The following is a 144179-nucleotide window of genomic DNA, read 5'->3' on the forward strand; positions in this document are numbered from 1 at the left end:
CCCGGGTTCAAGTGATTCTCCTGCCTCAGCCTCCCGAGTAGCTGGGATTACAGGTGCGCGCCACCACGCCTGGCTAATTTTTGTATTTTTAGTAGAGACAGGGTTTCACCATGTTGGTCAGGCTGGTCTTGAACTCCTGACTTTGTGATCCACCTGCCTTTGCCTCCCAAAGTGCTGGGATTACAGGCGTGAGTCACTGCACCCAGCCTAGAGTAGTATTTTTACATTTTATGGCTGGCTTTGGGGAAAAGGGGTTCTCTCTATGACCCACCTTGAGGAAAAGGGATTGAAGGGCCAGAGACAGGAAGGCAGAAGGTCAGAGAAACTTTTGCTTCTGAGGCTGCTTCAGAGCCTTAACTTGGGGTATCATTTTCTGAGCCCCAACATGTTAAAGTCTCTGTCCATTAGTTCAAACATCTGGGTCATTTCCACATACAGTCCTATAGATTGCTTTGTGAGGAATGTGTTTATTTTTGCTTTTTTGTGTGTCTCGATTCTTTATTGAATGCCAGTCATTGCTTACATATTTTCTTTCTTTTTTTTTTTTTTGTTTTTGAGACAGGGTCTCACTCTCTCGCCCAGGCTGGAGTTAGTGGTGCAGTCTCAACTCACTGCAACCTCTGCCTCCTGGGTTCAAGCGATTCTCATGCTTCAGCCTCATGAGTAGCTGGGACTACAGGCCTGCACCACTACACCTGGCTAATTTTTGTACTTTTAGTAGAGATGGGGTTTCACCATGTCGGCCAGGCTGGTCTTGAACTCTTGGCCTCAAGTGATCTCCCTGCCTCAGCCTCCCAACATGCTGGGATTACAGGCGTGAGGCACCGTACCCGGCCGAGTCATTGCTTATATAACAGAAGAGAATGAGGTAAATCATATTAATGCTCGGTAATGGGCAAGTGTGTTGTTAGACCGTCTGCATGGGGTTTGGTCAATCTGGTCAGGAATCGAGCTGGGCTTGGGTTTTTTTGGTTTTTTTTGAGACGGAGTTTTGCTTTTGTTGCCCACACTGGAGTGCAATGGTGCGATCTTGGCTCACCGCAACCTCCACCTCCCGGGTTCAAGTGATTCTCCTGCCTCAGCCTTCTGAGTAGCTGGGATTACAGGCATGTGCCACCACACCCGACTAATTTTGTATTTTTAGTGGAGATGGGGTTTCTCCATGTTGGTCAGGCTGGTCTCAAACTCCTGGCCTCAGGTGATCCGCCTGCCTCAGCCTCCCAAAGTGTTGTGATTACAGGCATGAGCCACCGCACTTGGCCTGGGCTTGGGTTTTATTGCTATGGTTGCTTTCAGTGTACCACAGATTTCACCTACTCTAGCATTATTCTATATTGTAGGTTGGGGCTGAAGAACTCAAGTGTTCATGCTTCATCCTCAGCTTACAGCTGTCCTGCCTACCTGCACAGTGGTGGCTAACTTTCTAGGCCTTTGCCCATCCCCTAGAAATGGATGCTTGTTACTAGACACTTGGTAGGCTGGTAGTCGGGGAGAAGTAAAGGGATTCTCTGTTGCTCTAATTCAATTCAGCCTGTCTTCAGCAGGCCCTATGTGTTGGCCTTGGGAATACACCTTTTCTCAGCATTCTTGCCCCCCAAAACTGGGCAAGATCATTAAATGAGTGTAAAGAGGAAAGAAGTGTGAGAAATGAGATTTGGTATACTGCAAGGTTGGGAAGATGGGAAAGAACTAGCAAAGAATACGGAAGAAAACTTTCTAGCAGGGCAGACAGAAAACTGTTACTGAACGAAACTGGGGTCTGCTCACCCAGTGCCGCAAAGTCACTGACATCAGGCTAGTAGCAAGAGAAAAGTGAGGCATTTTATTGCAGGGCACCATGCAAGGAGAATTGCACAGACCATGCTTAAGACCCGAACTCTCAGATGGCTTAAAGGTATGGGCTTTTAAAGGCAGGGAAAGAGAGAGGTTACAGGCAAAGTCATAAATCAATACATAGAGACTATACATTGGTTTGATCTAAAACGGTGGGACATCTCAAAGCTGGGATGGGGGGTGGGCTCAAAGGTCTTAGGTGGATTCAAAGACTTTTTGATTTATGATTGGTTGAGGCAGTGAAGCTGTCTAAACTTGGGATCCACAGAAAATAATGTTAGCTCTGGCAGGTGGGCATGACTTCCTCCAGGCCCCTCAGGAAGCAACTCAGAACAATGAACAGTGGTTAGAGTTCAGTTCTGTTTCCCCTTATCTGAGGTTTAAATCTGTTTGGTGAGAGTGCAGGTTTCTGAAAAGTTGGGGACATATCTGATGTTACCCTTAGTTTCTATAGGGAACAAAACATCTCTGACTTCCTTGGCTATTGTTTTCAGCTACTATTACTTTCTTACTTATCAAGTTGCTCATTAACTTCTCTGGGCTAGCTAAGTGCCTAGAATCCCCTTGAAGGAACTCAAGATTTTCTTTTATTTCCATGCGTGGGGGGGCCCACAAGCCTCCTAAGAGGGGGTCTCTGCTCTGCCTTAAAACCAGGAGTGTTGTGTTCTGGAAACCAAGTAAAGCCTTTCAAGAAGGGAGAGAGAAACTGTCAGATCTACTGAAAAATTGCATAGTTAAGGACTGAGAACTGACCCCGTATTTAAGTGTGGCGATTGCTAGTGACCTTGACAAGAGCAGTTTTGACCAAGTGGTGGCGGTGACAGTCTAACTGGAATGGGTTCAGGTGAGAACGACAGAACTGGAAGGTCGAATTAGGGTGTTTTTGTTTTTTTTAAAAAAACTTTTACTTAAACAGAGACAAGGTCTCAATCTTGTCTCAAACTCCTGGCCTCAAATGATCCTCTCGCTTCGGCCTCCTAAAGCGCTGGGATTACAGGTGTGAGCAATCGTGCCCAGCCAGAGTTAGAGTTTTGCTGTAAAGGGAGTAGGGAAATGGAGTGGCAGCTGAAGAGGAGAGTGAGGCCAATTTCTTTTTCAAGATGAGAGAAATCACATGCTGATGGAAAAGGGAAGGGGAGAGCTGCCGATGCTGTCTGTGAATAGGTAAGAGGATGAGCTTGAGTGTTAAGAGGTGGGGCTGGGTTCAGACAGGAAGAATATGAATAACTCATCTAAGTAAGAGGAGGGAAGGAAGAGTTATGAAGGTACAGATGAAGGCGGATGAGTGGCCACTGGTGGAGGCAGACCACTGTGTATATTGCAAAGGATATCTTTAGAAGCAATGACCCAAGACTGGTAGAGGTCTAAGCACATTTATATAATGGTTCTGCGAATATGTATATAAGAAGCTCAAAGCAACATCTACTTATATATTATGGTGAACTAACCTGCTAAGAGACTTTAGATTACTTCATTTAAAGGAATGGAAGGAAACATGCCCCACCAACTCTCTTAGCCAACTCTCTTAACTCCACGCCTGTCTTTTGGTTCTGAGCCATGCTACATAGTATATACATGAGAGCAAACAAAAGACACGCTCAAGCTTTGTCTGCTTTATTTCACTACATTAAGTTAAGCAATAAGGCAAAACAGTAACCTGTCATTCATAAAGATCAAGGAGTACCTCTCTGTCCCAAAAGGGACCAAAAAGGATGTTTCTTCACAAATACGCACGACACCTAGCTCATTATGCTGATAAGCATTTCAAACAAAAGAAAAGGTCAGTAGGTGAATCAAATAACAAATCCAAATTAACTTAGCCTAAGTTTCCCAAAGTGTAGTTTCAAGTGCTAATGGGATCTAACTTTCCTGTGATGGTGCATACTGACTAGCATTAAAATGTTTGCACCTCATCTAATATAAAAAAGGCAACAAATACAATTCCTAATTCACCAGCTGCAGGTGTTGAACCATTTCTACGGACACACAGAATACTAGCTTGCACTAAAACCTATCTTGAGGAAACATTAAACCAGTGGCTGTACTATTCTGCAAATTAGTTTGGCTTCTGAAGAAACAAGTTTACGATCGAAGTGTTTTGTGTTTCTGTATATGGGAATGATGCCACCCATACTTCAACATTATTATTTTTGGGAACAAATGCCAGCTGCCTGCCATAAACGCATGATGTGTGTGTAGTCTATGCAAATGTGTAAACATACGAAGTATTCTTTACTCTGATGCCCATTTCCTCCACTGGCAAATATGGAGCAGTGATTTCACAGTAGTCTCTAGCAGGTAGTGAAGTAAAAATTTGAGACTCTGTGGGGTCACAAAAAAAATGAAACTCTTTCTATAGTTTGCAAATTTGTAATTACCCATCCCCCTGCCCCAACTCCTAAGAGGCTAAACATTATTATTACCATCATGTTAGAGATGAGTATTTTCTTTCTCACACTGCATCACATATATTATTACTCTGTGGGACTGTTTCATAAAATTGGCTTGATCTTTGTACAACTAGTACAATTTAGTGTCTTTTAGAGTACAATTTAGTGTCTTTTAAAAGCTTCCTAAATATTTAAAACATTTTCAAGGGAAGCTTACAAGGACTATGTCCCATCTGTATTCTACATTGTAATGTAACTTTAATTTTTTAAGACTTGAAACAAGACCAAGGTAAACAAAAAATCTGTATTTTCCTCAAGTCTCTTGGCCACTTACTAACAATACTTTTACAGAAAACACGGTGCAGCTGGTGGTCTACTTTGTCAAGTTTCATTTTAGAAAACATCATAGAAATTAGGGTTGGCAACCCAACTCCAGGATACCAAGTGAAAACAGCATGTCTGCTGTTAGGCCAGAATTGTGGGCTACTTGCTGAACTATTTTATGGTTTACAATCAAAATGGTCTTATTTGACTCACCATATGACAAAAGTCTTAAACTTAGTAAGGGGGAAAGTTCTTAATATCCAGTTTTGGATTCAAGAGATTATACTAGTTAATTTCCCCCTCAACTCACTGGAAAGAATGCTAGTTGAGAATATGCTAAAAATCTAACCTTTAAAATGTTTTCTGCATTCCAGAAATGAACCTGTCCACTCAGGTTTTCTTTGGGTTCTTTTCCAGGTCCCAAACAGAACAACTTAATTGAGTTACAGAGGCAGAACAGGGAAGGGGTGGGAAGTAAGACAAATAGAGATTGCCCCCCTGTGGCAGCATTAATCCCTGGGTATTGTGGCAATATTGAAAACGAATGGAATTTGCTACCCCCTTGACATGACATGTAATTGCTTGCTTCTCAAATTCTTCTTAACAGATCCATATTTTATTGGGAAAAAAAAATTAAGAACAACTAATAAGTGTCCCATATTCACTTAGAAAAAGGGGGCAAATGATAGTGGCTTAACAACTTCATAGGTTTTTCCAATCATCACAATACTAATGTGACAATTCAATTTTTTGGTTATATGGAAATCTATAGCAAAATGGCAGCCACTATGGCAAGTGAAGGGATATGTTTTAGACTGTTAGATGATATTTAATGGAATGCAGAAAGCAGTTGGTACACTGTGACCAATGCTGCATCATTAACAGCAGGTCCACCTTTGGGTTATTAAGTTTCATCTGTGACATTGTGATCCTTAGTGAGATCAGATCAAGAGACAGTACAGTCAGTTTCTCAGGTGGTAAATACAATGCCACTCCAAGGAACCCCCATCCCCTTTCCTAGATGGAATTATGCTGCTGTTACTCAATGTGCAGGGCTCAGTGAGGGAGACACAGACCTACTGGTGTCAACAGAGGTGAGAGCAAGAGCAATAGCAGCTACCCTGTGTTCCCAATGTCTTGCCTATGCTCCCACTTTCTTAGCAATAGAATTCCGTAGTGCATGGGTACATCGTTATAAACAAGGCCTAACGAAGCAGCAGCTTCCGCATTTTAACGCAGGTTTATGGTGATACTGTCCTTTGGGATCTGCCCTCCAATGGAACCTTTTAAGGAAGAAGCGGGCCCAAGCTAAGTTCCACATGCTGGGTGAGCCAGATGACTTCTGTTCCCTGGTCACTTTCTTCAATGGGGCGAATGGGGGCTGCCAGGTTTTTAAAATCGTGCTTCATCTTGAAGCATACGGTCACTTCACCCTCCTCACGCTGTGGTGTAACTTTGATGAAAATACCCACTTTGTTGGCCTTTCTGAAGGCTATAATGCTATGGAAAGAAAAAAAAGCAAGTATTAGGTAGATAAAAAATCAGCCAAACCACTAAGACTTACAGTAGAAGTCTTTCACCTTATTCTTTCCTTCAGCACACATAGAAGACCTATAAACACTTTGTTCTTAACCTACCAAGTTTTTTTTTTTTTTTTTTTTTTTTTGAGACACAGTCTCGCTCTGTCACCCAGGCTGGAGTGCAATGGCTCCATCTGGGGTCACTGCAACCTGTTTCACGGGCTCAAGTAATTCTCCCATCTCAGCCTCCCGAGTAGCTGGGACTACAGGCATGCACCACCACACCTGGCTAGCTTTATATATTAATATGTATTTTTGGTGGAGATGGGGTTTTGTCATGTTGCCCAGGCTGGTCTCGAACACCAGGGCTCAAGTGATCTGTTTGCCTTGGCTTCCCAAAGTGCTGGGATCACGGGCATGAGCCAACACGTCGGCCATATATTTTTCTATGAGCTTATACTTTTCTGCTTTTCTAACCAATGCAGATGGTACACACTATTCCATAACTGCTTGTTTTACTCTGTTTATCACAAACATCTTTTGATGCTGGTATATACAGATCGTCTACATTCTATGTAATGGTTGCATACTATTCAATTATGTTTTTATCCATAACTGGCACATACTGAGGTTGCTGCCAATTGTTCTCTATTATAAACAATGCAAACATCCCTTTACATTCACCTCTGTGCAAATGTGGTAATATTTCTAAAGAATATAGACTCATACCATGGAAAGTTATTTTTTTATTTTTTATTTTATATTTTATATTTTCAAGATGGAGTCTCGCTCTGTCAACCAGGCTGGAGTGCAGTGGTGTGATCTCAGCTCACCGCAACCTCCACCTCCTCGGTTCCAGCGATTCTCCTGCCTCAGCCTCCTGAGTAGCTGGGACCACAGGCGCACACCATCATGCCTGCCTAATTTTTGTAATTTCAGTACAGATGGGGTTTCACCATATTGGTCAGGCTGGTCTCAAACTCCTGACCTCAGGTGATCCACCCGCCTTGGCCTCCCAAAATGCTGCTTTATCACAGGCGTGAGCCACCCTGCCTGGCCTTATTTTTATATTTTAGAGACAAGGTTTTGTTCTGTCACCCAGGCTGGAGAGCAGTGGCACAATCATAGTTCATGGTAGCCTGGACCTCCTAAGCTCAAACGATCCTTCTGCCTCAGCCTCCCAAAGTGCTGTGATTATAGGCATGAGCCACCATGCCTGGCCATACTGTGGAAAGTTTTAGTAACTCAATGCTTTAAGGGAAATTTGGAACACCATAAATCAAGAGTGTTTTTGTAAATAACTTATGTAATTAGGAAATTTAGCATAAAAATGTCTCTTCATTGAGGTTTCCATTTCAATTTCCCCTCATTTGTGCATAAAGTTTGTGCTTTAATAACGTAGTTTCTGAAAGTAAAAGGGCAATGAAATAAACAGAATTTGTCTACTATCCAAATGATATTCAGTCACTCTAAGAAAGGTTACTGGGATTACATATTTATAAAATCTGAAAGTTCTATTAATTCTAATGTAAAATATAATTAATTCAGTTTTTAATTACTCTATCATGTAATCAGGCGAAAATCTGATATCTCAGACAATCATTCCAGAAATATATCTTGGCTTAACAAATTTCTGTACCTAATTAATTTAAGGACCCACATAAAGCAAGGATTTCAGAGAACACATTTTGTATTGTACAACTCAGTATATTTTGTATTATAGTAACTAACCAAACCTTTGATTTGTATGAGTCACATAAAAAAAAATTCAAACAGTTTAAAGTGGTAAAAAGGAAAACGTCAGTCTTTCTTTTTATCCTTAATTTCCCAGGCAACCACTGATACCTGGGAAGCTTTTCCAAAACAAATTTGGATTTCTGGTCTCTAGCTAGACCTGCTAAAAAAAATCCTCTGGGGTTGGGGTCTGGAATGCTATCGAACAGCAAAACAAAACAACACTTGACCTGGTGCTTTTTGGAGTTAACCCACGTTTGGTAATCACTAATCTCATCCTTGCCTTCACTTTCTTTTTCTTTTTCTTTTTTTTTTTTTTTTGAGATGGAGTCTGGCTCTGCTGTTCAGGCTGGAGTGCAGTGGTGCGATCTCAGCTCTCTGCAAGCCCCGCCTCCAGGGTTCAAGCAATTCTCCCATCTCAGCCTCCCGGGTAGCTGGAATTACAGGCGCGTGCCACCACACCTGGCTAATTTTCGTTATTTTCAGTAGAGACAGGATTTCGCCATGTTGGCCAGGCTGGTCTCGAACTCCTAACCTCAAGTGATCTGCCTGCCTCAGCCTCCCAAAGTGCTGGGATTACAGGCGTGAGACACAGCACTTGGCTTCACTTTATTTTTCTAACCCACCTTATGTTATCTCTTCTAATATCTTGTTGAGAAAGCTTTTGATCATTCAGTCAAAAAACCACAAATGGGCCAGGCATGTTGGCTCATGCCTGTAATCCTGGCATTTTGGGAGACCAAGGCGGGTGGATCACTTCAGGTCAGGAGATCGAGACCAGCCTGGGCAACATGGCAAAACTCCATCTCTACTAAAAATACAAAAATTGGCCAGGCATGGAGGCGCTCGCCTGTAATCCAAGCTCCTCAGTAGGCTGAGGCAGAAGAATTGCTTGAACTCGGGAGGTGGAGGTTGTAGTGAGCAGGAGATCACGTCATTGCATTTCAGCCTGGGGGACAGAGTGAGACTCCATCTCAAAAAACAAAACAAAGACCGTAAATGTTCCCTGTGCCAGTTTATTAAGCTATTGTTTTTCAGTTCCAATCGCAACTCTCTCTGTTTTGCTGTGTGACACAGGATTCTGCTCAGACCGTATCTGCTGGGTTGGCTGGCTCTTTGTCAGGTTCTGTCAGTAGCGGGCTCTAAAGGGAGACTAGAAGTCTAGAGGAGGAAGGGTCTTTCTTGCTCTTCCTTTAGAGATTCCTGTTTGCTTGTGGTCCCTGTTCCCTGTGGCCAACACTCCAAAAAGGCCTTTTTTTTTTTTTGAGACAGGGTATCACTCTGTTGCCCAGGCTGGAGTGCAGTGGCACAATCATGGCTCACTACAACCTCTGCCTCCCGGGCTCAGCTGATTCTCCCGCCCTGGTATCCTGAGTAGCTGGGACTACAAGCATGCGCTGCTACACCTGGCTATTTTAAAAATTTTTTTGTAGAGACGGGGTCTTACTATATTCCTAGGCTGGTTTCAAACTCCTGGGCTAAAGCAATCCTCTTGCCTCAGCCTCCCAAAGTGTTGAGATTATAGGGGTGAGCCACCATGCCCAGCCCAGCAATGCTTCTTTACCCAGGAGGAAGTGGCGGTAAGCAGCTGAAGTTTCCAGTTCTTGTATAATCACGCCACCCCTCCTTTGCCATCATGAGATGCCAGGACCAGGCAAGCAGTGTTCCCCTTCAGCTCACTGGAGGCCCGAGTTTCAGCTACTTGGAGCTCCTTCTTTAAGTTCTAAATTTTAATAATTCTAACTATTTCCCTTTGTTCTCTCCACCCGAGGGGTGGTAGCTGGCTCATAAAATAGCTATCTTTGAAATTTTATGCCCATGAAGTAGCATCAAATTGCTACTTTAGTGTTCTTTTCCACTTTTTATGTTACACAAGTGAATAATTCTTTATATTAAATTCTCTGTTCAAATCACTGAAATCAGTCAGTCTATAGACTGAATTCTCTGATGGTCACAGTTCCCAGTTAGTGGAAGGTTTGGTTCTTTTCAGTTATTAGGTATGAGAGAGTAAAATCTATTAATTACTCCAAGGGGGTGGGGGTGTGGAACAAACCCAATGATAAATCTATAGGGACAGAATATTGTATCCTGTCCACAACCATTAAAATCATATACTTAAATTTTTTTTTTAATTAACATGGGAAAATATATTCAAGTGAAAAAGGCTAAAAAACTGTATCTATAGAATGATCCCAATGAGGGGAGAAATATTTGGAAGGACAAATGCCAAAATGTTAATGCTGTTTATCTCTGGTGGTAGGATAATTTTATTTTCTTCTTCATGGTCTTATATATATTTCCCCAATTTTCTACAATAATTATTTTTAGAACAGGAAGAAAAAAGTAATTTAAAAACATCCAGACAAGAAAATCAGATATATAAGTGGGCATTCTGTATCAGCCAATTGTGGTATGGGGATCACAAAAAGATCACTCACTCGGGATCGTCCTGAAAGTCTTGAGGTTCTGCCAACTCGTCGTACTCTGCTGCTGCATCCTTGCCAGCTAAAATGAGCTCTTTGGGGGGCACCACCACCTGGAGAGCAACACAGAAAGGCCTGCCTGAGAAGGGACCAGTGTGACAGAATATAGCAAAGTATGACACTGATTTAGACAAATGGAAACATACAGCAAGTTTCAGGAAACATATAGACTACTTATATGGAGTTTATAAGAACAAAGGTTTTAAGAGAAAGTAAGTGCTTACTTCATGGGGTCTGCAAAGAGGAACTGGGGAGAACATGGGGGCTTCAATTGTGTCTTTAATGTTTTATTTAATTATTTTTTAGAGACAGAGTCTTGCACTGTCGCTCCAGCTAGAGTGCGATGGCGTAATCTCAGCTCACTGCAACCTCTGCCTCCTGGGTTCAAGCGATTCTCCTGCCTCAGCCTCCCAAGTAGCTGGGATTACAGGTGCCCATCACCACGCCTGGCTGATTTTTTGCATTCTTAGTAGAGATGGGGTTTCACCACATTGTCCAGGCTGGTTTTGAACTCCTGACCTCGTGATCCACCTGCCTTGGCCTCCCAAAGTGCTGGGATTACAGGCATGAGCCACTGCACCTGACCCTAATGTTTTATTTCTTAAGAGGATGGGGAGAAATGGGTATTTGCCATATTCTTTTTTTTTTTTTTTTTTTGATACATCTGAAACAGTCCATCATTAAGAACAACACAAAGGAGAAACACTGGCTCCAACACAATGTTTTTTGACATGGTGCCAGCTGATTCCTGGTACCTGATACATAAACTCACACGAGATACTGGGTGTTTATGGTCATGGAAAACAATTAGCATTCTTCAGACTTATGTTGTAATTAGGCCTCAACTTTGCTCTATCAGAGGTTAACAGTTAACAATGTCGATCAAATTTCTAATGATAGATACAAATGTGGGAAGGGAGGTATAAAGAGAGAGAAAGACAAGCTGTGCTTATGAATCAGGTACTTATTTCTGCCTCTGTCTTAACTGGAGCTGCTTATTAGTGTTAATTAAAAAAAAGCAGCAGCCAGGTGAGGTGGCTCAGGCCTGTAATTGCAGCACCTTTGGAGGCTAAGGAAGGTGGATCACCAGGTCAGGCGATTGAGACCATCCTGGCCAACATGGTGAAACCCTGTCTCTACTAAAATACAAAAAATCAGCCAGGCATGGTGGCAGGCACCTGTAATCCCAGTTACTTGGGAGGCTGAGGTAGGAGAATCGCTTGAACCTGGGAGGCGGAGATTGCAGTCAGCCGAGACCGCGCCACTGCACTCCAGCTTGGGCGACAGAGCAAGACTCCGTCTCAAAAAAAAAAAAAAAAAGTCTTTGGAGGTGATGCTTGTAAGTGAAATCATTAAAAAGCAGGAAAAAAAAAAAAAAAAGAAAAAGAGGACAGAAATTCTCTAATAATATTTGAATAACAACTAAAGATATAGGCATCCTTTTAAACCATTTTTATTATAAATATCAAGCTGAATTATGAATCAGTAATCGACGATTTAGAGAGAAAGGCTCTTGTTCTAAAATTTCAAGTACTAGAAGTAGCAAAATATAAAGAGGCCATATTACATCCATTCAACTCAGACTGAGAGTCAAAATCACCCACTTCAGTATTTAGTTAGTGTTTTTTTGTTGTTGTTGTTGTTGTTTTCTGAGATGGAGTCTCGCTCAGCTGCCCAGGCTGGAGTGGAGTGACATGATCTCGGCTCACTGCAACCACTGTCTCCTGGGTTCAAGCAATTCTCCCGTCTCAGCCTCCCCAGTAGCTGGGATTGCAGGCACCTGCCATCACGCCCAGCTAATTTTTGTATTTTAGTAGAGACAGGTTTCACCATGTTGGCCAGGCTGGTCTTGAACTCCTAACCTCAGGTGCTCCACTCACCTCGGCCTCCCAAAGTGCTAGGATTACAGGCGTGAGCCACCATGCCAAGCCTAGTTAGTGCTATGTTATGTATACTCTTTGTAAGGTAGAGGAATCTAGAGGAGGCATACCAGCTTCTAAATGATTTTAAACGTATCATTTCTAAAAGGAAATGATACTTCACAAGTGTGGAAGAATGAATGTATGAGACTGAGAGACTGAAGGCGCATGTATGTTAGAGGAGTCAGGATAGGAAGGAGGCATTCTAGGTAAAACGAAAAGCATACACAGTTCTCTAGCATCAAAGTTTATAACCCATTGCATCTGTCTGGATCACAACCACTAATATGTATGATTCAGGGAATGCCAAATTTGAGGATCTGAAGGAAGATCACACTGGATGAACAGAGAGAAGTAGTCATTAAGGAGCTCTTATGCTATGCCAAAAATCTGGACTTCATCTCAGTCAAGAGCAATGCTAAATGACCAGCATGCGAAGAGTTAGATTTTAGAAGTATCACCCTGGTGGCAATAGAGAAGAAATGGGTTGAAATGAAGGTGGTGGTATAAAAACAGCAAGGTCAGTTAGGAAGTTATTGTCACAGTCCAGGTAAGAAACGATGAGGCCTTCAAATAGGGCAGTGTATTTCAGGATAAAGTAAAAAAATTCAGGAGGTGGAATCAAAAGAACATGCTGACTAGATGTGGAAAGGAGAGAGTGTGGAGTCTTTTAAGCCAGGTCAAATGAGGACACTCCAGGGAAAGTGAGGGTCAGTCAGGCTGAGGCAAAATGCTCCTACCTTAGCAGTGCTGTTGATATCATCAGCGTCCCCCTCCTCACACTCCAACAGAGTCACATGGGTGAGGTTCTCAACTGGATTCGTAAGAGTCAGGAGGACCTGGCTCTCCTGGAGAATAGGAAACACACCTCTCAGACATTTACCACTTTCTTAGCTGCTATACCAAGTATTTCGCAAAATTACCATTCCCCCCCATTACTCCTGAGCAATGATGCCCACTTATACCTCTACATCACTGTATTCTCTACGTGCTTACTGATCCCTGTTCTATTATCTACGTTAGACCAAATACTCTCTGGAGTTGCTATTTCACTAAGGAAATGGGACAGATTCCACTGAAAGGGCCAGTTACTAGATCCAGAAATTCTGAGGAATGCTTATTATCTAAGTGATTGTTTAACTCTTGTCTCACTCAGGCTGCCATTTAAGGACTGAAAAGGAGGCCCTCATAAATAAAACATGGGAGTCACAGGCCAGTCAGATGCATTAACAGAGCAAAAATGGCACACCAAGACTACAAAAACTTTTTAAAATTTTTACTTATTTTTGAGACAAGGTCTCACTCTGTTGCCCAGGCTGGAGTGCAGTGGGTGATCATGGCTCACTGCAGCCTCGACCTCCTGGGCTCAGGTGATCCTTCCATCTCAGCCTCCTGAGTAGCTGGGACCACAGGTGTGTGCCACCACACCTGGCAAATTTTTTGTATTTTTTGCAGAGATGAGGTTTCCCCATGTTGACCAGGCTGGTCTTGACCTCCTGGGCCCAAGCAATCTACTTATCTTGGCCTCCCAAAGTGCTGGGATTACAGGTATAAGCCACCATGCCCAACCTTATAAAAACTTTTTAAGACTTCTTGAACTGTGATAATTTGTCCTTGCTTGGTACTCTCTCTAGATAAGCAAAACCAATCTTTCAAATGAAGGGCCATATGATAAACATTTGTGTTTTCACGAGCAGCGTGAAAGGAAAGAGTTAAAGAGGTTGCTGCAGAATATTCTACAATTCACTGGGCATGTGTCTGGAAAAGGGGAGTAGATGCGGACTCCAAGGAAGAGAAGGGCTGTGGTATGGAAATCTGGAAATCTAACTGATTCCTAGTACCCGAAACAACATACAGGAGATCGAGGAGAATCTCTAGGCTGGAGAAGAACAAAAGATGCCTGTGGGATCCATCATTCTCCCCACCCAGAATTTCACCTTGACATAATGTGCACTCTGCTCCTTCTCCCTACTTTTCATCAAAGATGTTGTTGTCAAGGATCTCAGTGTCAATAAATTTAAAGTCTTTATTATCCCAAACTGTCTTCTTTTCTATCCCTTGCTCTCTGGATCCTGTGCCAAATACGCACACAGCCACCCACATACACATACACACACAGCCACCCACATACACATACACACACATCATTGATCAATCCTTTTTCTTCCTGTTAATGAGCAAGGTACTAACCTTCATGTAGCGAAGGTTGGGAATTGACATGATTCTCACTTCTGGAATATAATTGCTATGCATAAATAAAAAAATGCATTAATGTTCACTGGAGTCTCTTAAAATTATTATTTTTTAAAGCTGTGCAGTACATAAAGGATTTCATGTTAATCAGAACATATCAGAGAAAAATAATTTTAATGAACCATATCATCACAGTAAGAACTTAAGAAAAGACATAAGACCAAACTGGTATGACTTCTTTCTGAAATCTTATGTATATTTCTATTTTAAACTGCCCAGGCCCCAGATTAGCATGTATATATCAAGATACTGCTTTGTAATGACTAAGACAAGATATTATCTCCTTGTGCCTTGGTTTTCCCAATTCTAAAATGAGGAAAATAATGGTATCTATCACTTGAGGTTATTGTGAAGAATACATGCAAAAATGCTTTGAAAAGTGCTAGGAACAAAGCTCACATAAATGTTAATTATTGTGCATACATTAACGTAATACAAAATCTATTGCAGAAACACTACAAGTGGGGGAAAAAGTACATCTTAGAATCAGATATTTAAACTTTAAACGAGCTATTTTTCATGGTGACCAGCAGGATTATCTGAGCAAATTAACAGGAATTTAAGAAACTTTTGTCTTCCTGAATCTCAAAAAAAAAAAACAAAAAACAAATACATACACACACAAAAGCAACAACAATAAAAAGAAATGTAAGGACCCCACTTCTAAGAATTTGAATTCAGTAGGTCTGAGGTTTGATACCAGAGCATCTGTGTGTGTGTGTGTGTGTGTGTGTATATATATATATATATATATTTTTTTTTTTTTTTTTTTTGAGACAGGGTCTTGCTGTCACCCAGGCGGGAGTGTAATGGCACAATCATGATTCACTATAGCCTCAACCTCCCAGGCTCAAGTGATAGTCCCACCTCAGCCTCCCAAGTAGCTGGGAGTACATGTGTGTGCCACCATGCTCAGCTAATTTTTGATTTTTTGTACAAATGAGGACTCACTACGTTGCCAGGCTGGGCTTGAACTCCTAAGACTCAAGCAATCCTCCTGCCTTGGCCTCCCCAAGTGTTGAGATTACAGGCATGAGGCAAACACCTGGCCTCAGAGAATGTGTAGTAAGAGAGCCAGGCAATTCTAAAATGATGTCAGAAAAAAACCACTTTTTCTCAAAGCAAGCTTAAGAAACTGATACTAAGCACAGGCTGCCATTCAGGGTTTCTGTAATGAGTATAATTCTTAAGTAAGAAAGCAGTTCATCCCAGACTTCACATGTGCCATTTCTGTAGGTTTCTCTATTCCTAACCAATCATGTATTAAATAAGAATAGTTAGGAAAGTGAACATGTTTTATGTTGAGTTACAAGGCATTTGCAAACATAATTACTTATTTGATTCTTTTTAAGAACCCCAAGAAGAAGGCATTATTCCTATTTCAGAGAGGAGGAAAAGAAGTTTAGACAAAAACAGTAAGTGACAGACCCTCCACCTGGCCCTCCTAGCTCCTCTTAACTCACCAGACATGCACTTCCCAACATTTTTGTTTCCTAATACTTATTTTTAATTGCTGCATAATATTCTACAGTACAAGTTATCTCAATTTAACCAACTATTTCCTTGTTAATGGTTAATCAGTTTGACACTGATTTAACTGTTGGTTAAACTGTTTGCAGTTTTTTGCCATTAAAATATTCTAATACTCATCTTTGGAAATGTATCTTTATATATTGGTGCTTTTGTTTCTACAGAATACATTCCTGAAATAGTACTGTTGGGTTAAAAGGTCTATGTAATTTGTTTTGGTATTTCCAGACCACTCTCCAAAAAGACTAGCAATTCAAGATTCTACCAACAATGTGTGCAAATATGTGTTTACCCACATTCTCATAAGTACTAGATGCTAATTACTTTTTAAAACTTTTCCTATTGAGTCTTGGTTTCTTTCCATATACAGTGTATCTTCTAGCCATTTGAAATTCCTCTTCCATAAGCTACCTGTCCAAATCCCTTGTTCCACATTCCTCTTTACTGCCTCCCTATTTTTATCTTTTCAATTTCTGGGAATTCTCTATGCCTGGGATATTAAACTTTAGTTTGTCACGACTGCCAAATATTCTTTCTTGCTTTACTATTTGTCTCAGGACTTTGTTGCTAATTTTGTCTTTTTAAAATTGTTTTCCTTAAGAGAGAGAGTCCTGCTCCATTGTCTAGGCTGCAGTGCTGTGGCACAATCATAGCTCACTGCAGCCTCGACTTCCTGGACTCAAGGGGTCCTCTCACCTCAGCCTCCCAAGTAGCTAGGACTACAGGTGCATGCCACTGCACCTGGCTCATTTTAAAATTTTTTGTAGAGATGAGGTCTTACTACGTTGTCCAGGCTGGTCTTCAACTCATGGGCTCAAGTGATCCTCCTGACAGGCTTCCAAAGTGCTGGGATCACAAGTGTGAGCCACTGCCCCTGGCTTTAATTTCATCTTTTATAACCACTATTTCTTTTTGCTAAGGTCAAAGGTGTTTCTTTCCTTTAATGGCTTCTGGGTTTCCTGTCTTGCTAAAGAAGCGCTGTCTTACTCCAAAGCTAGACAATACTTTCCTAATTTTTGAAAATATTTTTGTTTGCCACGTAATTTAAAAAATGTATGTATTAGAAAAGTATGATGAGATACGAAAAGTTTACATTTAATTAGATGAACACTGGGTAAGTTTTAAGTGGCAGTATTTGTCTCTAATTAGGACCATTCAGATAGCCTGATAGGTAGTTTTTATACACAAAATTCTCTCCTACTCACAAGTCCCAGAGAGTTAACACTAACTTAATCACTTTCACCCCAGCCAATGAAGTGTTATAACACAGGTAAGTAAAATGAACATTGTTACAGGGATACTCTTCAATCAGCTATACTTTATTATTTTTTAAGTTTTTGAAGGATTATTCCCAAACGCAGACACTTTGTAATTTGTAACGATGACTAGTAACTTTCCACCAAATAATTAACATACCTTGTTGCTCCAGATCATACTGGGCCACTGTGTCCCTGATCCCAATACCCCTGAATCTATTTATCTTAAACGTTTTTCGTGGCATGTAACTAAATTCAAAACCTAAACCGGAACAGAATGTCAAGATGATTTTGATGTAATTATTATTATTTTTTTGGAGGGCCAAGAATAAACACACTTCACACTGGGGAAGAAGAATAAACCAAAATAACTCAAAACAGTAACTGAAAACACCAATCCCAAAATACTCACACAGCAACCAGTTGGATTTTGAATTTGATTGATGTTGGGTTAAATTCTGGCTTGCTCAAATTATGTTCACATTTCTAAAAAGAAAACAAATACAGTATGTATCAGAAGACAACAACACACTTTGTTGATCCATAGAGCTGCTAAATTCAGAAGGATAGCATTTACGAGAATTTGGTTTTGTTTTATTCTGATATAAGACCATAAGTTTTTGAAATAGCGTATAGCAACCGAAGTTTATAAAAGATGTTTGCACTTCCTGATATGTGCAACCACACTATCCAATATTATTATACCTCTGTGGTACTTAAAAACTACTAAAATAACTAACACATACTGAGTACTTACTGTATGTGCAAAACAACGTGCTCACTGGTTTAACTGGATTTAAGTATCACATCAACTTTATGAGCTAGGTATAGGTATTATATTAAGGTTGCCATATTATAGATGATGAAAATGGTATACAGGAAGGGTAAGTAACCTGCGCAACTTCATAGAGCCAATAATAATGGACACTGTGATTTAAATCAAGGTAGTAAAATTCCAGATCCCATGCTTTAAAGTACAGTAACAATGATTATTTTTGAGATAGGGTATCACTCTGCCACCCAGGCTGGAGTGCAGTGGCACAATCAAAGCTCACAACAGCCTCCAACTCCTGGGCTCAAGTAATCTTCCTGCTTTGGCCTCCCAAAGTGCTGGGATTACAGGCATGAACCACTGTACTGGGACAGTAATAATTATTTACTACTTTCTTAAATACGTACTACATACATCTGGTTAAATTTTTTTTAGCAGTACAAAACAGGTGTCCAGTGTAAAGATTACCCATAATCTGTCTGTCCCCTTGTTCCTCTCCCCAGATAGCCTATGCACATAAAAGTACAAGCATACATCCTGTTGCTTTTTTCACAATAACACAAAAGGGAACATTTTATATTTATTCTCTTGCTTTTTTCATTTACTCTTATCTTGGAATTAATTCCATTTCAGTACATATAGAGGAGCCTCTGTGTCCCACTGTAACAATTTCTATAACTTACATAAGATAGAAAATGATGGACATTCAGGATGTTTCATTTTGCTACTGTAAGTAATGCAGCAATGAGTGTTCTAGTACATTAATCTATTTCCTAAGTGTCTAAGTATCTGTAAGACAGTTTCCTAAGAGCAGATCAAAGGGTGTATGCATTTGCTATTTTAAAGGATACTGCAATATAACTAATATGATTATGAAATGATATTCCATTGCAGTTATTTTAATTTTTCGTTTTCTCATTGCAGTCTTAACGTACATTTCCCTGATTAGTGTATAAATCTGAATATACTTCATATTTATTGGCTATTGGGATTTCCTCTGCCATAACTTGAATGTGAGGATCTGCTGGTTACTTTTATTTCCTTGCTGATTCGCTGAAGTTCTTCATATTCTAGATATTAATCTATTGTTAATAATATACCTTGCAAACTACTTTTCTCAGTCTGCAGCTTATCTTTTCATTTCTTTATGGGTTTTCTTTGGCATAAGGGTACAAGTTTTACTTTTAATGAAGTAAAATATATAACTTTACATTACAATTTGTGCTTTTCTGTCTTACTTATGAAACATTCCCCTACCCAGAAGTCATGAAGGTATTCTCCTGTATTTTCTTCTAGAAGTTTGGCTCTTCAAATTTCCATCATTCCTGAAATTAACTTTTGTGTAGGGTGAGGTAGCAACCCAATTTTATTTTCTTCCATATAATCACTTGACCTAGCAAAATGTAATAGCCTATTCCTTCCCCAGTGATCTACAATGCCATATTTAGCATATAACAAATTTTCTCACATGCATGGGTCTATGTCTGCATATATATAGACACACTTTTGTTTATACGTACGTTTGTACTTTCCCTCCTTTTTTATACAAAAGTTGCATACCTACCATGCACTTTGCTTTTTGCATTTAAAAATGTATCCCATATTAACGTATTCTTTTAAATAAATTTATAGTACTCATTGTGTGGATATACCATAATCTCTGCATATTTTGGTTTGTATTTGTGGAAGTGCAAGGTAGATTCCTAAAAGTGAAGTTGATGAGACAAAAGGTAACTTTACTTTTGGTAGATATTACTATATTAATGGTGCATTATATAACCATATTTATATAAATTTAATTTATATATAACTATTTCTATTACTAATCTTTTTAAAGAAATCAACTTCTGATTCTGTTGCTCTTTTGTATTTTACATTGTTTTTTTTTTTTTTTTTTTTTTTTGAGACGGAGTCTCGCTCTGTCACCCAGGCTGGAGTGCAGTGGCCGGATCTCAGCTCGCTGCAAGCTCCTCCTCTCGGGTTCACGCCATTCTCCTGCCTCAGCCTCCCGAGTAGCTGGGACTACAGGCACCTGCCACCACGCCCAGCTAGTTTTTTGTATTTTTTTTTAGTAGAGACGGGGTTTCACCGTGTTAGCCAGGATGGTCTCGATCTCCTGACCTTGTGATCCGCCCGTCTCGGCCTCCCAAAGTGCTGGGATTACAGGCGTGAGCCACCACGCCCGGCTACATTGGTTTCTTAATTTGTTGTATTTTATCTTAATTTATTGCGTTTTATGTTGGTTTCTTAATTTATTAACACCTGCTCTCTGGACTTCGCTGTTTTTTTTCCTAACTTCTTGAAATGGATTCTGACGTCACTAATCTTTTAATATTTCTTCTTTTCTAATATATACTGCATAGCTAAGCATGGCCTTAGTTGTATCCTGTAAGTTTTGCTATAAAGAAATTAGATGATTTCTAACTTAACTACATTGTGATCAAATAATATACTTTCATCATTTCATCTTCCAGCTGACAGCCTCAGCAAGAGAAAGCATAGGGACTCCAATGGCGGCAGCAGCATGTGCAAAGAAACTATCATGAAACTTGGCAGACAATACTGGGTGGGTGCCCCAGGTCTCTCCAAGCTGACTATATATTTTGTTATTTAAAACAAACCTATATTTATTTATTTTTTTTGACAAGTTTTGCTCTTGTTGCCCAGGCTGGAGTACAATGGCGTAATCTTGGCTCACTGCAACCTCCGCCTCCTGGGTTCAACCAATGCTCCTGTCTCAGTCTCCCGACAAATCTACATTTTAAGTAGAATTTTTTAAAAAATAAGCTGGTGTAAGGCTATATGACTTTTGATCAAAACAACAAGATGCAGGGCTTCTAAATATAAGGGATCATCTGAAATGAACGTTGTTTGAATATTCATTGTCTAATTTTGAGGGTTCCAGTATTTACGTGAAAATTTAACAATTTTTAAAGAAGTCCTTGGAAATTGGTACTGACAATGAATCTCCTTAAAATTGACTTTTAAAGCTTTTCAACACACTGGAACTCTCCCTGGCTTTGTACCAACCCCACAATTGAGCGAAGCCACCTCCTTGAGACATGCACTGCTCTGCAGCTGGATACTCTTAACAGCTTGCATAAGGGAGTTCACTTAAAAGGAGATATTGTGTAGTTTAAAATACATTAATTTGTATAAAATAACTTGCTCTGCTATTAAAAACCATTAAAAACCATTATAATGTTTTTAATAATATCAGCTGGCACTTAAATATTTTTGGAGTGAAAATGATCACTAAAGTTATATATGACTCCCATAAAAATATGGTTTTATCATATTAGAGAGACCTGTATTGATTTGCCAAAATCCTGCAACTTAGCAAAGGTATTACCTTCCTTGGATTTGTACTTTGTGATTTAGTATGCTGTACCATGGGCTGGTTATGCTAATTGAAAAAATAAAGTCATTACCCAAGTTTCACAGTACTCTAAGCGTAAGCAGAAGAACAGCTGTTCACATCTTTTAGCAGTGCACGTTTGTCTACCTTACAAATGCCATGTGTCCAAATCATGGTTTTGTAATTGCTAAGGTATGATACGTCAGGTTATTTGAAAACAATTACTTTTTGAAGTAACTGTGACCACAAAACATCATTTTTACATGAAAAGTTGTCTATCATTTGAAATTATGCAAATGATGTCTTGATCTAAAGCACAAACCCCAGGTACTTATGTTTTTAATAATATGGTGCCACTGCAGGGATTGGGGGTGGTGGGGAAGAACAAGGATAATGGTGGGGAGGATCGGCCTAACTAACCACTAAGTGAATTGTACTGCAGCTTTAATTTATGAGAAATCCTTATCTGGGATATTTGAGGGCAGCTGCAAACTGAAAACAATCCAGTAAATGTACCTTGTTTATATTTTATACAAGGCAATTATTAACTGCTAAATAATAGCTTTGATATTTGCAACTGTTGCATACAGAGTACTTTTGCTAAAAGTTAATTAGCTCTTGCTTTTAATTTTACAGTGTTTAATGTGATAAACTTCCAGTCATGTTTCCTATAAAAGAGATCATTTAATATATGTATATAAACCACAGTAATAGTATAACATACTATTTAAAAATTTTTTTTTCTACTTAAAATATTTAAGGCTTCTTAGGACATTTCTAAAGCAGATTAAATCCAATAAAGTTCCTGATTTTTTTTTTGTAACTGGAGATAGTTTTTTCAACTGAAATAACATTTCAGTTAAAGTATTGTTAAATATTGATATCTGATAAAAAATTGCCTTGTATAATTTCTGCAATTTATATTTGTTCCGAAAAAGGTATAATGCCCTAATGTTAAAAGATTTTAAATCCTTATCCTTTGATTTTTAAAACTCTGATCTAATGATAAAATTCTATAAATTTTCATTTTCCAGTGCAGTTAGGTAGCAAAATACCTGGTAATTCATAACTTTTACCTGTTAAAATATAAACACGCAACAAGCAAACATATTTAAGAGTACTAAATGGAAATAAAGTGTTCAAAAGAGAAACCCTGTGTTAGCGAGCATCTTAGTCTATGTATTATTATTAAAGTATAAATATGATTTAAAGAAATCTTTTCTTGTTAATAAAAACTTTCTTTTAACTGAAAAAAAAATTCATCTTCTGAAAAATGTTCATACTTACTTTCTAATAACCCAGTATATAGTCAACCTTTATAAGTGTTCTGTATGTACTTGGAAAGAGTGCAAATACTCTGCAGATATTGCATACAGGGGTCTATATATGCTCATTTGGTCAAGTTTGCTAGTTAAATTCTCCAAATGTTCTAGATTCTTATTGATTTTCATCTATTTGTTCTCCAGGTTACTGAGAGATGTCAAAATTTCCCAAAACGATTTGTCCATTTATGTAATTTTCTCAAATGTTGCTTTATATATTTTGAGTCTGTTTTTCGGTGCGTATGACTTTAGATGGTTATATCTTCTTTGTAAATTGAATCTTTTTTTTAAAACAAATTATCCCTCTTCTAAAAAAATTAGTGTTTGTCCAATATTTTTCCCACTTCTCTCTACTTTCAACCTTTCTGAGTTCTCCTGTTTGCACTTCTCGTAATAAACATACAGATGGGTCACTGCAATTTGCTTTATTATTTAGACTGACAATGTTTGTCTTTTAATGGAAGCATTTAGTTCATTGTATTTAATGTAAATACTGATACATCTGGATTTTAATCTACTATCTTACTACACACATTCTTTTTTTATTTTTATTTTATTTAACAGACAGGGTCTTGCTTTGTCACCCAGGCTGGAGTGCAGTGGTGTGATTACTGCTCACAGCAGCCTCAACCTCCTGGGCTCAAGCAATTCTCCTGCCTCAGCCTCCCGACTTGCTGGGACTACAGGTGTGAACCACCACACTGGCTTTTTTTGTTTGTTTTTTTTTTGGTAGAGACAGGGTCTCACTATGTTGCCTAGGCTGATCTCAAACTCCTGAGCTCAAGTGATCTTCCTGCCTTGGCCTCTCAAAGTGTTGTGATTACAGGCAGGAGCCCAGGTCTTCTATTTGAACCACCAATTCGATGTTCCTTTGCCCGTTCTTTTTCTTTCTTTACATAAAGGGTTTTCATTACAAAAATTTTCTAACATGTACAAAAATATAGAATGGTATTACAAATCTCTAGGTACCCATCACCCAACTTCAACAATTATCAACGTGGGAATATATATGCAGGACTTGAATCTATGCTCCCAGGTTAAACAAACAAAAAGAATCAGCAACTTGTTATCAAAAATTAGCAACAATGGCCAATCTTGCTTCATTTATACTCTTACCCACTCCTCATCCCTCATTATTTTGCAACAAATATCAGAGATCATGTCATTTCCTCCATAAATATTTCTGTATTCTCCAAAAGATAAAGACATTTAAAAACAAAACAAAAAACAAAACAACAAAAAATAATACTATCATTATTCCTAAAAAGAAAAAATAATTTTTTTTTTTTTTTTTAAAGAGTCAGGGTCTTACTGTGTTGCCCAGGCTGGAGTGCAGTGGCTACTCACAGGCATGATCATCACACACTACAGTCTCAAACTCCTCAGGCTCAAGGGATTCTCCTGCCTCAGCTTCCAGAGTAGCTGGGACTACAAGTGCGTGTCACTGTGCCCTGCCCAATAGTTCTTTAATAGCATCAAAAATCCTACCAGTGTTTACATTTTCTCAAAGATTTCACAAATTTTTCTTTCCTTCTTTCCTCTTTCCCTTCTTCCCTCCTCCCCTGGGCCCTTTCTTTCTGTTTTGTTTGAATCTGAATCTACATAAAATCTACATGTTGTGTTTGGCTGGTAAACTTTTAAGTGTCTTCTAATCTAGAGAATGATTACATAACATTAGCCACCAGTGACATGTGGTTATTTAAATGAAATTAAAGACTGACTCAGTACCTCAGCCGCACTATCACATTTCATGTGCTCAATAGCCACACGTGCCTAGTGGCTATCAGGCGGGACTGCACAGACACACAATACTTTCATTACCAGAGAAAGTTCTGTTGGATAGTACTCATCTAAAAGGTTTCCTTTCCATCTTGTTTTTACAATTTATTTATTGAAGAAACTCTGTCATTTGTTCTGTAGATTACCAGAGCCTGGATTTTGCTGATTTTTCTTTTTTCTTGCTTTCTTTTAAATTGATTGTTTTTTTATTGGTCCTCCCTGAGCCTGAACACTAGCCTAAAAGTTATACACTCTTTCACTATTCTTTTAGGGGTTAACCCTATGTACCTAACCTTCAGATATTTCATTTCTACATCTGTAAAACAGGTTTAACAGTAGTACCTACCTCACAGAGTTGTAAGAGTTGTTTACATTGAAAGCATTTAAAACAGTGCCTGGGCAATTAGTATGTTCTCTACAAGTATTTTCTGTATTTACTACATTCCAAAGGTTTTGACATTGGTCAGACACCAACCACATTTGTTTTTGCTTTCCTCTTGTACAAATGGCCATTCTACAGAATGGAATACTTACACGGCAGCGCAGGGACCGTTTGATCAGAAGATGTTTGTGGCGAGGATATAGCTGTGAAGCACAGACTGGCTGGAAGTCAGGCTGTAACAGACGCTGCTGAAGGGTGGTTACTAGAAAGAAAGGCAGAAAACAGGCTTAGTTTACAGTGACTTTCAAAATCAGACTTTTATGTAGTAGTAATTACACAAAGCATTACTTTTATGTAATGAACAGTGTTGTTCATAAAAAATGAAAATATAGAAATTTGACAGGCATTTTAGATTTCAAACAATTACTTCTATTACAGCTGTTTTATTTTCTACATACATATCACTTTACTACTAACAACTATTCCATTAAAAATCTCAAATCACTAGATATATAAATAACAAAAACAGAATTAGATGGAGACTAGAAACAAAGTAGAAAAACAAAGAAAATTACCCTCTGTTAAATTTACTGGTCTTGTATAATAGTCTTCAGGTAGAGGTTCTACTTCATCCACAGCCTGAGCTGGCTCAATCTTTATCTCTTTCTGGTCCTCTCCTTCTTTAAGGCTAAAAGATAAAACAAAACAAAACAAAATAAGACAAAAAAATCAGTTAATTTCTCAAGGATCCGCCTGATTATCCTCAGTCTATGATATCAATAATTGAATGGAAGTATTCCTGTGTCATAGAATACCTGTCCAGCGTAGGTCTTTTCTAAGTACGAGAATCTTCTTTTCCATTGGCAACTGTGTGTGTGTGTGTGTGTGTGTGTGTGTGTGTGTGTGTGTGTGTGTGTGTTTAATCTCATTTCTTTGCTATTCATTTTGATACCTGCTGTTCTCCTCAAAGTCATTTCATGTCTAAACTTACGAAAGTCCAGCAAGGGTACTGATGGATGCACCAGCTCGTGGTCGCTGAAGCCTGGTTCCAAGACCATATTTGTCCTAAACAAAGTTCAGAAATTCCTATTAGAAAGCCCATAGTTACACACCCTATTTATCAAAAGAAAGAATTTTGGGTAGGATAGCATGAGAAGCTCAGGGAAATAAGCCAAAAAAAAAAAAAAAAAAAAAAAAAAAAAAAGCTAATTTAAAGGCTTCTTTTAAAGAAAGCAATTTGTAGCCCCACATCATGATTCTATTCTTAAAATAGTAACAGCACTAAACATGGAGATTGAAACTACATTAATACAGTAAAAATGAACCAAATGTGAGCTTCTATTAGCAATCTAAAAATATCTAAGCTACGGCCTAGGCAAGAGCTATGTGGCGTGTCTAAGATACACAACAGACGTCTTCCTGGAACACCAGTGGTCATCTGCTAACTTCTTCAGGGTCAGCAAGAATCATAAAGTAGAACTTACCACTACATGAATAGTATGTTGCTGTAGAGCCCCAAAATAGCAGCAGGTTGCAACAGAGACAAAAAATGCAGCATAAGATAGAAGCAAACGCATATAGCAGGCAGGTTATATGGGAAAATTGGAAAAATAATTCATTTAATTAAAATTCTACCTCTAAATATAACATACATTGGTGCATATGAGGACTGTACCACTGGACATTCAGAAAAATTCACTTCTTTTTGCAAATGAGGGTGCTTTACAAGTGTTAACGTTTTTAAATTCTAATCTAGATTTTTTTTTGAGACCGAGTCTCACTCTGTCACGCAGGCAGGAGTGCAGTGGCACTATCTTGGCTCACTGCAACCTCTGCCTCCTGGTTCAAGCGATTCTCATGCCTCAGCCTCCCAAGTAGCTGGGATTACAGGCATGCGCCACCATGCCCAGCTAATTTTTTGTATTTTTAGTAGAGACAGGGTTTCATCACGTTGGCCAGACTGGTCTTGAAATCCTGACCTCAAGTGATCCTCCTGCCTCAGCCTCCCAAGGTGCTGGTATTACAGGCGTGAGCCACTGCACCTGGCTCAATCTAGATATTTTTATATGGACTTTACCAACTCTTAGGGTTTCAATGACTTAACTAATTTTCATGTGGATGCAGTATGACAAGTTGCTTAACTAGGTCTCATTTCCTCAAGTGTAAAATGGGGATATGATACTCCACAGGATTTTTGTGAGGATTAAATAAAGTAATACATGTAAAGTGTTTAGCACAGAGCTTGACACATCATTGCCATTCAATAAATGTTATTTATTGAATGTCAATCTGCTGGGCCCCAAGCAAGCACACAGAAAACAAACTGTACTATGAGAGCAAATAAAACTCAGGGGAAAATAACAAAAACTCCAAATCCTAATTTCTTTCTTCTTACTAGCAGTACATGAACTGGTAGAGAATGACTCTCATAATTCTTACCAAAAATTCTACTTGCATATGTTACTATTTACCCACACAAGTGCACTATGTTAAAAAGTCAGTGTTTTTCATCTTGGAGAAACAGGTGAGGATGTTAAACAAGTTATTATAACTAAAGCTGAGAAACCACTACTGCCAGGATGTCAAAGGTGGGCTACGGGAGTAATACGACTAAAATCTACCATTTGCCCACCTCCTTTTTCTCAGACTTTCTGTAATAAAAAAGCTGTATGTAGGCTGGGCGCGGTGGCTCAAGCCTGTAATCCCAGCACTTTGGGAGGCCGAGACGGGCGGATCACGAGGTCAGGAAATCGAGACCATCCTGGCTAACACAGTGAAACCCCGTCTCTACTAAAAATACAAAAAAACTTAGCCGGGCGAGGTGGCAGGCGCCTGTAGTCCCAGCTACTCGGGAGGCTGAGGCAGGAGAATGGCGTGGACCCGGGAGGCGGAGCTTGCGGTGAGCTGAGATCCGGCCACTGCACTCCAGCCTGGGTGACAGAGCGAGACTCCGTCTCAAAAAAAAAAAAAAAAGCTGTATGTAGAGCTCTGCAGTGCCTACAAAATTAACAGTCTTTCTGGGGAAATAATCAGAAGATAAAGGGGAGTGACGGAGAAAGAAACACAAATGTCCTTAAAACACAAATAACTCAAACAGAACTACTGATATAGCAAATCGGACTTAAACGTCTATAATTTAACTATCGGACTTAAACGTCTATCATTTGAAGAATCCCCCTCTCTGCTACCCACCATTCAAGACTCTAGGACAATGGCCATTTTCTGAAATGATCACTGTTCTTAGGCCCTACAGGTCTTGCAAATCATTTTAGTACCAAATTCTCACCGAAAAAGCCAGAGGCATATAGTTTCTACGTCGTGCCAGTTTCTTGCGATCTCGCTCAACCTTCTCTTTCTGAGCAAGCTGCTGGTAATATTCAATCAATTTGTTCATCTGTAAAAAAATCACAGACTCGGTACACAAAAAAGCTAACAGAAAACATACCAAATTAATCAACTACACTGATTAGACACATAATGAATACAGAAGACAAATTAAGATGGGCAAGTTTGCCCTTTTTCTTCAAAGAGAATTTTTCTTTGTTATGTGATTTGTTTTCCGAAGTGAAATGGAAAACTGAAGTTCAAGGACAGGATGAAATGGGCAATGAAAAGGCTCGGAAATTTCTTGCTCTCTTATTTCATTACTTATTTCCCCTCACAACTGCTCTGATTTTTTTTCTGCATGTCCACTGGACATTTATTTCTAAAAACATGACATTTTATACTGTATTTTATTCCCCAACTCCATCACACTTAAAAATTTTTTTAAACACATTTTAATTATAAAAGCAATATATATTAATCATAAAAAGTTCAAACAAGGCTGGGCATGGTGGCTCACGCCTATAATTCCAGCTCTTTGGGAGGTTGAGGTGGGTAGATCACTTGGGGCCAGGAGTTCAAAACCAGCCTGGACAATAGAGTGAGACCTTGTCTCTATAAAAAAATGCAAAAATTAGCTGGGCATGGTGGCATATGCCTACAGTCCCAGCTACTCAAGAGGATGAGGTGGCGAAAAAATGGCGGATAGGAGGCAGAACTAACTTGCAGCTTCTCCTCAGATAGACAGAACAACTTGTGGAGACTCACACTGTGAACTTTTACTCCAAGAACTACTGCAGGAACATACTAGGAAAACTGAAAGAATTCACAGACCCTTTGAAAGAAGTGGCTTGCTGCTGCAAAATCCATGAGACAGCAGAAAAACTGAGGGCCCAAAGTGTGAGAGGGGGAAAATCCACCTTCAAACATACATCCTCACTGGAGAACCTACAAATTCAGATCATAGGAGAAAAATTTAACCTTACCTAGTGCTGAAACAAATTTAGAGAGCCGAGTGAAATATAAAAGTAGAAGAAGCAACAGCGGGAAGAGGCCTGTAGGCACTCACGGTTCCCAGGGAAGCCCAGGGAAGCCATTTCTGACTTTAATCTCACAGGGGTCCTAGGGGAAAGCTGCCAGTGGAATTGAGGAAGGACCACACGGAGACAGAAACTTCCAGGTGAATTTTGTAATAATTTTGACCCAGAGCAAATTTTCCTGGGCAGAATCAAGATGGGGAGGGTGCGAAGGGGAAGTACAGATATGAGCACATAAGCCACAGCAGCTGAGAAGGCGTGGGGTCCAAAAGGCTGGCTTGCTTTCTCAGCAGGTAGGCTTGTGAAGGCAAGATCTTGGCCCTGCAAACTCCATGCTGTTGGTGGGGCATGGTGGGAGTGAGACTGGCCTTGCTGGCTGCATGGGAGCTGGGTGAGGCCTGTCACTGCTGGCTTTCTCCTACTTCCCTGGCCACCTATATGACACAGCAGAGGCAGCCATAACGCCCCTGGGAACATAACTTCATTGGCCTGAGAACCACACAACTATCCTCCACGGCAGCCACAGCAAACCCTGCCCAAGTAGAGTCTGAGCTCAGACATGCCCCCATCTGATGGTCTTTCTCTACCTGCCCTGGTAGCCCAAGACAAAAGACTATAAACTCTTGGGAGTCTTACGGCCCCACCAATCACCTGAGAAACCGAAATACTTATCCAGGCAACCTTAGGGCAAGCTTGTATCCCCACCACACTACTGCAGCTGATACTTTCTTGAAAGCACCACCTCCTGGCTGAAGGCCAACCAACTCAAGCCATTACGGCAACTCATAAAAGAACAACCCTGCCCTCAAAAGGAGAAAATAGCAGCTAATTCCACCACCTGCAACATCCTGGCTAACCAGAGGTCCTGAGTCTGTCCACATGATAATTCACTGCTAGCACAACCAAGCATTAAAGAAAACTAGCACACGAAACCTAACTACAACCAAGGACCCTTACAGAGTCCACTTCACTCCCCTGCTACCTCCACCAGAGCAGGTGCTGGTATCCACAATGGAGAGACCTGAAGATGCACTGCATCACAGGATTCTTTGCAGACACTCCCTAGTACCAGCTCGGAGACTGGTGGCTCTGCTGGGTGGCTAGACCCAGAGCAGCAGTAACAATAATTGCAGTCCAGTTCTCAGAAAACCACCTTCCTAGGGGAAGGGGGAGAGCACCACATCAAGGACCCATGCCACGGGACAAAAGAATCTGAACAGTAGCCCTCAAGCCTCAGATCTTTCCTCTGACATAGTCTACCCAAATGAGAAGGAACCAGAAAAACAATTCTGGTAATATGACAAAACAAGGTTCTTTAACAACCCAAAAAGATTACACTAGCTCACCAGCAATGGATCCAAACCAAGAAGAAATCTCTCAATTGTCAGAAAAAGAATTTAGAAGGCCAACTATTAAGCTACTCAAAAAGCTACTCAAAAGGGCACCAGAGAAAGGTGAAAACCAACTTAAGGAAATAAAAAAAAAAATACAGGTTATGGACGAAAAAAATCTCCAGAGAAACAGACAGCATAAATAATAAACAATCACAATTTTAGAAATGAAAGACACACTTAGACAAGGCTTTTGAATTAACCAAATCTGATAAAGAAAAAAGAATAATAATAATAATAAATAAAGCCTCTAAGAAGTCTGGGATTAAGCTACCAAAACTAAGAATTGGTGTTCCTGAGGAAGAAGAGAAATCTAAAGGTTTGGAAAACTTACTTGAGGAAAGAACAGAGGAAAACTTCCCTGGCCTTGTTAGAAATCTAGACATCCAAATACAAGAAACTCAAAGAACCCCCGAGGAATTCATCACAAAAAGATCATCACCTAGGCACATAGTCATCAGGTTATCTAAAGTCAAGACAAAGGAAAGAACCTTAAGAGCTATGAGGCAAAAGCATCAGGTAACCTACAAAGGAAAACCTATCAGGTTAACAGCAGATTTCTTAGAGAAACCCTACAAGCTAGAAGGGACTGGGGTCCTATCTTTAGCCTCCTTAAACAAAACAATTATCAACCAAGAGTTCTGTATCCAGTGAAACTAAGCTTCGTAAATGAATGAAAGATAAAGTCTTTTTCAGATGCGCAAATGCTGAGAGAATTTGCCAGTACCAAGCCAGCACTACAAGAGCTGCTAAAAAGGAGTTCTAAATCTTGAAACAAAACCTTGAAACACACCAAAATAGAACCTCCTTAAAGCATAAGTCTCACAGGGCCTATAAAACAATAACACAATGAAAAAAAAAACTAAGTATTCAGGCAACAACTAGCACAATTAATAGAATACTCAATACTAATGTTAAATGTAAATGGCCTAAAGGCTCCACTTAAAAAATATAGAACAGCAGAATGGAGAACAATTTACCAACCAAGTATCTGCTGTCTTCAAGAGAGTCACCTAACACCTAAGGACTCATATAAACTTAAGGTAAAGGGATAAAAAAAAGATATTCCTTGCAAATGGACACCAAAAGTGAGCAGGAGTAGCTATTCTTATGTCAAACAAAACAGACTTTAAAGCAACAACAGTTAAAAAAGACAAAGCGGGACATTATATAATCATAAAAGGACTAGTCCAACAGGACTAGTATCACAATCCTAAATATACACAATCACAATCTAAATATATATGCACATCCTAAATATATATGCAATATCACAATCCTAAATATATATGCACCTAACACTGGAGCTCCAAAATCTATAAAACAATTACTACTACACCTAAGAAATGAGATAGAAAGTAACACAATAATAGTGGGGGACTTCAGCACTCCACCAACAGCACTAGACAGGTCATCAAGGTAGATGGTCAATAAAGAAACAATGGACTTACACTATACCCTAGAGCAAACGGACTTAACAGATATTTACAGATCATTCTACCCAACAACTGCAGAAGATACATTCTATTCATTAGCACATAGAATATTCTCTAAGATAGAAAATACGATAGGCCACAAAACACGTTTCAATACATTCAAGAAAACTGAAATTATATCAAGTATTCTCTCAGACAGCAGTGGAATAAAATGGAAAATCACCTCCAAAAGGAACCCTCGAAATGATGCAAATACATGGAAATTAAATAATCTTCTGAATGCTCACTGGGTCAACAATGAAATCAGAATGGAAATTTAAAAACTCTCTGATCTGAATAATAGCGAGACACAAGCTATCAAAAGCTCTGGGATACAGCAAAAGCAGTGCTAACAGGAAAGTTCATAGCATTAAATACCTACATCAAAAAGTCTAAAAGAGCACAAACAGAAAATCTAGGATGATACCTCAAGGAACTAGAGAAACAAGAACAAACCAAACCCAAACCCAGCAGAAGAAAAGAAATAACAAAGATGAGAGCAGAACTAAATGAAATTGAAACAAAAGAAACAATACAAAAGAAAAATGAAACAAAAAGCTGGTTCTTTGAAAAGATAAACCAAATTGATAGAATGTTAGTGAGATTAACCAAGAAAAGATGAGAGAAGATCCAAATAAGCTCAATTAGAAATGAAATGGGAGATATTACAACTGATACCACAGAAATAGAAAAGATCATTCAGGGCTAGTATGAACACCTTTATGCACACAAACTGGAAAACCTAAAGGAGATGGATAAATTCCTGGAAATATATAGCCCTCCTAGATTAACCCAGAAAGAAACAGGAACTCTGAACAGACCAGTAACAAGCAGTGAGATTGAAATGCTAATTTTAAAAAATTGCCAACAAAAAAACATCTAGGACCAGATGGATTCACAAGTGAATTCGATCAGACATTCAAAGAATAATTTGTACCAATCCTATTGAAACTATTCCAAAAGATAAAGAGGGAATCCTTCCTAAATCATTCTATGAATTCAGCATCGCCCTTGTACCAAAACCAGGAAAGGACATAACAAAACAAGAAAACTACAGACAGATATCCCTGATGAACATAGATGCAAAAATCCTTAACAAAATACTAGTTAACTGGATCCAACAGCATATCAAAAAGATAATACACCATGATCAAGTAGGTTTAATACCAGGGATACAGGGATGGTTTCACATACCCAAGTCAATAAATGTAATACACCACGTAAACAGAATTAAAAACAAAAATTGCAGGATCATCTCAATAGACACAGAAAAAGCATTTGACAAAATCCAGCATCCTTTATGAGCAAAACCTTCAGCAAAATCAGCATAGAAGGAATATACCTTAAATAAAAGCCATCTATGACAAACACACAGCCAACATTATACTGAACAGGGAAAAGTTGAAAACATTCCCACTGAGAACTGGAACAAGACAAGGATGCCCACTTTTACCACTTCTATTCAACACAGCACTGGAAGTCCTAGCCAGAGCAATCAGACGAGGAAAGAAATAAAGGGCATCCAAATCAGTAAAGAGGAAGTCAAACTGTTGCTGTTTGCCGATGATATGCTCATATGCCTAGAAAACCCTAGAGACTTATCCAAAAAGCTCCTAAATCTGATAAATGAATTCAATAAAAGGTTGGGTGCAGTGGCTCATGCCTGTAATCCCAACATTTTGGGAGGCCAAGGTGGGCAGATAACTTGAGGTCAGGAGTTCGAGACCAGCCTGGCCAACATGGTAAAACCCCATCTGCACTAAAAATACGCGTGGTAGCAGGCGCCTGTAATCCCAGCTACTCGGGAGGCTGAGGTAGGAGAAATCACTGGAACTTGAGAGGCAGAAGTTGCAGTGAGCCGAGTTTGCACCACTCTGGAGTCTGCACTCCAGTCTGGCTGACAGAGCGAGACTTCATCACAAAAAAAGAAAAAAAAGTATTGAATTCAGTAAAGTTTCAGGATATAAAAGCAATGTACAGAAATCAGTAGCACTGCTATACACCAACAGAGACCAAGCTGAGAATCAAATCAAGAACTCAACCCTGTTTACAACAGCCGCAAAAACCCCACTCAAAAAACAAAAACAAAACACTTAGGAATATACCTAGCCAAGGAGGTAAAAGACCTCTACAAGAAAAACTACAAAACACTGTTGAAAGAAACCATAGATAACACAAACAAATGGAAACACATCCCATGCTCATGGATGGGTACAATTAATACTGTGAAAATGACCATACTGCCAAAGCAGTCTGCAAATTCAATGCAATTCCCACCAAAATACCATCATCCTTCTTCACAGAACTAGTAAAAACAATCCTAACATTCACATGGAACCAAAAAAGAGCCTAAATAGCCAAAGCAAGATTAAGCAAAAAGAAAAACTCTGGAGGCATCACATTACTCAACTTCAAATATAAGACTATAGTCACCAATGCAGCATGGTACTGGAATAAAAATAGGTACACAGATCAATGAAACAGAATAGAGAACCCAGAAATAAACTAAATACTTACAGACAACTGATCTTTGACAAAGCAAACAAAAACATAAAGTGGGGAAAGGACATCCTCTTCAACAAATGGTGCTGGGATAATTGGCAAGCTACATGTAGAAGAATGAAACTGGATCCTCATCTCTCACCTTATACAAAAATCAACTCAAGATGTATCAAAGACTTAAATCTAAGACCTGAAACCATAAAAATTCTAGAAGATAACATGAGAAAAATCCTTCTAGACATTGGCTTAGGCAAAAACTCCATTACTAAGAACCCAAAAGCAAATGCAACAAAACCAAAAACAAATGGAACTTAAACTAAAAAGCTTCTGCACAGCAAATGAAATAATCAGCAGAGTAAAAAGACAACCCACAGGGTGGGAGAAAATCTTTGCAAACTATGCATCCAACAAAGGACTAATATCCCAAATCTACAAGACACTCAAACAAATCAGCAAGAAAAAAACAAATAATCCCATCAAAAAGCAGGCAGAGGACATGCATAGACATTTCACAAAGGAAAATATACAAATGGCCAACAAACATATAAAGAAAAGGTCAACATCACTAATGATCAAGGAAATGAAGATCTAAACCACTCCTGCAAGAATGGCCTTAATTAAAAAAAAAAAAAAATAGATGCTGGCATGGATCTGGTGAAAAGGGGACACTTTTACACTGTTGGTGAAAATGTACACTACTACACCACTATGGAAAACAGTATGGAGAGTCCTTAAAGAACTAAAAGTAGATCTACCACTTGATCCAATAATCCTACTACTGGTATCTACTCAGAGGAAAAGAAGTCACTGCATGAAAAACACACTAGCCCGCACGTTTATAGCAGCACAATTCACAACTGCAAAAATAGGAAACCAGTCCAAATGCCCATCAATCAACGAGTGGATAAAGAATATGTGGTATATATACACCATGGAATACTACTCAGCCATAAAAAGTAATGAAATAATGGCATTTGCAGCAACCTGGAGTTGGAGACCATTATTCTAAGTAACTCAGGAATGGAAAACCAAACATCATACATTCTCACTCATAAGAGGGAGCTAAGCTATGAGGACACAAAGGCACATGAATGATACGATGGACTCTGGGGACTCGGGAAAAGCTGGGAGGGGGGTGAGGATAAAATACTATACATTAGGTACAGTGTGCCCTGCTCAGGTGATAGGTATGCCAAAATCTCAGAAATCACCACTGAAGAATTTATCCATGTAAGCAAACACCATGTGTTCCTCAAAAACCTATTTTTTTTTAAAGGCTGAAGTGGAGGATTGCTTGAGCCTGGGAGGTTGAGGCTGCAGTGAGCTGTGATCATGCAATTGCATGCCAGCCTGGGTGACAGAGTAAGATCTTGTCTCAAAAAAACAAAAAAAGAAAAAAGTTCAAACACCATACAAATGAAAAGAATAAAAAGCAAAGCTTCTCTTTTATCCCTTATGCCCAAGTTGACTTTTCTACTCATCACAGGCATCAACTATTACTAGTTTAGATATCTTTCTTACTCGGAGAAAAAATATATTATATTTTGCATATATTTTAAAATACTTGTGTGTAGATGTATAGCTTTGATGTGTATAAAAATAAATACTTATTCCTAGCCTCAAGCAATCCTCCTGCCTTAGCTTCCTGAGTAATGGGGATTATAGGCATAAGCTACTGCATTTGTCTCTACCTCATTCTTTCTCTTTTTTTGAGACATGGCCTTGCTCTGCTGCCTAGGATGGGAGTGTGGTGGTATGATCATAGCTCAATGTAGACTTGAAAACCTAGGCTCAGGCAATCCTCCCACCTCAGCCTCCTGAGTTGCTGGGACTATAGGCATGCACCACCATGCTCAGCTAAATTTTTAATTTGTTTGTAGAGATGGGGTTTCACTATATTGCTCAGGCTGGTCTTGAACTCCTGGGCTCAAGCAATCCTCCTGCCTCAGCCTCCCAAAGTATTGGGATTACAGGCATGAGCCACCACACCTGGCTGTTTATGACATTTCTAAGAGTATCTGAGAACAAATGGAACCTTAACTCACTAGTGGGTGTGTGAAGAAAAAACAAAAACTTGGTTCCTTTTCCTGATGCACAATTCAAATACAGAACTAAAGCTACACCTAGGATTCTCCATTATCTTAAGTCACCTGGAAAAAAGTGACAGTGTAATTTCAATGTCTTACAATGAGGAGCACTGTATGGACTTCTAAACACAGGTCATATCCACTGATAAAATGCAAGATCTTCAGTCTTTTACTCAATTTTTTTCTGATTTCATCCCCTCTCTCTGATCACCCTTTACTTACCCGTTGTGTGTGAGGATTTTCAGGTTCCTGCCAACCGCCACTAGCTACAAAATAAAAGAATATTAAACAAGACTTTCATAATGTGATAATTTTATTTTCATAAAACGAGTCTTCTGTAGGCCATAAAATGAAACTTAAAACATAAGTTATACAGACCAGAATGGTCTATATAACTATATAGACTATAATGGTCAGAACAAAACTTTTAAAAAACATCTAATGATGGGCCGGGCACGGTGGCTCAAGCCTGTAATCCCAGCACTTTGGGAGGCCGAGACGGGCGGATCACGAGGTCAGGAGATCGAGACCATCCTGGCTAACACGGTGAAACGCCGTCTCTACTAAAAAATACAAAAAACTAGCCAGGCGAGGTGGCGGGCGCCTGTAGTCCCAGCTACCCGGGAGGCTGAGGCAGGAGAATGGCGTAAACCCGGGAGGCGGAGCTTGCAGTGAGCTGAGATCCGGCCACTGCACTCAAGCCTGGGTGACAGAGCGAGACTCCGTCTCAAAAAAAAGAAAACATCTAATGATGGTGATAACAATCACCACCACCACCATGACTAATGCACAGCCACTGTGCCAGGCACTTGAAATGTATTACATTTCCTTTTATTCTCATAACAACCCTCTGAGCTACGGACTCTTATTATTAGTCTCATTTCATATATGAGGAAACTGAGGCTCAGAGATGTTAAATAACTTGCTCAAAGTCACACGGAGAGTAACTGGTAAAAAAATGTTATTTGTCTATGGCTACATACATATGTGGAGAAGTACAAAGACACGCATGGATGCTAATAAACACTGAATTCAGGATTGTGATTATTATCTCTAGCAGGCAGAGAGGAAGACAGACAAAGTAGGGGGAAGGGCTTAAACCGTTTTGGTTGATTCAAACTCAGTCTGACTCTGGAGACTTTGCTCTCATCTGTAACACCGTGCATTTTCTACGTTCTATGATCTTGGCTTAGAGAAGAATTTCTTATGTAAGCAGCACACAGCATAAATCACAAAGGAAAAGATTATTCAAGAAAACTGAAAGTACTGAAAGTAAGACTATAATGAATACTTTTAACAAATGGTGCTGCAACAATGGAATATCCACATATCAAAAACAAAACTAAACAAAAACCTCAAAAAACAAAAACCGAAAGGACCCTTACTTCACAACATTTACAAAATTTACCTTGAGATGAGTAAGACTTAAATGTAAGTGTTAAAACTACAGCACTTTTAGAAGAAAACACAGGTAGATCTTAGTGACACCGCGTTTAGGCTAAAGTTTTTTTAATAGGACACAAAAAGCACAAACTTTATACAACAAAAAAATTGATAAATTAGACTTCACTGAAATTAGAAACTTGAGTTTTTCAACACACACTGCTGAGAAAAGGAAAAGGCAAGCCACAGACTGGGAGTAAATATTTGCAAAACATATATTCAACAATGCACGTGTATCCAGAATACAGAACTCTTATAACTTAGTTTAAAAAACCAAAGCAGGCCGGGCGCGGTGGCTTACGCCTGTAATCCCAGCACTTTGGGAGGCCGAGGTGGGCGGGTCACGAGGTCAGGAGATTGAGACCATCCTGGCTAACACGGTGAAACCCCGTCTCTACTAAAATTACAAAAAATTAGCCGGGCGTGGTGGTGTGCGCCTGTAGTCCCAGCTACTTGGAGGCTGAGGCAGGAAAATGGCGTGAACGCGGGAGGCGGAGCTTGCAGTAAGCCGAGATCGTGCCACTGCGCTCCAGCCTGGGCGACAAAGCGAGACTCTGTCTCAAAGTCTCAAAAAAAAAAAAAAAAAAAAAACCCAAAGCAAAACAAACCAACAACAACAAAACCCAGTTAAAAAGTGGGGAAAAGATTTGTACAGACACTTCACGAAAGATACATGGCTGGTAAATAAACACAATGAGAAAATGCAAATTAAAACCACAGTGAAGTACTGCTGTACATGTGCTAGAATGGCTAAAATGGGGAAGACTGACAATATGGCAAGCATTGCCAAGGGATTGGAACTCTCCTAATTTGCTGGTGAGGATCCAAAATTGTTCAGTCACTTTGGAAAACAGTTTGGCATTGGCCGGGTGCAGTGGGTCATGCTTTTAATCCCAGCACTTTGGAAGGCTGAGGCAGGAGAATTGCTAGAGTCAAGGAGTTGGAGACCAGCCTGGGTAACATGGAGAAACCCCATCTCTACTTTAAAAAAAAAAAAAAATAGTTTGGCAGCTTCTAGACAAATTAAACATACACTGACCCTATGACCTAATAATTTCACTCCTTGGCACTTAAGAAAAATGAAAACATATATTCACACAAAGACTTATAGGCAAATGTTCATAGCACATTTATTCATATAAGCCAAAACCCAAAACCCAAATGTTCATCAAGTAGAGAATGAATAAACAAACTATAGTATGTCCATACAACAGAATACTACTCAACAGTAAGAAGAAATAATACAAAGAAGAAACACAGATGAACCTCAATAGCATTATGCTAAATAAAAGAAGACAGACAGGAAAGTCTGTAATATAAGACTCCAATTATATACACTTCTAGAAAAGGCAAAATTCTAGTGATAGAAAGCGTATCAGTCTAATCGGGGCAAGGAGGTCGGGGGAAGAAACTGACTGCAATGAGGCATGAGGATTCTCTAGCGGGACAGAAATGTTGTATATCATGATTATGGTGGTGGCTATGTGATTACACATTTGTCAAACATCACAGAATTCCACACTTAAAATTGGTAAGCTTGATTATACATAAATTATATCTCGATAAAGCTAACCAAATACAGGCAAAAATAAAAGTATAATGAGATACCATTTCACAACCATCAGTCTGGAAACATTTTAGAGTCCAAAAATACTATAAGCTGACAAAAAACTGGAGGAACAGGTAGTTTACTCTTATATATTACTAATGGGAGCAAAGACTGCTAAACCATTTTGGAGTGCTAAGGATGTACACAACTTATGACTGGCAATTTTACTTCGTTATATAGAAAAGCCCTTATACTTGTGCCTTAGAAAACACATACGAGATTGATTCCAGCAGTTCTGTTTTTTCAAAAGCAAAGAAAATGAAAACAGCCTAAATGTTCATCAAGAGAAGATGGAATAAGTAAACTGTGGTAAGTCACACAGCAGTCAACTGTGTATCAAAAACATAATGTTGATAGAATAAAGTTGTAGCAGGATATATACATTATGTTTCCATTTGCTTAAAACCGAAAAATGTTATTTGTCTGTGGCTACATACACATGTGGAGAAGTATAAAGACATGCATGGACTCTAATAAACACTGAATTCAGGATTGTGATTATTATCTTTAGCGGGCAGAGAGGAAGACAGATAAAGTAGGGGGAAGGGCTTAAACTGTTTTGGCTGTTTCATTTCTTAAATTGGGTGGTAAGTACATGAATATACATATTTCATATAAAATCACTTTTTTCAAAACAAAAAGGACTCAATTACCTTGCTGAAGGTGACACTGTATCCTCTTGCAAGAAATGGCAGAAATAGCATTTTAGTATAATATTTTAGAAGTTGCCTCACTTAAGGCAATCATCAAAAATAATTATGCGAAAGAAATGTTTCAGTTGTAATATTTTTAAATGTCTGAATATTTTATCTAATTGCTTCTTTTGAACTGGTAATTTATTCTAAATAGCAATTTGGGAGACATAATAATCTCATTGTAAGTTTTTCTCTGTACATTACAGACAAGTACTTATAAATAAACAAATAGTTCTAACTTAAGTGGTTTCAGGGCTTCTAAGATACCAATGACATCATGGAGGAAATGAAATTATCTGTACTCTTTAAGAACTCCTGGTATTCAATTATCACTGTTGAGATACCCCAGAGGAGATGGAGTTCTAGAAGCCAGTGTAAGTTTATAGTTCTGAAATATAAATTCTCCAATCTTCATGACTCATAATCCAAAAAGCATAAAACATTCACTAACAGAGTAACAAACTGAGAAATCTACTTGGATTTCTGGGCTGTTTCTTTCACTTGATAAAAAGACACAAAACACAAACATGAAAAAACAATACTTTAATTCACTGAGGCCTACCTTATGCCACTTTGAGGTTGCTTTTTAACATTTAACTTACTTTCTTTGATAAATTCTAACATCTCCTATACTGACACTAAAACATATACACATAAACACTTACTGGCAATTTTAAAAGATGTTACAGAATCTTTCTAGTTTCAGTCACACTTCAGGTAAACAGCTACCCATCAATGAGCTTTTTAAGGAACTAAGATACACTTATTTAACTTTCTGTTTTTGAAAAGAGTATGTATTTTATCAACTCAATGTACAAAGTCAGAAAAACCATCAACAGCTCAAAGCATTCTAAACCAAAGAGTAAATTCAACAGAATCAAGGATTAACTTTTTAAGAACATAGTTGAATCTAAAGAACTTCACCCATAATTACTTCCAAATTGTGTGAGAATATATGGAAAGGTTTTAGCCAGTCTGCTTCGTTTTAGTTATGTCAAATGACATATAATGAGTTTGTTATGAGCTTCCCCAATTATTAGTCAATAAGCTATACTTTTTATGAAAATCCCAAAATGAGAATTTTTACAAGTTTAAAATGTTTTTAGAAAATTAAACAATGAGGCCAGGCGCGGTGGCTCAAGCCTGTAATCCCAGCACTTTGGGAGGTCGAGACGGGGGGATCACGAGGTCAGGAGATCGAGACCATCCTGGCTAACACGGTGAAACCCCGTCTCTACTAAAAAATACAAAAAACTAGCTGGGCGAGGTGGTGGGTGCCTGTAGTCCCAGCTACTCGGGAGGCTGAGGCAGGAGAATGGCATAAACCCGGGAGGCAGAGCTTGCAGTGAGCTGAGATCTGGCCACTGCACTCCAGCCTGGGTGACAGAGCGAGACTCTGTCTCAAAAAAAAAAAAAAAAAAGAAAATTAAACAATGAAACTTTCAGAAAAAAAATAGAGAGTTAGTGATGCTACTACTTATATAAAGCATAAATAGCAACTCAAGATTTTATTAATTTTTTTTAAACTTTGGATCACTTCAATCAAAAGCAACTCAAGATTTTGAACTGACTGTTCAGAGAATGTTTCCACTCTCTGATGTTAACCACAAAATACAGAATTTGTAAAATAAAGTTTCCTGATAAATTAAGTGCAATCTCTGTTCTAAAACACTCAAACACTCAAATGATGGAGGTATATAATGCCTTAGGTGGTCTTAAATCCAAACATACACAATTTTTCTCTTTCACTGATAAACATTATATATACATATATATAAAAGTTTTTGAGCACACGTGTGAATGCTCCAGGACAGACACCTGGACATGGAATTACTGGGCAGAAAGATATAAGCAATTTAAAATTTTAATAAGTGTTTTAAAATTGGTCTCCAAGATAGACTACCGTAGTGTATGAGGGAACTATTCTCCCATGTTCTAGCCAACACTTGATACAACCAGATTAAACATGTTGTACCAAATAGACGGAAGGTCTAATCTGCATTTACATGATTACTAAGGAAGTGGAATATATATTTTTGCATATTCATTGACCATTTTTATTTCTACTATGAGAACTGCTGTTCATATCCTTTGCCTGTTTTCCTAGTAAGTCTTTTTCTTATTGACTTACAAGTGTTCCTCATTTTTAAGTATTCATCCTTAGCCTGTTATATAAGACCCAACTATTTTTCTTAGTTTGTCATTTTTATCTTTTAGTTTTATCCACGATGTCTTAACATGAATGTTTGTTTTTCATGAAGAGCATTAATATTTTGATTCCAAGAAAGTACCAGATTTAAAAAAGCTATTTTATTAAGTCCAAGAAAACTAAATATTATCCAATCTCGGATAAAACACCAAGGTCTATAAATGTGAAAATATGGGAACACAGAAGAGTTATTAGCTCCTATCGCCCCAACAGGTTACAGAAATAATAATCTATGGGCAATTATAGCACTGTCAATTGCACAAAATTTCATGTTGAAGTCCACCTCACTCACCTACAGATTTGTCTGCCATGCCCACATCTCTAGACGTCCAGCGACAAAATCCGCATGCCAGGTAATAGGCTTTCTTCATGGTGGTCTTGGCTGGGTCATCTGGAAGCTGTGTGGAGATGCTTGTGGCCCGGGTAGAGAGGGTGTGCATGCAGCCAGGACAGTCAAAGCAATTGGCACATCTGTGACATGACAAACACAACCATTCATTCATTTAACCAATATTTATCAAGCACCTACTATGTGCCAGACATTGTTCCAGGTGTTAGGAATTCAAGAGAGAATAAATATAAGGACAAGTACCTCTCAAGAAAAAACAGTAACACTCTGCAGGTCTCTTACCAACTTTGTTTTAATAGTTCAAAAGTACTATATGTTCATCACTTTTAAAAAATATGCAGTTATTGCCAAAGTAAGAAATGGAGCCCAACCTAATCCTACTCCACAGAGAGAATCATTGTTAACAGATGGAGTTTACGATTCCAGACTCTTTTTATGCTTATATTGATCACAAAAATTTCTGAGGAAAGGAGAAATGTCACAGCTTGTAACTTTAGAGATGACAGACCAATTGTGCCATAGAAAATTTAGAGTCAACAATACAAGAAGCTGTGAAACTGGATTTGGAAAATAACTGACTGCTGTGCCAGAGAGCTGAAACAGAAAGCAAACAATGCTGTCAAACTGGAATGGTTCAGAAGCAGCACATTTTCAGGGCTTTCTGTTCTCTCCTTAAATGCTACTCTTCCCAGTGCTCAGCCAACATTTCTCCTTTAGGAGGTCCCTATGTCTTCTTGCTTTTAACTCTCCTACCACCACAGATTATCGAGATTTCACCTGTAGTCCTGTACTTGCCTTGAAGTTCTGTTCTATAATATAACTTGCATTATCTGTTATAGTCTGCCATCTGGATACTATTAAAAGAAGATAGTAATAGTACTCATCTTACAAGAAAGCGTTAGGATCAAATGATAAAAATTAATTTGTGGAAAGCACATAAAACAGTATCTGGTTATCAGGGGTTACTTCTCAGGGCAGGAAAGACAAACAATAGTGGTTCACATCCATCAGGGTATGGGGGTGTGACTAATAGCAAAAGGACTTTCACTTCAAGCTAAAAACTAAACACCATCCTGTAGCAATGAGCACGCCTAGCAGCCATACCTTGGTTCCTAAGACTATTCTCCAATAAAGTGAACTAAGGCTCCTTGGAGAAACAACTGTTAAGACTGACACAGAAAATATACAAAATGAAGTCAGGCACAGCAGCTCACACTTGTAATCCTAGCACTTTGGGAAACCAAGACAGGTGAAGTGCTTGAGCCCAGGAGTTGGAGACCAGCCTGGGCAACATGGCAAAAGCCTGTCTCTCCAAAAAATACAAAAATTATCCAGGTGTGGTAGCACGTGCCTGTAGTCTCAGCTACTCAGGAGGCTGAGGTGGAAGCACTACTTGAGCCCGGGAGGTTGAGGCTGCAGTGAGCCAAGACTGCACCACTGCACTTCAGCCTAGGCGCCAAAGTGAGACTCAGTCTCAAACACACACACACACACACACACACACACAAAACATACACACAAGATAAGTCTGGAGTATCTTGTAGTACTGGTAAGAAAATGATCGAAGTAATGAACAGAGAACTCTCTCCTGCCCCTAATGATGGGGGTATGTCAAAGGGATCTAGGAGTCAACTGAAAGAGCTCCCAATGGCGAAAGCTGAAATAATTTGAACAAAATAAATAAATAAATAAAGTAGTATTGGATTACACCCCAAAGTGTAAAATAAATATTCATGATCCCACTGTCCTATAAGTAAGTGATTTAAAAAATAAATGGGGGGAGAAGACACAGATAGATCTTCCATGCAAAAGAATTACAAATCCCAATAATTTATGCAGATAGTCCTTAAGGACAGGGGAGCATAATTCCCTAGTCTTTAAGTATAGGCTGTGACAGTGATTTTCCTTCCAAAGAGGAGAGTACAAAAAAGAAGGAAGAGCAGTAACTTTACAGTGCAGAAACCTGACAAACACTAGCTCAAGCCAGATAATCAAGGTTAACACCAACAGTGACAAGTCTTAAGTATTGACCCTTGACACGATGTAATGGAAGATGGCACTTTATCTCTGTGGCTCTCCTCCCCAAAATACATTCCCCTAGTCTGATGAGAAAAAAACATCATGCAAATCCTAATGGAATGACACTCTATCAAATGCCTCATGAGCAGTCCTCAATACTTTTGAGGTCATCAAAACCAAGGAAATTTTAAGAAACTACCACACCCAAGCAGAGCCTAGGGAGATATGACTATTAAATATCATGTGATATCCTGAAAAGAATCCTGGGAAAAAAGGAGACTAGGGAAAAACTAAGGAAATCTGAATAAAATGTAGTTTATTGGTTCATTAATTGTAACAAATATACCACACGAATGTAAAATGTTAACAATAGGGGAGACTGGATGTGAGGTAAATGGGGACTCTCCGTACTATCTTCACCATAATTCTGAAGTATAAAACTGTTCTAAAGTAGAAAATCTATTTCAAAAATCAAAAGACATTTAATCTTTGCCAATGGTGATGCTTAAAAATGAAAAAGAGCTGGTTAAAAAAGTTAATTTCATGTGCCGTTTTTTTGAGACAAAGACTTGCTGTGTTGCCCAGGCGGGAGTGCAGTGGTGTGATCGTGGCTCACCGCAACGTCTGCCTCCCAGGTTCAAGCAATTCTCCTGCCTCAGCCTCCCAAGTAGCTGGGACTACAGGTGCGTGCCACCACGCCCAGCTAATTTTTTGTATTTTTAGTAGAGATAGGGTTTCACCATGTTAGTCAGGATGGTATCGATCTACTGACCTCGTGATCCCCGCCTCAGCCTCCCAAAGTGCTGGGTTTACAGGTGTGAGCCACCATGCCTGGCCCATGTGTCTTTTCAACCAGCTATTTTAGAGAACAGTCAAGGAAAACAGGGAAAGAAATATATATATCCAGGTCTTACCTATTCTTTTTTAGTTTGGCTTCAGCCGACGGCATATTTTCTAAACAACTGGGACAATAATGGGAGTCCACCTAGGAGGAAACAAGAAAAAAGAAAGAGGAGAACTCAGTTTAACTTGTGTATATGTCTTGTCAAATAGTGAATTTTAAAATATGTTATACTGTAGCAGAAGGTAGACTGTTCTCAGCTTAGGGTTTATTCTTCAGTCACCTGTTTTTTGTTTTTGTGTGTTTTTTTTTCCTTCTGGATTTAAAAAACCCTTCTATTTTTCTCATCTCTCCTATTCCATCATTGAGATTTTATGTGTTGAAAGTTGTTTATTTAACAATCTACAGTTTCCAATTGAACTCCATAGAATTCTATGATAATCTAATGAAGAGTTTAATAAAACAATTCAATTTGTAAAGTTGTGATAAAATATCCTCCTGTCTAGGCTAGCTTTATATGACTATAAAAACTTGACCATACTTTAATTGTTGAAGGAAATTTTTTTAAAGATTTCTCATTATTGAAGTAATACAGGTTGACTCAAGGAAAGCATAAATATTTACATAGTCAGCCACAGCCAACCAATTAGAGATTCTTAAACAAATTAATGGGACAGTCTTATTGTACTTAAAAAAACTGGGAGTCAAAAAATTAAGTTCATTTTACTTTTTCAAAGTCTGAATAATTATTTTCTTTAATGTAGGTCCTATTTGACAATTACAGAACTCTAGTCACCTGCAAATGAAGAGACAATCACTGGAACATAAATACTATGACAGAAACTGACTTTTTTCATCATTTGCTATAAACAGGTCAATTTGACAAGATTAATAAAGTTGTTGTTCAAATAATCTCCAGGAACACAAAATACAGTATTGCTAGTACCTGCACTGACTCATCAAAAAAGGCAAAATACAAATCATTCCTTTTTGCCCCCTTTCCATATTCTGCTTGTCTGTTCATGTGCAGCTCCAGATCCAGATTCTCCATTAGAACGTCCACGGCCTGCCCCAGCCCTCAGAGCTTCATCTTTCCCTAAACTCTAATGGCCTCCACATCACAGGTACACATCAGGCTGTAAAAGATGCTGTCACAGACTGGATGTCCTAATTGAAGAGACCCTTAGAGACAGATCATGGAGACTGAGCACTCTGTTCACCACAGAAGAATATGATCCAATAAATTCTGGAGGTGGAGCTGGAATAGGGAATCATCAAGGAGATACACACAAGGAAAGTGCTAATGGAGATAAGAAGAAAAATCAATGCCATATTTTTACGATTTTTCTTGTATTATTTTATTGCTTTTCTTGACTATTTCTATTATGAAAAGTATCTTCAATAAAATAAGTTATTAATAACACATTAAATAGTTTATAGTATGTGTTTTCATGTGCACTTATTTTAACAGTCCCGGGATCTTCAGTAAAAAACACTCTGAGTTAGGCTGTTTAGATTCAAATCCAGGCCCTCCCTCCCACCCCCAAATTACTGGCTGTGTGACTTACAGCAAACAGTCTGTATCTGTTTCTCTACCTGTAAAAAAAAATTTTCTTAAAGGTATCCACTTCATTGGTTTGGACAGAAGATTACATAAATCACATGACATATAGCAAGTATCGAACAAGCAGCAACTATTATTACTATCAGCTTTTTCTTCACTAGACTATGGCTTATTAAACAGCGCATGTTATGTCTTACTCGCCTTTTAATCCCTTAAGCCTACTGAATAAACAAGATGTGCCAAGCGCTGCAGAAGTTTTGGGGTTTTGTTATTTGGTGACTTTTTACTGGCCGGGGTCGTCTTCTTTTTGAAAAATCCAACTTCGGACGCCCGCTCATGCCAGGGAAGGACAGATCGTTCTCTAGCTCCATGAATACACTTTCAGCTTCTTACATGACATACTGTATCCTGAGGGCTTTGCACATAACTCACGCCGCCCCAACCTCTCCCCGGCTGCGGGCCTTGGCCTGAGTCAGGAACAGGGCAAGGGCAGTCTGAGGAGGGCCCAATTTCTGGACAAAAGAGGAGCAGAACTTCCACGATGGGAGAACCATGAATGAGAACGCCTGCGCCTTCCTCCATCCTCGCAATAAAAGCTGGAAAGGCAGTTTTTCGCCCCTCTAATGAACTGAACTAAGCACCCCCAGACCTTTCTCTGTAGTCCACCCAATTACAAAGCCCCATCGGAGACAGACACGGTCCCTAAGTCAAGTCTGTCCAATCAGAGGCCGCTCTAGAACCAGAAGATCCTCTCAGCCCCACCCGAGGCTGCTCCTCCTTTCCAAGTGACAGATTATAAGCAAATCAAATCGCAGGCAAAGCCGAGTGACGGAAGACATAACCAATCAGTAAGGAAGGAAAATAGCTCCAGCCCGCTGGTGGCAGTGACTAGGAGGAACGCCGCGCCCCCCACCCCCCACACTCGCTATGGGGCGACTCCCTTACCTCGTGAGACACACATTCCAGCGACCGCAGTTCGCTACAATAGCGGCAGAAGTAGAGCTGCGAGAGCGGGGCCCGAACCTTCTTTTCTCCCTGGACTAGATAGAGAACCCGGTCCGACTGCAGCAACGACGCCATCTTGGGGAGGGAGGAGCCGACGAACCTCCCGCCGCATCACGTGACCCGAGAGCCAGCGTCTTCCTAGCTGCCTTCCCTACGTCTTCCTACGTAGACTTTGACGTTAGGCTTCCCACCTCGTCCTGCTCTGCGCCCGTCGAAAACCAGAGCGCGCGTGCGCAGCTGGGATCCCAGTTTTCTCCCCAACCCTGGGCCTGTGCCCCAGCGGTTGTGTGAGCGTCCACTGCTCTTCCTGTCATTAGGTCTGGACTCAGTGAGCTCCTTTTATTCTTTTCTTCCAGAATGGAAGGCAGCTCTTTTGTCTTATTTACTACGGCCTCCCCTGCCCCACTTAACAGGTGAGCATCCAGGAGACAAATGGAAGGTCTCAAAGGGACAGGGCTCCGTGGGGACTGAAAGACAAGAGTCACACCAGCACTGTCTTCTGAGTCTTGCCAATGGCCTTTGGGAACTTTCACATACATTATCTCGCTTGAAACTCAGGCTGTGAGTTCCTCCACGCAGGTTTTGAGTACAGAGTTAGCATTAGGTCTAAGTGTGTATTGTGGACCTTCAATAAGTATGAAAGGAGGGAATGAAATCAATGAATGAACAATGTTGGTAGGCATCTACGTTTTTCTCATGTGTAAACTAAGGCTCAGGTCTGCGTCTTGGGTGAGCAGCGACTATGTGAGACTGGTATTACGTGAGTGGGAAAAGAATATATCAACAGTTTTAGGTTGATACATTCAACCTAAAAGAAATGCAGATGTATTAGAAAAGGTATGGAAATACGTTGAAAAGTTGCAGTGGGCCGACCAGCCAGAGAGGAGCTGACTTCAAGGAAACAAAGACTTGCTGGAGATTTTATCGGATGGTTCTTGGGCTGCAGAGTGCTGTGCAATACCCATAACTCCAAGGTTACAGGGAGCTAACTTGCATGTGTCTCGTGATAGCTGAGTGCAGGAAGATTGTGAGTTATTTGCACAGGAGGGCTATGTGTCCTGCACCATGAAGAAAGGCAGACTTAGAGCGCATCTGCTCTTTTTGCTTTCCCTTGGTCCTACTAGCCTGACTCCCTTTCTCTCATTGGGACTCCACAGTATGTAAAATGACCACCTAGAATTGCCTAGCAGAAACTGGAGCCTCTGTTGCCTGCTACCAGGTCTGCGTTTTTATAATTGTAGTAGTGTTGTATTATTTACCTGTCTGACATTAGAGTTGGTGATTTAGGAGAAAGGGAACTGAATACTATTAGCAAACATTTATTGAGCACTTATTAAATGCAGCACACTGTGTCAAAACTTTACATATATTGTCTAATTCTTACAACAACTCCAAAAGGCTTGTGGCTATCATTATTTCTATTTTACAGAGCAGGAAACTGAGGCACAGGGAAGTGCAGTGACTCATCTGTAAGGTTTCATAGAGGTAGAACCCTTTTCTGTCTGATTCTAGTGCTTCCAGGCATAACCCCTATGTATACTCTCTGCAGCATATTTTCTAATATAGTGATGTTAATAATGTTTTAATTTAATTTAATGTAACTTAATTTAGGAGAGCTAAGTAATTAAACATGAGGCCAAAGTACGTAAGAAAGTGGCAGTCTTTTATTGCAAATATGCACACACTCTCGGGCGAGGTTCTCTGGTCCTCAGGTGTGGGGGGCCAGGGAAGTCGCGCCGGCGCTCTTGGGTGATGTTCTCCGGTCCACAAATGCGGGGGCTGAAGAAGTCACACCGGCGCTTACCGGCGGTGGACTTTTATGCCTGGGAGCTGGAAGGGGAGGAGTTTGGGGCGTGTGTGTAGGAGTGGTTTCTTGAATTTCAGTGTCCCCAGCTTGACGTCACTCTGCTCATGCTCAGTTGATTTGGTTCTTTTCCCGGGCATGGGAATTTTTCCCGGGCACGGGAAAATCTGTGATGAAGAACCCGGAAACAACAGGGACTGCTCCATCTTGTTCACCTTCCTCCATCTTGTCCCTTCTCCCTCACCCAAACAAATAATACCTTACATTCTTATAGACCTTTTTGACTTATGCAGTGCTAATCTCACAATTTACGTCACGCTTTACCAATTAAGCCTAAAAGTCATTACGTGTTCACCAAGCAATAGCCTGGTACTAATTTAGTTTCATAGGTAGCTTCTGCTCCTAGGAGAAAATATATTACTAGCCAACTGACTTGCAGTTACTTCTTTAGGTTAATGAATTCGTTGGCTTTCTGGCTTATAAACTAGTCTCTACTGAGTTTAAATTCCCTTTTCTGGACTATGCTGTTAAAATGAAGTCCAAGAGGCTGCAGGTACAGAAAGGTTGCATACTTGAGCTGAATCCACATAAAACAGACACTTTTTATAGAGCACTGATTTTTGAATAATTCAGTGGCCAATTATCTTGTCCGTGCTACATGCCCGGTGCTGGGGAGGGAACTAGCGATAAATGAGATACTTTCTGTCCTCGAAGGCTCAGAGTCTAGGTCCTAGGGCAGTGTTTCTCAAGTGTGGTCCTGGATCACCTACATGAGAATTACTTGAGGGATTTATAAATGTAGATTCAGGGCTCTGCCCAAGACCCAAATTGGAATTTCTGGGGTGGGGTCCAGGAATCTAAATTTCTAACAAGCTCCCAGGTGAATCTCATGCTTACTAAATTGGAAAAGTACTGCTTTTTGATAATCACGTAATTTTGAAGGGGTGACCTGCCCCTCCACACCTGTGGGCGTTTCTGATTAGGTGGAACGAGAGACTTGAGAAAAGAAATGAGACACAGAGACAAAGTATAGAGATAGAAAAAGTAGGCCCGGGGGACCGGCGCTCAGCATACAGAGGACCCACACCAGCACCGGTCTCTGAGTTCCCTTAGTATTTATTGATAATTCTCTTACCATCTTATAAAAAAGGGAAGTGGCAGGATAATAGGATCATTGTAGGGAGAAGGTCAGCAGTAAGACATATGAATAAAGATCTCTGTGACATAAATAAGTTTGAGGAAAAGTGCTGTGCTTTGATGTGCATATGCAAACATCTTCATAAACCTTTTAGTGCATAAAGAGCAGCATTGCGCTAGCAAGCGCCACCTTTCGCCCTAAGGTGGTTTTCTCCTTTCTCAGTAAACAGAACATACAATCGGGTTTTACACCGAGATGTTTCATTGCTCAGGGACCGGCAGGAGACAGATGCTTTTCTCTATCTCAACTGCCAACAACCGCCAAGAGGCCTTCTTTCCTCTTGTACTGGTCCTCCTCAGCACAGACCCTTCACAGGTGTCACGCTAGGGGACGATCAGGTTTTTCCCATCCCACGAGGCCATATTTCAGACTATCACATGGGGAGAAACCTTGGACAATACCTAGCTTTCCTAGGCAGAGGTCCCTGCGACCTTTGGCAGTGTACCTGTCCCTGGGTACTTGAGATTAAGAGAATGGTGATGACTTTTAACCAGCAAGCTGCCTTCAGTTACTTGTTTAACAAAGCACACCCTGCACAGCCCAAAATCCTTTAAACCTTGAGTCACCACAGCACATGTCTCTTGCAAGGACAGGGTTGGGGGTAGGGTCACAGATTAACAGCATCTCAAATATAGAACAAAATGGAGTCTCTTATGTCTACTTCTTTCTATATAGAGACAGTAACAGTCTGATCTTTCTTTCTTTTCCCCACAAATTGTCTGTCTTTGGCCTTGGGACTGGGCATGGTGGGCCTTATCTCTGATGCCTTTTGACTATTGATAACACTGCCTGGCAGGATATCAGATGTTCTGTGCCCAGTGTGCTGTGGAATATGGAGTCGCTTGTGGCAGAAAAGTGAAACACCCTACCTATCTCTTGCTATGCCTCTCTCTCTACCTTCAAGGGAACTGGATTCTATTCTTTATAACTCCAGTTCCACAGAACCCTATCTGCCAGACTCTGAAAATTAGACTTGACTTTGGAGATCCGTGTTCCAGTGCCAACTCCAGTTTCCAGGCTCTCCCCTAATCTTTTTATTAATAACTATATAATTAATACATGAATACATTCTTGGGATTCCTCTGTCAAACATGGAAGTGCGGAAGAGTTAACAGTCTATGGAGTAACCTTTCACCAGTGTAGGGTGTGAGCCTGTGAATAAATGTCTGCATCTTCTTTTTTTCAGGCCCACTCTCCATGGTTCCTTAAAGGGTTCTAGCAGGATCGAGTCCTAGTTATGCACAATGGTGACCAGCTTGATAATGTAGCCTTGTGTTGCTTTTTCACTCTTCCCAGCCCTGGACTCACGCTCATTCACTTCTCAATGCTGGCTTCCTGCCTGCAGGCTCTCATTTTGAGCTCTGCTTTCTAGGGGGAGCTCAGGCTAATACAGAGACCCTAAAGTTGAACTGGCAGGTCAAAGGATAACCACATTTAGTAAATACTGGCAATGAGCCCTTGTGAAATGCTAGGCCAATTTACACTGTCACTGTAAGTGTATGAGATATCGATTTCCCACTGTTTTGCCTACCTGGAATATTATCAAATTTCCAGTGGATAGTTTTGGCACTTTCTAGCTATGCGATCTTTTAAAAGCCATTAACACCTCAGAGTCTTGTTTCAAGACACATAGATTGAGAACAATAATCCCTGCCTTGGTGAAAATAAAAAATCATCCAGGCTGTGAAAGCATTTTGTAAGCTTTGAAGTACTAAGCACATGGAAGAAATGCTCCCTTAATGTCCCAAATATAAAAAACTGAAAGTGGTTTTCATTTTTATAGAGTCCTTCAGAGTAAATCCACAATAATAATGGAAAAAACTGGGAGTTAGTCAGAATTTGGTCAAATGAGGTCTTGTGAAGGGGACCGAATCTGGGCTCTGACCTCGAAGACTCAGGGTTTTCTATAGCTTAGGAATCCCGGGGAACTGCTTTAACCAATGCTGGCCACCTGCCCTGGCTGCCTTCCCCACTTTTGGTTTCCTACTTGAAAACTGTATTAATTACAGGGTTTCCTGTGTTGAATGTATCTGCAGGCTAATCTAAAAGTCATCGTAAGTGAACAGAGGGGGAAGAAAAAAGAAGTCCCTGTTTCATAACTATCCATGCTAGCGCCTGTGGGGGCCCTGCCCAGGAAATGTGGTGGCGGCAGGGCTAAAGCTAATTTCCCAAGTGTAAACATGGCAAAAGGCTGCTGGCCTGCCTTTATTCTGGGAAATCTTTTGAATTGTTTTTGCTTTTGAATTGAACTGAACTGTAAATTGTTTTTGTCTTTTGTTTTTTCAAGTGCAAAATTGTTCAGTCTTTTCTTTTTGTTTTTCTTTTTTTTTTTTTTAAGAGACAGAGTCTTGCTCTGTTGCCCAGGCTGGAGTGCAGTGGCTATAAGAGCTTACTGCAACCTGGACCTCCTGGGATCAAGTGATCCTCCACCTTAGCCTCCTGAGTAGCTAGGACTACAGGCACATGCCACCATGCTTAGCTTATTTTTAAATGTTTTGTAGAGGTGGAAGTCTTGCTATGTTGCCCAGGCTGGCCTCTAACTCCTGGGCTCAAGGGATCCTCCGCACTTTGGCATCCCAGAGTGTTGGGATTACAGGTGTGAGCCATTGTGTTTGGCCAAGTTCGGTCTACGATTTTTTTTTTTTTTTTACAGGGCTCATTTTTTCTCATATACCTGGCACTCCTACAGTAGCTATACCCTTACCCACACCTAGCTGCCCCAGCCAAAAACCTGAGAGCTTCCTTGGTGGCTCCTTCCTTTGATTTTACCACCCGAGTATCTCTAACACATGTCTCTCTATTCCACTCATCTCTTCTGCATGTTTGTCCTGACTCACCTCTGAGCACTCACACCGAACAAAGGGCTACAGCTCTCGGTGAAATGAGGGTGAAATCATGAAACAGTAAAGCCAGAGGTGACCTTAGAGATTAATCCAGTCCCCTTATTTTAAGATCAAAGGAGGTGAAGCTAGGGTTTGAACTCAGGGCTTGGTTCCAAGTTTCCTGCTTTTACTACACTTGGCTGGCGCTTGGTAAAGAAAAAATTATTCAAAGATAGTTGTCAAAGCACAAGAAGAAAGACTTTATTCAGGACCATCGTGATCGGTATAGGGACTACTGCAATGGGGTCTGGCAGTAGGGGAGAGAGATTGGGTTCAACTCCCAATACAGCATGGCCCAGTGGGAATGTATAGCCAAGGAGCAGGGTGGGGGTTGCTGGAAGGAAAATTGCTAAGAGCAAACATCAGGAGTAAGGGGGATTCTGGCTAAACTCACCTAACGGGATTCTTGCTGAGGACAGGCCAGGGTCATCAGACAGCACCTGGGGGATGGTAGAGGATGAGGAACCTAGTCATAGGGGGGTTCTCAGTAAACTGACTTAGCAGAGTTCTTCACTAAAACCACTTTTTTTTTTTTGAGACGGAGTCTCGCTCTGTCACCCAGGCTGGAGTGCCATGGCACAATCCCAGCTCACTGCAAGCTCCGCCTCCCAGGTTCACGCTATTCTCCTGCCTCAGCCTCCTGAGTAGCTGGGACTACAGGTGCCCGCCACCACAGCCGGCTAACTTTTTTTATTTTTAGTAGAGATGGAGTTTTACCGTGTTAGCCAAGATGGTCTCGATCTCCTGACCTCGTGATCCGCCCACCTTGGCCCCCGCAAAGTGCTGGGATTATAGGCATAAGCCACCATGCCTGGCCCACTAAAACCACTTTTTATGAGGAAGTGCACAGATGGGCCTACAGAAGATTCCGAAGCCTGACTAAAATTTGGCCAAGCAAAGAATGTTTCTCACCCTCCCTCTTGCACAATTCACCACCCAACCCCAAGGCTTGCTTCTAGGAGAGCACCAGTGTATTGCTCACTGAATTGAGCAAAATAGAACTGAAGACTGAATTCCTGCCTAACTCAGTGCCTGGCACAAAGCAAACTCTCAGTTAGTATTTGTTGAGTGGATGAATACTATTTTAAACCGTCTGGAACTTGCTGCCATATGGAAGCTGGCAACTAAAAAAAAATTTTTTTTTCTTTTTCACCTTTAAGCAGTTCCTTCTTTCAGAAGGCGGAACAAGAACTAGGGGGAGAAAGGAAGATTGCAATTTTGAATTGTGTGGTCAGGGTAACCCTCTTGAAAAGGTAAGGTTTGAGCAAAGATTTGAAGGAGGTAGAGCGAGAGCCCAGTGGCTATCTGGGGAAAGAGCCTTCTCTAAGGTCTCTAAGGTGTGTGTGAGGAGCAGCAAGACCTGTGTCACTGTTAGAGAGTGAGCAAGGGGGAGGGGTTTAGGGGATGATGTCCCAGAGTTAACGGGGGCTGGGGGTGCACTCATGTAGGATCTCAAAGGGCGTTTAAAGGATGTTGAATTTTTCTCTGAAGGGAATGTGGAACCATTGCAGGATTTCGAGCACAGCAGTGATGTGATCTAATCTACACTTTACAGGGGTCATTCCTGACATCATTTTGGAAATGGACTGTAGAGAGACAAGGATAGAATCAGGGCTCAGTTAGCAAACTGCAATAGTGATCCAAGCAAAAGAAGATAGTGCCATGGACCAGGGATTCTGGCTGTATTTTGAAGATAGAGCCTATGGGATTTCCTCATGCCCATAGACTACCATATGGGAGGGGACGGCTTGAAGTTAGGCAATGGGGAGGCCCTGGTTGGGCCAGGGGACAGTTTGTTTCTCAGTTTGACCAAATTCAGCCACTGGGGGTTTATTTCCTCAGAAATTACCAAGACTATTTCTTCTCCCTGAGGTCAAGATAAAAACATCCAGGAAAGGACTAGACACTTTTATATTTAAGAAAAGGAAATGAAGCTAACTTGTTCAGTCTCTTATTTTGTTTCAACCCACAAAGCATAGTGATGACAACACAGGAAGGCATATTTCACAAGAGGCCAGAGAAATAGCCAGTCAGTCAGTTGCTAAACACATTAATCAGACCTTCAGTATTCCAGCTCATGCTGAGGTGACGCTGGTGTGGGAGAGCCCAGCCTGTTTGGAATGGGACCAAAGGCTCTCCACAGTAGCTTCTCCCCTTGCTGTGAAGGTAAAATGCGTTAATACAAGTAAAGTGGGTAGAGGGCAGCACACTATCAGTGCTGTCAGTGCTATCAGTGCTATGTAAGTATTGGTTATTAGGCCATGGAGTATGGCCCAATCCCCTCATTAACAAGTGAGAAAACAGGTTTGGAGAGAGGAATTCATTTGTCTAAAGTTACATGGGCTTTCCAGCTTTACTTCTGAGCAGCACTAAGTTGGCTTCTTAAAAAAATTGTTTTGAACAATTGGAATTTCCAGTGTTGCCCCTCTTACAATTTATTCCTGGGAAGTTCTTTTAGACTTTCAGCTGTCTCATCTGAGAGCCTTCCTGTCCTCACAGGGAAGTTTAATGGGATATTTTGTTACTCTTGAGCACTGGTGGAAGTGAGCCTCCAAGTTGGCCATCAGCGGCTACTTCCCTCTGGTGTTTCTACCCTTGTCTACCAGGGTTGGTCTGTGTGACCGACAGCATATGACAGAAGTGATGGGATGACACTTCCGAGACTAGATTATAAAAGACTGTGTCTTCTGTGTTGGACCCTCTCTTGCTGGAGTTCTCTCTCTCTGACACACACACACACACACACACACACACACACACACACACCCTTTCTCTTGTATCATTTGTTTGGGAGAAGCAAGCTTCCATTTTGTGAGCAACCCCATAGCATGGCCTGTGTGGCAGGAAACTGAAGCCTCTGGCCCACAGCTGGTGAGGACTGAGGCCCGCCAGCAACCAGCGAGTGAGCTCAGAGGTGGATTCTCCAGCTCCACTTGAGTATGGAGATGATTACAGACCCAGATGACAGCCTGACTGCAAACCTGTGAGAGACCCTGAGCTAGAACCACCCAGGTTAGCAACTCCTGGACTCTGACCCTCAGAAACTGTAAGATAATAAATGTTTATTTTAAGCTGCTAAGTGTGGGGATACTTTGTTCTTTCCTTACCACCACCATAACAGTTAACCTCTGCCACACTGTATACTTCTCTTTCCATCTCTGCCCGCTCCACTGTCCTAGTCATGGCCTCATGCCCTCCCCACATGTCCCCATAACCAACTGTCTTCTCTGAGGTCAAACCCAGAAATCATCAAACCAGCTGAATCAGTCACAGTACCAACAGGAAACAGATGGTGGGCTAAAATGGATAATCTGAAGAAAGTTTAATATAGAAATTAAACTTTTAATTTCTAAAAAGTTTAACATATAAAAGGTTAATATAGAAATTAAACTATTTGCGAAATTGTGGGTGGGGTGGCGAGCAATGAAAAGGAAGGAATACTGCAGTTCACAGGGTTAGTAAAGGTGGGTGCTGTTTATGGCCTGAGGCCTGAAGAGGCAAGCAAGGGTGGGAGCAGTTACTGTACTCTGGAGACAGACAGAGCTGTGTGAAGAGGGTCCGCTGACAGGAATTGGGCCACAAAGCCAGCCTTGCAGCCCCTGGGGTGGGGGTGGGGGTAGAATGCAAAACACCTCAGCTCCTGCTGGTGCTTCCCTCTTAGATGAGCCCACCAGAAAGCTAGACATCAAGGAAATCTATCTTAATTTCCCTCAGAAGCAGATTGTGGGATAAGGGTTTAAGTGCAAGTCATTTATTTGAGAGGTTCAGAGGTTCAGGGTATACCAGTAGGGAATTGAGGAAGTGAAATAAAGAAGAGAAGACAGCTGTTATCATTGTGTTATTATGCCAGCTATCATAGTGGGTGACTGGAGCCTAGTCCCACAGAGAAACTCTGGAAACAATGAAAACACACCTCTCAGAATTATTTCACCAATGGATGAGGGAGTTGGGGTATTTGTACCCCTAAAGTCTTGGTTGAGGGCTGCTCCTGGAGAAAAGGGTTAATTCCTGGATACTTTTGGACTGACAGACCAACCTTCTGTGTTTCTGGGAAAAGCCCCCAGACACAAAGATACAGATACTGGCAACTGGAAGTCTGTGAAACGTTGAGGTAGAGAAGGCCTAAGAGATTTGTGCAGGGATTGGCAGTGTCTGCTACCAGGCCCACTGATGGGATACATTCAGATGAACCTCCCATTCACAAGGCAGGATGGAGAACTGTGCAGAGGGTGAATCTGGAAGCAAAAATGAAACTTAAGTGCATGCTTAAAGTTAATAAGTAAAACTTATTAATACTCTTAAATATAGATGCACTGTATAGGTTTCAAAACAATAATTTTTCCCTTTTATTCTCACAATTACTCTACCCTCTCTTGTAACCATGTAGCTAATTGTCTGATTCTGCTTGTGCATTATGCAGTGTGCACTGCAATTCTGATTGTGCCTGTGCATTTCACTGTGCCTTACCTAGGTCAGGAGTTGGAATTACTCAATGAGCAGAAAAAGAGGCACAGAGAGGCCCTAACTCAATAAGATGCAAGATATTTAGAATCAGTTCTTTTACTTGCTGTTGGGTAATCTTAGAAAAGTTCACATATCCTCTTTGGGCTTCTGTTTTCTGATGTGTAAAATAGGGATTGATAACATTTTCACCCTAGAACTGTTTTAAGGACTAAGTAATATAATGCATATAAAATCTTTGCTATACAATAAGTGCTAAATAAGTGTTTCATTCAAGTAAATACTCTTTTTTGAAAAATATAGGCAAATGCATATAAATATTTAAGACCAAAGTTTACTTCAAAAATTAGACTGACTGAACAGAGATATCTTCTGGTAATAGCCATTCTATTATCTCTAGCTACATGACTGTGTAATAATTGAACACTTTGGAATTAAGCCATGAGAATTGATTCAAATAATTATAACCACACTAATGAGACCATATGACTATCACTCCACTTCAAAGCTATAAAACGGAACGCTTCCATTTCCTCTTCCTTCTCCCTGTCTGCTTAGCACTTTGTTTTATCTCAAATTCCACATGTTCGAGAAATTTCATCATTTCACCATCCTTCCTTGTCATTAATTCAATGAAGTCTTTCAGCCACAATACAAATTAAAATAAAAATTCCTGTCTCTTATTTTGAGGCTAGAAAGTTATTTCTTTTGAGTTAGCAAGCAAGTGGAGCTTCCCCCAAAGAGTAAGAAGGCATTTTGAAAGAACTTTGGAAATTTTTTCAGGAAGAAAGGGGAAGAGAGGGAGACTAGTAATATCAGGAGTCCTGGTGCTTATTGCCTGACTTTTGGGAAGACCCGAGCTGTTTATGGGCCTGTAAGTGAGGATCTAATGTCGGAGCCAGCACAGATTCATCAGTGAAACAAAATAGATCACCCCCACACAGGTATGCTTTTAATTAAAAACTGTAGTAATCTTAAGATCCTTGAGCCTTAGTTTTAAAAAATTTTGGAGGTGCAAGTGACTTCAGAGAACATTTAACTCAACTATCTTCTTTTCACTTCTGGAACCTGAAGATAGAGAAAGGAGAAGGGACTTCCTCAGGATCACATAGCAAACTAGTGACACAGCCAGGACTAGAAGTCATGGTTTAGTACTGTTTAGTGCCAGTTTAGTACCTTTACCTTGTGCCAGTGACACACTCCCTGCCCCCATCCCCCAGTCTTCCACTCTGTCAATGAAAACCTTCTGCGGTATCTCTCTGCTCCCATGCCTCTCGTGTTAGGGAACGCATGACATCCCAAGAAGGCCTATTCTGTCCATTTTCAGACAGCTCTTTAAAAAATTCTTTCTTTGAGTGAGCTGAGATTTGCTTCTCCTCAGCTGACACTCTCTGATTCTAGGTCGGCTCCCTCTGCCCCAGGCATACTTCAGAGGTTTGCTCTGATTCCGCACTGCCTATATGAGTCCTCCCATCTCTAGACTAAACATCCTATTGTCTTACAATTCTATTCTGTTTTTGGCTGCAGTGATCTATGATTGTGCCACTGCACTCAAACCTGGGTAACAGAGCAAGACCTTGCCTCTTAAAAAACAAATCAGTGAACTTTGAGCAAAGCAGATTATCCTCCATAATGTCAGTGGACCTCATGCAATCAATTGAAAGCCTTAAGAAAAAGATAGACCTTCCCTAGGAAAAGGGAATTCTGCCAGCAAACTGCTTTCCGACTCAGAAGGCAACATCAAGTCTTCCCTAGGTTTCTAACCTGCTGGGCTACCCTGCAGATTTTAGACTTGCTAGCCTTTACAATCATGTAAGCCACTTCCTTAAGAATCAATCTCTCTTTCTTGTTCTCTCCCTCTCTCTCTCTCTACACACACACACACACACACACACACACACACACACACACACACAATTGGTTCTGTTTCTCTGGAGAACTCTGTGAGTTAATACAATAGTTTTTCAAGCATACAACTTTGCCTTCGGCACAATTTCAGAACTGGAAAGAGAAGTCTAGGTTGACCTCTTGTCATCCTATCATTCATTTATTCATTCATTCAACTAGTAGAGCGCTTATTCTGCACCTAGGTGCAGGTGATTGAAAGGAAAATATTGTAACCAGAAATTTGAACTTAGGGAGGACTTTGATAAAACCAGAACCCACTCAAAATTATTAGTGCAGAGTGGCAAAGAGTTTAGGCTCAGTAGTCAAGCTGTCCTGGGTTCATAGTCTGGCTCTAACAATTGTCAGTTGGTGGCCTTGGCAAGTCACTCAATCTCCCTGAGCCTCAGTTTCCGCATCTGTAAAAGGGAGAATTTGGATTACATTGTTTTAAATTTTCCCTTTAGTTTTGGACATGCAGTGTTTCACTTTAGTGAAAATTCAGGAAGGAAAGAATTGTATGTAGTGTGAAGGCTCTACTCTAGGGCCTAGGGAAAAGTCTGATATATGATCATGCCATGCATATATACTATCTATTCAAATAGGTAATATTTACTAGGCACATGCTTTTTCACAGTAATGATTTCACTTCACCACTCCCGGCTAATTTTTTGTATTTTTAAATAGAGTCAGGGTTTCACTATGTTGGCCCTGCTGGTCTTGAACTCCTGGCCTCAAATGATCTGCTGGCTTCAGCCTCCCAAAGTGCTGGGATTACAGGTGTGAGCCACGGTGCTGACCCCTTTTGCATTTCTTTAAGTGGTAAAATAAAACATGTACATTAATATATTCCAAAGGTTTATCAACTCTCAAACATATAAAAATAAGAGGCAAAGGTGTGCAAACGGTGTACAATACCATGCTTGGTGACCAATGTTTTTGTATTCTATCTTGCTTAGAACTTATCCAAGCAGCTAAGATTATTCACCAGTTTACTTAATTTAGTATCAATCTAAATTCTCAGTTAATTAAAGACCATGGAAATTACGTTTAAGTTGATATATTACAGAGTAACATAATCATTAATGATATAAACTATTTAGGAAATTCAGATTAGCTACAATCTCCACGATAAAACACTCTCCATCACTCTCTCATCATCTTGCTTTATATTCTTCATGGTTTCACAAACTGGTATCATCTTGCTTATTTATTTGCCTATTTATTTTTTGTGAATATTTTCCCAGTAGATGTAAGCACAATAAATAAAGATAATTTGTCTTCCTTAGTGCCTAGAACATGTAGGAGATATTCAATAAATAGCTTTGAATGAAGGAATACAGTAAGTCCTCACTCAGCCTCCTCAATAGGCTTGGACACTTTGATTTTAAGTGAAATTATATATAAGGAAATCAATTTTACTATAGACAAATGGACAGAAAGAAGAGTTAAGTTCCTACAGCATATTTCTGATAACAAAAATACCACCAAACTTCTAAATAAAGACTAACACACTTTCAATATGGAACACTGAAATAATTGTGAGTCATACATATGTTTAGTAAAGATTAGTAAAAACAAGGAAGAGAATTATTTACCCGCTTATTCCAGTTTAGAGTTCGGATGGCCAGAGCCTATCCCAGCAGTTCAGGGCTCAAGGCAGTAACCAGTCCTGGACAGGATGCCATCCCATCGCAGAGCACACTCACACACACCCACAGTCATTCACGCTGGGGCTACACACCAGTTTTCCTAACATGCACATCTGCGGGACGTGGGAGGAAACCGACCGGGGTACCTGGGGAAAATCCACGAAGACATGAGGAGGACATGCAAACTCCACACAGTTAGCAGGGAAACAATTTTTTTTCCTCATCAACGTTATAACAGAAGGATGTTATTCAGGGGTCTGCTGTACATGAATAAAATCTTTACTCATCATAATTGTACCAGATGTGAGGAATAGGTGTCATTTTATTATTTTGTGGAGCTTGGGTGGGCTACTGGGTGTCAGACTCAAAATTTTGGTTTTCTGATTTCTAATACAATAGATCATATTATTCCCCACAACAAAATAAATACATCTGTACAAGTCAAAAATGAAAAGAAAAAGTCTTGTGTAGATATAATTCCTAGAGAGGGTATTTGCTATGGATTGCATCCTAATGGGGGCCTCAAAAGGCAGTGTTGTTTTTTTTTTTTTTTCTGGAGACAGAATCTCACTCTGTTGCCCAGGCTGGAGTGCAGTGGGGCAATTCGGCTCACTGCCGCCTCTGCTTCCAGGGTTCAAGCGATTCTCCTGCCTCAGCCTCTCCAGTAGCTGGGATTACAGGGGCCCACCACCACACCTGGCTAATTACTGTATTTTTATTAGATACAGGGTTTCACCATGTTGGCCAGGCTGGTCTCGAACTGCTGACCTCAGGTGATCCACCCGCCTCAGCCTCCCAAAGTACTGAGATTACAGGCATGAGCCACCACCCCTGGCCAAGGCCGTGTTTTGATGGCAGCCAATGTCATTAGACTACAACTTCTAATGTACAAGTTCCCCCCAGTATCAGGGGCTCTCTAACAGAGTATTACTTATTTCTTTCAGGTCCTGATGGTTTTCTCTTTGGAGTGGTTGTAACAGAGGGCCAAAGAAGTTGTGAGTTGTTTTCTGGCTTTTGCTGTAACAAAAGCTTGTTGAAATTGGCTATTTCCCCTCCTCATACATCCAGCACAGCATCCATTATTCTTCCCTTCAGTGCTCTCTTAGCAAAATCAGTCCAGCTGAGGCAGCAGACTTAACATGGTATGCTCCCGTGGGGATTCAAACTTTATTTCTGGCTTGCTTTTAGGGTCCCAGGGCAAGTCGATATTAAAGAGATACTAATAAACTGCTAAATGGAAAGCGAGACTAGGCCTCAGCTGGCTCCAGTCCTGAGCTTCTGCCTTGTCCCAGAGGGTAGCCAATGTTCACAGCAGGGTACATGGAGTTACCAGTTGTCCACCCAAGGGAACTCTCATCCCCTTCACTAACCAGGGAAAATGTTGTATTAAGATTGTCCTCCTGTTGCAGTGAGCTGAGATTGTGCCACCGCACTCTAGCCTGGGTGACAGAGCGAGACTCCTCTGCGGGCAGAAGGAAAAAAAAAGATTGTCCTCCTTCAACTCTTTTTTTACTATTAAATGAGAGTTTTGTATTAAACTATTCAGAATTTGGTTGTCCTTGTTTTTAGGTTCCCACACTATCTTTTTTGAATAAAACATGTTGTTGGGACAGCCTTTAGGGTTTTTGTCAAATCATTTCTCCTGTGAATCCCCTTCATCCTCACTGTCCTTCACTTAAGAAACTAGCATCTGATAATGATGATTTAGAGGTCATTTCTGCTGACCTCATCCCTGAATCAGAGGGAACAGCAAGGAGTAAGTTCTAAGTTTGGGGCCCACACCATATCAAATTTAGGCCTGGGGAAGGCAGTATGGCTCTTTCCAAACCCTCCAAAACACTACTGGGCTCCAAGACTGCTCAAAGTCTCACTGATAGTCAAGGCTTGTGCTCCCTTTTTCAGAAGAGTAAGATTAAAGAAAACTACTGTGAATTAAAAAGTGTGGGTACCAAGATGGGACGGGAGTCCCCTCTCACTCTGTGGATGACATGGAGGGGGCAGAAGATTGCAGAATTGGCATTGTCCTGCATGGAAGCTGGGCCACCCACAGTGGCGTGGGAAGCCTCTCAGATACTGGATTCTAATGGGCTCTTGATCACCTTGGATTGGGCTATTTCATTGTTATCACAAAATAAACAGGACGCTCAAAGTAATGTTATGGCAGAGAACCAACCAGCTTCACACTGGTCCTCTAAACCAATACTCACAACAGGGCTGGGAGACAGGTGTTACCTTTCCACTTTACAGAGAATGAAACAGAGAGGCAAAGCCTTCGAAGGACCCTACACTTCGGACATTGCAAAGCAGGATCTGAGTCCCGGCTCCTCCGTCCAACTAGACTTTATTTCCTATGTCTAGACTATAGCTGGAAAGGTCCTGGAGGACACATTTTAGGCCAACCCTCTCCGTTTACAATCCAGAGAGCGGAGACCCCCGAGAAGCCAAGTGACTTGTCCGAGGCTACGCGGCGAGTGTGTGGCAAGGTAGGAGGGGAGACCGAGACGCCCTGGTCTTTCCTTTCTCTCGCAGGTTCCTTTTTCCCGGTGCACAGCCCGCAGGGGACGCTGGAGGAGGAGCTGAGCCGGAGTTGCCGTGGCCCCGGGCCGGGGCGTTCCGGGGGCGGTCCCCAGCGGCCGCGCATTCCAGAGCCAGTCGCGCGTCCCGGACGCTCTTGCGCGCTCCCGCCTCCCGGGGCAGCCGGGGCACGTTCCGGGCGCTGCCTGGGGCTGAGGTTCCTGGCCTGGGGGTCGCTTCCATCCGCCAGATCCCATGCAGTCCTGGGGACCCTGAGAAGCACCGAGCCATCCCTGCCCCAGGAACTTTCCGCAGACTCGCCGCCATCTGGAGTGAGTGGAGCCACCGGGGGGTTGTTTGTGGGGACTCTGGCAGAGCGGAGCTCTTCGGACTTGCGACCTACCTCTAGTGCGGCCCCTTTCCCAGGGCTCCCAACGTTCTTCTTAAGTCCGTTCTCTCCTCCCCCATTCTCCCTTTTCATCACTTTTGTATTTCTTGCCCTTACCCCCTCCTCCTTTTTCTCCCGCTGTCAGCCCCTAAGTTCGAGCCCACTCGTGCACAGAATTTTGGGCCTGGGGGAGGCGGAGCTTGGGTGGGCGAGCCCCAGCCCCACTCGGAGACTGGCTTCTCTCCGGGTCCCCTGCCCTTGCCTTCTCGGGAAGCCTTCTCCTCGGGCGGACTGCCACCTCCTGGCTCTCTAGGCCCAGCGTCAGGATTCAGTGCCCGGGCCTGCGCACCTGCTTGGGCGCTGTGCTCGGTTTTGGTCTTTGCACTTATCTGTCCCCCTTTTCTCGAGGCCCCGTGTGGAAGGCGCCAGGAGTTTGGAGTCGGGAGTGGCGAGTTCCAGCCCTGGTTCTATCACTAGCTGCTTCACCATCCTTGTTTTTCCATCAGTGAAACGAGGAAAACATTTTTTGCGTGCAGAAAGCAAGCGAGAAAGGACGTGAGCAAAGTCTCTTGGAGAGAAGCCTTTCTTTAGGCTTCCTCCTGCTGGTTATCTCTCCCTTTCCTGAGGACGTAGTTGTTCCAGCTGCCGGTTCTTTTGCTCCCTACTCTTCCCCCATGCCAGTTTCTTGAGGGTAGGGACTGCCTGTCCATCGTCATCTTTGAGGCATCCTCAGCTCTTGGCATAGGGCCTGGCTAACAGTAAGTGCTCCATACATAGGTACTGAGTGAAAGGATGAAAGGGGTAACCCCCCCCCCAAATTGAAACAAACCTCAGGGGCTGTTATTCTGATTGAGGGCTAGGCTGGGCTCTTACTCATGCAGCTGCACTTGTTTCTTCTGGACCAGCTGGAATCCTGCTGCACCTGGGGGCTGAGGAATCTCTAGTTCCTCTGTAGTGAATACTAAGGTCCTCAAAGCTCCAGGGTGTGGTGGTGAAGGCTGCACAATCACACAAGTATCAGAGATTCCTTGAACATCTGCTATGATGCGTGCTGCTACTGCAGTGGGCACGTAGTTTGGAAGAATTGGGGATGCCTGAATGAGGTGGAGGTGGGAGTGGAAAGAACGGTTCTCTGCAGGTTAGGAGACCCTCTCAGTTACCCTAATGGAGGCATTTCCCCTCTCTGGCCCTTGCCTTCCCCATCTGTAAAATGAAGACGCGGGAGTGGAACAGATGTTTGTTTGTCTGTGGTTGAGCATGACATGCTCTTTGGTTTATGCAGGCCGCATAGCAGCCATCTAGACACACGCAAGGCAGCACAGCTGAGCTTTAGGACATCATGTGCTTCTGCAGTGACAACCGAAAAAAACAAAAAGTGTTTTCCTGCTCCAACCGGGCCCTCCTGTTCCCAGCCATCCTGGGACTGTGAATCATGCTATGGGGGTTACAAGTCATGCTTCATGAGGTCTCCCACAACTGACCTCTCCAAACCTCAGAACTGTGGCTCCATGACACAAAAGATCTGGGGAGTCCCAGAGAACAGCCAGAGAACCACTGAGCTGCAGTGAGGTGTTAGAGATGCCAAACAAATGAGAGACTCTGGGGACCTGTGGTCAGGTCAGATCCCAGGCCCTTGGGGGTGACAGACCAAGGGAATAAGGGCCGGTCACAGCCTCAGATGCTTTCCCAGCCATATGCCAATCCTTTAAACATTGTGCCTCCGTTTCTCCTCTATGGATTGAAACATGCAAACAGAGGAAATACCTCCAAGGAAAGAGGATATCTTGGTTGAGCGTGACAGTGGTATAAAAAATGGGCACGGGTACTCACAAACACAATTTATTGGAGTATAGGAGTAAATGTTAGCATTGCCACACCCTGCCTTGTCCTCCCCAACTCTGACTGGCCCAGTAAGCGGAATGATGTTATAATGATCATACTTGCCGTTTACTGAGTACTTACTATAAGCTAGGCATGACTCTAAGCATTTTACTTGTATTAACTCATTTAGGCTTTACCACAATCCTATTAGGGAGGGACTGTCATCACCTCCATTTTGTGGATGAGGAAACTGAGGTCCAGAGAGAGTGACTCACCCATGATCACACAGAAAGTAAGTGGCAGAGCTGTAATTTGAATGCAGGCACCCTGGCTCCAGGGCCTATCCTCTGAACTTCATTGGAATTGGGGGGAACCAGTTTCAGATCTTGCCTCTGTCACTTACTTTCAGGGTGACCTGGGAGAAGTGAAGTGAGAATTTGATAGTCACTGTTCTAGTGGATCCCTGGAGACCTAGTACCCTTCCAACTTACTAGGGAAGCAGAAGGTGAACCTCAAGAGATAATGGAGACATCTAGCAGTAAAGGCTTCGAGTTAGGTAGTTAGGAAGGGGAACTGCTCAGAAGTATAATTGCCTAGCACATTAAACAACAGCAAGCCAGATTCCATGTCTAAACCGTATACTTTAAATTGCTAGTTGTGGATACAAAGAGCTTCCTGATTTTATTGATTTGCACTCTGATTGGCTGATTGGATGTTTCTTGCTAGTGACCCACTATATAGGATCATATTCAAGATTCTGGGGACCAGGACATAGATGTCTTTGGTGGTGGTGGTGGGCATTATTCTGCCTTCTATACACATGAGGCCCACTTTGGGAGAGAGACCTGTTGAGGCTCACACATTGAGGCAAGGCACTACCACCACCCGGTGCTCTTGCAGCTCTGTCCCGGAGCACCCTACCAGCCCCTCTCATGGACAGTCTCCTTTGTTAGCCTGACACACAGCAGGCACTTAGTCACTGGCAAATAGCAATGATGGATGGTAGTGCCTTAAACAGGATGCTGGGGATTTGGCCTGGGCTTTCTCCTCTGCTAGCTCTCTGTTGGTTTCTAAGACTCTGTGATTGGCTGGGTCAGATGGTACGTGCGGTCTTACACAGCTCTGGCTGTGTTCCGATCTCTTTGAAATATCCTGGTGTTTTTCCATTTTTGCAGCACAGAGGAGCAGATGGAAACTCAGGCAGGTCTGTAGCCTGTTAGGAAGTTTGGAGAGACAGGGGCCAGTTGGGGTGAAATGAGAACACAGTGCTCCTTAGGGACTTTGGGACAGTGGAGAAAAGCCTGTTATTTGATTCATTTCACAGTTTTGGTAGTTGTATGTCCTGTCCATTCCTTCGTCTGGCCCCTTTATTTGGACCAAAGGTCCCTGGTGAAATGACTGTGCTGGGTTGGTAAATGTTTGAGGCTGTTACACAATGGGAGGAGAAATAATACAGCTAAGAGTAAATGTGAAGCTGGTATGGCCTTCTCATAATGGACTTGGCATGGCAAACCTGCCCCCCCTTTTATCAGCCTCCCTGTCCTCTTCTGAGAACAGAAAGATTCACATCTTGGGCAACAACGCTGCTCCCCTCACCCCTGTCCCCCCTCCCCACCTCAGTGCCCAGCTCCTGAGCACATGGTGTCAGAACTCGAATTTGAACTTATCAGTCCAAGCAAATCAACAAGTGGGAACCCTAGAGGACTTCATTCTGAAAGGCCAGTTCTCTTCTGCCTGGTATGTACAGGGTGGTCTGGGAAGGAAAGGGGCCCCCATAATCCTTCCTGAATGTACAAAGAGCCCAGAAAATGATAAAATCAGAGGATGTCATGTTATTTTGGAGATAGGATTCTGACTTTTAGGATCATTGGGACTTTTGCAGGGATGAGGATTCTTTCTGGACCTCTTCAGTTCCACGAGTGAGCCACGAGTGAGCTCACATCTGAAATAGTCTTCCCATACTCATTTCTTCATTGATTTTATATTTTTTGGCACTTATGATATGCCAGGCCCTGTGATAGGTGCTGAGGACACAGCAATACACAAGAGCTGAGGCTTCTGCTATCCTTGTGCTTGCATTTGAGGGACCAAATGAACAAATCTTTAGCCTGATAGGGAAAAAGCCAATAAAAACAAACAAGCAACAAACAAGCTAATTTTAGATTGTGAAAAGCGTCTGCAGAAAATAAAACAAGATAAGAGTGGTAGTTTAACGGAGTGGGTCTGGAAAGACTTTACTAAAACGTAACATTTAGATTGAGGTCATGGACATTGAGGCAGTGGACAGGGGAGGAAAAGAGCATTCTGAGAAGAAACAGCAAGCACAAAGGTCTTCAAGTGGGATCGGCCGCCAGGACACAGTTGTTAGGGTTCCCCAGGCTACAAAGTGACTAGTGTGGCTCCATCTAGGAACCTGAATTGCCATCTCTGGCTTAAATGTTCCATTCTTTCCTGACAACCTCAGCAGCATCTTCTGAGGGTGGAGCCTTTTTGGAAGGGGTCCTATAAGGTGGACAACGCTGGCAAACCCTCTAGTCTTGTGCCCTGGGAACCATCAGCCTTGTTCAAATTCTGCAAAATACTTGAAGAGTTATGCATCTTTGGACGCCCCAGCATCAGTAACTCGGAGCTGGTTATAGCTGTCTGCTCTCTGGCCACCGTGGCTGGTGGACACAAAACAGCAGCAGCATGGTCTGCACAGAGCGCTGGCAGTGCTGGGCTAAGGCCACACCTGCAGGAAGCCGCCTGCCTCTATCTGCCTTGTCTCCCACTTTGAGATAATTAAGCTTGCCTGCCAGCAGGAAGTCACTCCTTTTATTGCCTTCTTCCTCAGTGAACTCTCTGGCAGTAAAACCTGTTGGATAACCATTGGCAAGCTCTCAAAAGTTGACTGTTAGCTGCAGCTCAAATGTGGAGGGTGTAAGTTTCCGGTGGGAGGTTCAAGCTGGGGACAACTTAAAATTTTTTTACTTAAAAAAACTTTTCACTGTGGTTTCCTACATTGGTCCCAGATCAGTCACGAAGCAGTCACGACACCCTAACTAATGGCAGAGGCTCTGAACTCTTTTTTTTTTTTTTTTTGAGACAGAGTCTCACTCCGTCGCCAGGCTGGAGTGCAGTGGTGCGATCTTGGCTAACTGCAACCTCTGGGTTCAAGCAATTCTCCTGCCTCAGCTTCCTGAGTAGCTGGGACTACAGGCATGCCCCACCACACCCAGCTAATTTTTGTACTTTTAGTAGAGACAGGGTTTCACCATGGTGGCCAGGATGGTCTCGATCTCTTGACCTTGTGATTTAGGAACAATGCTGGGTTCACTAGCTCAGCTTAACTTTGTGAAGCCCTTACTGTGTACCAGGTGTTGTCCTAAGTGCTTTATGTGCATTAGCTCATTTAACCTCCAGAGCATCCCTATGAAGTGGTTACAATTATTAGTTATTATTTCCGTTTTACAAATGAGGAAACTAAAGCTCAAAGAGGTTAAACCTCTTGCCAAAGCCACCAGGACTCGATATGCTTACAACACATCACGTATCTCATCAACTCTGGGCTTTGTTGATAACATCTATTCTGCTCATCCTGCCTTTCCCCACAAGCTTTTTGTTTTATCAGTATCTGAGAGAGATGTCTTGAAATCTCCCACTATAATTGTAGACTCGTCTATGTCTCCTTATAATTCTGAGATTAGGTACATAAAAATAGAAAATCACTTTACCTTTCTGGTATCTCTAGTAATACTTTTTGCCTAAAAGTCTACTTGGCCTTATACTAGTATGGGGCTACCAGTGTAGGTGATTCATGCTTACACAGTGTTTCATTTGTATCCTTTGACTTTCAATCTTTCTAAACCCCGTGTGTCTCTTCTAAAAAATATATATGTATGTGTATATTTTATTTTTATTTGTATATACCCTAATGGTCCTTCTTAGTTTGGGTTTAAATCTACCATCTTTCTCTATGCTTTCTATTTGTCCCCTCTATTGTAAGTATTTGTTGTTGTTTTTCGCCTCTGCTGTTTTCCCCTGGAAATTATGCACTCTTTGATATTTTTAGTGGCTGCCATAGAGATTACAATATGCATCCTTGATTTAACAAAGTCTAATATGATTTGGTTCTTCTGCCCTTTCTTAGGCAATACAAGAAAATCAAAATAATTTTATTTCTTCCACAATTTGTTTGTTATTGTTCTTGAATACTTTAATTCTGTATTTTTTTTTTCTGAAAATGTCTTTTTTTTTTGAGGTGGAGTCTCGCGTTGTCGCCCAGGCTGGAGTGCAGTGGCGCGATCTTGGCTCACTGCAACCTCTGCCTCCCGGGTTCAAGCGATTCTCCTGCCTCAGCCTCCCGAGTAGCTGAGATTACAGGCGTGTGCCACGATATCTGGCTAATTTTTGTATTTTTAGTAGAGACGGGTTTCACCATGTTGGCCAGACTGGTCTTGAACTTTTGACCTCAAATGATCCACCTGCCTTGGCCTCTCAAAGTGCTGGGATTACAGGCGTGAGTCACCGCACCCAGCCTGAAAATGTCTTATTGCACCATTATTCTTGGCAGTTATTTCTGTTCACCTCTTTGAAGAGATCATTCTGCTGTTTTTAAATTCCATTGTTTCTGTTGAGAAGTTGGTTGTCAATCTAATTGTTTCTCATTTAAAGATATTCTGTCTTATTTCTCTTTTATCTTTGGGTCTCAGCATATTTACTATTTTTTTTTTTTTTTTAATGGAGTCTCACTCTGTTGCTCAGGCTGGAGTGCAGTGGTGCCATCTTGGCACACTATAACCCCCACCTCCTGGGTTGAAATGATTCTCCTGCCTCAGCTTCCCAAGTAGCTGGGACTACAGACGTGTGCCACAACGTACTAATTTTTGTATTTTTAGTAGAGACAGGGTTTCACCGTGTTGACCAGGCTGGTCTCAAACTCCTGACCTCAAATGGTCCGCCCACCTCAGCCTCCCAAAGTGCTGGGATTACAGGCATGAGTCACCGCACTTGGCCAGATTTACTGTATTTCTAATCATGGATTCCAATTTATGTATTCTGCTAGGAGTTCATGGGACTTCTTTAGTATGCAAATTGGTGTCTTTCATCAGTTTTGGAAAATTCTGCTATTATTTATTCCAATATTGTTCTACTTCATTCTCTCTTTTCTCCTTCTGATACTCCAATATATTTATGTTGTACCTTGTCACTGTTTCCTCTATCTCTCTTACCTATTTTTTTCCGTATTTTCCATCCTTTCATTTCTCCCTACTTCATTCTAAGTATTTTCCCCTGATCTTTCCCTTGATTCCAGTTTACTAATTCTCTCTTTAACTATGGCTAATCTACTGAATTTTAAGCCCATCTACTGAGTTTTTAATTTCTATTATATTTTTCAATTCTAGAATTTCTATTTGGTTCTCTTTGTTGTTGTTGTTTTTTGAGACAGGGTCTCACTCTGTCACCCAGACTGGAGTGCAGTGGCCCAGTCATGGCTCACTGCAGCCTTAGCCTCCTGGGCTCAACTGATCCTCCCACCTCAGCCTCCTGAGTAGCTGGGACTACAGGTGCACACCACGCCCGGCTAATTTTTAAAACTTTTTTGTGGAAATGGGATTTTGCCATGTTGCTTAGGCTAATCTTGAATTCCTGAGCTCAAGTGATCCACCTGCGTTTCCCTCCCAAAGTGCTGGGATCACAGGTGTGAGCCACTACTTGTAACCTCTATTCGATTCTTTAAAAAAAATCTGTTTATTCTTTCTTATAATTTCAAATTCTCTATCAAAATTCTCAAACTTGGAGTTTTTTCCTCCTTGAACATAGTAAGCAAAGTTATTTGAACTATGTGTCTGTCTGATGACTCCAATACCTGGAGCCCCAGTAGACTTTTTTTCCTATTGTCTGTTGTTTCTGATTATTTTGTTTGTATCATCCTGTCTTTTTCATTCTTTTTTTTTTTTTTTTTTTTTTGAGACGGAGTCTCACTTTGTCGCCCAGGCTGGAGTGCAGTGGCACCATCTCGGCTCACTGCAAGCTCCGCCTCCTGGGTTCACGCCATTCTCCTGCCTCAGCCTCTGAGTAGCTGGGACTACAGGCGCGCACCACCACGCCCGGCTAATTTTTTGTATTTTTAGTAGAGACGGGGTTTCACCGTGTTAGCCAGGATGGTCTCGATCTCCTGACCTCGTGATCCGCCCGCCTCGGCCTCCCAAAGTGCTGGGATTACAGGCGTGAGCCACCGCGCCCGGCTCTTTTTCATTCTTGATTAATTTTGGTTATGTGTTGGACCTTATATTTGTAAACAAAACATAATTTGAGACCTATCATGATGTTATTGCCTCCAGAGAAGATGTATATTTGCCTCTGCCAAGCACCTGGAGATTCCTTAATTTAATTTCTGGAGCTATGATAATGCAAAGCTGAGTTGTAGTCTCTGGGAGGACTGGTGTACTTCCAGTTCGTCTTTAGCACTAAGGGTGCTTTTTAAGGTCCAAGCTCAAAGTGCAGAAGTTTTACTCTCCCTCTCTTGGCAGTCTTGGACTCCAGCTTTTGTCCTCTTAGTCGCCTGAGTCTGTCAGAACTGCTTAGTCTCCATTCTCCAGTAGGGGAAAATCACAGGCTCTCCTCCCTAGATTTTTGCCTTCTCCCAGAAAAGTGGGACCACAAAAACCTGCATGAAGCTTAGAGTCCTGCTTTTTCTCAAGCAATGAAGAATGGAAATTCTTCATTATTTCGTTGGCTCTTAGTGCCTTCAAGCAGGTTTTTTTGGTCCCACTTTTCTAGCTGTCTTCAGTAAAAGAACTGGTCCAAATTGTCTAGTTTACCATTACCAGAATCAGACGTCCTGATCTTTGTAGATTGCATATCTCTTCTTAATTCTGTAAATATGGAATGGCCTTCAGCTAGAAACAGTGTTTGACCTGGACTTAGAAGAAAGCTGTGGGTCTGGTATACTCCGTGCTTATACACTGGGTCTGTGTGGACTCTTTGAAGGTAGCTGTAGCGTAGTGGTAAGTGCCGAATCAGGATTCCTGAGTTTGAATCCTGTTCGCTTAGCTTTATGATCAATGTCTGGCTAACCTCTCTCAGTTTTAGTTTTCATAGCTGTAAAATCCCCACATAGGATACATAGGATTTTTTTGAAGTTTTAATATGTTAATGAATGGGATTTTTTAAGCAAATACAAGTAATACAAATTTGGGAAATAAAACAATTTATTTTTGTTTTTACAAATTTAAACAAATACAATTTGTTAAACAAATGCTGGCTCGTATGATCCTGTGTTTGAGGAAATACGGGAAGTGGTATTTCACTTCTCTGTGCTTCTTGAAGCACAGAGTCATAAGGAGTAAGTAATAGTAAGTCCTGAGAGAGTACCTTGCAAATACCAAGTGCTTGACATATGAATAAATGAATGAATATCCTGGACTGAGTTACTTGTCATGATAGCACTGAACCAAAACCAAAAACAATATTGTCCTGTCAGAGAGGAAAAAGTTGCTTGCTAGTGAGTCTGGCGAGTAGATAACATGGGCTTGTTGCCTTGAATCCAGTTACCCTAAAACTATAAACTTGTGGGAAATTTTAATTTATGAAATTTATGTAATTGTTATATAACTAGAAAACTTGCCAAATGGTGGGATTGGCTGGAACAAGGATTCTTTCTTTTGTAAAAGAACTTTTTGTTACTTCAGAAAAGTGGTCCCAGAAGTAAAACTTGGTGTTTTCTAATCAGGCAGCAGGGCTTCCCCTTGCCTGCCTAAATTGGATCAAGTGGAATATTTGATAGAGGGGATGAATTTTCTACCTTTGGAAAAGTAAAATTTGACCAGGTGCGGTCGCTTATCCTTTGGGAGACTGAGGTGGGTGGATCACTTGAGGCCAGGAGTTTGAGACCAGACTGGCCAACATGGCAAAACCTCATCTCTACAAAAAAATACAAAAATTAGCCAGGCGTGGTGGTGCACGCCTGTAGTCCCAGCTACTCAAGAGGGTGAGGCACGGGTTTGCTTGAACCCAGGAGGCAGAGGATGCACTGAGCTGAGATTGTGCCACTGCACTCCAGCCTGGGCAACTGAGCAAGACTCTGTCTCAAAAAAAAAAAAAAAAGTAAAAAGTTTTTTTCCTCTTTTGTAGAAACTACATTCCCCCCCACCCCCCACATTCAGTTTTGTTAGTGGATACAAAATAGTCATTTTGGGATTATTGACTTTTCCATTAAATTGGCTAAGTTACTTAACTACTATGGACTGAGGAGGAGCAATGGTGTGTCCAGTTCACAGCGCTGGTGGTATAGGGCCTGTGACCTGATAGGATGGCATGTTTGGTACTAGTGGCTTTTCTGCTGGTGAGCTCAGGGTTGTTTCAGTGCAGTTTCTTAAACAAACTTATACTGAACATATGTCAAAGTTTATTATTTGTTAAGGAGGCAAATAGCAGATAAAGTATGCTGGTTCAAAATAACGAGAGTTTAGGCCTGACTGATGTTTTACTTCCTATGGTCATAAAAGCATCATATTCTTATCAGTGATAGGCATAAATTTGTGACATAAATGGTTTGGGCCATATCCCACGTGAACCATTAATCAGAAATATCAAGCAATATGTCTGTGAGGCAAATGATAAATTAATCTATGACTATTATGTTAGACATACCAATAAACAAGGTTTTACGCATTCATGCCAGAGAGGCCAAACAGAAGTCACCTAGGAGAAGCTTAGAGTCCTGCTTTTTCTCAAGCAAATATTTCTAGTGTGCAATTAAAGATGCTGAACATATGGTTTCCTTAGCTTTCACTTGGTAGACAAGATTTTTCTTTCATAGTAGGGAGAGGTGGAAGCGACTGGAACCCGTGTTACATGGGGAAGAAGAGCGCAGTGAAGGACATGTTTGAGTATGGAGAAGAGTGAAACGGAGATAGAGCTCCCTGTGCCCTCTGACACCTGACTACATCTATGGCCAGCCTTAGAATCCTGGAACAGTAGCTCTGGAAGGGCCCTTGGAGAACACTGCAACTTGTGGCTTTCAAACTGTGTTCTGAGGAGCCCAGGGAGTCGAGGGGACACTGAACAGTGCTGCTGCCCTGCCGATATAAGCCCACTGCACTGAGCAGGCATGCCAAAAGACAGCTGGGAAACGTTTCTTCCAATTTTTTTCAGTTAGAAGAAAAAAATGACTTTAATTTCATAACATGTAAAGTTTGTGTGTTCTGGTGTAGTACTGTTTTTAGTTTGAGTTGCGTATGTGAAGGGAGTGGGCACCCTCATCTCTAGTGCTTAGGGTCTCTGAGGATATGTATTCAGCCCTGCTGGGTAGGTAGGACTGCATGCTTCCCCCGCCAGCCCCCCCACTTTCCAGGCTCTACTAGAGCAGCCTTATGTTAGCTGTTGGGTATTGGGGTTAGAAAGACCATTTCTTTTTTTTTTTTTTTTGAGACGGAGTCTCGCTCTCTCTCCCAGGCTGGAGTGCAGCAGTGCAATCTTGGCTCACTGCAAGCTGCGCCTCCCGGGTTCACGCCATTCTCCTGCCTCAGCCTCCTGAGTAGCTGGGACTACAGGCGCCCACCACCACACCCGGCTAATTTTTTGTATTTTTAGTAGAGACGGGGTTTCATCATGTTAGCCAGGATGGTCTCCATCTCCTGACCTTGTGATCCACCCGCCTCGGCCTCCCAAAGTGCTGGGATTACAGGCATGAGCCACCGCGCCCGGCCAGAAAGACAATTTCATTTGCAAAAGAGTAATATTGGTACAGTCTAGGATACAGGTTACAGAATAATTTCATTTATTCATCTACTTGTTCTGTTTTGTTTTAGTTAGGGGCAGCGACATGATCAGATCTATGTATTTGAATGATTATTCCCTTAAGGAGTAAGATGGCAGGAGGGAGAAGACCCCCTGGACCTCAGTTTCACCATCTGTGAAATGGCACTGATTCTGTCTTTAATGTTCCAGGATTCTTGATTGTGGATGAGCCCTGAAGCCTGAGTTCCTGTATCTGACAGGCTTTGCTTATGAAAGTCACCAGGGTGATTATGTATTCCTGGCATTTGAAGTCACGAAGACCATTTGATGTGAATGGGTTTACAGGAAAGGGCTGTTGTGGGGTTCCTTTAGTCTAAGGCAGCTAGCTGTTGATGTAGTCAGGAGACCGCAAAGAATGATTTATCCCACCCCCGGTCCTCTGACAGTTTCAATCTCCTGTGACTCATGCTTCTGTGTCTTAGACCTTGGAGAAAGTTACTCCATTTCCTAGGCTGAGACAGGGCCAGCCTGTGCTTCTGTCTCCTCTGCAAGCCTTGGCAGATAATCCTGTGGCCCTGGGGAGCTTTGTCAGAGGCTTCTCCTTCATCTGGGAACTTGCCCAGATCTGCCCAGCCTGGCTGCAGAGCACCTGGAAATCAGTTCCCAAATCTTAATTCCAGAAAAGGCCTTAGAGGTCTTAAAGATTTGTTGAGTCCAGAGGTTCCCAAATTTGACTGCATGTTGGAATCACCTGTACAATGGGAAAAAGGGGTCCTCCTCATCCCCTTTGAGTCTAATTCAGTATGTATGGATTGAGACCCAGAAATCAGTGTTCTTTTATACTGTCTTAAGGTCACTCACCAAGGTATATGGCATTTGGTGACTACTGATCTAGTCTCATCTCTTAATTTTATTTGATTTTAAAATTGTATATATGTGTTTTTACTTTTTAAGACAGAGAATTATTAAGACAAAAACAAAAAAAGCCTCTTTGTCCCCTTAACCCAGTTGGCATAAAAAATTAGAAGTAATAAATGCTCATGTTGAGAAAATTCAAATGGCATAAAATCATGTTTTATGAATGAAGAATGAAAAGCAAAACCTCTTATTCCTAGTCCAGCTCCCGAAAAGGTAACCACTATTAACACTTTCTTGAGAGTACACTCAGAAAGTCATTTTCCTATATATATCCTTACCTATTTACCTACTTAATTCTATAAAATCTGAACCAAAGGAATCATCCTATATACACTGTTCTACACTTTATTTTTATTTTTTCCACTTAAAACTTTTGGAGCTCACTACAGATCAGATTCCTCTAAAATCTACCACCAGAGGCTTTGCTTTCTGCTTCTATGGGTCTGATATTTTTAGCTTCCATATATAAGTGAGAACTTGAGGTATTTGTCTTTCTGTGCCTGGCTTATATCCTGTAGCATAATGTCCTCATGTTCATCTATGTTGTTGCAAATGGCACTAATTTCCTTCTTTTCTAAGGCTAAATAGTATTCCACTGAGTATATGCCACATTATCTCTATCCATTCATGGTTGATAGACACTTAGGTTTATTCCATAACTTGGCAATTGTGAGTAATGCTGAAATAAACATGGGAGTGCAGAAATCCCTTTGACATACTGATTTCAAATCCTTTGGTTATATGCCCGGAAGTGAGATTACTGAGATCATATAGTGACTCGATTTTCAGTTATTTGAGGAACCTCCATTCTGTTTTTCAAAGTAGCTGTATTAATTAAGTAAATTAATATTTGTAATGCATTTGGAACAATGATTGATGTGGAGTAAGCACTATATACTTGTTAAATGAATGAATGAAGGGTGAGTGAATAAATACATGAAAATTGCTGCACGGCATCCCATTATATAGATATACCCTTCTGTATTTTACTATTAGTGGATGCTTGCTGTGTCTATTGCCTTAACAAATAATGCAGAAAGTAACGTCCTTGTATGTATTTCTTGGGTACTCTCCTTGGGGTATGGTGATCAATACCTTACTTAGGGTGGCAACAGTGGACATGGAGTCAAAGGCATTAGAAAGGAAAAGTTAGTGATTAGATAGGAACAGGAAGTAGGATTGCAATTAGGAATTTTGCTTGGAACCTAGAATCACAGAATTATCGATCTTACATTTGAAAGGAACTGCAGGAGATAATTCTAGCCTTGCGCCCTCTGGGCAGGGAATGTATTACATCGATGGTTCCCAAGCTGTGCACTGAAGTGTCCTGGGAGCCCCAGTGAACTCACTAGAAGGAGGGAAGTGCTGCAGGATTTTTAAGATTTTTGACAAAAATAGTGATATTTGACATCTCTCAGACACTTTGCAAATGACTAGCTTAAGATAGTTCACAGTTTAACACTAATCTTACTGCATTCCTTTTGTTAATGTTATCATTTGTGAAGTTGATTTAAAAAAATTTTTTTTGAGATGGTGTCTTGCTCTGTTACCCAGGCTGGAGTACAGTGGTGTGATCATGGCTCACTGTAGCCTGGACCTACTGGGCCAAAGCAATCCTTCCACCTCAGCCTCCCAAGTAGCTGGGACCACAGGTACAAGCCACCATGCCAATCTAACTTAAAAAAAATATAGAGATGGTATCTCACTATGTTGCTTAGGCTGGTCTTGAACTCCTAGGCTCAAGCAATCCTCCCACCTTGGATTCCCAAAGTGTTGGGGTTTTAGGTGTGAGCCAATGCACCCAGCCTGAAGTTGATTTTTTGGTGGTTGCATGGTATGGCAAGTACTGGGCAAAAATTAATGTGGAATAATAAGTGAGGATAGCATTGTCCAATATTATTCCAAAGTTTGAAAAGTTACACAGTGTCCAGCAGGTGCATATATTCCATTAGTAACTAGTTAAGAATGAAATAAAAACTGTTTTTTTCAATTTGTGTGTATTTTTTTTTCAAACAGCTACTAAGTTGTTAGGCCATAAATACGTATTGAATTGTTTGATTGTGTCGTCTGTGATTTCTTTCAGCAGTGTTTTGTAGTTTTTCTTGTACAAAACACTGCTAAAAAGAAATCATAGATGATACAAACAAATGGAAACACATCCCATGCTCATGGATGGGTAGAATAAATATTGTGAAAATAACCCATACTGCCAAAAGCAATCTACAAATTCAAAGCAATCCCCATCAGAATACTACCATCATTCTTCACAGAATTAGAAAAAACAATTCCAAAATTCATATGGAACCAAAAAAGAGCCTGCATAGCCAAAGCAAGACTAAGCAAAAAGAACAAATCTGGAGGCATCACACTACCTGATTTCAAACTACACTATAAGGCCATAGTCACCAAAATAGCATGGTACTGTTATAAACATAGGCACATAGACTAATGGAACAGAATAGAGAACTGGGAAGTAAACCCGAATACTTACAGCAAACTGCTCTTCAACAAAGCAAACAAAAACATACAATAGGGAAATGACACCCTTTTCAGCAAATGGTGCTGGGATAATTGGCTAGCCACATGCAGGAGAATGAAACTGGATCCTCATCTCTCACCTCATACAAAAATCAACTCAAGATGGATTAAGGGCTTAAATCTGTGACCTGAAACTATAAAAATTCTAGAAGATAACTTTGGAAAAACCCTTCTAGACATTGGCTTAGGCAAGGATTTCATGACCAAGAACCCACAAGCAAATACAATAAAAACAAAGATAAATAGCTGGAACATAATTAAACTAAAGAGCTTTTACACAGCAAAAGGAACAGTCAGCAGAGTAAACAGACACACAGAGTGGAGAAATCTTCACAATCTATACCTCTAACAAAGGACTAATATCCAGAATCTACAACGAACTCAAACAAATCAGTAAGAAAAAACCAAACAATCCCATCAAAAAGTGGGCTAAGGACATGAACGACAATTATCAAAAGATGTACAAATGTTCAAAAACATATGAAAAAATGCTCAACATCACTAATGATCAGGGAAATGCAAATCAAAACCACAGTGTGATACCACCTTAATCCTGCAAGGATGGCCATAATAATAATTAAAAAATCAGAAAACACTAGATGTTGGTGTGGATGTAGTGAACAGGGAACACTTTTACACTGCTGGTGGTAGTGTAAACTAGTACAGCCACTATAGAAAACAGTGTGGAGATTTCTTAAAGAACTAAAAGTAGGACTACTTTTTGATCCAGCAGTCCTACTACTGGGTATCTACACAGAGAAAAAGAAGTCATTATTCGAAAAAGATACTTGCACACGCATGTTTATAGCAGCACAATTCACAATTGCAGAATCATGGAACAAACCCAAATGCCCATCAATCAATAAGTGGATAAAGAAACTGTGATATATACGTAGGATGGAATACTACGCAGCCATAAAAAGGAATGAATTAACAGCATTTGCAGTGACCTGGATGAGGTTAGAGTCTATTATTCTAAGTGATGTAACTCAGGAATGGAAAGCCAAACATCATATGTTCTCACTGATATGTGTGAGCTAAGCTGTGAGGACGCAAAGGCATAAGAATGATAATATGGACTTTGTGACTTGGCGGGAAGAGTGAGAGGAGGGTGAGAGATAAAAGACTACAAATATGGTACAGTGTATACATGGGATATGGGTGCACCAACATCTCACAAATCATCACCAAAGAACTTATGTAACCAAATACCACCTGTACCCCAATAACTTATGGAAAAATAAAAATTTAAAGGAATAAATAAATAAATTGTTTGAGCCTAACTACTTAATAAATTGAACTGCTCGGTATTTATTTTGACCTAGGGTGCAATTAAAAGATGACTAAGACACTAAGGATTCCGTGAATTGAAAATGACTGGGAACAGCTGATTTACATCCTTATCCATCTGAACTCTTTTAGCTGCAAATGAAAGACATCAAATGGACAACGCTTAAGCAAAAACAGGGAATTATTGGCTTGTATATCTGGGATGTCTAGAGTTGCAGATGGCATCAATCTTGGCTGGATTTAGGTGCTCATATGAGGTCACTGAGGCTCCATCTGTCTTTCCAGCTTTAGGACAGGCTCACCACTTTTGGGAGAGACAGCCTCAGGCCAATTTTCTCCAGACTCACATCCTTTCAATTTAGCAATCCCAGGAGAAAGGATCATCTTTCCCAAGAGCTTGTGCATAAAAGCTCTGTGGGGAAGACTTTGGTTGACCTAGCCTTGGTCACTTTCCTAACTCTGATTTGTGGTTATGGAGATTTATAACGGTCAACTCTGGGTCACATATCCATCCCTGTGCTCAGGTCAGTGTCCCAACTAAACCACACAGAATAGGTAGGTTCTCCCCAGAAAGGGGAGAATGGGAGAAGGGGTATAGGACCAAAAACAGTGCATCTCTCATTTTACAGATGAGAGAACAGACTGGTAGTATGGTAGCTTAATAGTTAAGCAGGAAGGCTTTGGAGTCCCACCCATCTGGGTTCACGTTCTTGGTCAAATTAATGACATCTTGTCTTTTAAGACTTTAGAGTCCTCATCTGTAAAATGGGTGTAATGGAAGGTAAAGGCCAATAAACAGAAAACAACAATTATAGTCCCTGCCTTATAGGATCAGTGGTTCAAGTAAGGACTGAATGTGTTAATAGACATAAAGTGTCTAGCACAGGTCTGGCAATAGGAAGCCCTCAGTAAATGAAGCCATTGTAATTACTAATCAGGAAACTTTAAAGTTTATATATCCAGTAAGTGACCCAGGCTTCTGACTCCTGAGGATTTCCTTCTAAGCAGGGAGGCAGGGAGAGAGTACACAACAGCGATCTTCCTTTCTTGTCTATTGCAGAGTGAAGCAACATGGATGCAGTCAGCCAAGTCCCCATGGAAGTCGTGCTTCCCAAGCACATCCTGGATATCTGGGTTATTGTCCTCATCATCCTGGCCACCATTGTCATCATGACCTCGTTGTTGCTGTGCCCAGCCACTGCAGTCATCATCTATCGCATGCGGACTCATCCAATCCTCAGTGGGGCTGTTTGAGAGCCTCCCAAGAGGGCCGGGTGAGGGATGATGACAGGCATCCTGTCCCCAGCCTCTTCCTGTCTTCAGAAAAGCAGCAGGAGGGACTTTGGGACGTGGACCTGAGTTCTGGTTTTGATTCTGCCATGAGCCAGCTGTGTGAATTTGTTCAAGGGACCTAACTCTCTGAGTTCCAGGTTCCTTATCTTTCAAATGGGGATGGTGATCCCTGCCCTTCCTACCTCATAGGGGTGTGAGAACCACCTGCCTTAGTGGATGTGAAAGCTGTTTGTGAGCAGTAAAGCTGCCACAGATATAAAGGTGTTATGCTGAGTGCTGAGAAGCTTTGAAGAATCAGAGAACCTGATTGCTGATGATGGCGTTAAAGGTGGTGAGGGAGATATTGGGGGCAGAGCAGACTTTGCCAGTGCCCCTCAGGTCAAACCAAGCCAAGAGCACCCTGTCCCCATTCCAAGGGGCCAGCAGCACTATGGCTCAAAGTTATTTTCTTTAAGGTGCCATTCCTTCATGTTCCTTCATGTTTTCTCAGTTTGGAAGGTGATGGGTAGAGCTTTCCAGAACCTTCTCTATTCCAGAATTTCTGCCCTTGTATAATCTAAAGGAAGGCTGTGCCATCTTTGGGCACTGCCAAGGGAGTTGGGGTGATGGGCTTCTTTCTGCACTGGAGTCTCACACCTGTTAGTGTTGACACTCAAGCAGTGTTGGAAAATGCAGAGTGACTGAGTTCCCTGCCCAGCTTTCGGGATCTCTGGCCCCCATCCTCTTGTGTGTGTGTGTGTCCCTCTGCCAAGCTCCTGCTGTAATTAGCTCCACGTGTGCCCCCTTCACTCCCTCGCGCCAGCCCTGCAGCCAGCCTACAGCAATTATATTTTAAGAGGTGTTCCCAGGCTTTTGGGACCTACTGAAACAATGATGGTTATTTTAGATGTGATGATTTATATCTATGTAGAGCTGTTTCTGGACCACTCAAGCTCTTCAATACCACAATCAGGAGCATCTTGGGATTTATTAAATTATGTAAGAAGATAGCACAGATATCGGGATATTATTGTGTGAAAATGCTGCTTTTACTTTGATGTGATCTCATTGGTGTACACAACCGATTTCCAATAAAGTGCTAGAATGTGCATGTCTGAGGTCTTTCTTTAAAGAGCAATTGTTAAACTCAGAACTCAAGTAAAAGCCTTACACTGAAGGTATGGGCCTTCGAGACAGTTTGAATATAGTAACAGAAAAGGGAAGAGGAGAATCAAATTTACTTCCAGGGCTCTAGCTTCAGCACATGGGTGCAGTTGTGCAGGTTACACACAGATAGTCCAGAGGGGAAGAACAGATTTTGAATATCACATTCAAAGAACGACAAATAAGACCATGAATTTAGTATTGGACGTGTTGCATTTGAGGTGCTTGTGATATTCAGGTGGACACATTCAGGATGCGGTTGGAGATCTGAGTCTATTCTTGGGAAAGATGTTATGTCTGGTATTAGGGTACGGGGGATTAACCCCTATGGTAGATAATGCTGTACAAGCAGATAGGATCAGAATATACAGACTTAGGAGAGTGAGATGCTAAATGCAGAACTTGGAAGACACTAAATAGGAGGGGAAGGAGAATAGAAGGGGAAAAAAGAGAGATTGGATAGGTCCTATAATATGAGGTGTTTTAACAGAGGTGGAATAATATACACACACACACACAAACACACACACACACATATATATATATATATATATATATATATATATATATGTTTGTTTGTTTGTTTGTTTTTTAGTAGAGATGGGGTTTCACCATATTGGCCAGGCTGGTCTTGAACTCCTGACCTCAAGTGATCCATCTACCTCCACCTCCCAAAGTGCTGGGATTACAGGTATGAGGCACCACGCCTGGCCCTAATAGTATTTTGTAGGTTAAGAAATGAGTAGGAGGTTAGGAAGTTGAGACAGTGAGAACAGAAACCTTTCCAGGAGTAGCACTGTAATACAGAGGTAAGAGTTAGAGGAGGGCGTCAGGGGAAAATGGTGAAGGGGGTTTCTGTCTTAGTACAGTTGGGTGGTTCTAACAAAATACTTGAGACTGGTAATTCAGAAACAACAGAAATTTACTGCTCACAGTTCTAGAGACACAGAGGTTCAAGGCACATGCTGATTTTGTGTCTGGTGAGAGCCTGTCCCTCATAGATGGTACTTTTTTTTTTTGAGACAGAGTTTTGCTCTTGTTGCCCAGGCTGCGGTGCAATGGTGCAATCTCGGCTCACCATAACCTCTGCCTCCTGGGTTCAAGCGATTCTCCTATCTCAGCCTCCGAAGTAGCTGGGATTACTGGCATGTGCCACCATGCCTGGCTAATTTTGTATTTTTAGTAGAGATGGGGTTTCTCCATGTTGGTCAGGCTGGTCTCGATCTCTCGACCTCAGGTGGTCCGCCCGCCTCGGCCTCCCAAAGTGTTGGGATTACAGGCATGAGCCACCGTACCTGGCCTATAGATTGTACTTTCTATGTGTCCTAGTGGTGGAAGAGACAAACAAGCTCCCTCAGGCCTCTTTTACATGGAAACTAATCCCATTCATGAGAGCAGAGTCCTCATGACCTCATCACCTCCCAAAGGCTTCACCGCCTTGGTACCATCACCATGGGGGTTGGGTTTCAACATACAAATTTTGCAGGGACACAAACGTTCAGACCATAGCAAGGGGTTAGTTATATGTCATAAGATTCTGATTGGTTTGCTCAGCATCTCTTCCAACTGTTTTTCTGGCATGGCTTCCTGGATGGCAGAGCCTGGAAAGTAAAACAAAACAAATAAAACTACAGTGAAAGTAAAAACCTGTATTTCTGTAACTACACTTGATAGAGATTCAAACGTGATTTAAGCTTTGCTGTTCAGATGCAGGCATGCCATGTTTTAGTTTGGAATCTAGTTCAGCTGGGAGAGCCAGGACAGGGTGTGAGACAATCACAACACTGGTGTGAATCCCAAAGCTGCAGCACACTCTGGAGCTAAGCCGCTTTCTCATGCCTGGATCTCAGCTGAGATGGGACAGTCCTGCAGCCCACAGCCAAGGCTGTGGCTTTCTTGTTCCCTAGCTTCCCACTTGTTACAGAAGTAGTAGCTCCCCAAGATGGCTGGTTTTGCAGTGTTGATCTGGAAGGAATTCTAGTAACCCCTGCCCTCTGTGCTCCCCCAGTCCTTTTAATGATTTTAAGCACATAATTCCCTATATTAAAGCATATTTAGGCTGGGCGTGGTGGCTCACACCTGTAATCCCAGCGCTTTGGGAGGCCGAGAGGTCAGGAGTTCGAGACCAGCCTTGGCAACATGGTGAAACCCCCTCTCTACTAAAAATACAAAAATTAACCGGGTGTGATGGTGTGCGCCTATAATCCCAGTTACTCAGGAGGCTGAGGCAGGAGAATCACTTGTTCCCCGGAGGCGGAGGTTGCAGTGAGCTGAGATCGTGCCACTGCACTCCAGCCTGGGCGACAGTGAGACTCCATCTAAAAAAAAAAAAAGAATAAATAAATAAAGCATGTCTAATTTCCATTTGCTAGAGTATACCTTAATTGATCCAGATGGAAGAAAAATCTATTAATTCCTATCAATTAGTATCCTAGCAATTCCACTTCTAAGTCCATCATGTGATCCAGCATTATGGGGGAAAAACTCTGTTAATGGGAGGCAGATGGCCTCCTAGAAATAGAGAAGGTAATGAATTGGTGACCTCAAGGAGAGCTCAGAGAGGTCTATTGGTGGCGACAGAATGAGAACTTTGCTTATAGTATTGCTGTAATAATACTAAAAGAATAATGAGCATTCTAGGAGGCCAGCACGGGCGGATCACTTGAGGTCAGGAGTTCGAGATCAGCCTGGTCAACATGATGAAACACTGTCTCTACTAAAAAAAAAAAAAAAAAAGAGTAGTGAGATAGTTTAGTTAGAAAATGTATAGTGTTTTTTGAAAAGAGAATGAAAATACAAATTCCGAATCCAAACTTGTTGGCCTCTTGGAAAAATAAGGGGTCTGATAACATATATCAGAGTTTAAAAATTGTATCCATTGAAATTAGTGCTTAAATTATTTAGTTGTGTGAGATGATTTACATTTAAAAATGTAAAGAATATATATGTGCTTATAGGTAAGAACAATACATGAACCTATTTTCCATCAGCTCCCAATACATGTCAGTTCATGTTTCCACATTTAATACCTACTGAAGGTAGCAGAAGTAACATTTTGGAAGAAAAGGATGTTTGGTAAATCAGAACAGTATTCCTGTAATAACTAAAGATCATTAATAACATTTCTTCCAAACTTCCCCCTTCCCAATTCCGACTCCAGAAATAATCAACTTGTTTGATAATTACTAGAAGAAAAAAAGAGAAACAATTATAGTATTTATACAGACATAAAGGAATGGTCTGGTAAATATTGTACAAACAATGAAATAAAACATGGCAACTAAGCACTGTCTATTGGTAGTCAACAAAAAGCAAAATACAAAATTGCACCTTCTCAGCAACACCTCCAGAATTTTCATATTATGGGCTAAGGGTGATGACTAGTTGAAAAATGCAACATGAACTGCTATAGTTTTTCATAGCTCTTTGTGTAAGATGGAGAAAAGGTCAATGCCCATACAAAAGAATTTGAGGGTGCTGCGACTAGATATAATATTTAGAATACATATGCATCCACATCTAAACACGATGGGAAGGAGCATAGAGGAGATTATGAGAACTTTGTGAGGGATAAACATATTGTCTCGGAGTAATGGGTTGAATAGTGGCCCCGCCCAAAATTATGTCTACTTCCTAAATCCAGAACCTGTGAAAGTTACTTTGAAAAAAAAAGGGGGTCTTTGTAGATGTCATTAAGTTAAGGATCTCCAGATGGGGAGGTGATCCTGGATTATCTGAGTGGGTTCTAATCCAGTGACAAGAGTCCTTATAAAACATACATGAAGGACTGACACACAGAGAAGAGGCAATATGACCATGGAGACAGAGACTGAAGTGACGTGGCCACAAATCAAGGCAAGTTTGTAGCCACCAGAAGATGGAAGAGGTAAGAAGTACATCATCCCCTGGCCTCCAGAGGAGTGTGGCCCTGCTAACACTCTGATTTTGGACTCCTGGCAACCAACTGCATGAGTATAAATTTCTGTTGTTTTAAGCCACCAAGTTTGTGATCATATGCTACGGCAGCCACAGGAAACTAATACACAGGGTAAGCTGATGGAGGAATAAGAGAGTTTTTTCATAATTGCTTGAATGGGTTAAGAATTCTAAAGAATAATTAGCCGGGTGTGGTGGTGGGTGCTTGTAATCCCAGCTACTCTGGAGGCTGAGAGGCAGCAGAATCACTTGAACCCAAGAGGCAGAGGTTGCAGTGAGCCAAGATGGCGCCACTGCACTCTAGCCTGGGCGACAGAGGGCGACTCTGCCAAAAAAAAAAAAAAGTTATTCTAAAGAATAAACATTATTGGGTAAGGGGAGATGACATGATAGCCATTAGAAAGGAGTCGGGGGAGTGAGGAAAAAAAGTGAAAAACAGACACCAGGAAGGTGAATAACCAGAATGTGAGCTAAGGAGATGGAATAGGGAGGACATCATACCCAAGCAGAGTACGGACTGAGGAGAAAAATAAATGATATCCCTAAATATGTTTTAATTTCAGGGAGCTACTTTGTCTTCTCATATTTTATTCAGATTGCTTTGTGTGTGTGTGTGTGTGATGAAGTACATATTTTAAGTAAATATCTTACCTCAGAAACAACCTCTCAGAGAAAGTTTTTGGAGAAAATGCAATGTTTTAGTAATAGTCTCTTCAGAAACATTAAGTTAGGATGTTATGGTGATGGAAAAACCTCAATAAAAACCAGTAGCTTAAGTATGGAGACACATATAACTCAGTCATCACATTGGGAAGAAAATGAGATACTGGAAAAAAAGAAAAAGTCACCCAGAAAAGAGCCCTAGAAAACTAAGAGTCAGGAGTTTTTCACTGATGCTTATCAAAGCTTAGCTGTATGAAATAAGGGAGGAATGCATCCTTTTAACTTTAGTCGAGCTTTTTAAATTCTGAAAATGGGACTCTCACTTAGAGTGCTGCAGCACAAAGAAAGCAATTGTTTGGAGAAAATAGGCTATGTCTGAAAAAAATATTTCTTTTTGGCTACGGCTATGGATTCCTGCCAATCTAAAGGGATCTCTAAACTTAGGGAGAGGGTAGAAAGTAGCTCTGCCCTCTGAGAGGCTCTATTTTATTCTGAAAGGCTGAATGTGACAAAGGCAGCTTTAATGATCAGACAGAGCTGAGGTATCCAAAGCTACATATAAAATAGAAGCTTAGGACACCTGAGAAAACAGACAAGAATTAACACAATAGCAAACAAAATGGGAGACTCAACCACTGCACCTGGCTGAAATATTTCTATTAACTCAGAGTTTAGCTAGGTACCACAGCAATTTTATCCCTAAAACTGGGTAATGAAAATTTGAACAGAAGAGGTGGAATGTGCTGATTAATTTATGTGTTGACTTAACTGGGCTGAAGTACGCCCAGATAGCTGGTAAAACATTATTTCTGGGTGTATCTGTGAAGATGTTTCCAGAAGAGATTAGTAATTGAATTGGTAGGCTGAGTAAAGTAGATCACTCTCACCAATGTGGTGGTTGGAGAGTCCATCAACCAACCCAATGAGGACCCCAATAGAACAAAATGGTGAAGGAAAGGCAAATTTGTTCTCTTTTCTTGAGCTGGCACATCCATCTTCTCCTGCCCTTGGACATCAGAATTTCCGGTTCTCTGATCTTCACACTTGGGCTAAATTACCCACTGGCTTTCCAAATTCTCCAACTTGCAGATGGCAGGTTGCAGAGCTGCTCAGCCTCTATAACCCCATGAGCTAATTCCCATAATTAATCTCTGTCTCTGTCTCTCTCTTTTTCTCTTGCTTAATAAATATGGAGATTTATTAAAGAACCAACAGGATATACCACTGGTTCTATTTCTCTAGTGAATCTTAATACATAAGGTTAAAATAGATTAACATTACAAGTGAAAAGTGAAAATGCCTCAAAATATATTTTAAAACTTCTACTTTGAACTTAAGAAAACATGATTTCTTGGCCATCAAATCATGGAAAAACGTCTTGTTCTTGGAATATGTTGAGGTGTATGAGAAATCTTCTCATTGCTTCTAAGAATTCTTAGTACCTGCAAAACCATTATTTTGTTTATGTAATCTTACAAAAATGTTACCTAACTACTAGATTCATGTGAAAGATTTTTTTTTTTCTTTTGATAGAAAACCAGCAAGGTCAGTAATTTCTGTCAGGAGAAAGAGCAGGAGAAACAATTCTCCTTACACAAATTCTTAGGTGTCCAACTGAAAACATTCCAGAAGGGGCGGGCAGGTGGACCATGGATGGTGGGAAGCACAGACTTCAGAGCCAGATCCCCAAAGCTTGGTGAAAAGGCCAGGAAAAGCACCAAAGAAACACACAGCCATGCAGCCCTTAACAAGTCTACCTCGTAAAAGCAATTTTGTTCATCTCTTTCTTCAGCAAACGCTTTTTCTTGTGGCAGTGTTTACTTAGTTAAATGAAGAAAGTTCCCTGCATTCTCTCTCTCCAGTTCGGGCTAAAACCTGGACACTGACAGAGCTAATGTATGTTTGATCTAATCAGTCAAGATCAAGTGGGGGAAAGCAATAAAAATAAATTTCAAAATGTTCTCTATCAAAAATTTTTCAAGAAAAATGTTCTCATTAAGAATCTCCGTCAACTATGTTTCTGTACAATTGGACCAGTGAACTGGGACTGGCAGTGTCAAGAGGGTTGTAGAAATGAAAATATTGCCTCATTTTCTGATTTTTGTTCCCATCTACAGGAGCTCCCACAGTGTTCTACTCTTTCCATTTTAAGGAGAAGATGTAGAGCGGTACAACTTTTTTCCCCTCTAAGACACATCCCAGACCTTTCCTAACTCTTTAGTGCCTCTGATTATTAGTAAACAATTCAAACTTATTGATGGAGACTGTAACTCTGATGAATTTTTCTTCTCCTTGGTTTACAGCCAGGAATCATTGCATGTCTTCCAGGTATTTACAGGAACACATACATTTCCCAAGCATATTGGTCGGATTAGTATAAAATAAACTTATGAGGCCTTTGTTATTTTATGTTGCCTCAGACCAGGTAAGTTTTGTCTTAATTTTCTGATTATTCTGATACGTTTCTCCATTTACTCGATTGAATCTACTTGACTCTGATTTCTTTTTTTCTTTATTCTTCTCTATTCTTATTCTTTTTTAAAAAAAAATGCTTGATGGTGATAATGTCTCTTCGCTTCAAGTGATAATGGTAATTCCTTACTCTGTTAGATATTTGTGATGTAATTCTTATAAACTTCTTAATTTTCTCAAAGGCCCATGCCACTCTAATAATGATCAGCACTTGTTTAATTTGAAAATGTCAGGCATATGTATGAGGTTCAATTGCCCAGGAGCTCACAACTCCTTACTCATTCATTAAAAACAAATCATCGGGATGCTCCTGCTCTAATGTCTAGAGCCTTTCTTTTAACCAATGGACTCTTAATTTTCATGGTAGAAAAGACATTTTTCCCCTCTGTGATACAGAACAGTTTTCAATTATTTAGTCATCATGAACTAAAGCAGGGTAGCCAGAGATATGCTAGACTATTTTTCTACAATAACCCCAACATGTCCTTTATTTAGGAGAAATTTTGACTGATAGTGGAAAGAAATGTAAAGCACTCCTGCATTAAATGAAGTTATGATTCATACTAACAGTGAAACTGATTATTTGAATCTCAGGAGGCATACATTTCTAAAACAATGTTTGTTATGATTATCTTCTAGGAGAATATTGAGATTTGCAAAATTTATTCTTTCATTTCATTGTATCATCCTTTTCCTATGTGAACAATCTCATGTGGCTTTTCCTTCTTTCAGAGTGGATTTGGTATTTTTTCTCTTTCATTTGTATGCTTTCTATTTACTTTGTATTTAAAGACAATCTCGAAGTTGTAAAATGTTGTGAGTACAGTAAAAGAACTTTTTTGAAATTTTTTGAGTGTAGTTGCTAACATGATCACTCAACTTACATGACTACTTCTATGTATTCCCTATAAACATTCTTCTACATAACCATATTACCATCAAAGTCAGCAAATTAACAGTGATAGGCTACTACCATATAATCCTCAAATTCTGTCAAGTTTCCTCAATTTTCTCAATGATGTCCTTCATAGCAAAGGGGTCCAGTTCAGCATCATGTGTTTCATTTTGTTGTCATATCTGTTTGGTTTTCTTCAGTGTGGAACAGTTCCCTAGTCTTTCTTGGCTTTTATGACATTAACACTTTTGAAGATTACAGGCCAATTATTTTGTAGAATAACTCTCAATTTGAGTTCACCTAATGTTTTCTTATGAATAGATTTAGGATTGCATCTTTGATAGGAATATCATAGCAATGGTGACAATTTTGATTCACCTCATTACTGGTGATATTAACTTTGGTCACTGATTGGTGTCTGCTAGATTTCTCCATGGTAAAGTTACTCTTTCTTCCCTTTGTAATTAATAAATACTTTGTAAGGAGGCACTTTGAGACTATGCAAATATCCTGTTCCTCATCAGACTTTCAATTTGTCCATTCATTTATTTATTTCAGTGTGGACTCATGGGTTCCTATCTTATTCAATAGGTTAAAACCAGTTGCTTTCATTACTTAGTTTGATGCTCAGATTATTCCAGATTTGGTCAGTGAGCGTGGGGGTTCAATTAGTCTGATGGGAAAAATATAATAATAATAGCAACAAACTCTCTTGTAAGGCCTGAGAGTTTGTATAACTTCAGTAATAGATCTGGCTGAAGGTGGCCTGTTCCCTTTACCTTTAGTTAAACAAGTTAAATTAGTAACTAAGGAATATGGGGAAATTATCTAGCTAGCTTATTTACTCATGTGGTCTTAAGACTAACCTTTCATGTACCACAGGTACTTAATTGCTTTCTACTTGGGAAGTCCACAATGTCAATTACCCTCTAGTGCTGTTGACTCAAGCCTTTGTCAATTAATCTTTACCAAATAAATGTGAGTCTCACTCCCCCAAGTCTTTCTACTTGGGAAGTCCACAATGTCAATTACCCTCTAGTGCTGTTGACTCAAGCCTTTGTCAATTAATCTTTACCAAATAAATGCGAGTCTCACTCCCCCAAGTCTTTCTACTTGGGAAGTCCACAATGTCAATTACGCTCTAGTGCTGTTGACTCAAGCCTTTGTCAATTAATCTTTACCAAATAAATGCGAGTCTCACTAGCTGGTCAGGGCCACAGTCACAACTGTTTACAGTACTCTCCAGGGAGTCTGCAAGCGGCTCGGACACCCAGCTGGACAAGCAAAGCAGATTATCTGTGTGTCAGTGTACTTCATTCATCCGTCACTGGCTCAGGGTCTGCGGGTCAGACCCCTGCAAGTTAGAACTCCTTCAAGAGTCTTTTTGACATGTTCTCATAAGTCTTTTAGCACTTCTTTCCTTCCTGGCAAAGATGTCCCAGGCTCATCTTATAGTTTCCCTGTCCTAGACTTGGGATCAGCCATTTCTCCAAGGAGCCTTGGATCCTGTTTCAGAGTATGGTCTTCAGAAAAGATGTCAGAGCCAGGTGTGCTCATTGTTACTGGGGGTTTGTTACTTCCTGTTTTCAATGGACAGAGCTAGTTAATATATGTATATACTTGTATACATACATAAGCACATTTTTATGTCTATATTTCTATATCCCTATTGAAAACCATAGGTTCACTTTGATATCTCCAATTCCAATCTAACAGCACAGGGTTCATTCATGTTTTCTCTCCTTCCATATTTGAAACTTCCTTCTCCAATAGTGAGAAGCCTTGATATATTTTTGATCAAGCCTTCTGTATGTCACCAGTCTGTCATTGCTGCTGCATCCCACACTCCCTGTGCAATGCTTTCCCCACCTGCTTGGGCTCCAACATCCCACACCAGGCTTCTCCTCTCACTGATGTTCTTCTTGGTCTACTTGGGCTCCATTACCCCTAACTAGTCCAGCATCCTCACCTTGCTTGGGCTTTAGCATTCTGATTTGGGTAACCACAGGATTCCCCCTATCCTTGCCATATTCATTTCTCTTACCACTTAGTGTCCTTTGGATTGATCTGAACAAGGAAAGGATAAAAGAGAAGTTATCATTTTATTTTCAAGTTAATATTTGCTGAGTACTATTTATCAAGCTCTATATTATCCCATTTTAGTTACATAATAACCTTGATTACATTTTACTAATTGAAGCAGTCAAGATGAAAGAAATTGTCACTTGCCAGAGTCCACAGCCAGTAAATGGATGATCCAGGACTGGCACTTATCTCACTGACTATAAACCAGTGTTCCACTTGGAAGCTGTGTACATGTGATGCATAGAAAAAACAGTTAATTTTCATAGTCAGTAATCATAGAATTGGTACTGCATAAATCTTTTGGGGATGTAATTGTCAGAAGTCTCAATTACAAGCCCAAGATAGATAATGCAGTAATAATTTGCTAATTACATATTTTGAAAAGATTGTACTTAAAGAAAATATTTTCTCTTTAATTATGGCATTAAGGATTTCAAAAGGTACTTTATAATTTATACCATTTCATTTCATAATTTTATTTCTTTTCTCTCTGTTTTAAAGCATATTCTAAGGGTTAAACTTTTAAACTTTAAACTACACAGTGAATCACTTTATTTTATTTTACTTATTTTTTTGAGATGGAGACTCAGTCTGTCTCGCAGGCTGGAGTGCATTGGCACAATCTTGGCTCACTGCAACCTCCGCCTCCCAGGTTCAAGTGATTCTCTTGTCTCAGCCTCCTGAGTAGCTGGAATTACAGACGCGTGCCACTACACATGGCTAATTTTTGTATTTTTAGTACAGACAGGGTTTCACAATGTTGGTCAGGCTGGTCTTGAACTCCTGACCTCATGATCCACCCACCTTGGCCTCCCAAAGTGCTGGGATTACAGGCATGAGCTACCACATCCGGCCTGTGAATCACTTTCAATATGCCTTTCCATAATTTAGAAAAAGACGCATAAGAAGGAAGATTTCTTACATTGTTTGCCTTTTGTTAAATAATGGTGACGCATTGTATGAAACAGTTTCTGAAAGGAAAACCTGAGTAATTACTTAGAAGAGACTGGCTTTCTAAACTTAGCTAACAGCTATTATTATTTAATTGTCAGTTTTACAGTAACTTGGTAAGTTTCCTGCTTAATCTAACTACTCTAAATTGTACTAAAAAACCTACCCTGTTCCTCGCATTGTATTTTTCATGTCTTTACAAACTTGCACTGAGGCCTTACCTTCCTACACTATCAGCCAGCTTATGTAATGCCCATGCCAGGCATTCCGCCATTTGCTTTTTGCAAGTTGTCTCATCTAAATTTCAGAACTACATTCTTATTTTGTAGTTCTATTGTTATTCCAATTTTATAGTTGAAAAAACTGAAACTCAGTGGGGTAAAGTAACTTGACCGAAATCACATCTCTAGGATAACAATGGCTTCTTCTGCAATTCCTTCTAAAGGACCTACCTGAGGCTGTTTTACAGTTGACTTTTTAAAATAAGATAAATGGTTGGGACTTAAACTAAAGAGCTTTTGCATGGCAAAAGGAACAGGCAGCAGGGTAAACAGACAACCCACAGAGTGGAAGAAAATCTTCACAATCTACACATCAGACAAAGGACTAATATCCAGAATCTACGATGAATTCAAACAAATCAGTAAGAAAAGAGAGAAGACTCAAGTTACTAAAATAAGAAGTTAAATGAAGGTGTTCTCCTGGACACACAAAAAGAAAATGGATTAAAAGAGAATACTGGGGACAAATGTATACCAACAAATTAGAAAACCTGGATGAAACGGGCAAGAAACACACAAACCCTGAAATCTGACTCAAGAAGAAATAGAAAATCTGAACATGTCTATAACAGTAGATATGTTTACACCTTCTAAACACTTTACTTCTTCTAAAAAGATAGAATCAATAATCAGAAGCCTCCCAACAAAGAAAAGCCCAAGACAGTTGGTCTCAGTGGTGAATTCTGCCTAACATTTGCTGAAGAATGAACACCAATCCCTTTCAAACTCTTCAAAAAATAGAAGGGGAGAAAATACTTTCTAACTCATTTTTTGAGGCCAGCATTACCCTGATATGAAAGCCAGACAAAGACGCCTCAAGACAAGAAAACCACAAACCAACATTCCCAATGAAAACATATGAAAATTAGTCAATGTATACTAGTAAACCAAATCAAGTAACATACTAAAAAGGCTATACACTATGATCAAGTTGAATATATCACAGGAATACAAGGGTGGCTCAACTTATGAACATTATTCAATGTAATACACCACAGTAACAAGATGAAGAGGAAAATGAATGACCATCTTGATTTATGCAAAGTATTTGACAATGACAAGAATACTCAACAAATTAGAAATAGAATGGAAATTACTTAACATGATGTAGAGACCTAATTAGAGAAAAGGAGTCAGGCTGGTGGGACCAAGGGAAAGCAAAAAGATAGAGCAAATAAACTATAAATATGTCTTTCTTCATAGTTATATAAACAAAAGAGGAAGTAAATGAATTATAGGTCTGTTTTTCTTTATGACCCAAGACATATAGTCCTCCTGAACAAATAACATACATAACCTACAAACTTTCTGCTTACCATAAAATGCCTCAATTTATCAAACATCCTGGCTGACAGAAGAATGCAAGTTTCCAAGTTCCATCTTATAAAATCTCCAGCAAGCTTCTGTTTCTTTGTAGTCACCTCCTCTACTGCTGGCCTGCACATTGCCTCCTCACAACATATTTTTCATACTTTCTTAATGAATCTACCTTTCTTTATCTACAATTATCTTGGTAAATTCTTTTATCTCTATACCACCAACCCAGATAGTCATCGCTCACCTACAACACATGATAAACAGCATTTAGGGAAAACACATAGCTACATCATACTCCATGAAGAATGAATGAAAGCTTTCCCCTAAGTATAGGAAAAATACATGATGCCTGCTTTTGTCCCTTCTATTCAGCATAGTATTGAAAGTTCTGGGTAGAACAATTATGCAAGAAACAAACAAACAAACAAAAGGGATCCAAATTATAAAGGAAGGAGTAAAACTATTTGCAGATCATGTGATCTTATAGATAGGAAATCTTAAAAGATATACACACACAAACTATTACAGCTAATACATTCATGAAAGTATTGAGTATATAACTAGCACTTAAAACGTAGTTTTGTCAACATGCTGTTCACTATGTTAAAAAAAGATTAGTTTTGTTTCTACTCATAGCAATGAATAATCCAAAACTAAATTAAGAAAATAATTTCAGGAGGGTGGAGCAAGATGGCAGAATAGAAAATTCCACTGATTGTCCCTCAATGCAAGGACACCAAGCTATCTATACAGACAAAACACCTTCATACGAATGAAAAATCAAGTGACCACTCATAAGTACCTGGTTTTAAATTCATATCATTGAAAGAAGCACTGAAGAGATTAAAAAAGAAAAAAAGAATCCTGAATCGCAGACACCACCCCTCCCTTACCCCTGGCAGCAGCAGTGGGCATCTCTGGGCACTGGGGGAGGGAGAACACACCAACTGTGAGTTATTGAAAGTGCTGTTCTATTAGAGCAGAAAGGAAACACAGACCAAACTCAGCTGACCTGCCCACATAGGGAGGGACCCAGTGATCTAAACTTGAGTTCCTGCAAACCTCACCACCATGGGCTACAGCACTCTGTTCTGCAAGTAAACTTGAAAGGCAGTCTAGGCCATAAGGACTGCAACTTGTAGGTGAGTCCTGGTGTTGAATTAGGCCCAGAGGCAGTGGACTAGGGGGACACGTGACATACTGAGACACTGGCCAGGTCAGCTAAGGGAGCGCTGGCATCACGCCTCTCCTAAGCCCAGGCTACACAGCTTGTGGCTTCAAAGAGAACCCTTGTCTTCTGTTTGAGGAGAGCAGAGGGAAGAGTAGGGAGAACTTTGTCTTGCATCTAGGATCCCAGCCCAGCCACAGTAGGATAGGGCACTGGTCAGAATTGTGAGGCCCCTATTCCAGGCCCTGGCTCCCAGACAACTTTTCTAGACACACTCTGGGCCAGAAGAGAACTGGCTGCCTTGAAGGAAAGGACCCAGTACTGCTACCATTCATCACTTGCTAACTGAAGAGCCCTCGGGCCCTAAAAAGCCAGCAGCAATATTCAGGTACTACATTGAGGGCCTTGGTGAACTTCTGAGATTTGATGACTTTAGGTGAGACTCAGGACATAACCAGCTATGGCTATGGTGGCTATGGGACAAAACTCCTTCTGCTTGAGAAAAGCAGAAGGAAAAGTAAAGAAGACTTTGTCTTACATCTTAGATACCAATATGGTCACAGTTGTGTAGAGCACCAAGCAGGCTTTTGGGGTCCTCAATTCCAGGACTTGACTGTTGGAGGACATTTCTGGACCTGTCCTGGGCCAGAATGGTACTCATTGCCCTGAAGGATGAGTCCCAGGTCAGGCAGCATTCACCACAAGCTCACTTAAAAGACTTAGGGCCTTAACAGAACACCGTGGTAGTCTGGCAGTACTCTTCATGGCCTTGGGTGGCAGTAGCTATGGTGAGGCTCCTCTTCCTTTGGAAAGGGGAGGGAAGAGTCGGAAGAAATGCACTATGTGGTTTGAGTGCCAGCCTAGCTGCATACAACAGAACACCATGTAGACTTCTAAGGTTTTTGACTCTAGTCCCTGATTCCTAGGTGGTACTTCTGAACCCACCTGGGGCTTGGGGGACCTTGCTGCTCTGAAGGGAAGGACACAGGCCTGACTGGCTTTACCACCTGCTGATTGTAGAGCCCCAGGGCCTTGAGTAAACATAAGAAGTAGCCAGGGAGAAGCTACAGTGGGTCTTGGGCAAGACCCAGCTCTGTTCTGGCTGTGCAGAACAGAGCTCTGTTCTGGCTGTGCAGTCATAGTGGTGGTGGCCACAGGGGTGCTTTTGTCACTCCATCCACAGCTTTAGGTGATTCAGAACAGAGAGAGACTCTGTATGTTTAAGATAAAGTAAGGGAAGGGAACAAGGGTCTCTGCCTGGTAATTGAGAGAATTCTCCTAGATCTTGTTCAAGATTAGCAAGGTGTACCTCTATAAGACTGCAAGAACCACAGCATTACTGGGTTTGGGTTTCCCCCTAAAGCAGATACAGCTTAGATCACAAAACCCCAAGTCCTTTCAAATATCTGAAAAGCATTCATAAGAAGGATGGCTACAAATAAGCTCAGACAGTGAAGACTACAATAAATACTTAACCCTTCAATGCCAGACTTTGAAGAACATCTACTAGCATCAATGCCATCCAGGAAAATGTGACCTAACCAAATAAGGCACCAGGACGAATCCTGGAGAAACATATATGTGACCTTTCAGACAGAGAATTCAAAATAGCTATGTTGAAGAAACTCAAAGAAAGTCAAGATAACACCAAGAAGGAATTCAGAATTCTATCAGATAAATTTAACAAAGAGATTGAAATAATTAAAAAGAACAAAGCAGAAATTCTGGAGTTGAAAAATGCAAACTACTAAAGAATACATTAAAGTCTTTTAATAGCAGAATTGAACAAACAGAAGAAAGAATTAGTGAGCTTAAAGACAGGCTAACTGAAAATACAGAGAGGAAACAAAAGAAGATTCTAAAAGCAGCAGGAAAAAAGAAATGAATAACATACAATGGAGCTCCAATACATATGGCAGCAGGCTTTTCAGTGGAAACCTTAGAGGCCAGGAGAAAGAGGCATGGCATATTTAATGTGATGAAGGAAGAAAACTTTCACTCTAGAATAGTATTATCCAGTGAAAATGTCCTTCAAACATGAAGAAAAAAGACTTTCCCAGACAAACAAAAGGTGAGGAATTTCATCAATACCAGACCTTTCCTACAAGAAATGCTAAAGGGAGTACTTCAATCTGAAAGAAAAGGACGTTAAAAAGCAATAAGTAATCACCTGAAGGTACAAAACTCACGGATAAAATAGTAAGTACACAGAAACACAGAATGTTATAACACTGTAACTGTGGTGTGTAAGCTACCCTTATCCTAAATAGAAAGACTAAATGATGAACTAAAGACTAAAGAAATCAATCAAAAACAACTACAATAACTCTTCAAGACATAGTCAATACAATATATAAATAGAGACAAAAAACTGTTAAAAAGCAGGTGGGTAGAGTTTGTATTAGTTTTCTTTTTGCTTGTTTGTGTATACAAATAGTGTTAAGTTGTTATTGTGTTAAAATAATGAGTTATAAGATGGTATTTGTTGGCCAGGCATGGTGGCTCATGCCTGTAATCCCAGCACTTTTGGAGGCCAAGGCAGGCAGATCACAAGGTCAGGAGATTAAGACCATCCTGGCAAACATGGTGAAACCTCATCTCTACTAAAAATACAAAAAGTTAGCCAGGTGTGGTGACACATGCCTGTAGTTCCAGCTACTCAGGAGGCTGAGGCAGGAGAATTGCTTGAACCTGGGAGGCAGAGGTTGCAGTGAGCCAAGATCGAGCCACTGCACTCCAGCCTGGGTGACAGAGTGAGATGCCATCTCAAAACAAACAAACAAACAAACCCCACAAAACACAAAAAACAAAACAAACAAACAAAAATAGTGTTTGTGACCCTCGCGGCAACCTCAAACCAAAAAACATGCAATAGATAAACAAAAAATAAAAAGCAAGAAACTAAGTCCTATCACCAGAGAAAATCACCTTCACTAGAGGAAGACAGGAAGGAAAGAAAGAAGGAAGAGATGACCACAAAACAACTAGAAAACAAATAACAAAATAGCAGGAGTAACTATTTACTTCTTAATGACAACATTGAATGTAAATGGACTAAACTCTCCAATCAAAAGACAGACTGGCCGAATGAATAAAAAAAAAAAGATCTATTGATCTGCTGCCTACAAGAAACACACTTAACCTCTAAAGACACACATAGGCTAAAAATAAAGGGACAGAAAAAGATATTCCATGCCAATGGAAACCACAAAAGAGCAGGAGTCACTATATTTATATCAGATGAAATAGATTTTAATAAAAAACTATAAGAAGAGACAAAGAAGGTTACTATGTAACGATAAAGGGGTGTATTAGTCTGTTTTCATGCTGCTAATAAAGACATACCTGAGATTGGGAAGAAAAAGAGGTTTAATTGGATTTACAGTTCCACATGGCCAAGAGGCCTCCGAATCATGGCAGGAGGCAAAAGGCACTTCTTACATGGTGGCAGCAAGAGAAAAATGAGGAAGAAGCAAAAACAGAAACCCCTGATAAATCCATCAGATCTCGTGAGACTTATCCAGTATCATGAGAATAGCACGGGAAAGACCAGCCCCCATAATTCAATTACCTCCCCATGGGTCTCTCCCACAACACGTGGGAATTCTGGGAGATACCAATTCAACTGTATAGGAAAAAATATAATAATCTAATCAAAAATGGGGAAAAGATTTGAACAGACCTTTCTCAAAAGAAGATGTATAAATGGCAAATGGGCATATGAAAAGGTACTCAACATCGCTAATCATCAGATAAATGCAAATGAAAACTACACAGAGATCTAACCCCACTTAAAATGGCTTATATCCAAAAGACAGGCAATAACAAATGCTGGCGAGGATGTGGAGAAAAGGGAACCCTTGTAAACGCTGCTGGTGGGAATGAAAATTAGTACAACCACTATGGAGAAGAGTTTGGAGCTTCCACGAAAAACTAAAAATTGAGCTACTATATGATCCAATAATCCCACTGAAATTTCCCAAAAGAAAGGTAATTAGCATACCAAAGAGGTGTTTGCACTCCTATATTTGTTGTAGCACTGTTTATAGTAACTAAGATATGGAAGCAACCTAAGTGTCCATCAACAAATGACTGGATAAAGAAAATGTCCTACATATACACAATGGAGTACTATTCAGACATAAAAAGAATGAGATCCAGTCATTTGCAACAACATGAATGCAACTGGAGATCATAATGTTAAGTGAAATAAGCCAGACACAGAAAGACAAACATCACATGTTCTCACTTATTTGTGAGATCTAAAAATCAAATCAATTGAATTCATGGACATAGAGAGTAAAATGATTGTTACCAGAGGCTGGAAAGGGTAGTGGAAGGTTCATGGGAGGTGGGGATGGTTGATGGGTACAAAAAAATTAGAAAGAATGAATAAGACCTACGATTTGATAGCACAGTAGGGTGACTATAGTTAATAATAACTTAATTGTATATTTTTAAATAACTTAAAGAATGTGATTGGATTATATGTAACTCAACGGATAAATGCTCGGCATGGATACCCCATTCTCCACGAAGTGCTTATTTCACATTGTATGCCTGTATCAAAATATATCATGTATGCCGTACATACACCTACTATGTACCAACAACATTTTTAAAAAAATTACAGAAAATTTAAAAAGAAAACAATCTCATCTACAATAGCATCAAAAAGAATAAAATACTTACATATTTAACCAAAAAGATACAAAATGTATATACTGAAAACTATAAAATGTTACTGAAATTAAAGATCTAAATAGATTGAAAGTCATCCTGTGTTCCCGGACTGGAAGAATTAATAATTGGAAGACACTATACCTCAAGTGATCTATAGATTCAATGCAATCTCTATTAAAACCCCAGTGTCCTTCTTTGCAGATGTGGAGAGGCTGGGTGTGGGGGCTCACGCCTGTAATCCCAGCTCTTAGGGAGGCAGAGGTGGGAAGATAGCTTGAGCCTAGAAGTTCGAGACCTGCCTGGGCAATATAGCAAGACCCCATTCTACACACACACACACACACACACACACACACACACACAAAGCCAATTCTCAAAATTATATGAAATTGAAGTGGCCCCAAATAGTCAAAACAATTTGTGAAAAAGAACAAATTTGGAGGACTCGCACTTCCAATTTCAAAACTTACTACAAAGCTACAACAATCATTATAGCATATTACTGGCATAAGGATTAGTCTATAAACAAATGGAATATAATTGTCCAGAAATAAACCTATACATCTATGGTCAATCAAATTTTGACAAGGGAGAAAGTATACACCAAATGCTGTTGGGACAACTGGATATACACATTCAGAAGAATGAAGTTGTACACTTACCTCATAGTATATACAAAAATTAACTCAAAATTTACCATAAAAATAACATAGGAGTTAAAAGTATAAACTTCTTGGATAAAAACATAGGAATACGTCTTCGTAACCTTGAGTGTGGTAATGATTTCTTAGATATGACACCAAAAGCACAAACAACAAAAGATAAAATTGGATAAATTGAACTTTATCACATTTTTTAAAAATTGCGCATCAAACAACGCTATGAAGAAAGTGAAAAGTCAATCCATAGAGTGTGAGAGTATATTGGCAAATTATTTATCTGATAAGGGATTTGTATTTAGTATATACATAAAAATTCAGTAACAAAAGACAAGCAACCCAATTAAAAAATAGACCAAGAGCTTCAAGAATAGACATTTTCCAAAGAAGATATACAAATGGTCACCTAACATATGAAAACATGCTCAATGTCATTACTCTTTAGGGAAATGCAAATCAAAACCACACTGAGTGACCATTTCACACCCACTAGGATGGTAGTAGTAATAATAATAATGCAACTCTCAAGTATTGGCAAGGATGCAGAGAAATTGAGACCCTCACACATTGTTGATAGGAATATAAAATGGTGCAGCTGCTATAGAAAATATTTTGGTGGTTCCTCAGAAAGTTAAAAATAGAATAGTAAGTTTGCAAATTCAAGTATATACCCAAAAGAATTAAAAATTGATTTTCAAATAAAAACTTTTACATGAATATTTATAGTAGTACTATTCACCATAACCAAGTTGCAGTACTGAGGAATGGTTAAACAAAATGTGGCAAATTCCTACAATGGAATATTATTCTGCCATAAAAAAGAAATGCTTATGTATACTATAACATAAATGAATATTGAAAACATATGCTAAGTGAAAGAAGCCAGACACTAAGGGTCACCTATTGTATGATTCCATTTATGTGAAATATTCAGAATAGGTAAGTCTATAGTGACAGGAAACAAGTGGTTTTGGGGACTTGGGGGAGGAGATAATGGGAGTGACTGCTTAAAGGGCATAGGTTTCCTTTTGGGGTAATGAAATGTCCTAGAATTTGGTAGTGGTGGTGGCTGTACCACACCATGAATGTACTAAATTCCACTAAATTGTATACCTTAAAATGGTTAAAATGTTGAATTTTATGTGATTTTATCAACTGGAAAAATATTTACATTTAATCACATAAATATGTAAATCTTCTTAATATATTAAGAAAGACTTTAAATGAAAAAGAACAACTGAATAGAAAAATGGGCAAAAGGTTGTTCACAAAAAATATAAAATTGATTTTATGCATTAAAAAGTATAGCATTTTTCTTATAAGACAAATGTGAATGTAATTACACTGAGATAATGTCCCATTTATCAAAATGGCATAAATCCAAAAAATGACTAATGACATACCAATTGGCAAGTTTCTGGGGGAAATGCATACATTGATATTGAGAACGAAAAATTCTATAAATCTTATGGAGAAAAATGCGACACTAGTTTGTAAAATTACTTGTGCATTTAACTTCACAGGAATCCAAATTCTTGGCATCTACCACAGATTAAGACTCGCAAAGTAGTGAAATAATGTGTGTTCAAGAACTGTCATTGAAGTATAATTTCCAAGGGCAAAAGACTAAAAACATTGTCAGTTGGGGTCTTACTGAATAACACTATGCAACCCATAAAGTTTGGAATCTGACAGAATTTGCTGTTGAAACGGGCAAATTTCTTACCATCTGGGAGACTCACTTAAAATTATAATAGGAGTAGCCAACTAATAAACGAAGTCATTTGATCTTATGAGTAAGCAATGATATGGGGAGAGCTCAACTTCTCTTTTGCTTCTTTTTCATAATCGCTCTTTGTTGTCCATGCTGTACATATATTTAACATGAAGAAGGATATCTAGTAGTCCTTTCTTATCCACAGGGAATATGTTGCAAGACCTCCAGTGGATGCTTCAAACTTTGGATAGTACTGAACTCAATCATTGTGAATTGGAACATTTTCTGTCCATGTCTTCCACCCACAAATTTAACACCTTTTCCATCTTAACTAAGCACTTATCACACACTGTGGCTGTAACTTTTACAGTTTGAGGTGTGAGCAAAACTAGCATATTTTTTTTTCCTTCAGCATTTCATGGATAGAAGATTCATTCTTACTGTAGATATTAGCAACCTAGTATATGATTTTCCCCTTATTAAGTCAAGAATTTTCACCTTTTCACTTAAAGGAAGCACTTTACAACTTCTCTTTGGTGTATCTTAATTGCCAGCATCACTATTCTTGCACTTTGGGGCCATTATTAAGTAAAGTAAGAGTTATTTTGAATATAGCATGTGATATTATGATACATCTGATAATGAAAACAGCTACTAAGTGACTAACAGGCAGGTACTGTCTATAGTGTGGATACCCGGAACAAAGGAATGATTTATGTCCTGAGTGGGATGAAGTGGTGCAAGATTTCATCACCCAATTCAGAATGATGTGCAACTTAAAATTTATGAATTGTTTATTTCTGGAATTTTCCATTTAATATTTTCAGATTGCAGTTGGTTGTGGATAACCGAAACTGCAGAAAGTGAAGCTGTGGATAAGGGAGGGAAAACGGTGACAACGGTGCATCACATTAACAGAATGAAAAACAAAAACCATATAATCATCTTGATATATGCAGAAAAAGCATTTGATAAAATTCAACCTCCTTTTACAAGTAAAAAAGCCAACAAATTAAGTATACAAAGAATGTAACTCAAGGAAATACAGTCCATATATGACAAACCTACAGCTAACATCGTACTCAATGGTGAAAAGCTGAAAGTTTTTTCTCAATATCAGAAACAAGACAAAGATGCCCACTCTCATCTCTTCTCTTCAACATATTTCTGCAAGTTCCTAGCCAGACCAATTAGGAAAAAAAAGCCATGTAAATAGAAAAGTAAGAAGTGAAATTGTCTCTGTTTGCTGATGGCATGATCTTCTATATACAAAACCCTAAAGACTCCATGAAAAAACTAGTAGAATTAGTAAACAAATTCAGTAAAGTTGTAGGATAGAAAATCAACATAGAAAAATTAGGAGCATTTCTATATGCTAACAGTGACCTATCTGAAAAGGAAATTTAAAAAATTCAATTTACAGTAGTATCAAAATAATAAAAACAATTTTATTAAAAATTTAGAAGTAAATTTTTTAAAATTTAGGAATAAATTTAATAATTTAATAATAAAATAGAAGATAAAACTTGGAAATTAATTAAGAGGGTGAAATATCTGTACACTGGCAATTATGAAACATTGATGAAAGAAATTGAAAAGACAAATAAATGGAAACATATACCAGTTCATGGGTTGGAAGAATTAATATTGTTAAAATGTCTATACTACCCAAAGTGATCTACAGAGTCAATGCAATCTCTACAAAATTTCAATGTTATTTTTCATATTAGAGGTAGAAATGATCCAAAACTTTATATGAAACTACCAAAGACACTGCCTGAATAGCCAAAGCAATCTTGAACAGAAAGAACAACATTTTAGGCATTATGCTACCTGACTTCAAAATATATTACAAAGCTATAGTAATTAAAACAGCATAGTATCAGCATACAGGCAGACACACAAACCAATGGAACAGAATAAATAACAGAATTAAACCCATGCACTTATCGTCTCTTGATTTTTGACAAAGGTATCAAGAAAATACAATGGGGATAAGACACTCTTCAATAAATGGTGTTGGAAAAACTGGATATCCACATGCAGAATAATGAAATAGGATATTTATCTCACACCCTGTACAAAAATCAACTGAAATTGATTAAATACTTAAACATAAGACCCGAAACTGTAATAGTCCCAGAAGAAAACATAGGGGAAATGCTCCATGACATTGTTCTGGGCAATGATTTCTTAGATATAACCCCTAAAGCACAGGCAACAGAAACAAAAATACACAAATGGGACTGCATCAAACTAAAAAGTTTCTGCACAGCATAGGTGCAGTGAAGAGAGAACCTACAGAATGGAAGAAAATATTTGCAACCATACATCTGAAAAGAGGTTAATATCCAAAATATATAAAGTACTCAAAGTTCAATAATAAGAAAATAAGTAATCCAATTTTAAAAGGGCCTGCATAGATGTTTCTCAGAAGAAGACAGAAGACATACAAATGGAAACAGGTATATGAAAAAATGTTCCACATCAATAATTATCAGCAAAATGCAAATTAAAACCAAAATGAGACGTCATCTCAAATCTGTTAGGATGGTTATTATAAAAAAGACAAGAGGTAACAAGTGTTGGTGAGGATGTGAACAAAAAGACTCCTTGTACGCTACTGGTGGGAATGTAAATTAGTACAGCCATTATGGAAGACACCATGGAGGTTCCTCAAAAAACTGTAAGTAGAACTATCATATGATCCAGCAATCCCACTTCTTGGCATATCCAAAGGAACTGAAATCAGTATCAAAGAAATATCTGCACTCCTATGTTCATTTCAGCATTATTCACAATAGCCAAGCTATGGAAGCAACCCAAGTGTCCATCAATAGATGAACATATAAAGAAACCATGGTATGCATACCCAATGAAATACTATTTGGCCAGAAGAAATAATGAAATCAAGTCATTTGCAGCAACATGGATGGAACTGAGGGTTATCATTAACATGATATAAGCCAGACTCACAAAGACAAATATTGCATGACCTCACCTATATATGGAATATAAAAAAGTAAAACTCATGAAAGTAAAGAGTAGAATAGCAGTTCCCAGAGGATGAGGGGAAATATGGAGATGTTCATCAAAGGGTACAAAGTTTCAGTTAGACAGGAAGAACAAGTTTTGAAGATCTATTGCACAGCACAGTGACTATAGCTAATAATGTAATGTATATTTCAAAATTGCTAAGAGAGTAGATTTTATGTGCTCATACCACCAATACGATAAATATGTGATGAATATGTTAATTTAACTTGATTTAATTGTTCCATAATGTATACACATATCAAAACATCACTTTGTATGTCATAAATATATACCATTATTTTTTGTCAAGTATTAATTTAAAAACTTGTCATGTTCTCCTGACCTCGTGATCCACCCGCCTCGTGGTGAAACCCCGTCCCTACTAAAAATACAAAAAACGAGCCGGGCGTGGTGGCGGGCGCCTGTAGTCTCAGCTACTTGGGAGGCTGAGGCAGGAGAATGGCGTGAACCCCGGAGGCGGAGCTTGCAGTGAGCCGAGATCACGCCACTGCATTCCAGCCTGGGAGACACAGTGAGACTCCGTCTCAAAAAAAGCAAAAAAAACAAAAAAACTTGTCATGTTAAAAAAGGCACGTGCATACCTTTAACCTAGAAAAATTCCACTTATCATTTCTGGCCTAGAGAAATAATCATAGATGTATGTAAAGATTAATATGCAATAATGCTCACCTTAATATTTTTATACACAATGAAAAGTTGAATATAACCTAAATGTTTAATTGTAGCTACTAAAAATTAGGTTTTAGAGGAATATTTCATGATGTACAAAATAAACGTTATATTAAAAAGAAAAAAGAATTGAAAGTAAAGGGATGGAAACATTAACAATTAAGAATTAATCAAGTGAAAGCGTTCATAGCTATAATAATACTAAATTAGTCTTTGAGGAAGCACTACTAGTAATGAATAAATTACTTTAATAAAATTATCAATTAAAAGTAGTGGCCAGAAATTCTAATTTTATGTAAAATTAATTTCATGGCTTCAAATGTATATATAATGGGATAAGATGACAGAAGTATAATTAAAAAACAAAAGAAATGCAGGTACATAGTTGTAAATCTTAACACAATTCTCTCAACAATAAGTAGAAGATAGAAGAGTTAAAAACATTTAACATATTTATTTATGAACAACATGAATAATGGACTTAATAAACTCATATGTAATGATTAATGAACTTATTTTAATTAACATATGTAACACTACACTCTCAGCCTAAAAAACACATATTTCTTTCAAGTTTACATGCAACAGATATCTGAAAAGATCATAAACTGGGCCATTATAATGATATTGGGAAAAAAGCTTCTAAGTTCAGAAATTATGCAATACTGCAAAATAGTTCCAGAGGAAATTACAATGAATATTTAAAAATAGTTCATATTTAAAGATGATTAAAATATAGTATGTTAAATTTGTGGAATGCAGCTAAAGTTGTGCTTAGTAGAAATGTGAAGCTCTAAATATATTTGAAAGGAAAAAAATTACATAAAAAATCAGAACCAAAATTATCAGAACTCTGCAAAACAGTCATAGTTGAATAACAACCAAGCAAAGGCTGAATGGAGCAAAAAACAGCATAAAAGGTAGAAATTAGTAAGCATTCCTCAAAAACACTGTAACACAACCAAACAATCCAAATTCACTTGGTGCAAAATATTAGAACTGAATAAAGTAATAGATAATCAAAAGCATAAAAGGAAAAGCAGGGAACAGAGTTTCTTTAGAAAATTGGGGCATTCAAAAGCACTTATGTGTACTAGGAATTTAGAAAGTCAAGTGCATGCCCAGGGCAGGACATACATTTAGAAAAAACCTGAGGAAAAACAGTATGGAGGTTTCCAAAAACATTAGAAATAAAACTATTATGTAATCCAGCAATCCCACTACTTGGTATACATCCAAAGGAAATGAAATCAGTATGTCAAAGAAATATCTGTACTATCATGTTTACTGCAGCATTATTTACAATAATGAAGACATGGAAGCAACCTAAGTGTGGTATGGCTATTTTAAAAAAGTGTCCTGTATATACAATGAACTACTATCCAGCCTTAACAAGGAAGGAAATCCTGTCATTTGTGACACCATGGATAAGCCTGAAGGGCATTATGTTAACTGAAATAAGCCAGGCACACAAAGACACATACTGCATGATCTCACTTATATGCAGAATCTAAAAAAGTTGATCTTGTGGAAGAAGAGAGTAGAATGGTGGTTTCCTGGGACTCAGTAGTGGGGTGAGAGTTGGGGAGATGTTGGTCAAAGGCTATAAAATTTCAGCTGGGTAGGAAGAATACGTTCAAGATATCCGTTGTACAACATCATGACTATAGTTAATAATAATGCATTTTTTTCTTGAAAATTCCTAAGGGAGTAGATTTTTGTGGTCTTACCACACACAAAAGTGATAAATATGTGAGGTAATGTATATGTTAATTACATTATCATTCCACAGTGTATACATATCTAAAAATAAGTTATAAAAAATAAATATATACAATTTTACTTGTCTATGTAAATGAATTAAATAAATAAATAAATAAATAAAATGCATATAATAAAAGAAAATAAGAAGAAAGAACAAACCTGAGAAGACCCTCAGCTTTCACCTCTGGCTAACAGCTTGGTCAGTGCAAGCTCTAAGAGAAGGCTAAGGCAGAATTATAAACAGCCTGTTAAGCATTGCAGGAGTGTCCCAGAACCATGCTAACCTGCAATGACTGAGATAGTTTTGTTTTTATTTTATTTATTTATTTTTTTGCTGTCTTTTCTTTTTTCATTTATTTTTGGGAAGGGACTTGAAATGGTACACTAAAAAAAAAATCAACTAAAGTCGTTTATCAGTTCTAGGAGCATTTGGGCAGAGTCTTCAGGGTTTTCTAGTATAGAATCATATTGTCAGAGGAGACAGATAATTTGATTTCTTCCTTTTTTATGCCTTTTAGTTTGTTTTCTCTTGTCTGATTGCTGTGATTAGACTTCCAGTACGATGCTGAATAGGAATGGTGAGAATGAGCATCCTTGTCTTGTTCCAGCTTTCAATGGGAATGCTTCCAGCTGCTGCTCATTCAGTATGACATTGGCTGTGGATTTGTCATAGGTGGTCTTATTATTTTGAGGTATGTTCCTTCAATGCAGTTTGTTGTGGGAAGTCAGGGACCCCGAACGGAGGGACCGGCTGAAGACATGGCAGAAGAATATAAATTGTGAAGATTTCATGGACATTTATTGGTTCCCCAAATTAATACTTTTATAATTTCTTACACCTGTCTTTACTGCAGTCTCTGAACATAAATTGTGAAGATTTCATGGACGTTTATCACTTCCCCAAACTCTTGTGATTTCCTATGCCTGTCTTTACTTTAATCTCTTAATCCCGTCATCTTCGCAAGCTGAAGATGTATGTCACCTCAGGACTCTGTGATGGTTGCATTAACTGCACAAATTGTTTAAACAATATGAAATCTGGGCACCTTGAAAAAAGAACAGGATAACAGCAATGTTCAGGGAACAAAGGAGATAACCATTAGGTCTGGCTGCCTGAGAGCCAGGCAGAACAGAGCTATATTTCTCCTCTTTCAAAAGCAAGTAGGAGAAATATCACTGAATTCTTTTTCTCAGCAAGGAACAGCCCTGAGAAAGAGAATGCATTCCCAGGGGTAGGTCTCTAAAATGGTCGCTCAGGGAATGTCTGTCTTTCACGATTGCAGATAAGGGATGAAATAAGCCCTGGTCTCCTGTAGTGCTCCCGGGCCTATTAGGATGAGGAAATACCTACTTAAGTAAATTTTAGTCAGACTGGTTGTCTGCTCTCAAACCCTGTCTCCTGATAAGATGTTATCAGTGACAGTGTGTGCCCAAAACTTCATTAGCAATTTTAATTTTGCCCCTATCCTCTGATCTCACCCTGCCTCCATTTGCCTTGTAATATTTTATTGCCTTGTGAAGCATGTGATCTCTGTGGCTCACACCCTATTCATACACTCCCTCCCCTTTGAAAATCACTAAAAAAAACTTGCTGGTTTTGCAGCTTAGGGGGCATCACGGAACCTGCTGACATGTGATGTCTCCCCAGGATACCCAGCTTTAAAATATCTCTCTTTTGTACTCTTTCCCTTTATTTCTCAGACCAGCTGACACTTAGGGAAATAGAAAATAACCTGTGCAAAATAACGTTGAATTATTGGGGGCTGGTTCCCCTGATAATCAGTGTACAAAAATTAATAGCATTTTGATACACCAGTAATATTCAAGCTGAGAGCCAAATCAAGAATGCAATCCTATTTACAATAGCTACAAAAATTAAAATACCTAGGAATACATCTAACCAAGAGATGAAAGATCTGTACAAGGAGAACTACAAAACACTGCTAAAAGAAATAATAGATTACACAAACAAATGGAGAAATATTCCATGCTCACAGATGAGCAGAATCAATATTGTTATAATAGCCATACTCCCCAAGGCAATCTACAGATTCAGTGCTATTCCTATCAAACTACTAATGTCATTTTTCACACCAGTAGAAAAAACTATTCTAAAATTCATGTGGAACCAAAAAAGAGCCTGGTAAGCCAAAGCAATACCTAGCAAAAAGAACACAGCCAGAGGCATCACATTACCTGTCTTCAAACTGCACTATAAGGCTACTGTAACAAAAACAGCACAGTACTGATACAAAAACAGACACATAGACCAATGCAACAGAATAGAGGACCCAGAAATAAAGCCATATACCTACTGCTATCTAATCTTCGACAAAGTTGACAAAAATAAGCAATGGGAAAAGAACTCTCTGTTCAATAAATGGTGTTGAGATAGCTGGCTAGCCACACACAAAGGAATAAAACTAGACCCCTACATTTCACCATATACAAAAATTAGCTTAAGAAGGATTAAAGATATAAATATAAGACTTCAAACTATAAGAATCCTAAAAGAAAACCTAGGAAACACCATTCTGGGCAATTTGCTTTGGGGAAGAATTTGTGACTAAGTCCTCAAAAACAACTGCAACGAAAACAAAAATTGACAAGTGAGACCTATTTAAACTAAAGAGTTTCTGCACAGCAAAATAAACTATCAATAGCGTAATGAGAAAACATACAGAGTGGGAGAAAATGTTCACGAACAATCCATCTGAGAAAGGTCTAATATCCAGAACCCGTAGGAAACATAAACCAACAAGCAAAAACCAAACAACCCTATTAAAAAGTGGGCAAAGACATGAACAGACACTTCTCCAAAGAAGACCTCTAAGTGGCCAACAAATATATGGAAAAATGCTCAGCATTACTAATCATTAGAGAAATGCACATCAAAACCACAGTGAGATACCATCCCACATCAGTCAGAATGGCTATTATTAAAAAGTCAAAAAATAACAGATGCTGGTGAGGCTGCAGAGAAAAGAGAATGTTTATACACTATTGGTGGGAATGTAAATTATCCCAGCCACTGTGGAAAGCAGGCTGGAGATTTCTCAAAGAACTCAAAATAGAACTACCATTTGATCCAGTAATCCCTTACTGGGTATATATCTAAAAGAAAATACATTATTTTATTGAAAAGACATATGCACTCATATGTTCATCACAGTACTATTCACAATAGTAAAGACATGGAATCAACCTAGATGTCCATCAACAGTGGACTGGATAAAGAAAATGTGGTACATATATATCATGGAATACTAGGCAGCCATGAAAAAATGAATCACATCCTTTGCAGCCACACGGATGTAACTGGAGGCCATTATCCTATGCATTTATGCATTTATAGGATTAAAGGACTCATAAGGAGTTTCTCTTGGCCTGCGGTGTTTTGTTTTTACTTTTTTAGATTGATGAAATGCCAGGGTGAAGGGGATAGACAATTGGATTAGAGCACAAGTCCTGCTCTAATTATTTGGCAGAGCATCCAGTAAAGGTCCTTCACAGTACTACCATACATTTGCTTGGGGATGGCTAAGCATGGACTGATGGACAAGCTCTTGGACAGGCTTGAGCTCCTTGCGCCTTTTCATGCTTCCAAGGAAACCAAATTTTCCTCTTGCCATGAGAGGCCCAAAGTAAACTTGGCATTTAGAGGTGGAAGCTGGATTGCCTTCAGGGGCTGACTAGCAGGGTGTTGAATTTCAGGAAATAGCAGAGAAAGCTCGGCATGATGGATTATCCTAAGCAGTGGGATTCTGAAAAAGACCCACCATACAGTTCATATCTGGTCTACAAGGAGACCATCCGAGTGGAAAGGCGATAATCTGGGCCTCTGGCCTACCATGCATACAAGCGTAATAATTGCCTTTATTTAAAGGCGAACGGAATATTTAATCCATTCCAGCTTGGCATTTGCATCTTGATATTTTGTCTTGATGGTTAAGGTCTGCCAGTGTCTTTACAATAGACACTGTAGTTTTATTAGATGTAGGAGCAACCTGTGTGAGATCTAGAACTGAGGCCACTGAAGAAGGAGAAAATGGGGTAATAATGCATATTTTCTAGAGTTAGTTAAGGTGGAGGTGGTGACAGAGAGAAGGACAGGGTTACATTGATAAAGCTGACAGTTAGAAGGGGCAGTGTTTTTAGTGAAATAGATGAAAGGTTTTAGATCTGCACAAACCTTTTTTGTGGAAGTCTAACTTTGCTCCTAAGTAGTTTAAAGGACACAGTCCTATTTACTACAAGGTTCCCAGGCTGTAGGATCAGAAAATCAGCATCTTGGCTGCAGGTGATCACAATGATGAGTGCTAGGGGTAACTGTGTCAATTAGAGCGCCAGGATATAAATATTTGTGTGAAAAGGCTAGCTGTCGTTGATCTTTTACATTTCTACAAGGTATGATAGAGCAAGCATTAAAGGCAATGTTCTGAGGTGAGTTATCAATAGTTACATTAATAACAAAGGAGCTAGTAACAGAATAAGGAAAGAAAAGGAAGCAATATAGAAGGTATATGAAAATTAAGCTTTCTTTAACTTAGTAGGGCTTGATCTTAGTACAGTAACCTAAGATGTTTTCTTGACTCGAGTATGGTGGGTCCATTCTTTCTTGGCTGTGCCATGGCAGTCTCAGTGGTTAACAGCATAAAATAGGGTCCTTCCTAGGCTGACTGGAGTTTTTTTCTTTCTTTTGATGAGGACGTGATTTTTGGGCTGGTGCTGGTGTACTGGAAATTCTAGGGGTGGTACCTGTGCTAAAAGACTTTTCGTTCTGAGGGAAGGGAAAATGGAAGATAAATTACGTATATAATTTCTGCTGCATATCTTGGGGCTTGAGGCCTCAAGGTGATGCCTCCCGCTCCATTCCTGCTCAGCGCTGCCCAGGGGACGCGGCGGCCTTGAGCCGTCTTAAGGTCTTGGCCTTCTCGTGGCTTTCACCGCCCCTGTGCGTTGTAACCTTGGGGATGAGGGGCTCTGTGACTTACCTGGCCACCTTCAGGCCTTAAGAAAACTAAATACCATTTTATATTTGACAATGCTTTTTGTATGATTTTATACCAGATAAGTTAAATTTTACCTTTAATGTGCTATTAATGTTAAACTTAATTTTAATAAAATCTTGTAGATGTTATTTATCCAATTTTAATGTCTGACTATACGGTAAGATTTTTATAGACTCTTTTTAACCTTTTATAATTTTTGTTAAAGAGCAGGTTAGTGCTTTAAGAAAAATCTATTGTGCTTTTATTTTAATGTCCAGCTCACAGAAAAACTGGATGATACCTCTTTAACTTTAGCTAATATATTTACACACAGAATTTCCTTTACAATTAACATTTTAAAACTTGCTTATTTAAAACAAATTTTTTTAACCTTTCAATGTAAGTAAAAATCCATATTCTTATGCCTCCTTATAATCCTGTTATTAAAACTTTGCACATAAACTGTTTTTAAAATAGTTTTATATTCAGGAGGCCTAATTACTTTTAAATTATACAATATTTCTTGCATAAATTCCTTTTTATAACTTTTCTTATGACTTTCACAGACAATCTTCAACATGTTTTAACTTTCTGCCTTCCTTTACACTGTTTCTTTTCTTAGTTTCACCTTCTGGGTCTTTGTTTGATTTCTGTCTCTTCCAGTTTCTCTCTTACTCTTTCTTTCTATTTCTCTCTCTCTCTCATTTGCACTCTATTTTTCTTTCTCTCTCTGTCATCTTCTGTTTCTTTTTTCCTTTCCGAGTTCTTCTGGTCTTGCAGCCGGCAGGGCTGGGCAAAGGCATGGGCCTCGCCCCCACGTATGCGCTGCTGTCTGTTTCTCCTGTTTTTATTTTTATCTGATTTCACTTTTTACTTTTTTTTCCCCCTTTTTTCCTACACGTAGTTTCTTGGGCTTGGTGGGATTTGCACGGCTGCAGTCCAGGTCCCGGGCCTTCACCGGCCTCGAGGCTTGGCAGATGCCTGCCACAACTTGCAAGAATTATGCCTTTTCACCTCTTCTGCTCTCCTCTTGGCACCGGTCCTCACCCTCTTTTTCACATACAGCCTGACTGGGGAGAGGAACTTAACTTTTGGCGTGCCTGGCTGTTTGGCACCACACTTGCTGTTTTTGCTCTCTTTCTCTCTGACTTCCTCTCCTAGTTTCTTTTTCCTCTCTGCTGGTCTTTTCCTTTCCCTCTGCGGCTGTTTTCCTCCCTCTCCTTCCTCTTCCACTAGGGGAGCAATGAGTGAGAGAGGAGCTTAGCCTTTTTCTTTCCTCGAGAAGAGGGGGAAGGGGAGTTTTGAATATATATACACATATTTTTTTACTACCAGAGGTTTGTGTGAGGTTCAACCCCCTCTCAATGGGGATTTCTCACCTCTTTTTGAGGTTCAACCCCCTCAATGGGGATTTCTCACCTCTTTTTGAGGTTCAGCTTCTCCTTCAATGGGGATTTCTCACCTCTTTTTTGACCTGCAAGACATCCTGACTAAGGAATACTTCACTGCCCCCTGTGGCTTTCTTTCCTTAGTCCTGACTAGGGAATGTTTTACCGCCCCTGCAGTTTCTCTCTCCTTGGTATGTCCTAACCAAGGAATGCTTTACTGCCCTGCGGCTTTTTCTTTAGTCTTGACTACCAAGGAAATACTTTACTGGCTCTCCTGGTGTTTTTTTCCTCGATCTGTGTGCAGAGTTTCCTGGTTCACGTGATATGTGAGGATCTTTTACTCCAGGTCACCAGTCAGTGTTTTTTTTTTCTTTTTCTTTTTTTTTTTGCGTTGCTGAGAGTCCGGGTTTATTTGTCACTCCGGGTGGGTCCTGAGTCCTTATCCCTGAGGCCACTGCAATGAGGCAGAGGAGCAGGCTCCTTCATGAGAGAGGACTGGAGACTACCCCCAGAGGAGAATGTATCCCCGTACCAGCCACCAAGTTGTTTGAAATGCTTGTTCTTTGGTGCCATAAAGAAATAGCACTTGAACATAAATTTAATTTTCTCAGCAAGGCCATTTTTATACTTTCTGCAGAAATGTTACACTCGCCAGCAGTTTTGCCACGAGAGTACACCAAACCAAGGAGACAAGGTCATTTATAACTTGATGCATCCACCTTACTACTGTGTCTAGTTTCTATTGGGGAACAGGGTTTCACATTCTGTATTTGTCTTGATTGGCTAGCAATCTAGATCGTTTTTAAAAGAGGAAAAGGCAGAGGAGAACAAAGGAAGGAGGAAGTAACTTGTGGAATGCTGAGAAAGGTAAAAACACCTTCAAATAAGGTAGAGGAACAGGCAATGACCTAATGCTTGCTTGGACCAGTATAAGCGTGCCAGGGCAAATATTTAGGCTAAATTGTGGGAGCTAAGAACATAAAGTACATTGATTTCTTTATTACAGGTAGCAGATATTTAAGAATGTTAGCACAGGTCTTTGAATAAATTTTCCTTCTAAGAGAAGTTACTATTTATTCCTAATTAGATGGGGAGGAAAATCTTTGAAGAGGAACCTCTGCTTTGCTTTTCACAACTGTATGAACCAGTTACAGAAAAGAGAATTGTTCTTTAGAGAAAGTGACAATCCTCATGGAGAAAGTGGAAAAATCCTGAAATTTACTGCCACACACGCATACTTTCAGAAATTTGCATAATTGTAGAACTCTTCTTCCCATTTGATCACCCACCCCATCTTTTTGTTCTTTATTTACTATTATTTCAGAGGGATTCAGGAAAACAAGAGAGATAAATGCATGAATTCCACTCTACACTGTGCCATGGAGGCAAATTTACTTTAAGTCCACCTAGTTGGTGAATTTAAATGGTTTAAAACAACAGTAAGGGGGAGGAGATGGGCTGTAGAAGAAACTGCTTCGGTATCATAAAGCGATCGATAGAAATAGTAGATTACAATTCAAGAGATTGAAGATAAATTTCATGGACATTTCTAATGGATGACTTGGGCCTGGACCTACCAGAATCATTGGAGTCCCTCCTAGAGATGACAGCAATCTTTGTTTCCTACAATTCTTGGTTCTTCCAAGATTCAGCAATAGGGTGTTTATGGTTTAAGATATAAAGACAATATAATTCTTACTTTCATCTCATTTAATCTTAGAGGCGTTTGGCCAAGCTATTTTAGTTTAGGTTCCACAAAAGCAATGCCCCCAAAACAAGGACTTGGCTGCAGATAGATTATCCTGTGGGTGATCCTGCCTTACTTAACTGGGGCTCAATCCAACACGCATATGCCCCTAAACTGTCCAACTGGGACAATGTGGGCAGCTTGGACCTGGCTCCCAACCCACATTGGTAAATGTACCCCCCAAATATTTCCTCCTCTCTACTTCTAGGCTGAACATGCACACTGGGCAAATGGGCTCTCTTGGATCTGAAGACTGCTCTAAAGCAGAAAAGCAGAGAGACATGTTGGGAGGACACCTAATTCAAGTTAATAGAGTTGGCTGGCCAGTTTACAGACTCTCTCTCTCTCCTTCTGTCTCTTTCCCTCCCTTGTCAACTTAAGAATTTGGGCAATTGATTCAAAATTCTTGCAAAGGCAGATCTGGGTAACGGGGGTCTATTGCCAGGCTCTATTGATAACAGAGTACATCCTCACTGAGCATCCTCCACCAGGTGCCAGCAAGCTCCTGGTGTCAATGATGGGGAGGTCATTATGCGCTCAGGTCCACATCTCTGATGGATAAATATATTGAACATTAACCATGGATACCCAGCTAAAGTCAACAGCATGCAGAGATGAAGAGTTCAAAAGAGGCAAAGACTGAGAAGAGCTAGGATGAAAGAGAACCAGCCTACAACAGATGGGAAGTAACCCTTGTTCCTGGTCATTCCTCCCTCCGTGTCCCTTCTCTCAGGGACCTAGATACACAGCAGGCATGCCCCTGTACCTCTGCCTACTACCTAGTCTCTATGTGAGTTGGATAAGGAATACTTTATTCCACATTCTTGGATGAACATCAGCTAAAACAACGGAATAGTAATGGGAATTTAAATAACTAAATTCTTCAGGATTTCTTGAGTGCTTACACATACATTATCTACTTCAACTTCATAAAGCCTGAATGAAATGAAAATAACTTTAAGATAATGAATCTCAGACACAATGGAGGAAAAGCTCCAGATACTGACCGAGGAAGACCTGGGACCTCAGCCCGTTTGCAGGACACTTTCTCTTCTATCAGACACCCATGATCCCCTCCATCTGCAGCTCCCACACCCAGCGACTAACCATCAGAAAAACACCTACTATCTCTTCCCTCACTCGCAAATTCCTCACTAAACGCATCTCTTCTTGCCGCCTTTTACTTAACTGGCTGCACTTGGCTCAGCCCCCTCTGCTCCTACTGTCTTTCCAAGAAAGTCACATCTGATGGATGTACATTTTTTCAGTTTTGGAAACTGTTAACTGTTGCCACAACAAGGAGGTAAGACGTGCTGGCAAAATCCTTTGGCACCTACCTTGCTGTGGCTGAGTGGGGCTGGGCTGTGATGGCAAGAGATATAGGAGCCCCCATTGTGGGTGAAAGCTGCATGGGGCTCTTTGCATACTAGGGCACCAGAAGCTTTCCTAGTGTGGCACCCACAGCCCCGAGGGGTATCACTGATGATTAACATCCAAAGAACCTGAGGCCCGAAGCAGAGATAGTGAGCTCCAAATCTCTCATTTTAAGACTGAGATTCCCATCTGATTTTTTTTTCAAACCAGCCAGAGTATTTGGAACAGAAATGCCTAATTTGCCTGTTAAAAAGTAAGAGAGTGCTGATATTTATGCTCTGGCTGAAATGTAAGACTCTGACTTTTTCTTGAAAGCTCCATATATGAAAAAGAAAAGTGAAATCAGATTATGCTTTTTCCTCTTCCCAACAAAGCCAGTATTTCCAAGGATAGGAGAGTGAAAGGCTCTCTGTCCAGTCCTCAGGCTGCCCGGTGTGGATGGCTCAGTGAGAGAGGGGAGGGTGAGAAGCCACTGGGGCCAAAATTAGGGCTCTCAGTGACTGAGAGGAGCCGACAAGTCTTCAGTCAGCAGAGCTGGATTTGGGATGACAGACTAGGATTTCTGGGGGCAGTGCAAAGGCCAGTGAGAGCCTCCTCCTTCCCCTCCCTGCTCAGCCCCTGGGGTCTTCTTCCCCCACAACGAGTACTGATGAGTCTGAAATCTCTTCTCTGCCTATGCTCCACTGAGGGAGACCTGGCCTTTGGGTCCTAGGGGCAGAGTGAGATAGAATAAGGAATCTGCTCTGGAATCACTGAAAGCGTCTTGATGCCTTCACATCACTGCCCCCCGCATCACAGCTCCAAAAGGGACCCATGATAGTCCCCAAGGATTGGCTGGAATACCATACAGGTTCATTAATTCTCTGGCCATGCTCAGGGAATATACTCTCTCCCGGTCACACTCAGGTAATCGGAAGTCCAGACATTCTAATAAACAAGCCCTAGACCCTTGTTGAACTTAAATCTCCCTCGCCCCAGCTCAGTCCCACCTTGGAATGAGAAATCAGCAGGAGGGACAAGAAAAGAGTCAGCTTCTGGTCTTTTCTTTCTCCTACCTCCTATGCTATGAGTGTCTGATGTTTGGGACCCTTACAAGGTGTCTGTGTGGGAGTGGGGAGGGTGCTGAAGGGTAGAGAGGTGGGGAGAGGAGAGGCAGTGGTAAAAGTCAGGACAAGTCTCGCTTGTGATATGGTTGCAATCTGGCCTTAATGGTCTCTGGGGGGTAGTGAATGTTAGTTACTTCCTATCCTCTAGTATGAGGGACCATGAGGGACCCTCTCTGATACTCCTTTTTGGATCTTTGAGATAGGAAAAGCCCTAATCCGCAGGTTTTCCTCTCACCTCCTCGGTCTCTGCAACAGGTGGGCCCCATTATCTTTCAACTGAGGTCCTGTTGACTGTGTTCTGCACACTGGGCTCTTCCCTCTGGCCCTTACTGTTGGCCTTTGGTGAAGGCACATCCACATGCCCTTTCTGCCTCCTCAATCTGACAGTTGTCCTGTTCTGACCCGGGCAAGGAGTAAGGGGGGACAAAGCCAACCTCACAATCTCATAGCTGAATAAGTGGTTTTGCAACTTCTTAGTTCTGTAAATCTCCAGAAAGCAGACACACTATCATCTTACCAGTCTTATAGAGCCCTTGTACTGGGGCATCGCTTCACTTACTTTAAACACCCTGGGGGCTTTTATTATGGTCCCCATTTAAAACAGAAGGAAATGAGATTCTCTGAGAGGTGAAGCAGATGCCCAAGGTCTCTGCTAGTATAAACATGCATGTACAAGTGTCTTTTTCATATAATGACTTCTTTTCCTCTGGGTAGACACCCAGTAGTGGGATTGCTGGGTCAAATGGTAGATCTACTTTTAGTTCTTTGAGTCATCTCCATACTGTTTTCCATAATGATTGTACTAGTTTACATTACCGCCAGCAGTATAAAAGTGTTCCTTTTCACCACTTGCATGCCAACATCTGTCATTTTTTAATTTTTAAATTATGGCCATTCTGACAGGAGTAAGGTGATATCTCACTGTGTTTTTACTTTGCATTTCCCTGATTATTAGGGGTGTTGAGCATGTTTTTTCATGTTTGTTGACCATTTGTCTATCTTCTTTTGAGAATTGTCTATTCATGTTCTCTGCCCCACTTTTTGATGGGATTATTCATTTGTTTTCTTGCTGATTTGTATGAGTTCCTTGTAGATTCTGGTATTGGTCCTTTGTCAGATGCATAGTTTGCAAAGATTTTCTCCCACTCTGTGGATTGTCTGTTTACTCTGCTGATTAATTCTTTTGCTGTGCAGAAGCTTTTTAGTTTAATAGGTTCCATTTATTTATTTTTGTTTTTGCTGCATTTGCTTTGGGATCTTAGCCATGAATTCTTTGCCTATGTTAATGTCTAGAAGAATTTTTCCAATGTTATCTTCTAGAATTTTTATGGTTTCAAGTTAGAGTTCAGTCTTTGATCCATCTTGAGTTTATTTTTAAATTATTATTATTATTATTATTATTATTATTATTTTTGAGACGGAGTCTGGCTGTGTCACCAGGCTGGAGTGCAGTGGCACGATCTCGGCTCACTGCAACCTTTGCCTCCCGGGTTCAAGCAATTCTCCTGCCTCAGCCTCCCGAGTAGCTGGGACTACAGGTGCACACCACCACGCCCAGATAATTTTAATTATTTTTTATTATTATACTTTAAGTTCTAGGGTACATGTGCACAATGTGCAGGTTTGTCACATATGTATAATTTTTGTAGTTTTAGTGGAGACCATGTTGGCCAAGATGGTCTCGATCTCTTGGCCTCGTGACCCACCCGCCTCAGCCTCCCAAAGTGCTGGGATTACAGGCATGAGCCACCACACCCAGCTGAGTTTATTTTTTGTGTAAGGTGAGAGCTGGGGATCCAGTTTCATTATTCTATATGAATCATCACATTGATTTTTCCGTCAGCCTTTTCTGATAGTGATCAAACAGAGCAAAAGCCTGGGATTTGATGCACATTGGTTTCCGGGTTCATGGAGTTCTCTGATGTACCAGCCTCCACATCTGTGCTAAGGCCAGGTCTTACTTTGCTGTAAGTACCTTTGTTTGGGGATCAAGATAATTGGTATGGAATTAACTATATATAACCTTACATGGGAAATCTATTAATCTGTGTTCTTCATTCTGCATATTTTACTCGTGAAATTAATTCATCAGATTATGACCAGCATTAAAAAACAAACAGATGAAGAAACATTCATAGAATGGAATAGGAGTTATAGAGTGTATTTAAGGCAAATTGTTCTGTAATACCTTGCATTTGCCTGTGTGCATGTATTTGTGTGCATGTGTACTGGTTCCTATGTGCTCACTCAGTAAATTTAGGAATATGCTCCTTCTAGGGTCTGGTTCTTTTTTTTTTTTTTTTTTTGTATGGCTGCCACTCTGTAATTGAACCTGGTCCCGTGACTCCCTTTCGAAGGGCCTCTTCCTCCTCTTCCAAAAGGACTCCTCTTCTCCTGTCTGGAGGAAGGTATCTGGCAATATATCTGGGCAAGATAGTCAAAGAGCCGAGCTTGGAGCAATTGCAACCCAGGCTGAATTCTGATGACCTCTTCTAAACTTCCAGGTCAGTGCTCCTGGAGGCTCATGCACACAAACACATAGACCCACTAAAACACCTGGAAGACACTGCAACCTCATGCAGAGGAAACCATGCCCTCACTGGCCTGGCAGTGGCACAGGGGCCTGGGCAGACACAACACAGCAGAGTCCTGGTGTAACTGAGATAAAGTATCTCGATTGTACAAATAATTATTTTGGGCTCAGTGGTGTCCAGTGTGCAGCTGGTGAGGCTTCACATGGGCCCAGGAGAAGTGGATCATATGATCGAGGCCTGGGGGTGGGACAGTTGAGCTGGGGCTGCAGGGGCTAAGGCTCTTTTCCATGGGGCTCAGCACTGGTGGACAGGTAAGCAGACAGGTTTGAAGCTGCTGGCTGTGTTCACAGACACGGTCACAGAAAAAGCCTGGAAAACTATAGGGTTTTCTGCTGACCTCCCACACTCACCATGGACAGTCAGTACCCTGCACTGGCCTGTGTCGTACCCAAGCAGAGTGTGCTTGAAAATCAGATGTATATTAGTAGGCCCTGTGCTCAGCAGGGACAGTTTAGAAAGGGAAGTTAATTTATCTGTCCGTTAGTAAGTTAATAACACACAAAGTGTACTGTGTTTTATTAATCAAACAAAAATATGTTAAACACCGGCTGGGCACAAAGAGTACAATGGTAAAGATTCTAGTGGAAATGTTTAATGGTTAATGCCAAGACCTGTGTATGTATTAATATGATGCCAATCATTTAATACCTGATGAAGCAATACTTTCTGGGACTACTTGGGTTAGAAAATGGCCCTGCCACAGGCCCAAGCCCATCCCCAGCCCTGCATGTGCTCCTGTTCCACTCCCTTGTGCATCTATCAAGTATAACGTTGTGGGGAAGGGGAGTGCTCGATTCCTCACCTTAACCAGCCTGCCGGCTATCCATGCAGAGACATGTGGGCAAAACTCCGAAGGCCAGACCTCCCCACTCCATTTTCCTGCTAGACTGCTGAGGGACTACATTTGAACCTGGTAACTGCCCTGCCTCCTTCCCTCCAGATTCCATAGGTTACCTCTTCCTCTTTGTGGACTAACTAAAAGCAACCATATCTAAGTAGCATTTGATGAGAAGAAACTAGTTATTTACATAAACCAAAATAATTAATGTTACAGTGGAGAAACTTTACATAGCAGCCACAGATGAAGCCTGGCATGAAGAAGTCAATGATCAGTGGCTGCTCTTGCCACATGGTGGGTTATAAAATCTTCCCAAGGCAAGTGAGGCACCGAGAAGTTGAAGACTCACATACATTCCAGAGAACAGGGCCTCTCTCATCCATCTCCTCCATTAGGGCCTTTCCTCATAGTTCATAGATGGACAGCTGGAGCCAGTTCTCTGTTTCCTGGGCCCTCTAAAAGGGCCATAGACTTGGACAAATCCATTGTCCTGGGCACTCAGGAGGCAAGATTCTGTGTGTGCATGAGTGTACAAACATGTGTCATGTGAGAGAATGTGTGGGCACTGGGCACATCAAGCATGAGTGAGGGTAGGTGAGCGAACATGTGTCAGCCTACATGAGTGTATATATACATGCACAGAGTGTGTGAGCGTGTGTGTACCAAACGTAAGTTTGTGTGAACCTGGCACCACGAGTGAATGTGTGTTTGTGTGTGGGGTAAGTGAACATGTTGCAGCCTGAGTGAGCAAGTGTGTGTGCAACAGGGATGAATGTGTGTATTCATGTTTACACATGTCAGCTTAAGTATGTTAGGGTGCGTGAACATGTGTCAGTGTGAATATGCGTGGGCCTGTGCACAGAGTGCGAGCGAGTGTATGTGTGCATGCTGATGGTGAGTGAGACAGTATGAACGTGAGTGTGTGGGGTAAGTGAACATGGCTGGGCATGGGTGAGTGTGCACACCAGGTGTTAGAGGCTCTGTGTAGAGTGTTGTGTGTGTTCACAGTGAGTATGTGAAACAGACCTGCCAGGCCATGCTAGGAGTAGAGAATCACATCACCTTCTTTTAATCAGTCTCAAATACCTGGCCCCGTGGGGAACCTGCAAGAGCCGGGTTTGGCAAACACAGTGATAATCAATTGTTTAATCACTGCCTCGAAGAAGAGCAGAGCATTTGAGTATACTCTCTCCTCTCCCTCACTTCAGTTGGGCCCAACGTGAGAATCCTAAAGGAAGCTCGGGGGGTCAAAGGCTGGTGGCTTACTTTGTATATATTGCAGCATTTCAGTACTGCTCTGCACGTGTGCTCCCCTGCCGGATGCGGCAAGTGTTAAACAGAGACCAACCACAGCTTCAAGTAAGCAATGGGAATTGGATGTTTTATGTCCTCTGGCGCCATCTTGAGCAGAGAAATCTATAGGTCTCTTTTACTTGTTTGGCCTTGGTTGTGGACTGAAACTTGCGAAGGAGTAGACCTATGTTAGGATAGAGTAAAAGAGGAAAAGACAGAAAATTCTCGGGCTTTTCAGGAGACTTGGTTCATTCCCTGCTATTCAAGCCGTCTCATGACCACAGTCCTGCTTTGGAGGCTGACTATTGGAGGCACAACTGGCCTCAGAGGGTTCCTCAGGGGCCCTACCGTTCTTGCTCCCTGAAGGAATGTGCACATTGCTTGAATGAGTGTTTTTTGATTGTTTTTAATCCAGATGTCTTTGCTGCAGTCTTTGTTGAGGGCTGGGGATGCTAAAAGTCAGATGATTCATGTGCACCCTGTCCATCCTAACTCACCTGCTCTTCTACTTCTGCAGCTTACTCCAGTGCCCACCGATACGACAGAGTTCCCACGTGCCCCTCACACTCCATTAGCTGCATCCTAAACCCTTTTTGCCACACCATAAGCATTGGGTTTTTTTGTTTGTTTGTTTTGAGACGGAGTCTCGTTCTGGCTGGAGTGCAGTGGCGTGATCCCGGCTCACTGCTACCTCTGCCTCCGAGGTTCGAGTGATTCCCCTGCCTCAGCCTCCTGATTAGCTGGGACTACAGGCGCACACCACCAGGCTCGGCTAATTTTTTGTATTTTAGTAGAGACAGGGTTTCACCATGTTGGCCAGGATGGTCTCAATCTCCTGACCTCGTGGTCCGCTCGCCTCAGCCTCCCAAAGTGCTGGGATTATAGGCAGGAGCCACCGCACCCGGCCAGCATTGGCGTATTTTATCAAAGACGGAGGCCACGAATGTTGAGAAAGCCTTAATAGGTGGGAACTTGCCAGAGGTGGCCTCTGCCATCAACGAGACTCTGAAGATAGTGTCCAGGACACCAGTCAACATTGCTATGGCAGGGACTCTGGCAGTGGGATGAACACCTTCATCAGTGCCCTTTGAAACACAGGACATGAGGGGAAGCCCTCACCTCCTACTGGGCTGGTAAAAGCTACCCAAAGATGTGCCCCTTATTTATCTTCCCACTTTCCAAATATGGTGCTGTGGGACCTGCCTGGCACAGGGTCTGCCACCAAAACCCTGGAGAACTACCTCATGGAAATGCAGTTCAACCAGTATGACTTCATCATGGTTGCATCTGCACAATTCAGCATGAATCATGTGATGCTTGCCAAAACCACTGAGGACATGGGAAAGAAGTTCTACATTGTCTGGACCAAGCTGGACATGGACCTCAGCACAGGTGCCCTCCCAGAAGTGCAGCTACTGCAGATCAGAGAAAATGTCCTGGAAAATCTCCAGAAGGAACAGGTTTGTGAACACTAATTCCTGTCCTTATTAAACATTTTCCATCTCCTCCTATTGCTTCCTTTTCTCCTTTATTTCACCGGACTCAATGAAACACACCTGGTGCAGAAGGGTATCTTACAATTTTAGGGGGCATGTAGAGAGAGTGGTTGTGTTGTTCTTTGAGACCTTTTAGGAGTTGGGGCCAAGATTCCCAGGCAAGGCTGCTTGCTTCAAAGGTCCTTTCCCTTCACAGAACTCTCCACTAGGTGCTAAAAACGATCAATGTCTTAAAATGGGCATAAGATTATATCATCAGGGTCCTAGCACTCTCAAACTGAGTCGTTTAAGAACACTTTAATAATAAGGTTATATTCAAAGGTGTGGACAGGGTGCAGGGAGACCACCAAGACAAAATGTTAACCCGAAGGTATAACTTCAAGGCAAGCAACGGTCGGGAGGAGCCCTCTCCAGGTTTGAACAGGCAAATGGAGAGGCAGGTTGCTTGAATCTCAAGATGGAGTTTATCAGTAATAATAAAGACTTCTGGGCTTGCAAACATACAATTGCAATCTACAACAAAATCTCTAAAACAGAAAAAAGAGTAACCATGTTAAAGGGTTCTAAGTTCTTGTTTTATCCAGAGCATGAGTAAAGACATTGATTAAGTTTAAACTATGGTTTATAAGTGATGCCTAATATCTTATGGTTTATAAGTAATGCCTAATATCTTTAAATAACTAACGAAGGAAAATAAACTGTGCAAATAACTTGCAAGTGACAAGAAAAACAATAGTATAACAAAAATACACTCAATCCAAAGGAAGACAAAAAAATATATAGCACAAAATAAAATGTTACATATAAACTGAAAATATCAATAATTGTATTCAGTGTAATTGGACTAAATGTTTTAGTTAAAAGCAAAATGATCATCAGGCTGGATTTTAAAATTCTAACCATATATATATGTGTATATGTATACATATTTTTTTTTCTTTTTTTTAGAGATGGAGTCTTGCTCTGTCGCCAGGCTGGAGTGCAGTGGTGCGATCTCAACTCACTGCAACCTCCGCCTCCTGGATTCAAGCAATTCTCTTGCCTCAGCCTTCCAAGTAGCTGGGACTACAGGTGCCCACCACCATGCCCAGCTAATTTTTGTATTTTTAGTAGAGACGGGGTTTCACCATGTTGGCCAGGATGATCTCGATTTCTTGACCTTGTGATCCGCCCGCCTTGGCCTCCCAAAGTACTGGGATTACAGGCATGAGCCACCGCGCCTGGCCACCATATATATTTTATAAGTGACATACTAGATCAGGATACAGAAACTATGCCAGAAAACCTACCCCTCAAGTCCCAAGTCAGATAAAGCAATTGCAAGCCAAATATATAGTAAATAATGTTTCAGAGAGATGCCTGTATAGATGGGAAAAGCATTCATTAAAAACCCAAAAATAGGCTGGGCACGGTGGCTCATGCCTGTAATCCCAGTACTTTGGGAGGCCGAGGCAGGCGGATCACGAGGTCAGGAGATCAAGACCATCGTGGCTAACATGGTGAAACCCTGTGTCTACTAAAAATATATCTAAAAAATTAGCCAGGCATAGTGGTGCACACCTGTAGTCCCAGCTACTCGGGAGGCTGAGGCAGGAGAATGGCGTGAACCTGGGAGGTGAAGCTTGCAGTGAGCCGAGATGGCACCACTGCACTCCAGCCTGGGTGACAGAGAGAAACCAAAAATATACCCAGTAGTCAGGCTGGTTTTAAACTCTAGCTTTTGTAGGGAACGAGAGAGTTTTCTGTGCTGCGGAAGGGTCCTATTTCTTTTCCTTCCTTTCATTCATTTTTTTTTAAATGTCTGCTTTATTGAGATGCTATTCACATATGTAATGTAAAAAAATCTGTATGGCAGTAAAAGATGTGTACTTATAATTTAAACAGTACATAATTATGCACTATTATGTAAGTTCTATTTCCTAATAATAAGAAATTGTAAAAAAATTCTTCAAAGGAGGTCTTCATATAGTGATATAGAACAATTACCAACATGTTTAAGAAAAAATAGGTTGTTATACTATTTAAGAAATGCTTCCATGTCTGTAAAACAGAGAAATAGCTTGTGCATACTTGCTCATGTATACATACAATAGTTCTGCAAGGATATTATGGTCATTTCTCAGGGGTAAGGGGTGGATAAATATGGAATGGGAAGATATATTATTATGTATCCCCCCTTTTTTGAGACAGGGTCTTGCTATTTTGTCCAGGCTGGAGCGCAGTGGTACCATTATTTAATAGCTTACTTGAGCCTCGAACTCATGGTATCTTCCTGCCTCAGCCTCCTGAGTAGCTAGGACCACAAGCACACACTTATTATGCCTGGCTGATTTTTAAATTTTTTTGTAGAGACAAGGTCTTGCTATGTTGCCAGACTGGTCTTGATTATTCTGGTTTCCACCCCCTGTACTGAGAGTGAGCCATGAGTTCCCTGCCTGGCTGTGCCTGAGGTCAGCTCCCAGACCCAGGAGGACTGCGAAGCAGAGATGGATGAAGGGTTCTTGTACAGAGACATCTGAGTATTACTCAGCTGGCACACATTAGTTTTCTATTTTAATGAGCATTTTCAAATTTGAAAAACAAAATTCATCTCTACTTTTAACAGACAGGTGTTTGGAAATGTTAGTTTTGGTTTCAATGAAGCCATGCAGGTAAGAAAAACCATGTTACTTGGACTGGAAAAGAGGGATAGGTCAAATTTCGGGGCAAGAATTGACATCGTAGCTGGGCAGGAACAAAAAGATAAAGGGAAGCCTGTGCTTTTGGTTGTACTCCCTGCATATGGCCCTGGAACAGCAACCTGGTGATCTGATTACCATAAGCAGCACCCTCCTTCCATTGGTCTTGAAGGGAAGATGGAGTAGGTGCAGAGTCAGATGATGGCAGAGAATTTGGTAGGGTGTTGCATGTACTCCATCTTCCTCCCCCTTATCTGTCCTAGACGTGATTGGTATGGTTGGTAAAGAATCATGGACCCATGTGCATCAAATGTTCACAATTTAGCATAAGTAAGAGCATCAGCAGTGACCTCATCAGGACAGGGATTCTTTTGATCATCCATGGTCCCCTAATGCACGATGGCAGGCCAGGTGTGGGGCAAACATTCAACTTTATAATAGACAAAATTGTTGTATATGATTGAATTTTTTGTTTTATTCCTTTGAGAAGATGGTATATAAAACTCAAGTTTGGAGATTTGAATATAAAGGGCCATTGAATCACTTGTATATTTCTGAATCTTGCTTGATTCAATCCCTTGCCACTCCCAGCACTGCACTTCATCTGTGTCTTCACAAAAGAGAAAGAACTAGCAACAGCTTCATTACTCTTCCCTCCTTGTAAACACTCTGATGGTATTTACAAGCAGGAAGATAACCCAAGAAGTTCTCATCTAAGAATGTTTTTAGTAGGCTTTTTGCATTGCTTATTGTAGATGAATCTGGAATTTGTGAAGTACCGGGCACAACTTGGAGAGCTAAAGTTAGTCATGTAGATTTCCTACCTGTGCAACTAAAGGAATGTAAAACCTAAGAAGCTCTAAACTTAAATGGCCTCGTAGGGCTAACATGTACGGCATGTACGTGGTACATACAGTAACATTAATCTCCTACTCAGACACAAAGTACATTACAGTGCAAAAATAGATTTTTTTGGAAGTATGTCAGATCTTTTGGGCCTTTTCAGAGATGGGTGTTGCTGTTTCTCTGCTTACTTTTTGCTCATACTCTTCATCAATTAGTAAAACTCGGTATTAAGTAAGCTGTATAATTTTCATAAATCCACTTTGACAGTTTGAGCTCCGTGGTAGCGTAATGACTTTAAATCAGAACTGTGCCATTCAATCAGCTTTTGGTGTACTTCTGATATTACTATAAATTCTTAGACTCAGCTTCTCATTATTATCTTATATTCTTATATTTTAAGAGCCTTAGTTCTTAAAGATTTATCTTTTCCTGCTACATTTGATTCCTTAGAGCAACCATTTGTTCTGATTAAATTATTAACGGAATTATTTTTTCTACCTAAGTTGCACAGGGGATGGACGTTCTTTACATCTGGCTCACCTTATTCAAAATACTAAAACTATAATCAAAACTAATTTTAGATATTCATTTCTTAATTGAGCTGTTTGTCCACTTCTTATTTCATGAAATTAGGAAATTGTTCACACATTCTCATTAAGAGCAGTGATGCCAGTGATGCAGTGTGGTGTAAGTATGAAGGCTGGTACCCAGAGCATGGGATAAGCTAGAGAGAACTCTAAGGACATAATTTAAAGCCATATTCTGCAGAGAATGGAAAAGACCAAGTCTCCATTGAGGCTTCAGTTCTGGAAACTAATCTCAACAAGAATGTACCCTTTTTCATTCTCAACTCTAGGAACAAGTAGAAGAATCAAACGACTGTTTCTATTTCAGGTTAATTTGTCTATAATAATATATCATTTCCTGGAGAAGTGTTTTAAGAGTGCATATCATTGAATTTCTAATAGAAAAGAAAATAATATTGAGTTTCTTTACTGTATTTTTAGGCAACATTCTCAAATGAATTATGGTAATCTTTGCTCATATCTTTTATTATTTTATTTTTTCTGCTAGCTTTGGGTTTAGATCATTATTCTTCTTCTACTTCCTTAAAACATAAAGTTGTATTGTTGAAGTGAAATATTTTATCCTTTTAAAATGTAAGTATTTAAAGCTATAAATTTCCCTCTTAGTACTGCTTTTACAGCATCCCATTAGTTTTTGCAAATTGTGTTTTCATTTGTCCTAAGGTATTTTCTAATTTTTCTTATTTTACCCATTGGTTGTTTAAAAGTGTGTTATTTAATGTCCACACATTTGTGAATTTTCCAGTTCTTCTTCTGATATTTTTAGTTTATTTCATAGTAATTAGGAATGACGCTGCATAATTTCAATCTTTTAAAATTTATTAACACTTGTTTTGTGGCCTAACGTATGGTCTCTCCTGAAGAATGTTCCATATTCACTTAAGAAAAAAATCATATATTCTAATGGAATCTTGTTGGGTGAAGTGTTCTGTATGTGTCTGCTAGGTCCAACTGGTCTGCAGTATTGTTGAAGACAGGTGGTTCTATCCAGTATTGAGAAAGGGGTATTGACATTTCCTACTATTACTGTAGAGCTGTCTATTTGTTCTCTCCAATTTTATCAATGCTTGCTTAATATATTTTGGAGATATGATATTTGGCACATATGTTTATAATTATTATATCTTAGTAGAACTGATTCTTTTATTTACATGTAGTGTCTTGCTTTGCCTCTTGTAACAGTTTTTAACTTAAATTTAACCTAGAGTCTATTTTGTCTGATATTAGTATAGCCACCCCTGCTCTCTTTCAGTTACTATTTGTGTGGAATATCTCTTTCTACCCTTCCACTTTCAAACTATGGTATCCTGAGATCTACAGTGAATCTGTAAAGTATCTATAAAGACAGCATATAATTGTATCACATCTCCCCAACCCTGTTCTACCAATATCTGCTTTTTGATCAGACAGAAACATCCATTTACATTTAAAGCAATTACTGATGAAGTGGAACTTCTGCCATTTTGACGTTTTCTCTTTGTCTTACAGTTTTTTTGTCTCTCATTTCCTCAATTATTTCTTTCCTTTGTTTTTAGTTCATTTTTCATAGTGACACATTTTGATTTCCTTTTCATTTCCTTTTGTGTACCTTTTGTAGATATTTTCTTTGTGGTTACCATGGAGGTTACATGTAACAGTACAAAGTTATAACAATCTGTTTTGAATTAATACCAACTTAAACTTCAGTTGCACACAACACTTTGCTTTTTTACAACTTTCCTTCCCCCTCTTTGTTATGTTATTTATGTCAAAAAACAATCTTTATGTATGTTGTATACCTATTAGCATGGATTTATAATTATTTTTATGAATTTGCCTTTTAAATTCTATAAAAAATAAAATGTAGTTACAAGCCAAAATTATATAAAAACATTAGTTTTTATAATGTCCATGTATTTGCTTTTACCAGAGATCTTTATATTTTCCTATGTGTTCAAGTTACTGTCTATTGTCATTTTATTTCAACTTTGAAGGGCTGCCTTAACACTGATTGTAGTGCAGGGCTAGTAGTAATGTAGCCTCTTAGCTTATTTACCTGGGGGTGCATTTATTTTTGCCTAATTTTAGTAGGACAGTTTTGCCAAATACAGAAGTCTCAGTTGACAAGTATTTTTCTTTTTCTTTTAGCACCTTAAATATATCATCTCTGTGCCTTCTGGCCTGCCGCCTTTCTGCTGAGAAACTTACTGATAATCTTATTGAGGATAGCTTGTATATGATGAGTCTCTTTTCTCTTGCTGCTTTTAAGATTGTATTTGGTTTTTAAGAGTTTGATTACAATTTGTCTCAGTACGGGTCTTTTTGGCTTTATCTTGTGGTTCATAGAGCTTCTTTGTATGTCTTTCCTCAAACTTGGGAAGCTTTTGGCTATTACTTTTTCAAATAAATTATCCGTCCCTTTCTTCTCTTTCTGGAAGTCCCATAATGTTTTAAATGAGTAAAAACACAATAATTTTGAATATGACTTTTTCTTGATGGGAATTTACTTGGTTGCTCTTTTTTTCTGTTTTTCAGAGTCTCTATAAAGTTATTTAAACCATCCATAGTATTTTTTCTGTGAATGAACAAATGTTTGGAGATTCTTAGTTTACCATTCTGCTGATATCACTCAGTACTGTGAACACAAGTATGACCAAGGCCCATAGCCTGGCTCCTAGCCAGCATTGCTTTGAGTTATACTTTTCAAAATTCTCCTACTTGGCGTAGCTCCTAGTGTATCTTTGTTGATGAGGTAAATGAAATTCAACATGCACAGTAATTTTTCTCAAACTTAGATTTATTTTCTAATTAAAAATAAATGCAATAATTGGCAGCTTAAAAATGAATAGAAGCAGAGTGAAATTTTATCATTTTTTCTTTATCTTTAAGGAAGAGTTTGTTTTATTCATTATAATTATGTGATGACTTAGTAAGTAGTTGAATTTTATTAAAATCATTGAAATGATTAGTTTTTTTGTTGGCCACCACAGAAGTGACTGAAATGGTTTGCTGATTTAGACATTTAGTAGGCATATGGGAAGTGATCAGATTAGGAAGAATGCAAACTTATCAAAAAAGTGACAAGGAGGAATGGTAAGGTAGCCTTGAGGTCAGTGTATTAGGTCTGATTTTCCAACATAGTAGATTCTTTAAGGCACCTTCATCTTTTCCCCACCTTTAGTTTGAGTTCACTTAGGAATGATGTAGGGGTTCTTTCTTCAGGTTCTATTGACCTGAGTAACCTGGTTACCAGAGTGGAGCAGAAAAAATGAGTACCAGTGAAATGTAAAACACTAGTATGTTCACTGCAGCAAAAGAAAAATAAACTAGCCAAACACCAAATAAGACTATTAGGGAGAAGGCAAAAACACAGGAACAATGTTTTGTAAAAGGGGAAAATTTGATATCAATTAATTTAGACTTTCTGAAACATTCTCTTAAAGAACAGTTTCTCCAGATGTTAATTAGGAGACACTCATTTTTTAAAAGTTAAAACATGTTTCAACTTCAAAACTCAAGAGATCTTAAAATTATAACAATAAATTATAAATCTCTAACAGCATTGACTATCATGGGGGAATATTTCAGAAAATAATATTTTAAAAGTATATATATCCAAATTTTATAAGTTAAATCTGTGATTTAGAAAATAAAATGTATCAAGGGCAGGCATGGTGGCTCATGCCTGTAATCCCAGCACTTTGGGAGGCCAAGGCGGGTGAATCACAAAATCAGGAGATGGAGATCATCTTGGCCAACATGGTGAAACTCTATTAAAAGTACAAAAATTAGCCGGGAGTTGTGACATGTGCCTGTAGTCCCAGCTATTCAGGAGGCTGAGGCAAGAGAGTCGCTTGAACCCGGGAGGCAGAGGCCGCAGTGAGCTGAGATCACACCACTGCACTCCAGCCTGGGCGACACAGCGAGACTTTGTCTCAAAAATAAATAAATAAATAAATAAAAATTATAAAATAAAATGTTTCAAAATTCTATTCTCTCTAAGGGAGATTTTTAAAAATTATATTTATATTTGTGTATTCTCTATGTTAACTGTGAAGTTGGTAATATTTTTTTCCAACATCTACCAGTTGGGGTAGTATTCCTTCCATGACTTCCATGCACCAACCTTGAAAACGCTGCTGCAGTTTTTTGATTTTTTTTTTTTCAGAGACAGGGTATTGCTATGTTTCCCAGACTGGTCTCGAACTCCTGGGCTCAAGCAATCCACCTGCCTCGGCCTCCCAAAGTGCTAGGATTACAGGTGTGAGCCACCGCACCAGGCCTGCTGCAGTTTCTTAATCCCTCTTCCTCCTCCATATACATACACCTGCTGTGGATCCATCCATTTTCAACTACTGACTTGATTGTCCAGGGTGACAACTAAGAAATGGGTGAGGTCATCTTGACAGTCACCCAGGGGAGGATAGCTTGGCCCTGGCACCTCCCACTGGGAGAAGCTTTATAGATTTCATTGCCCGATAATAGCTAAATAATGCACTACTACCAAATATTTTGGAATACTAACAGGAGAAAATTGTGATGCAATGTCACAATTTAAATGTAAATTTATACAATGGCAATTTAATGTATCCTATAACATTTTTTACCTTATAAAGTTCATACAAGAAACACAAAGTGCCTTTATGATACAATGTAAAATACATGTTTATGCATTTCATTACTGGATCCTCCATTACATGGAAAATTAATGCTCAAATTGTTTTATGAATAAGTGGTTTATCAAAAGCCGCATATAAAAATAGTCTGTTAAATTGAATAATCTTTGAGTTTAACTTCTCTTTCTAAACCTGTGGGTATTTTCTTGGCACTGATGCCACAGTGTTCAAAACTGGACATTCTGAACTCTTGGGAGAATCCTAAATCCTAGTAACTCCAATATACTTAATTGCAATGCCCATGTGTATGCTGTTACCTTGTAATAGTTTACTAAGAAACTTTACTTCCTGAGCAACTACAGTCCCTGTCCTGGAGCTCATGCCAAAGAGTTAATAATTATGCAGGCACCACAGGAACAAGGTCCAAGATGTATAGACCAGCCAGCCTTCCACCCAGATCCCTGCGCTGCTCCCCAGGCTGTGGCTGTGGCCACTGTTGCCACCACTATTGCTTCTGCTGCTGCCTTGGGACCCCCACCTTAGTGCCTCTGCATCATACAGACACAGCTACTAGGCTGATTGCTTGGGGTCTGTGCTACCTGCCTTGCTCACTGGACTTTTTATGTTAACTTAGTTCTCCCTCTCTGTATCTCCTGTGAACTAATTGTGAGACCTAGGAAACTAATTTTTTTTTCAGAGTATATTACATGATGGTATTGTATACTTTAAATTTTGTCTTATCATGTGCAATCTAACATCTGTCAAGATTTTAAGATTGCTCAGTGGATGGTATCAGACACCCATAACTGAATGACTTCCATCAGTAACAAGTATTTATTGTCGTTCATGAGTCCTAGATAATTCTCTATGTGGTGGGAGCTACGACCTCAGTCACCTGAAGGCTCAAGTGGTTTGAAATGTCCAAGATGGCTCACTGGAGGTTCAACTGATTTGGAATGTCTGCAATGGTGGCAGTTGGTCCTTGCTATAGACTGGGATTTTACGTGGGATGGTCATTTAGAGCCCTTTTGTTCTCCCTCATGTAGCCTCTCCAAGTGGCTCTCTCAGAGTTCCTTCAAAGTATCATAGTTTCAGGACAATCATGCCTCTTCTTTTGGGGCTGGATTCTGGGAGTGCAAAATTAGAAGCTATCAGGTATTTTTAAGGCTTAGGACAGGAAGTAGCACAAAATTACTTCTACAGCATTCTATATTCAAACAACTCACAGGGCAGGGTCAGATTCAAGAGGCGGGGACTAAATGAGGGGAATACCAGAAGGAGTTGTTTAGGAGTATCATCAGTGTAAGAGATTACCACCAGCTCTCATTTTTTTCTCTTTCAAAATGGGCATGTTTGTTCTGGTTAGCCTGTCTCTGTTCATTGAATGTTGGGAGTGGAGGCAGATAACTTGTGATTTTTAGTCGCAGGTCTCTAAGTAATGTGAAACTTATGTACAAATAATGATGGCATTCTGGACTTTGAGTCTTAGGCCAAGATGATGGAAATTTTGGATACATCCCTTAAGGAGGGGGTGGGGATGTTTTGCATGCTAAAGGAAAGAAGTGAATATTTGCAAATATCCAGAAAAGTGGACCGTGCAGCTTGAATTATTTTTAAAAAATTTCATACTCTTTCCTACCAGAACCCTCAAATATGGGTTATTAACTATTGCTGCATAAAAACTACCACAAACTAGAGACTTAATAAAATACATGTTTATTATCTTACAGATTATGTGGATGAGAAGCCCAGGTACAATTGGGCTGAGTCTTTTGATTCAATGTCTCTCATGGGCTATGATGAAGTTCCCAGCCAGGGATGTGGTCTCATCTGAATGTTCAAGTGGAAAACGATCTGCTTCCAAGCTCACTCATGTTATTGGCAGAATTCATTTTCTTGAGAGCTTTTTCCTTGTTGTCTATGAGTTGAAGCCACCCTCAGTTCCTTGCCATGTGGCACTTATTTTCCATAGTGTAGCTCTCAGCATAATAGAATATGTCATCAAAATTAGCAAGGAAGAGGAAGGCCTAGTAAGACACAGGATATAATCTTATCTTATGTAGTCACAGAGTGACACCCTATCACCTTTGCTATAGTCTGTTGGTTAGAAGCAGGCCACAGTTCCTCTCCACATTCAAGGAGATTGTACAAGGGGTGAATATCAAAGGATAGAATAATTGGGAACTATTTTAGAATCTGTCTGCCACACCAGCCTCCTCACTGAGGGACAATTAGACTTTTTATATCATACATTTCAGACCTGATCATATGTCTTACTTCAGCCAATGGATTGTGGTGGAAGTGATATGTGCTGCTTTTGAGGAGATTTAAGAGTTGCCATCTGATCTGCCACCTTCTATTTTATTCTCTCCCCAAGAAATTTCTTAGATATTCATCAGCCTGAGTTTTTTAGCTGACCTACTCTAGGTATGTAAAAGAGGTAAGAAATTAAGTCTATTGACTGTCACTGAGATTATAGAAAGGTTTTCAACAGCAGTATAATTTATCTAAAGTTGACTGGCCCTGCTAAACTAAGAAATGCAAGAAGCATCCTGGGGCTAGCGACACCGGAGAACAGCTACATCCCTAGACCAGGAAGGACATGGGAAATTAGATCTTGCAAAGAGGGATGTAAGGAATGAACACACCAGCCTCACTTTCCATCTGGCACTACTGCTGCCCATTGGCAGGGAGAAGAAGAAGGCTAAAAATAAGATCTTAGAAAATGGTAACCTTTCAGGGGCAGATGAAGAAAGAAAGAAGAATTTATGGGGGAGTTGAGAAGAAATAGTGGGAAAAGAAAAACAAAACAGTAGAGACATGGAATAGAATGATAATAAAATGAAGAAGTGACCACACTGAGAGATCTTTCTTAGAGGTGTACTAATTTAGGGTTTGTGCTTATCAAATTTAGAAAACAGAATTTCATATGTGCTTTAGAAAGAGAGACATCTGTGAAATTGGCAAAGAACAGAGCATGCGACTATAATACAATGAAATGACTAGTGAATATGAAGTAAAGTTGCAGAAAGAAGTTTTAGACCACTGCTTAAAGAAGCTTGCTTCTGAAGAAGAGTAAAAAGGAAGTATCTAAAAGAAGGGAGCTCAAAAAGGTGCCCGTTTTAACGAATAACAGTGTTGCAAATTTTGCAAGTTCAATGGAAATGTTCTATTCGAGGCTGATGATGTAGGAGAAAAAATAGATTTGTATATAAAATAAGGTCCATAACAATATAGGATAAAATATGATTACCTATGGATAATTTTGGGACTGGAGGGAAAAATAAAATGATGAGATTTGCACACAGATAATTTTGTATGTTGGAAGTCAGGAAGTTGATGGATTTCTTGCCTGGATACCTGTATCTGCTTCATGAAGAAAAATTAGGCCATCTGCTGGATGAGGAAAAAACAATACCTTGAAGGGTTGGCCTGAGAGTGGGCTGCTGAAGGTGAGTTGAGACAAAGATCATTGATATTGAGAAGAATGACATGGTTTCAGAAAAGCTTTCAACATCAATATTAGTCATGCCAGTAGCATTAATAATATCTAACATTATTGAGTACTGACACTGCTGCCAGGTACTGTGGAAAGAGATGAACATTCATTATTTAATTTTGGCTTCTTAATGTCCATAGAATATTATCCCCTTTTACAAATGAACAAATAGAGATTCAAATACATGGCATAATTTACCCAAAGTCATAAAGATAGGAATTAGAGCAACCAGATTTGAAGACAGATCTCTCTGACTCAAGAGCTAAGCCTTTAAGTGCCAAACCATCCTTCTTTCCAACACTGGCATTTGATTTTCCTTGGGTGATGTTGGGCCTACTGGGCTAGTTGACAAACTCGCCCAGTAATGTGATGATATCATTGGAAGGTTGGTAGATGGCTGACAAAATGAAACCTAAGATACAGAGCTAGGTTGCATGAGCTGGGGCAGGAAGAGTGTTTTTCATGAGGCTGGAAGATGCCTATCCTGGAAAGAGTTGATGGAGAGAGGAGAATGCAGACCTTTCTCTCCCCTTCTTTCTGGTACATGGAAGACACACACAATACCAGTGTCCATTTTGAGGGGAAGCCACAAGAAATGGTGTGTCCTGTAGGAAAACCTAGGTTTAAGGTCAAGTAAGAAGTCAATGTTTTCCAACCTCAGAATTTCTGCCCTAAATCCGGCAGAAGCCCAAGGTATCAACTCAAATGTATGGGCTTCCTTTGGCTTCTCTGTTCCAAGATGAATCTTAGTGAAGAGTTGTTTTCCTTTCTCTGCAATGTTCAGTCCTAGGGTGTAATTGTAGGGTGGTAAAAACCTCGGTTCCTTTTGGTCCTGGTGAGATCTAATCTGAATCTCTTTATCTCTGACAGTAGGAAACTGTTCTTCTGGTAACTAATCCTTGTTACCATGCAGACAGTAGATGCATTCTAGATGGATTATTGGATAATTATCCTCTTTAAAACTATGACACTCTTTGAGGATTGGATTGTGATAGTGGCCTACATATGTTAATGCTGTGATCATCTGTGGAGTGAAGGAGCAGTCAGTGATATCCCAGAAACACAATAAGCAAGGTACTGACTTCTGTAGGTCAGAATGTAATAGACAATGCAGTGATGTCACAACTGACTCACTCACTCATGATATGTAATTAACATATCATAATGGTTATAATGTATACTTTTTTGTTGATAAATATTTTAAAGTACCTAATTATTATCTTATAAATATTACATATACTCCAATCCTCAGCAAGTTTGTCCTTCAGAGGGGCTCCCTCAGACTTTGATGACAGACACTGACCTGGGAATCTTGATGGCACATTATACCATCCTTAAGATACACACATTTAATCACAATTTTTCATCTCCATCATTTCCCCTCCTCCCTCCCATTTGGCATGTGTAAACACCTGTCTCCCCACCATGGTGTATGTACCTTGAGGCAGGAATTAAGTCTAGTTCACTTGTGAATTATTATCCTTAATCCAACAAAGACCTATTATAGTGCTTCATTTATATGGTTTATTAATTCAACAAACATTTCTTGAATCTTTAATATGTATCATCTTCCCCTGCCTTCATATATCTGGCATATAGAAGACATTTAATAAGCTTTTCTTTCATGGAATTACTAGAGAAAAACTTTATCTAGTTGCTATATGCCATACTAAACTGTCACCTGGACTCAATATCACACAAACACTTGAAAAATGCAAAACATTATCATGAGTGCTTTAAAGAATACATTGGGAGGTGGCGCCAAGATGGCCAAATAGGAACAGCTCCAGCCTCCAACTCCCAGTGTGAGCAACACAGAAGACAGGTGATTTCTGCATTTCCAACTGAGGTACCAGGTTCATCTCACTGGGGCGTATTGGACAGTGGGTGCAGGACAGTGGGTGCAGCCCAACAAGTGAGAGCCGAAGCAAGGCGAGGCATCACCTCACCTAGGAAGCACAAAGGGGAAGGGAATTCCCTTTCCTAGCCAAGGGAAACCGTGACACACAACACCTGGAAAATTGGGTCACTCCCACCCTAATATTGCGCTTCACCAAGGGTCTTAGCAAACAGCACAACAGGAGATTATATCCCGCACCTGGCTCGGAGGGTCCCACGCCCACGGAGCCTCCCTCATTGCTAGCACAGCAGTCTGAGATCTAACTGGAAGGCAGTAGCGAGGCTGGGGTAGGGGTGCCCACCATTGCTGAGGCTTAAGTAGGTAAACAAAGCAGCCGGGAAGCTCGAATTGGGTAGAACCCACTGCAGCACAAGGAGGCCTGCCTGCCTCTGTAGACTCCACGTCTGGGGACAGGGCATAGCCAAACAAAGGCAGCAGAAACCTCTGCAGATGTAAATGTCCCGTCTGACAGCTTTGAAGAGAGTAGTGGTTCTCCCAGCATGGAGTTTGAGATCTGAGAATGGACAGACTGTCTGCTCAAGTGGGTCCCTGACCCCCAAGTAGCCTAACTGGGAGACATTCCCCACTAGGGGCAGATTGACACCTCACACCTCACATGGCCGGGTATACCCCTAAGACAAAGCTTCCAGAGGAACAATCAGACAGCAACATTTGCTGTTCAGCAATATCACTCTTCTGCAGCCTCTGCTGCTGATACCCCGGCAAACAGGGTCTGGAGTTGACCTCAAGCAAACTCCAGCAGACCTGCAGCTGAGGGTCCTGACTGTTAGAAGGAAAAATAACAAACAGAAAGGACATCCACACCAAAATCCCATCTGTACGTCACCATCATCAAAGACCAAAGGTAGATAAAACCACAAAGATGGGGAAAAAGCAGTGCAGAAAAGCTGGAAATTCTGAAAATTAGAGTGCCTCTCCCCCTCCAAAGGAATGCAGCTCCTTGCCAGCAATGGAACAAAGCTGGACGGAGAATGACTTTGATGAGTTGAGAGAAGAAGACTTCAGACAATCAAACTTCTCCGAGCTAGAGGAGGAGTTATGAACCCAGTGCAAATAAACTAAAAGCCTTGAAAAAATATTTGACAAATGGATAACTAGAATAACCAATGTAGAAAAGTCGTTAAACAACCTGATAGAGGTGAAAACCATGACACGAGAACTACGTGACAAATGCACAAGCTTCAGTAACTGACTCATTAGCTGGAAGAAAGAGTATCAGTGATTGAAGATCAAATGAATGAAATGAAGTGAGAAGACAAGTTTAGAGAAAAAAGAGTAAAAAGAAATGAACAAAGCCTCCAAGAAATATGGGACTATGTGAAAAGACCAAATCTACATCTGATTGGTGTACTTGAAAGTGACGGGGAAAATGGAATCAAGTTGGAAAACACTCTGCAGGATATCATCCAGGAGAACTTCCCCAACCTAGTAAGGCATGCCAACATTCAAATTCAGGAAATACAGAGAACGCTACAAAGAGACTTCTCGAGAAGAGCAACTCCAAGACACATAATTGTCAGATTCACCAAAGTTGAAATGAAGGAAAAAATGTTAAGGGCAGCCAGAGAGAAAGGTCGGGTTACCCACAAAGGGAAGCCCGTCAGACTAACAGCAGATCTCTCAGCAGAAACTCTACAAACCAGAAGAGAGTGGGGACCAATATTCAACATTCTTAAAGAAAAGAATTTTCAACCCAGAATTTCATATCCAGCCCAACTAAGTTTCATAAGTGAAGGAGAAATAAAATCCTTTACAGACAAGCAAATGCTGAGAGATTTTGTCACCACCAGGCCTGCCCTACAAGAGCTCCTGAAGGAAGTACTAAACATGGAAAGGAACAACCGGTACCAGTCACTGCAAAAACATGCCAAAATGTAAAGACCATCGATGCTAGGAAGAAACTGCATCAACTAATGAGCAAAATAACCAGTTAACATCATAATGACAGGATCAAGTGCACACATAACAATATTAACCTTAAATGTAAATGGGCTAAATGCTCCAATTAAAAGACACAGACTGGCCAATTGGATAGAGTCAAGACCTATCAGTTTGCTGTATTCAGGAGACCCATCTCATGTGCAGAGACACACATAAGCTCAAAATAAAGGGATGGAGGAAGATCTATTAAGCAAATGGAAAACAAAAAAGGGCAGGGGTTGCAATGCTAGTCTCTGATAAAACAGACTTTAAACTAACAAAGATCAAAAGAGACAAAAAAGGCCATTACATAATGGTAAAGGGATCAATTCAACAAGAAGAGCTAACTATCCTAAATATATATGCATCCAATACAGGAGCACCCAGATCCATAAAGCAAGTCCTTAGAGACTTACAAAGAGACTTAGACTCCCACACAATAATAATGGGAGACTTTAACACCCCACTGTCAACATTAGACAGATCAACGAGACAGAAAGTTAACAAAGATACCCAGGAATTGAACACAACTCTGCACCAAGTGGACCTAATAGACATCTACAGAACTCTCCACCCCAAATCAACAGAATATACATTCTTCTCAGCACCACATCGCACTTATTCCAAAATTGACCACATAATTGGAAGTAAAGGACTCCTCAGCAAATGTAGAAGAACAGAAATTATAGCAAACTGTCTCTCAGGCCACAGTGCAATCAAACTAGAACTCAGGATTAAGAAACTCACTCAAAATCACTCAACTACATGGAAACTGAACAACCTGCTCTTGAATGACTACTGGGTACATAAGGAAATGAAGGCAGAAATAAAGATGTTCTTTGAAACAAATGAGAACAAAGATACAACATACCAGAATCTCTGGGACACATTTAAAGCAGTGTGTAGAGGGAAATTTATAGCACTAAATGCCCACAAGAGAAAGCAGGAAAGATCTAAAATTGACACCCTAACATCACAATTAAAAGAACTAGAGAAACAAGAGTAAACACATTCAAAAGCTAGCAGAAGGCAAAAAATAACTAAGATCAGAGCAGAACTGAAGGAGACAGAGACA

General features: G+C 40.3%; 2 protein-coding genes, 1 long non-coding RNA gene and 1 pseudogene across 5 annotated transcripts; 3 read left to right on the forward strand and 1 right to left on the reverse strand.

The window, feature by feature from the left end:
- Positions 1–3431: 3431 nt before the first annotated feature.
- DCTN4 (dynactin subunit 4) lies at positions 3432–48506 on the reverse strand. 2 transcript variants are annotated; one of them, XM_005558286.5, is made up of 14 exons: positions 48346–48506; positions 45910–45980; positions 42920–43098; positions 36894–36937; positions 28142–28249; positions 26340–26360; positions 25847–25920; positions 25431–25543; positions 25008–25117; positions 17655–17728; positions 14394–14448; positions 12944–13051; positions 10240–10337; positions 3432–6047 (listed from the first exon to the last, which is right to left on the reverse strand). In XM_005558286.5, the coding sequence occupies exons 1-14, from the start codon at positions 48478–48480 to the stop codon at positions 5834–5836; spliced, it is 1404 nt and encodes a 467-aa protein (XP_005558343.3). In that variant the 5' UTR covers positions 48481–48506; the 3' UTR covers positions 3432–5833. The 2 variants fall into 2 exon arrangements, with proteins under 2 accessions (XP_005558343.3, XP_005558344.3); XM_005558287.5 differs by lacking the exon at positions 26340–26360.
- A 146-nt stretch (positions 48507–48652) lies between these two features.
- LOC123574144 (uncharacterized) lies at positions 48653–63825 on the forward strand. Its single transcript, XR_006699069.3, has 3 exons — positions 48653–48818; positions 63231–63281; positions 63696–63825. It is a non-coding gene; the product is annotated as an uncharacterized lncRNA (long non-coding RNA).
- Positions 63826–64953: 1128 nt separating this feature from the next.
- On the forward strand, positions 64954–83861 carry SMIM3 (small integral membrane protein 3). Of its 2 annotated transcripts, none has more exons than XM_015452152.3 (2): positions 64954–65132; positions 82539–83861. In XM_015452152.3, the coding sequence occupies exon 2, from the start codon at positions 82550–82552 to the stop codon at positions 82730–82732; it is 183 nt and encodes a 60-aa protein (XP_015307638.1). In that variant the 5' UTR covers positions 64954–65132; positions 82539–82549; the 3' UTR covers positions 82733–83861. The 2 variants fall into 2 exon arrangements, with proteins under 2 accessions (XP_015307638.1, XP_073850717.1); XM_073994616.1 differs by lacking the exon at positions 64954–65132 and adding an exon at positions 67207–67301.
- On the forward strand, positions 126493–127037 carry IRGMP (immunity-related GTPase family, M, pseudogene; annotated as a pseudogene).

This window comes from Macaca fascicularis, chromosome 6 (assembly GCF_037993035.2).
Source record: "Macaca fascicularis isolate 582-1 chromosome 6, T2T-MFA8v1.1".
Classification (NCBI taxonomy): domain Eukaryota; kingdom Metazoa; phylum Chordata; class Mammalia; order Primates; family Cercopithecidae; genus Macaca; species Macaca fascicularis.

Coding starts and splice junctions, on each gene's coding strand:
- DCTN4 (XM_005558286.5), bottom strand. CDS start 48,480: ATGGCGTCGTTGCTGCAGTCGGACCGGGTTCTCTATCTAGTCCAGGGA. Junction 17,729..25,007: donor AACGGTCCCTGCGCTGCCGT/GTAAGTATTCCA, acceptor TTTTCTTTTTAG/AAATGTGAACATAATTTGAG. Junction 10,338..12,943: donor ATATCAACAGCACTGCTAAG/GTAGGAGCATTT, acceptor GTTGCTCTCCAG/GTGGTGGTGCCCCCCAAAGA.
- SMIM3 (XM_015452152.3), top strand. CDS start 82,550: ATGGATGCAGTCAGCCAAGTCCCCATGGAAGTCGTGCTTCCCAAGCAC.